Source organism: Elephas maximus, chromosome 10 (assembly GCF_024166365.1).
Source record: "Elephas maximus indicus isolate mEleMax1 chromosome 10, mEleMax1 primary haplotype, whole genome shotgun sequence".
Taxonomy (NCBI): Eukaryota; Metazoa; Chordata; class Mammalia; order Proboscidea; family Elephantidae; genus Elephas; species Elephas maximus.
In genome coordinates this window covers 119,443,710-119,552,234 of record NC_064828.1, presented here as the reverse complement: position 1 = coordinate 119,552,234, position 108,525 = coordinate 119,443,710, and the positions used below count along the sequence as shown (strand labels likewise).

General features: G+C 51.8%; 2 protein-coding genes across 4 annotated transcripts; one reads left to right on the top strand and one right to left on the bottom strand.

Moving 5' to 3' along the window:
- The first annotated feature begins 6,846 nt into the window (after positions 1–6,846).
- Positions 6,847–87,790, top strand: BRF1 (BRF1 RNA polymerase III transcription initiation factor subunit). 3 transcript variants are annotated; one of them, XM_049897664.1, is made up of 18 exons: positions 6,847–7,080; positions 16,521–16,601; positions 27,739–27,912; positions 51,051–51,082; positions 54,603–54,675; positions 67,842–67,991; positions 69,321–69,414; positions 70,663–70,789; positions 72,307–72,346; positions 72,428–72,520; positions 77,262–77,531; positions 78,513–78,574; positions 79,360–79,441; positions 79,514–79,569; positions 79,973–80,229; positions 84,694–84,745; positions 85,440–85,580; positions 85,884–87,790. In XM_049897664.1, the coding sequence occupies exons 1-18, from the start codon at positions 6,897–6,899 to the stop codon at positions 86,073–86,075; spliced, it is 2,160 nt and encodes a 719-aa protein (XP_049753621.1). In that variant the 5' UTR covers positions 6,847–6,896; the 3' UTR covers positions 86,076–87,790. The 3 variants fall into 3 exon arrangements, with proteins under 3 accessions (XP_049753621.1, XP_049753623.1, XP_049753622.1); XM_049897666.1 differs by having other exon boundaries at positions 85,440–85,602; positions 85,884–86,023; XM_049897665.1 differs by having other exon boundaries at positions 85,440–85,611; positions 85,884–86,023.
- On the bottom strand, positions 55,401–58,301 carry BTBD6 (BTB domain containing 6). Its single transcript, XM_049897667.1, has 4 exons — positions 57,843–58,301; positions 57,670–57,760; positions 57,396–57,514; positions 55,401–57,224 (listed from the first exon to the last, which is right to left on the bottom strand). The coding sequence occupies exons 1-4, from the start codon at positions 58,253–58,255 to the stop codon at positions 56,192–56,194; spliced, it is 1,656 nt and encodes a 551-aa protein (XP_049753624.1). The 5' UTR covers positions 58,256–58,301; the 3' UTR covers positions 55,401–56,191.
- Positions 87,791–108,525: the final 20,735 nt, after the last annotated feature.

The window sequence follows — 108,525 nt, the reverse complement described above, 5'->3', positions numbered from 1 at the left end:
ATGAACTTTTAAATAAAAGAGAAAAGATAATTTTGTCAGAGAATTGGAACTTATCAAAAAAATCATAAAAATTGTAGAACTGAAATATAAAATGACTGAAATTAAGAATTTAAGAGATGGGTTTAAAGCAGATTATACAGAGTAGAAGATAGGATTACTACAACTGAGAAAAAAGAAAAAAAAAAACATAGAGTTTATGAAATATACGGGACATAGTAAAAATATACCATTGGTGTAATTGGAGTCCCAGCAAGGGAGGAAAAATAGAGGAGGATGCAGAAGCAATATTTGAAAACATATTAGCTAAGAATTTTTTAAAATTGATTAAAGACAAAAGCCATAAATTCAAGAAGATTTATGAAGTTTAAGTAGGATACATATGATGAAAAACATTCCTAGGAACAGCATAGTAAAACTGCTGAAAACAAAAAGAATCCGGGAAAAATGATACATTTTCTTCAAATGTGCAACAAAAAGACAGATGACAGACTTTTCAACAGAAACAATGGAAGGAAGAAGGTAATGGAATGATGTCTTGAAAGGGCTAAAAGAAAATGATAATCAACTATTATTCTATATTGTATGCTGGTAGTTCAGGCCACCCCTATTGTGCCCTTTTTCCTCTCCAGCCTCCTTAGCTGCTCCCATTCTACCCCCACCTCCAAAGACAGCAGATAGGCTATAATCTTTCTGGTACACCCTGTACTCCAAGACACTCACCAAGCTCCCCACAACCTCTCTCATCACCTTGGGGCTACACCTGTTGGGGCAGCCCAGCAAGCCCTAACAAGGGGGTGAAGGGCAGGCTCCCTCCTCCAGGCATCCCCCAAATGCAGGGTGATTGCCTGTAGTTCCCTTTACAGGACCTTCTCCTCTATGGGAAGGGGAAGCGCGAAGCCCAAGGCCTCCTTGTTCCCAGGAACCCCCTGTGATGGACCCAACACACCCCCAGACTCTTTCACAGCCTGCACTGGAGCAGGAGACCTGGTGCAGTTTGATGCTATATTGGTAAGTCAGGGAGAGGCCTGCATTTGGGTACCTGTCTCTAATGTAGGGAATTGAGTGCCCACTGTCCTCAGCTCTGGGGCTTCAGCAAGATGGGCAGTGGCACCCCTTCCCTGTCCCAGCGGTCACCTCTTTTCTGTCTAGGAGGACAGGTTGCAGAGACACAGGCAGAGCACACTCCCAGCTCTCTGCTCTCTCACCTCTTCAGCTCCTGCGTCTCAAGGGCTCTGTCCTGGTCTCTTCTGTTTGCTCCGAGTCTTTTCTTGGCTGTTTTCCTCAGCTGGGGTGGGTGAGTGGCATACTCTCCAGACTCTCACACATCCTCAGACATCCCTCTTTCACTCTGCTGGGAACAGGGCTCCTGGATGCTGCTCTTTCTCTCTCAGAAGTCTGCAGCCACTCCTCTGTTGTCAAGAGCTTCTGGTGCTGTTGGTGAGAAGTCCAGCAACCGTGGGCCTTGGTCAGCATAGGACAAGGTGTGGGGCGTGTGGGGGTTTTAAAACACATTCATGAAAACTCCTCCTCCTGGAGGCAGAGCTTAGCTTCCTCCCCTCTTGAGTATGGGAAGTATATAGTGACTTGCTTCTAACAGAGCAGTGGAAGTGACGGAATGTGACTTCCAAGTGTAGGTCATAAAAGGTGTTGCGGCTTCGTGCTCTCTCATGGATCACTTGCTCTGGGGGAAGACAGCCGCCATGTTGTGAGGACACTCAAGCAGCCCCACGGAGAGGCCCACCCTGTGAGGAACTGAGGCCTCCTGCCAACAGCCACGTGAGTGAGCTTAGAAGTGGACACTCTGGTCCCATTAAGTCTTTAGATGATGCAGCCCTGGCAGATACCTTGACTGTAACCCCGTGAGAGGCCCTGAGCCAGAATCACCCAGCTAATTTCTCTTAAATTCCTTACCCTCACAAACTGCATGAGATAATAAACGTCTATTGTTTTAAACTGCCAAGTTTTGGGGTAAATTGTTATGCAGCAGTAGATAACTAATATACCAAGAGTTGGCAAGTATAAAGGGCAATATTGGACTACTGGACTGTAATTTCATACAATAATTTTGGAGATTAATTTGGCAATGTGTAGAGAAATGCTGGCATATGTGCACGGGGGACATAGAGAGGAATGCTTGTGGCAGTGCCCTCAGTTTCCTCAGCAGGAGACACATAAACAAATGATGCTCCGTGTTTTCAACAAAAGACTGTAGCATTGAAAATTAGTGTCTCAATCTGAATAAATCTCAAAATCACTGATCAGGAAAAAAGTAACTTGTAGAAGATCAGGTATGAGATCATTTATACACAATTTAAAAACATGTAAAACAGTAGTATACATTATTTATTGAGGAAAAGCATAAAAATCTGCACAGCACTGTCGGCCAGTACGGGGTAAGGGTTAACTCTGGGCAGCGAGGGAAGACACAGACTCCGTGTTATTAGCAGCCGTAGCAACTCTAGGTACATACCTGTATTCATACATCTACAGCTATATCGCATCTGTATCTATATCTATGTATAACCAAATTACAAATACGGGAAAATGCTAAATTTTGATATAGCCGAGCATCACAGATTGAACTGTGTCCCCCAAAATAATGTGTGTCGACTTGGCTAGTCCATGATTCCCAGTATTGTGTGATTGTCCACCATTTTGTCATCTGATGTGATTTTCCTGTGTTGTAAATCCTCTCTCTATGAAGTTAATGAGGTGGGATTAGCAGCAGTTATGTTAATAAGGCACGACTCAATCTACAAGATTAGACAGTGTCTTAAGTCAATCTCTTTTGTGATATAAAAGAGAGAATTGAGCAGAGAGACAGGAGTATCTCATACCACCAAGAAAGCAGCACTGGGAGCATAGGGCATCCTTTGGACCTTGGGTCCCTGAGCTGAGAAGCTCCTCAACTGGGGGAGACTGACCACAAGGACCTTCCCCTAGAGCCAACGGAGAGAGAAAACCTTCCCCTGGAGCTGACACACTGAATTTGGACTTCTAGCCTCCTAGACTGTGAGAGAATAAATTTCTCTTTGTTAAAGCCATCCACTTATGGTATTTCTGTTATAGCAGCACTAGGTGACTGAGACACTGTCCACTTGTGGTATTTATGTTATAGCAGCACTAGGTGACTAAGATACCGTCCACTTGTGGTATTTCTGTTATAGCAGCACTAGGTGACTGAGACACTGTCCACTTGTGGTATTTATGTTATAGCAGCACTAGATAACTAAGATACTAATGATGGTACTTTTGGTGTATAAATGGCATGGGGGCAGCGTCTGACCTCCTCTAACTTCATAAGGGGAAAGGAGAGTCAAGATCAACAGCCCAAGGCTGATTCCTATGAGGTGGAGGTCAGACATGCCTCTTCTCTCTGCCATCTTTACCGATTCTGACACCAACCGTATCCCCCATGGCACACTCTGCTTCTCTGCCGGGTTCAATAATCCATTGCAACACCCACACGGAACTCACAGTAAGTTAGCAGGTTTACTAAGGAAGCGACAGGTTACGGGAACTCACAGACTGTACTCACAGTTAGCGGGTTTACTAGGGAAGCAACAGGTTACGATTCAGGTCCAAGAATCCTCAGCATACAGTTCTTCCTTCAGGACAGACCCTTCTCAGCCGTGCCCGCAGGCAGGCATCCCTCTGGCCCCTTGGCCTCTGCCCTGCTCAAACAAGTGTTACAAAGCTCTTTTAGCTCTGCTGATAAGTATCCCAAGGAATCCCACTCCGCCGGGAACCCTCGTCCTGACGGTGCTCATCTCTGGTTCCTGGGTCAGCAAACCTAGCCCCACCAAGTGCCACGTTACAGGTCTCTCTCTCTCTCTCTCGGTCTGGTTCCAGTAGCTTCTCCTTGCAGTGATCCTAGGTCCAAAGGACTTGCTCCGCTCCTGGCTCTTCTTCCTAGGTGGTGGTGAGATCCTTATTCTGCTCCGGAGTTGGTCCTCTTTTTTTTTTTTTTTTTAATAACTTTTATTAAGCTTCAAGTGAACGTTTACAAATCCAATCAGTCTGTCACATATAAGTTTACATACACCTCACTCCCTACTCCCACTTGCTCTCCCCCTCTTGAGTCATCGGTCCTCTTTTAAGCCTAGCAGGATGGCAAAACTGCCTAATTCCTTTGGTGGGTCACAATTACCCTATTTGCACAGTCCCACCCAGTCACTGGCCACTTGCTATAGAGTTGTTGGAGCCCTGGTGGCACACTGGTTATAAGCTACCTCCTCTGCTTCTTCCTCAAGTGGACCTGGTTGTGAAGCAGAGATGAGGGTCTGTGTTTGGACTCTTCACAGAGATCACAGAGACATGGAAGGTAGCAGCACAGGCCACTTTTGCTGCCTACAACTTCCTCAATGCCTCAGGGGTGAATAGTAACATTTCTTTTCTCTGAGGTCAGAGATTTATTCTGCTCCAGGGTCAGAATCTCCCTTTGAAACTGTTGTTGTTTCTAGCTGCCAGCTCATAGCAACCCCATAACCCCATGTACAGCAGAACAAAACACTGATCCTGTGGCACCCTCATAATTGTTGATAGTGGGTGGGGGTTACAAGACCACAGCGAGAAAGGCCATACAAAAGGGATCTGTCAAACCACATTTGTTATTTTCCTATTTTCCCTCTACTTTAAGGTATGCTGTAAATATTTTACTAAAGAATAAAAAAGAAGAAAAAGCCATTAGTTTAGGCTTATTCAAAGCAGAGAATCTCTCCTGGTTTCAGCCTCCTGGGTGGCATTGCTTGGTTTTATGGCCCACCGGCACACATTTTCTGGCCTCACTTCCTTGCCCACCCAAACCCTGCATGAGGGTGGCTGGGACCTGGCATTAGCAGGGGGCAGAGGCTGCACTCTCAGGAAGGGGCTCAGATGCAGCACCCCCTCGTGACAAATATCCGTTGGGGATTTAAAATATTCTCTTACATTTCATTGTCAAACCTGTCATTTTGTTTTTTGCTTTTAGCTCCTAATGTCACTGGCATTTTTTATTTTTGGACTGCGTGAGGTAAGGATTCAATTTACCCTTCCCCTCCAAATGGAAAGTCAGTGTCCCAACACTATTCAAGAGTATGTCTTTTCCTCCCCGATTTGAGGCCTCCCAATTTCCAGGTGGCGTCCCTGTGTGGTGCAAACAGTGAACATGCTCAGCTGTTAACCGAAAGGTTGAAGGTCCAAGTCTACCCAGAGGCATCTTGGAAGAAAGGCCTGGCAACTTACTTCTGAAAATCAGTCATTGACAACCCTGTGGAGCACAGTTTGACTCTGACACACATGGGGTCGCGATGACTCCACCAAACCCACTGCCATCCGGTCAATTCTGACTCATAGCGACCCCATAGGGCTTCCAAGGAGTAGCTGGTGGATTCAAACTGCTGACCTTCTGGTTAGCGGCCATAGCTTTTAACCACCGCGCCACCAGGGCTCCAATGACTCCATAAAAAAATACCTGGGTTTGTTGCTGGATTCTTTGTTTTACTCTACTTGCCCTGTACAAATACCACGTGCTTTTGATTGCTACCAGGTGACGTATATTTTTTGATATACAGAAGGGCAATTCTCCCCTTCTTGAGTTTTCTCTTTGAGAATATTTTTGACTGTTCTTGGAGATGACCTCTTTCAGATGAATTTATCATCAGTTCATCGAGGTCTTTGAAAAATCCTGTTGACATTATGACGGCTTACATCGATTTTATAAACTGACTTGGGAAGAACTTCCGATGTTATAGCTTTGTTTGGAGCTGGGAAGGGGCGTTTTTCCGATTTTGTCTCATCTTCTGTATGTTCTCTAATGAAGCTTTAGAGACTTAAAAAAATGTAGCTTTGCACACTTCTGTTTGGGTTCATTCCCAGGAACTCCCTGGGTTTTGTGGCTCCTGTGGAAGGAACGCGCAGGTATTTGCGGGCGTGCGTCGAGCAGGGTCCACTCTGGGCAGGTGACCAGGAGCCCGCGAGTCCCAGGTGCAATGCCGGCTCGCTGACCGGGCGGCCGCGCAGGCACCGCCAGGAGGCGCAGGAGCTGCAGCTGCGGGGTGGCGCCCTCGGACCGGGGTCTCCGAGGTCTCCCCGGGGAGGAGCAACTCCCCGGCCCCGCCCACCAGCCCGTCCCGCCCACCTATCCAGGTCCTGCCCACCACGCTCCCGTCCCCGTCAGGCCACGCCCACCACTCCCCTTCCTGGCCCGGTCCCGCCTGTCACTCCAGGGCCCCGCCCGCCACGCTCCGTCCGCCGGCCCCTCCATCACGCCACGCCCCCGTCCAGGCTGCGTCCACAGCGCGCCGCTGGTTTCGGACGGGCCGGGTCCTCACAAGTCCGGCCTGCCACCTCAAGGCCCCGCCCACCACTGGCTCTCCTGTCGTTCAGCTTGCTCGTCACTCAAAGGCCACGCCCACTTCTCCCGACACCCCGTCCCACCCCAAGGCCCCGCCCACCACTATCTGCCCAGTCAAAACCAGGCGCCGCTCCCCAGACTCCGCCCATCCCGCTAAGGTCCCCGCCCACCGCTGTCCACCCGGTCCCAATGAAGTCCCGCCCCCGGAGGCCCCGCCCCGCAGCCCGCCTCCCTCCTTCCCCCAACGCTAGCGCGTCGGCCGCTGGCTCGACTGGCCTGTGGGTCTGAGGCCCGGCGGCCGCGCTCGGGCTCGAAGGTCACGGGTTCGAGTCTTTGTGTCCCCGTCTCGGCCCCCGGCTCCGAGCGCGTCCCCGCCTCCCGGGTGTGGCCGTCTCGGCCCCGGGGCGCGCGGCGAATCTGCCGCTGCGAATCGGCGGGCGCGGCGGCGGCGGCGGCGGCGGCGCGGGAGCCTCGCGAGACTGCCGGGCGTCGGGGGCGCGCGGCGGGCCTGGCGGGCGGCCTGCGGGCGGCGGCGGCGAGCCGGGCTCCGGGGGCTGCCGGCATGACGGGCCGCGTGTGCCGCGGGTGCGGCGGCACCGACATCGAGTTTGACGCGGCGCGCGGGGACGCCGTGTGCACCGGCTGCGGCTCGGTGCTCGAGGACAACATCATCGTGTCCGAGGTGCAGTTCGTGGAGAACAGCGGCGGAGGCTCCTCGGCCGTGGGCCAGTTCGTGTCCCTGGACGGTGCGTCCCGGGCGGGCGGCGGGGCGGCTGGGCAGGGCGGCTGGGCGGCCCCCGAGGCTCCGCGGGACCCCGGACCCGGCCCGCGCGATGGCAGGCCCGACACCCCCGGGCGTCTGCGGGGCACCTGGCGCCGCGAGGGCGCAGCGGCGGCCGGAGGGGCTGCGGGGCGGGGACCCGGGGCGAGGGCCGCGGCCGGAGCGCAGGCGGAGGGGACCGGACGGAGCCGGTCCCAGCGCAGAAGTTGCGCGGACAAGGGGAGCGCGCGCCGCCGGGGGCCGTGACAGTCACGGGGACGGGAGGTGGGGACGACCCGACGGGCAGGCGCACGAGCGGTGCCATGGGCTGGTGGCTGGGAGAAGCTGAGGTACGTGCCCCCAGCGCCGGGAGTGGGACGTGGGTGCGAGGGCACCGCTGCTTTAGGTGAGGAGCCTCCTGGAGCCCGACGCCCCTTGGGCCCTTTAAACCCTATGCTTGTGTAACTCTGGCTTTACAGGAAGAGGAGAAAACTGTGGCCTGGGACACAGTGGATATGAGCCTGTGAGTTTTTTTTTTTAATTGATATACAGTAAAATCGAGTTTATTTTGGTATAGAGTTCCGTGAGTTTTAACACATTTATTTCTAGGTTCTGGTAACCACCGCAATGAGGATAAGGAAAAGTCCCGTCACCCCCACCCCAGCTCCTGCTGTCCCCTTATCGTCTCTCCCTTCTCCAAGCCCTACCCTGATCGGTTCTCCATCCTACAGTTTTGTCTTTTAAATGGAATCAGGCAGCATGCAGTCTTTTGGGATTGGTCTCTTTTACTGAGCCCGGTGCCTTTGAGAGTCACCCAGGTTGTGTGCATCAGCAGTTGGTCCTTTTTGTTTCTGAATAGTAACTTTCGCTGGTGTGAGAATCCTGGGGTGGTCTAAATGGTTAGTGCACGAGGCTGCAAACTGAAAGGCTGGAGGTTCTAGTCCAGAGGTGCCTGGGAAGAAAGGCCTGGCAATCTGTGTATACCTGTATGTAGGTATTTAACTTTACGAGAAACTGTCAAACGTTTCCAAAGTGGTTGTGGCATTTTGCATTCTCACCGGTAGCACTGTTTTTTCCACAGGGTATTGTCAATATTTTTTTGTTTTAGCCATTGTAATGTGTATAGAGGAGCCCTGGTGGTGCAGTGGTTAATAGCTATGGCTGCTAACCAAAAGGTCACCAGTTCAAATCTACCAGCCACTCCTTGGAAACCCTATGAGGCAGTTTTACTCTGTCCTGTAGGGTCACCGTGAGTCAGGATCGACTCGATGGCAACGAGTTCATGTGTATAGGAGCCTGGGTGGTGCAAGTGGTTTGCCATCAAATGCCAACCAAAAGGTTGGTGATTTCAACCCACCCAGCAGCTTCATGGAAGAAAAGGCCTGGTAATATGGTTCGGTGAAGACCAAAACCCTGTGGTGCAGTTCTCCTCTCAACACATGGGGTGGCCATGAGTCGGCCCAACTCGATGGCAGCTAACAGGAGTAGGTGTGTCAGGGGATCCCGTCATGGCTCTGGTGTACATTTCCCTAGCGGCTAGCGATGTCGGCCGTCTTTGCACGTGCTGGTTTATCGTCCCTTCGTGGTTTTGATGAGCATTGGTGGTTCAGTGGTAGAATTCTTGCCTTCCATGTGGGAGACCCGGCCAGGACACCTTATGCACAGCCAGCACCTGTCTGTCAGTGGGGATTTCGTGTTGCTAGGATGCTGAGCAGGTTTCCAGAATGGAGCGCCCAGGCTGATGTGGGCGAGGAAAAAAAGCCTGGCCGTCTGCTTCCAGAAATCAGCTAATGAAAATCCTGTGGATGACAACAGCTCGGTTCACAGCCGATGGTGGGGATGGTGTAGGACTGGGCAGCTCTTTGTTCCGTCGATGGCAGCTAACAGCCACCACCACCGCTATCCTTTTTGGTGAGATGTCTGTTCAAGTCTTTCGCCCATTTTTTAATTGTTTTTTGTTTTCTTAAGGTTGAGTTTTGAGAGTTCTTCATATATTCTAGTTACGAGTTTTTTGTTGGATATGCGGTTTGCAAATCTTAACTGTCTTTTGCAGAGCAGAAGTTTTTAATTTTCATGCAGTCCCATTTTTTTTTTCTTTTATGAATAGCGCTTTTGGTGTCACATCTAAGTAGTCTTTGCTTAAGCCCAAAGTCACAGAGATTTTCTTCTAAAAGTTTTACAGCTTTAAGTTTTACTTTTTTAGATCTATGATCCATTTTGAGTTAATATTTGTATAAGATGTGGGGTGTAGGCTGAGGTTCATTTTTGTCGTATGTTGTTGTTAGTTGGTGTCAAGTTGATTCCATCTCACAGCGACCCCATGTGTGTCGGAGTAGAGCTGCTCCATATGGATGTCCAGTTGTTCCATCATCATCTGTTGAGAAGACTAATTCTTTCTCCATTGGATTACTTTTGTTCCTTTGGTAAAAATCAACGGGCCATATTTGTGGGGGTTTACTTCGGGGCTCTCTACGCTGTTCCATTGCTCAGTGCCAATTCTTTCGTCAGTATTACGCGTCTTGTTTTCTGTACTTTATTTTAGATTTATACCCAACATTTATTTGGAGCTATTGTAAGTGATACTTTTTAAAAATTTCAATTTTCAATTATCTGCTGCTTTTTTTTAGTAGTATATAGAAATAGGTTGATTTTTGTGTGTTGATCTTATTACCCGTGACTTTGCTAAACTTATTAGTTCTTGGAGGTTTTTTTTATTTTAAAATTTTTGATCCCTTGGGAGTTTTCTGTGTAGATAGTCATGTTGTCTGTGAATAGGGACTATCTTATTTCTTCCTTTGCTTCCTTTTCTTGCCTTAGACACTCTTGCCTTGTTCCTGATCTTAGGGGGAAAGTATGCAGTCTCCTACCATTTAGTAAGAATTTTTATCATGAATGGATGTTGTGTTTTGTTAAGTGCTTTTTCTATATCAGTTGATATAATCATATGTTTTTTCTCTGGTTTCTTACTCTGGCTGATGTTCGAATGTTGAACCTGCCTTGCATTACTACTCTGGCTGATGTTCGAATGTTGAACCTGCCTTGCATTACTGAGATAAACCCACTTGGTCATGTTGCACTGTATATGTTGCTGGATTAGATTTGCTAATATTTTGTTGAGGATTTTTCTATCTATGTTCTGTGGGTTACTGGTCTGTGGTTTCCTTTTCTTGTCTTTGTCTGGTTTTGGTATCAAGTAATGCCGGCCTCATGGATTGAGTTGGGAAATGTTCCTTCCTCTTCTGTTTTCTGGAATAATGCTTAGAATTGGTGTTATTTCTTCCTTAAATGTTTGGTAGAATTCACCGGTGTAGCCATCTGGGCTAGAGATTTCTTTTTCATAAAGTTTTAAACTATGGACTCAATATCTTTAATAGTTACAGGTTATAGTCAGTGTTTTAGATTGTTTCATCCCGGGTGTGTTTTAGTAGTTTGTAGGTTTTGAGGAATTGGTCCATTTGATCTCGGCTGTTCATTTCCGTGTGTAGAGCGTCCCTGGTGTTACCCTAATGTCCCCCGCCTCCTTTTAATGCCTGCAGGGTCTGTAGTGATACCTTCTGCTCCCTTTCAGGTATCATTAACTTCTGTCTTTTTTCTTTGTCTCTCTTGCTAGAGGTGTATCGATTTTATCCATCTTTTCAAAGACCCAGCTTTGGGTATCGTTGATCCCCTCCTGCCTCGTTGTCTCTTATTCATCTTTGTCCCTTATGTGTGGTGTGCATCTGTGTCCTTCGCGGTGGCTGCCCAAGGATAAACCCCCAGTGTGGCTGTGGGAAGCCCCTTCAAGGTCTCCCCTGACTTTGCTTGATGCATGTTCGGATATTGCTAACAACAATAGACAGGTAATGGTCATGGCTGTAACTGGGCCTGTCTGTGGGATGGCTGTGTGTGAGGCACACCCGTGACATCATGTCAACCTGTGGTCCTCACTTTCCAGATTGGAGAACCGAGGTGTGGACGGATGGACACCCTCAGAGGCCTGGGTGGGAGGGCAGGCGGCCTGGGCATAGAGGTGGGGGTTGTGCTTCCTCCCAGGTGGAGTGGGGACATCGGGGAGACAAAGAGGATCCTCTGGGGAGTCACAGCGTGCTGTGAGCACACACTTGGTGCCAGGCTGCTGGTGGCATGATTTCAAGGTCCTGTCCTTGCAGGCTTATCCTGGGGGGAGACGGGGGAGGCAGCCCTAGCAGCCAGTGGGCCTGCAGGGAAGCACTGCCAGGTTGTTGGTTTGGAGCCCAGGGGGCAGCACAGGTGGCATCTGGGCACAGTGGTGTGGAGGGCAGACGTCACTGCTCCTTAGGGCAGCCCCTCTGTCTCCTAGCTGCTCCCAGATGCTCCCCTGCATCCTCCCTTCCCCCATCACAGCACTGATCACACCCCTCGTAAGTTTTGGTTACTTCTCTGTTTCCCTGGCACAAGAGTCTCCAGTTGCTGTCGGGCCGTCTCCTTCTTGTGGCGACCTGACGTGTGCAGAGTAGAACTGCCCCATAGAGTTCTCAAGGCTGTGATCTTTAGGAAGCAGACCACCAGGCCTGTCTTCCGAGGCGCCTCTGGGTGGGTTCGAACGGCCAACTTTTTGGTTAGTAGTCAGTGCTTAACCGTTAGTGCCACTAGGGGCTCCTGGCCCAAGAGCAAGTGCTCAGAAGCCCTTGGCTCATTCCCAGCCCTCCAGACCTGGCCACCTGTGGTCCAGCTCGTCCTTGAGCAGAACTCTGTCCTGAAAACTGAGCTTCTCCTTTGAGTTGCAGTTTTCTAGGCCTCACGGCAGCTGTCTTTTCTCAACTCCCCTTGAGAACAAAGCCTCCACAGGTAGTGCAGCCTTTTACTGTGGAATACATGAGTAAGTGTCTGAGGACTCTGGACCCCAGAGGGCCTGCAGCCTCGACTGTGCGCCAGTCCAGCGCAAGAAGGCCCTGTCCTCGTGGGTCCCTGGGAAGATGTCCACAGCCTGCTGAGTGCAGCAGGCAGGGTGTGTGAGTGCCAGCGTCTGGGGCTGATGCGCAGACAGGACACCTCACTGACGGGTAGGGGTGACGTGTGAGTGTGGGGCGCCAGGACCAAGTCCTTCCTCTGGGGAGTGTAGGGTGGAAATGGGTGAGGGGAAGGTGTTCCGGGCCCAGAGATTGGCTAGGGCAAAGGGGTGGCATGGCTGGCCAGCAAGGCTGGTAGGAAGAACGTGGAAGGGCGAACCCTGGGTTGGGCTCTGAGAGGCTCCTGGGGCCCCTGAGGGTGCGGGCATGTCCTGAGGGGCTTAGAGACTGCAGGGAAGCAGGGTCCCCAGCAGGGCATCAGGGTCAGCTCTGCATGACAGTGTCCTGGGCATGGGTCCGCACAGAAGGTCTCGGTGACAGCAGCCCTCCCTTGGGTCTCCCTCTGTGGGCAACGCATTGTGCTTCTGCCCATCCTCCCAGGTGCTGCCGTGGTCACTGGGACACAAGGGCCAGGGTGCCCGAGAGCATCCAAGCACTGCAGCTCCTCTCTCAGGCCTCCCCTACTGTGCTGGGAGCACTACACCCTGCCCGGGAGGCACCACAGTTTCCCTAATCAAAACATTTAATCACCACAGAACTCCAGCTGGTAAGTCCAGGTGGCCATGAGCGTTGATGTTTCCGTGACCATGTGGTGTGGTGCCTCTGATGTCCTTTGTGATGGGCGAGCCCCATCCCCACAATGGAGGTCCAGCCCCATCCCCATGAGGGAGGTCCAGCCCCATCCCCACGAGGGAGGTCCAGCCCCATCCCCACGAGGGAGATTCCCTTGAGAGAAGCTTTTGCTCCCAGCACAGGAGGGAGATGCACTGTGGTGGAGGGAGGCCCCACCCACCTGGCTGTGGCCTGGAGTGGGAGGTTCCCGGCCAGTAAGCCCTCAGAGCCAATGGGCCCTGGGGGAAAGTGCTGCCCTCTGGGAGTGTTGGCTGGGCTCTGGGAGGAGGCGCTGGCGTGAGCGGCCACCACCGTGGCATGTCCCCGTGCCTTTCTCCCGTGGCGTGCCATGCCACTGGGTGTCATGACTGAGCCCAGTCCCCAAAACCCATGCTCCCCGTGGCTCGGCTCCTGGATGGGGGTGCAGGCAGCTTCCAGGCTTTTTGCAGTTTATTCAGGATGTCCTACAACGGATCTTGCTGCTTGCATGTGGCACACTGGTTTTTGGTGACCCCTCTAGCAGGCACAGGGCCTGGCACTCCTGGAGCCCTGGGTGTGTGCGGCAATTGGACATGCCGTGGTCCTGGGAGAAGAGCTGGGTCGTGACTCTCCCTCCTGACCCCTGTGGCCCTTCCTGGTGCACACGTCTCCTATAAAGGGAATTGCGTGAATTGCAACAAGAACCCTACTTAAATAAGAGCAGAATCAACTTAAAACCAAAACCCATTGCCGTGAAGTCAACTCTGACTCGTAGTGACCCTGTAGGGCAGAGTAGAACTGCCTCATAGGACTTCCAAGGCCGTAATCTTTACAGGGACAGACTGCCACATCTTTTTCCCATGAAGCAGCTGGCTGGTGTGTTCAAACTGCTGACCTTTGGGTTAGCAGCCAAGCACTTAACTGCTGCACCACCAGGGCTCCTTAGAATCAATCCAGGGTGGTTGAAATTGTATCTCCTTGATAGGACGATCCGTGAGCAGTGGACGGTGCTGTGTGGCGGGTCTCTCCTGGAGCTATGTGCTAATCCCCCTGCTTGGACCCCCCTTTCTGGTCTTTGGGGTGTTGGGTGTTGATGGTTGTGTCTGCACTGTGCAGGCACAGGGCTGTGACACCTGTCCTTCGCATTGCTGGGTCAGTCCTTCGGTTCCTTTTGTACAGATACTCTGTCCCGGCCACCCACAGGGAGTGGCCTTGGCCTGGCTGCTGGAGCAAGTGGCCAGTTTGGACCCAAAGTCATGGACCAAATGTCTGCAGCTGCACGGTCCATGTGTTAGCTCCAACTTGCTTTCTTCTTTTAACTCTTCTTCATAACAAATAGCAAGTGTTTAGATGCAGAAGGGCGAGAGTTTCATAAGTCTGCAGCTTTTGGCCAGAGGTAATACTTTTTTTTACCATAAGCTCTTTTCTTTTATACTCCCAGTTCCCTTGTCTTCGCGTACTGAGAGTTGTAGTGCCTTTTATCCTGTCTGTGCCTGCTTTCTAGGTTTTCCTTATTGGGATCACATCCCTGTCCATGTTGGTGAGTCAAATCATTAGTGTCCATTTGGTAAACATGTTTTGAGCCCTTCCTCAGGGTGAGGTGGGCCCAGCGAGGAGCAGGAGTGTCTTCTTTGCCATGAAGTCACCAGGGAGGACAGACGAGAAGTCGAGAAGTCCGTGCTTATCACCGGGGGGACAAATGATGAGCTGAGGCCACATGCAGGGAGCTGGGGGACGAGGGGCAAGAGTCCTGAGCTGGTTCCCAGAGCAGGTGGCTGGACAGCCCCGGGAGGGGTTGGAGGAGGAGGAGAGGAGGGCAGAGGTGTGAGGGTGGGATGCCAGACAGGTCATTAGATTTGTGGAGTTCTGAGTGGAAGCCAGGTGGAGTGAGTGGAGGAGTGAGGACAGTGCATTCAGGCTTTCTGCTCTCCTATGCGGCATTCAGGCTTGCTGCTCTTCTGTGTGGCATTCAGGTTTGCGGCTCTCCTGTGCAGGCCGACACCTCCAGGTGAGCCTGATGCCTGTGAGGCCTGCGAGGCCTGCCCCACCCAGTGCCTGTGTAGGAGGCTGGCTGCCTGGAGCCCTGGCCTGTTTTACCTGCTGACCATTGGCCTTTTTCTAGTGCAGTATTACTTGAGCTATTTATCGAAAGCCCATGCCCAGTCTTGCTAAAACCACAGGTGATTTTCTTCTTTTCTAAAATTAAATGGTGGGGGAGGGGTGCTACAGACAGCGGTGACTGATGTTAGCCCCAGGTATGTGATGTGTTGTCTCCTTCAGTGCGTTTGCTAAATGTAGGAAGTGTTCAAGTGTAAACATTCTAAAGCTAAAAACCCCACCAACAACAAAAGAACGCTGACAGGCAGATGGGAAAGCACTGTGATCTAGCCCAGGGAGGCCCCGGTCGCATGTCTGTAGAATTTAAGGTAACACCTGTGTTGTTTTACGCCTGCTCACGCCCCACCCCAGCAGGGGGGCTGGCCCCTCACTCTGAGTCTTGTGCATTTATGTTTGTTCAGGACTCGGTTGCACCAACAGGTGAGTGGAGACCCTGCTTGTTCTGTGCCTGTCTCTGCTGATGGCCGCCTGGGGTGACCCAGAGGGTCCTGCTGCCCCTAGGTTCCCAGATCCCATTGCTTCTGAGCATGCATTCTGTCCACACACGTGTCCACTCCCTTTCCTTTGAGGCATTGGTGAGTCGGTCCATACTTAACTTCTTTGCTGGTTATGTGGAGACCCCTTCTCTGCAGGGGGTAGGGGTGGTGTTCAGAGCCTTGTTGTTCATTCTTCTGGAGATTATGGTTTGAGGGTGGGCTTCATACTTATGGTGAACTATCTGTGTAACCTGACTGCTTTAAAAGGGCAGTAGAGCAAAAGTAAAAGGAGCCCTGGTGGTGCAGTAGTTAAGCACTCGGCTGCTAACAGTAAGGTCAGCAGTTCGAACCCACAAGCCACTCCGTGGAAGAAAGATGTGGCGATCTGTTTCCTTAAAGACTTACATCCTTGGAAACCCTATAGGGTAGTTTCTGCTCTGTCCTGTAGGGTTGCTATAAGTCAATCAAGTTGACAGCAATGAGTTTTTGGGTTTGGTTGAGAGCAGAAGTCCCAGCCCCTGAACCCTGCAGAGCAGAGTGTTGTGGGACTTCCTTCGGTTGGTGTTGATAGGACGGGAGCTCCAAAGTAGGTGCTCAGCAGGTCCAGTTGGGGTGCGCTGTGGCACCTTGGGGCCTCCCCAGGCTGTCTTTCTCTGCAGCAGTGCATCTGTGGATAGAGTGGCCGAGTCCCTCCCATGGGCGGGCTAGCTGCAGAGGCTACAGCAAGGCCACACAGAACAGACTGCTGGAGTCGGCAGTCAGCGAGCAGGGAGTTGGACGAACAAGCAGAAGTTCACAGTACAGGTGTAACTCCTGTGCAGGGCTGGCGGAGCCTGGCCAGGGACGTGGACAGGGACTTGGGATGGCCACACCCCAGCTGCAGCTGGGAGCAGAATGTGCTCTGACCCTGAGCTGTGTGACGGCAGTGCTCTGGGTTTAGAGGGCTCCGGGAATGGCACTAGGAGATGCCAACAGGCATGGTCCACTGCCGCTGGCTCCAGGTCAAAGCCACGACCCTGAGGGCTGGGCAGAGGGAGAGGAACTTTCCCCCGTGGATGTTCCCTAGGTCATTGTGAGAACAGGACAGGGGACTGGACCTCCTCGTACTAGTGCTGATGCCTGTTCTACTCTGATGCCAGAAACACTGGCTACAGCAGAGGGGCTGGGGCTGCTGAGCTCTATAGGCTTTGTCTAATGAGCCTTTGTGTTTCCAGGTGCTGGCAAAACCCCGACCCTGGGCAGCAGCTTCCATGTGAATCTGGGGAAGGAGTCGAGAGCACAGACCCTGCAGAACGGTACTGCCCCCGGGGATGCTGCAGACCGTGGGTGGCTTCCTGGAGCTGGGGTTGGTGATGGGGGATGGGGATGAAGGATGAAGGCCACCCTGTTCTGAGCTTAGCCCACCCCTGCACATCTGCCCTTTTTGGTGGACTGCCCCACCCCTCACCCACAGCCTCATTGCCTGGTCAAATCCTTGTCACCCTCTGGTTTATGTGGCCCTTTCTGTCTCTTGGGCTTGTAATCACCTTGTGTCCTTGGTGTTCTTCATTCTCCTTTGATCCAGGTGGGTTGAGACCAGCTGATGCATCTTAGATGGCTGCTTGCTAGCATTTAAGACCCCAGACGCCACTCTTCAAAGTGGGATGGAGAATGTTTTCTTAATAGATTTTATTATGCCAGTTGACTTAGATGTCCCCTGAAACCATGGTCCCCAGCGCCCTGCCCCTGCTACGCTCCTTTGCCCTTTTTTAATTCGAGTTATTTGGCCTCTTCTTCTGAAGTTGTGAAAGTTTTTTTTATCTATTTTAGATACAAGTCCCTTATGAGATACACGATTTGCAGAATTTCTCTCCTTTGCTGCAGGTCGTCTTTTCACTTTCTGGATGGTATCTTTTGAAGCCCCCAAATTTTTAATTTTAATGATGTCTAGTTTATTTTTTCTTTTGTTGCTCATGCTTTCACTGTCATATCTAAGAAACTGTTGCTGAATCCAAGGTCATAAAGATTTACATTTATGTTTTTTTCTGAGCATTTTATAATTTTAGCTCTTACATTTAGGTCTTTGATCCACTTTATTTTTGGATATGGTGTGAGGTAGGGGCCCAGTTTCATTCTTTTGCATGTGGCTGTCCATTTGTCCTAGGACCATTTGTTGAAAAGACTCTTCTTTCCCCCATTTAATTGTCTTGTCATCTTTTTAAAAAATAATTGACCATAAATGTGAAGGTTTATTTCTAGATTCTCAGTTCTAGTCCATTGATCTATATGTCTATCCTTATGCCAGTACTCTTCTATTTTGATTATCGAAGTTCTGTAACAGGTTTTTAAACCAAGAAGTATCAGTCCTCTAACATTGTTCTTCTTTTTCAAGCTAATTTTAACTATTCTGAGTACCTTGAGTTTCCACATGTGTTTTTGGATCAGCTGGTCAGTTTTTGCAAAGAAGTCAGCTGGGGTTTTGATAGGAATTGCATCAAATCAGTAGATCAATTTGGGAAGAATTATCATTTTAACAATATTAAGTCTTCAGATCCATGAACATGGAATGTCTTTCCATTTATTTGGGTCTTTAATTTCTTTGAGCAATGTTTTGTAGTGTTTAGAGTGTAACTTTTATGTAATTATTTTCTTTTGATGCTATTGTGAATGGAATTGTTTTGTTAATTTCTTTTTCTGATCCTTCACTGCTAGTGTATAAAAATGCAATTGACCTTTTTTATATTGATTTTGAATTCTTCAACTTTACTGAACTCATTTATTAGTCTTAACAGTTTTTTAGTGGATTCCTTGGGATTTTCTATAGACAAGATCATATCATCTGCAAACAGAAATAGTTTTACTTTCATGTCTACCCTGGATTCCTTTTGTATCCAGAACCCCAAGACCACCCCTGAGATTAATGATCCACTAGGAGAACTCAGAGGACTCAGCATATAGTCATTTCACAGCTAACGATTTACTACAGTGAAAGAATACAGAGCAAAATTAGCAAAGGGAAAAGGTGCATGGAGCGAAGTCCAGAGGAACCAGGCATGAACTTCTAACGGTCCTCTCCCAGTGGAGTAACACAGGACATGCTTATTTCCCCTAGCAACAAGTTGTGACAACACATGTGAAAGGTTGGCAACCAGGGAAGCTCATTAGAGACTCAGTGCCTAGGACTTTTATTGGGGGCTGGTCATGTAGACAGCCTCTACCTGTTGTTGTTGTTGTTGTTGTTAGGTGCCATTGAGTCAGTTCCGACTCATAGCGACCCTATGCACAACAGAACGAAACACTGCCCGGTTCTGAGCCGTCCTTACAATCGTTGTTATGCTTGAGCTCATTGTTGCAACCACTGTGTCAATCCACCTTGTTGACGGCCTTCCTCTTTTCCGCTGACCCTGTATTCTGCCAAGCATGATGTCCTTCTCCAGGGATTCATCCCTCCTGACAACATGTCCAAAGTATGTAAGACGCAGTCTCGCCATCCTTGCCTCTAAGGAGCATTCTGGCCGCACTTCCCCCAAGACAGAGTTGTTCATTCTTTTGGCAGTCCATGGTATATTGAATATTCTTTGCCAACACCACAATTCAAAGGCATCAACTCTTCCTCGGTCTTCCATATTCATTATCCAGCTTTCACATGCATATGATGTGATTGAAAATACCATGGCACGGGTCAGGCACACCTTAGTATTCGAGGTGACATCTTTGCTCTTCAACACTTTGAAGAGGTCCTTTGCAGCAGATTTGCCCAATGCAACGCGTCTTTTGATTTCTTAACTGCTGCTTCCATGGCCGTTGATTGTGGATCCAAGTAAAATGAAATCCTTGACAAATTCAGTCTTTTCTCTGTTTATCATGATGTTGCTCATTGGTCCAGTTCTGAGCATTTTTGTTTTCTTTATGTTGAGGTGCAATCCATACTGAAGGCTGTGGTCTTTAATCTTCATTAGTAAGTGCTTCAAGCTCTCTTCACTTTCAGCAAGCTTGCTTGTGTCATCTGCATAACACAGGTTGTTAATGAGTCTTCCTCCAATCCTGATGCCCCGTTCTTCTTCATGTAGTCCAGCTTCTCAGATTATTTGTTCAGCATACAGATAGAATAGGTATGGTGAAAGAATACAATCCTGACGCACACCTTTCCTGACTTTAAACCAATCAGTATCCCCTTGTTCTGTCCGAACAACTGGCTCTTGATTTATGTAAAGGTTCCTCGTGAACACAATTGTGTTCTGGAATTCCCATTCTTCTCAGTGTTATCCATAGTTAGTTATGATCCACAAAGTCGAATGCCTTTGCATAATCAGTAAAACACAGGTATGCATCCTTCTGGTATTCTCTGCTTTCAGCCAGGATCTATCTGACATCAGCAATGATATCCCTGGTTCCATGTCCTCTTCTGAAACTGGCCTGAATTTCTGGCAGTTCCCTGTCAATATACTGCTGCAGCTGTTTTTGAATGATCTTCAGCAGAATTTTGCTTGCATCTGATATTAATCATATTGTTCTATAATTTCCACATTTGGTTGGATCACCTTTCTTGGGAATAGGCTTAAATATGGATCTCTCCCAGTCAGTTGGCCAGGAAGCTGTCTTCCATATTTCTTGGCATAGACGAGTGAGCACCTCCAGAGCTGCATCTGTTTGTTGAAACATCTCAATTGATATTCCATCGATTCCTGGAGCCTTGTTTTTTGCCAGTGCCTTCAGAGCAGCTTGGACTTCTTCCTTCAGTACCATCGGTTCCTGATCATATGCCACCTCTTGAAATGGTTGAGTATCCACTAATTCTATTTGGTATAATGACTCTGTGTATTCCTTCCATCTTCTTTTGATGCTTCCTGCGTCGTTTAATATTTTCCCCATGGAATCCTTCACTATTGCAACTCGAGGCTTGAATTTTTCCTTCAGTTCTTTCAGCTTGAGAAACGCCGAGCATGTTCTTCCCTTTTGGTTTTCCATCTCCAGCTCTTTGCACATGTCATTATAATACTTTACTTTGTCTTCTCGAGAGGCCCTTTGAAATCTTCAGTTCTTTTACTTCATCAATTCTTCCTTTTGCTTTAGCTGCTCAACGCTCAAGAGCAAGTTTCAGAGTCTCCTCTGACATCCACCTTGGTCTTTTCTTTCTTTCCTGTCTTTTCAGTGACCTCTTGGCTTTCTTCGTGTATGATGTCCTTGATGTCATTCCACAACTCATATGGTCTTCGGTCACTAGTGTTCAATGCGTCAAGTCCCTTCTTCAGATGGTCTCTAAATTCAGGTGGGATGTACTGAAGTTCATATTTTGGCTCTTGTGGACTTGCTCTGATTTTCTTCAGTTTCAGCTTGAACTTGCATATGAGCAATTGATGGTCTGTTCCACAGTCGGCCTCTGGTCTTGTTCTGACTGATGATATTGAGCTTTTCCAGTGTCTCGTTCCACAGATATAGTCAATTTGATTTCTGTGTGTTCCATGTATATCGCCGTTTATGTTGTGAAAGAAAGTATTTTCGATGAAGTCATTGGTCTTGCAAAATTCTGTCATTTGATCTCCGGCATTGTTTCTGTCACCAAGGCCATAGTTTCCAACTACTGATCCTTCTTTGTTTCCAGCTTTCACATTCCAATCGCCAGTAATTATCAATACATCTTGACTGCATGTTCGATCAATTTCAGACTGCAGCAGCTGATAAAAATCTTCTATTTTTTCATCTTTGGCCCTAGTCATTGGTGCGTGAATTTGAATAATACTCGTATTAACTGGTCTTCCTTGTAGGCGTATGGATATTATCCTATCACTGACAGCGTTGTACTTCGGGGTAGATCTTGAAATGTTCTTTTTGATGATGAATGCAACACCATTCCCCGTTGAGTTGTCATTCCCAGCGTAGTAGACTATATGATCGTCCGAATCAAAACGGCCAGTAACAGTCCATTTCAGCTCACTAATGCCTAAGATATTGATGTTTACGTGTTCCATTTCATTTTTGACGATTTCCAATTTTCCTAGATTCATACTTTGTACATTCCAGTTTCCGATTATTAATGGATGTTTGCAGCTGTTTCTTCTCATTTTGAGTCATGCCTCATCAGCGAATGAAGGTCCTGAAAGCTTTACTCCATCCACATCATTAAGGTTGACTCTACTTTGAGGAGGCAGTTCTTCCCCAGTCATGTTTTGAGTGCCTTCCAACCTGGGGGGCTCATCTTCCAGCACTATATCAGACAATGTTCTGCTGCTATTCATAAGGTTTTCACTGGCTAATGCTTTTCAGAAGTAGACTGCCGGGTCCTTCTTCCTAGTCTGTCTTAGTCTGGAATCTCAGCTGAAACCTGTCCTCCATGGGTGATCCTGCTGGTATCTGAATACTGGTGGCATAGCTTCCAGCATCACAGGAACACACAAGTCCCCACAGTATGAAAAACTGACAGACACGTAGCTAGCACGTACCAAATTCCTGACTCCCAGAGAGCAGGTGCTCCATGTAAACCATGCTATTTATATAAACATTTAGGCAGAGTGTGCCACTCCTGCCAGCTCTGGCAATGGTGGAGAGCCTCCCAAAACCTAAGTTCCCAGGTGCCCGCCAAAGGTCAGCCTAGTAATCAAGTCTTTCTAAGGGTAGCAGTCAGGACTGGTAGGTTAACTCATTTCTATATACCTTTTATTTTATTTTCTCGTGTAATGGCCCTGACTTAGACCTCTCCAGTACAGCGAGGAATAGGAATGGGGAGAGTGGTCATCCTTGTCTTGTTCCTGATCTTAGGGAAAAAATTCAGTCTTTCATCATGAACTATGATGTCAGCTGTGGGTTTTTTATAGCTGCCCTTTGTCCTGTCGAGGATGTTTGCTTCTGTTCCTAGTTGGTTGAGTGTTTTTATCATGTTCAGTTTTGTCGAATGCCTTTCGTGCGTCTACAGAGATGACCGTGTGGTTTTTGTTACTAGTTCTGTTGATGTGATGTGTTGCATTAATTGAAGGAAACCAGACTTGGTTATGAAGTATAACCCTTTTTATATACTGCTAGGTTCACCTTGCCAGAATATTGCTGAGCATTTTTTTATGTCCATATTCTTAAGAGATATTGGTTTGTAGTATTTTTTTCTTGTAAAGTTTATGTCTGGTTTTAGTATCAGGATAATACTGGACTCATACAATGAGTTGGGAATTATAGGGTCACTATGAGATGATGGAAAAGCTCAACATCATCAGTCAGAACAAGACCAGGGGTCGACCGCAGAACAGACCATCAATGGCTCATATGCAAGTTCAAGTTGAAGCTGAAGAAAATTAGAGCAGGTTCACAAGAGCCAAAGTATGACCTTGAGTATATCCCACCTGAATTTAGAGACCATCTCAAGAATAGATTGAATGTGTTGAACACTAATGAATGAAGACCAGATGAGTTGTGGAATGACATCAAGGACATCATATATAAAGAAAGCAAGAGGTCATTAAAGAAACTAGAAAAAAAGAAAAGACCAAAATGGATGTCAGAAGAGACTCTAAAACTTGCTCTTGAACATGGAGTAGCTAAAGCAAACAGAAGAAATGATGAAGTAAGAGAGCTGAACAGATTTCAAAGGCAGCTTGAGAAGACAAAGTAAAGTTTTATAATGAGATGTGCAAAGACCTGGAGATAGAAAACCAAAAGGAAAGAACATGCTTGGCATTTCTCAAGCTGAAAAAACTGAAAAAAAAAAAAAATTGAAGCTTCGAGTTGCAACATTGAAGGATTCTATGGGCAAAATGGAGCCCTGTTGGCGCAGTGGTTAAATATACAGCTGCTAACCAAAGTGTCGGCAGTTCGAATCTACCAGCCGCTCCTTGGAAACCCTGTGGGGCAGTTCTACTCTGTCTTGTAGGGTCGCCGTGAGTCGGAACGGACTCGATGGCAATGGGTTTGGTTTGGTTTTGGTATGGGTAAAGTATTAAATGATGTAGGAAGCATCAAAAGAAGGTAGAGGGGATATATAGAGTCACCGTACCAGAAGGAATTGGTCAACGTTCAACCATTTCAGGAGTTTGCATATAGTCAAGAACCAATGGTACTGAAGGAAGAGGTCCAAGCTGCACTGAAGGCATCGGCAAAAAACAAAGTTCCCGGAATTGATGGAATGGAATACCAATTAAGATGTTTCAACAAATGGATGCAGCACTGGAAGCACTCACTTGTCAATGTCAAGAAATTTGGAAGACAGCTACGTGGCCAACCGACTGGAAGAAGTCCATGTTTATACTCATTCCAAAGAGAGGTGATCCAATGCGGAAATTATTGAACAGTATCATTAATATCGTACACAAGTAAAATTTTGCTGAAGATCATTCAAAAGCAGCTGCAGCAGTGTATCGTCAGGGAACTGCCAGGAATGCAGGCCAGATTCAGCAGAGGACGTGGAACAAAACAAGTGGTATCGTTACTGATGTCAGGTGAATCATAGCTAAAAGCAGCAAATAACCAGAAAGATATCTGCCTCTGTTTTATTGACTTTGCAAAGGAATCTGACTGTGTGGATCATAACAAATTACAGCTAACTGCTGTGCGATTGATGACTTTTTGTGTGGCTGTCTAGCCATGGTCTTGTAACTGCCACTCGGGTGACTGGGTGATTGGGTAATTGCGGCCCACCAAGGGGATTGGTCAGTTTTACCTTAAAAGAGAGCCAATTCCAAAGCAGAGAGAAGCATCTTACCACCACCAAGGAAAAACAGCCAGGAGTGGAGAGCCTGTCATTTGAAGCCGGGATCCCTCTGCTGAGAAGCTCCTGGAAGCTGTAACCCTGAAGATGATGAGAAGTGGTGACAGGAGAGACCCAGCAGCAGGAGACAGCTCTGCAGGCTTCCCAGCCCACAGAGAGAGAAAGCTGAGTGCCTTTGGGCAGAGGCCGAGGGCCAGGGAGAGGTGTGCCTTGTGAGCACAGCTGGAGAGGCTGTCCTGATGGAAGAAGTAAATCTTGAGTGTTCCTGAGCCGGAGTTGTAATTGTTACTTCTCTGGTAAACCCCATAATTGTGAATACGGTTAGTGAGTTTTGTGTGGCTATTGCAATGAATTATCGAACCCAGTAGAGAGTGCTGCAGGAGGAATGGTTGGTGTCAGAATTGATAGAGATGGCGCAGAGAGGAGGCGCGTCTAACCCCTGCATCATAGCAATCAGCCTCGGCTGTTGATCTTGATTTTCCTCCCTTCTTGTGAAGTTAGAGGAGGTCAGACATTACTCCCAAGCCGTTTCTACACTAACACTGCAAAGAATGGGAATTCTGGAACGCTAAATTGTGCTCACAAGGAACCTGTACTTAGACCAAGAGACAGTCTTTGGAAGAGACCTAGGGGATACTACATGGTTTAAAGTCCAGAACGGTGTGTATCAGGGTGATATCCTTTCACCATATTTATTCAGTCTGAATGCTGAGCAAATAATCTGAGAAGCTGGGCTATATGAAGAACAAGGAATCAGGATTGGAGAGACTCATTAACAGCCTGCATTATGCAGATGACACAGCCTTGCTTGCTGAAAGTGAAGAGGACTTGAAGCAGTTACTAATGAAGATCAAAGACCACAGCCTTCAGTATGGATTACACTTCAACATAAAACAAAAATCCTCACAACTGGACCAAGAAGCAGCATCACGACTAAACTGAGAAAAGATTGAAGTTGTAAAGAATTTCTTTTTACTTGAATCCACAATCAACACCCATGGAAGCAGCAGTGAAGAAATTAAGTGATGCATTGCATTGGGCAAATCTGCTGCAAAAAATCTCTTTAAAATGTTAAAAAGCAAAGATGTCACTTTAAGGACTAAGGTATGCCTGACCCAAGCCATAGTGTTTTCAATCGCATCATATGCATATGAAAGCTGGACGGTGAATAAGGAAGACGGAAGAATTGACACCATTGAATTATGGTGTTGGCAAAGAGTATTGAATGTACCATGGACTGCCAGAAGAAGAAAAAAATCTTTTAGAAGAAGTACAGCCAGAACGCTCCTTAGAGGCAAGGATGGCGAGACTGTGCCTTACATACTTGGGACATGTTGTCAGGAGGGATCAGCCCCTGGAGAAGGACATCACACTTGGCAGAGTACAGGGTCAGCGGAAAAGAGGAAGACCCTCAACGAGGTGGATTGACACAGTGGCTGCAACAATGAGCTCAAGCATAACAATGACTGTAAAGATGGCGCAGGACCGGGCAGTGTTTCGCTCTGTTGTGCACGGGGTCGCTATGAGTTGGAACCAACTCGAGGGCACCTAGTAACATGAGTTGGAATTGACTTGATGGCAACAGGTTTGGTTTGATTTTCTCAGTTCTTCTCTTTTTTGGGAGGAGTTTGTGAAGAACTGGCATTAATTCTTCTTTAAACATTTACTAGAATACACCAGTGTGGTCATCTAGACCTAGACTTTTCTTTATAGGTAGTGTTTTCATTACTGATTCAATCTGTTTATTTTTTATAGGTCTACTCAAATTTTCTATTTCTTTTTGAGTTAGTTTTGGACTTTTTCCTTTTAAGGAATTGGTCCATTTCATCTAGGTTGTCTAATTTGTTATCTACAATTGTTCATAGCATTTTCTTATAAATATTTTTTATTTCTGTAAGGTCGGTAGTCATGTTCTCTCTTTCATTCCGCACTTTACTAGTTTGAGTCCTCTGTCTTTTTTTCTTGGTCAGTATAGCTAAAGTTTTGTCAATTTTGTTGATTTTTCAAAGAAGTTTTTTTCACTTTCTGTGATTTCTTGTATTGTTTTACTATTCTCTATTTTGTTTATGTCTGTTCTAATCTTTATTGTTTTCCTTCTTCTGCTAGCTTTGGGTTTAGTTTGGTCTTCTTTTTCTAGTTCCTTGAAGTGTACAAATGGGTTGTTGATTTGAGATCTTTTTTAATGTAGGCATTAACAATTATAAATTTCCCTCTGAGTAGTGCTTTCACTGTATCCCGTAAGTTTTTGTGTATTGTGTTTTAATTTTTTTTAGTCTCAAAGTACTTTCTAATTTCTCTAGTGATTTTTTTCCTTGACCCACTAATTGTTTGAATGTGTTGTTTAATTTCCATGTATTTGAGTTTTCCAGTTTTCCTTTTGTTATTGAATTCTAGCTTGTGGTTTGAGAACATACTTTGTATAATTTCAGTCTTTTTAGGTTTATTAAGAATTGTTTTATGCCCTAGCGTATGGTTTATTTTGGAGATTGTTCCATGTGCTCTTGATATAGAATTCTTGGTTGACAATTTTGTTGTTTCAGCATTTTAAATATATCATTCCACTGTATTCTGGCCTCTGGTTTCTGATGAGAAATCAGTTGTTAATCTTGTCGAGGAGCTCTTATATGACGAGTTGCTTCTCTGTTGCTTCTTTCAAGATTCTCTCTTTGTCTTTGGTTTTTGACAGTTTGATTATAATGCTTTGGTAGGGGTCTCTAGGAGTTTATCCTGTTTGGTATTCCTTGTGATTCTTGGGTTGTGGATTCATGTATTTTGTCAAATTTGTCAGGTTCTCAGTTATTACTCTTCAAATATCATTTTGCCTCTTTGTCTCTCTTCTTCTGGGACTCCCATAATGGTTATGCTGGCCCACTTGATGGCATCCCGTAGGCCTTTAGCCTTCATTCATCTTTTCTCATCCCTTTTTCTTTCTGCTCCTCAGTCTGAGTTATTTCAGTTGCCCTGTCTTCAAGTTTGCTGATTCTTCTTTCTTCTGCATGTTCCAATATGCTGTTGAACATCTCCGGTGATTTTTTTTTTTAAATTTCAGCTGTTGTACCTTGCTGCTCTAGAATTTCTGCTTGGCTTCTTTCTTTCTTTTTTAAATAATTTATTTTAATTTTGTTATTGTCGTTGAGAATGTACACAGCAAAAATACAGCGGTTCAGCAATTTCTTCATGTGGAATTCACTGACGCTGGTTACAGTCTTTGAGTTGTGTGACCCTTCTTACCTTCCTTTTGTGAGTTGTTCCTCCCCCATTAACATAAATTCACCTGCCCCTAAGTTTCCTATCTAATCCTTCAAGTTGCTGTTGTCAATTTGATCCCATACAGATAGATCTTAAAAGCTCAGTGCTCAAGGCAGACATTCTTTACTAGTTAAGCTAAACTATTAACTTCAAGGAATATTTCTGGTGTAAGGTTTAAAGATTATCTCAGGGCAGAAGTTTCAGAGGTTCATCCAGCCTCTACGTCTCCACAAAGTCTGGAGTCCATGAGAATTTGAAATGCTGCTCTGCATTGTTCCCCTTTTGATAGGGATTCTTGTGTAGAATCTTTGATTAGAATGTTCAGTAATGGTAGCCAGGCACCACCTAGTTCTTCTGGCTTCGTGGCAAGGGGGGCTGTTTGGTTTCTTTTTATAATTTCTGTGTCTTCATTGATACTTCCCACTTGTTCAGGCATCATTATCCTGATTTCCTTTAGTTCTCTGTCCCTGGTTTCCTTCACCTCTTTGAGCGTGCTGTTGTGTTTCCATGTCCAGGGAAGAGGCAGATCCACCACCTGGGGAATCAGCTGCAACTGAACCAGCATTGCCTGGACACGGCCTTCAACTTCTTCAAGATGGCTGTGAGCAAGCACCTGACACGGGGGCGGAAGATGGCCCACGTGATTGCCGCCTGCCTCTACTTGGTCTGCCGGACAGAGGGCACACCACGTATCCTTTCCTTGGGTGGCGCCAGCGCCCGTTTGGGTATCAGTTGGCCTCCCTCAGTTGTTGTGACTCAGCAGTTAGTATTTCTTGGTGTTTACATTGATTGTAAAGGGATAACTCAAGCTCAGGGCTTTCTGAACCTGAGGGGCCCTGGGTGGCACTGAGAAATTGGGGAGCTCTCAAACACCGATCTCTTTACACAGCCCTTGGGGAGGATGGACAAGTGCTCCATCTGCCCTCAGAGCTCCTGCCCCCCATTTTCTTCCCACTCTGGAGCTCGCCTGGACATGGGTGCCTATCTTAAACATCTTCCTGTTGTTTGGTTCTGTCCTCTCGTTTGGAGATGGCATCATGCTCTCAGGTGGCTGTAACTACCTGGGCCCTCAGCACCTCTGAGGGTTCTGATGTCATGGCTACTGTGTGGGTGATGAGGGAAGGGGGTCAGTTTTTTTTTTTTTAATTGTACTTTAGGTGAAGGCTTACAGAACAAATTAGTTTCTCATCAAAGAGTTAGTACACACATTGTCGTATGACATTGGTTAACAACCCCACAACATGTCAACACTCTCCCTTCTCAACGCTGGGTTCCCTCTTACCAGCTTTCCTGTTCCCTCCTGCCTTCCAGTCCCTGCCCCAGAGCTGGTGTGCCCCTTTAGTCTTGTTTTGTTCCATGGGCCTGTTCAGTCTTTGGCTGAAGGGTGAACCCCAGGAGTGACCTCGTGGATGTCCAGGGGCCATACACTCGGGCTTCTCCGGTCTCTGTCAGGCTGGTAAGTTGGGTCTTTCTTTTTGAGTAAGAATTTTGTTCTGTATTTTTCTCCAGCTCTGTCTGGGACCCTCTATTGTGATCGCCGCCAGAGCAGTCAGTGGTGGTAGCCAGGGTACCATCTCGTTGTTCTGGATGCAGTCTGGTGGAGGCTGTGGTAGTTGTGGTCCATTAGTCGTTTGGACTAATCTTTCCCTTGTATCTTTAGTTTTCTTCATTCTTCCTTTCTCCTGAAGGGGTGAAACCAGTGGAGTATCCTAGATTGCTGCTCACAGGCTTTTAAGACCCCAGACACTACTCACCAAAGTAGAATGTAGAATATTTTCTTTGTAAACTGTGTTACGCCAGTCGAGCTAGATGTTGTCTGAGGCCATGGTCCCACAGCCCTCAGCCCAGCAATTCGGTCCCTCAGGGAGTTTGGATGTGTCTATGGAGCTGTCATGACCATGCCTTGGACAAGCTGTGCTGGCTTCCCCAGTGTTGTGCACTGTCCTAGGATGGTGCAGATTTGAGGTATGGGTACTTGTGCTTCAGTTACGTCCCTCCATGCCCCTGCCCTGCCTGCATCGAAAGAAAGGAAATTGAGAAAGGAAAGGAGAGGGAGAGGTTGGAAATAAAGCCACCTGATCTCTGAGAAGTAATTAAAAAAAAGACAAAACCAAACTCGTTGCCATCAAGTTGATTAGAAGTCATTGTGACCCTATAGGACACAGTAGAACTGCCTCATAGGGCTTCTAGAGCTGTAATCTTTACGGGAACAGACTCACATCTTTTTCCCGTGGAGTGGCCCTAGCTGAAAATCAGAACGCCTTGACATGTGGGTAGGGAAGGCAGTGTTGTCCTGGGAGAGGGGTGCACTGCATGAATGGCACTAAGGCCTGACTGGTGTGCTGGGATCAGGGATGCTCAGGCATGTTGTGAGCCACCATCGGGGTGCCCACAGATGATGGCTATTTCCGGGATCTCTCAAGATTACATGGGGTGGGGTGACACAGAGGCTGAGTAGGTGGCCTCAGTTCAGTCCCTTATTACTGCGTGGGCACCCGACCTCCTTGTCCTCAGTTTATCTACTATTTAGTGGCTTAGATTCTGTCATCTCTGAGGCCCTTGCAGACTTACTGTCATTCTAAACCAGCCATCTTGGGTGGAACAGTGGAGGGTGGGCCACATGTACCATCTTGTTCTGGACTCAGTCTGGTAGAGGCTGTGGTAAATGTGGTCCATTAGTCCTTTGGACTAATCTTTCCCTTCTATCTTTAGTTAGACTGAGAAGTTAAAACCTGACCAGCATCTCAGAAGCCCCTCACCCAACATGTGGCTCCCAAGCCACAGCCCCTCCCTGTGTCAGAAGCAGCCACCACCCTGAACGATATCTTAGTTGTTCCCTTGCTCTTCTGTGTCTTGAAACAACATCCTGGTTGACTTTGCAATGTTGAGAGGTCACTCCAACCTGACTCCGTGAGGTGAGCAGCATCACCACTGTTAGATGGGGCCTGGGAAGAGGAGGAGAGCAGAGCCAACCAAACCTGTTGCCGCTGAGTTGATCCCGACTCCTAGCGACCCTATGGGACAGAGCAGAACTGCCCCCATAGAGTTTCCAGGGAGCACCTGGTGGATTCGAACTGCCGACCTTTTGGTTAGCAGCCATAGCTCTTAACCGCTACCCACCAGGGTATCCAGAGCAGAGTCAAGGGTATGAGATTTCTTTCTGAGAGGATGAAACATTCTAAAATTGCTTGTGGTGATGATTTCACAACTCTGACTGCTTCACAGTGCGGCTGCACCGTTCTACATCCTGCCAGTAGTGTATGATAGCTCTCACTTCTCCACGTTCTCACCAACACTCTTATTAGTCTTAAAGAACCAAACTTTTGCTTTGATTATCTGTCTGGTACGTGTGTGATGGTTCAGGTTATGTGTCGACTTGGCTAGGCCACGATTCTCAGTGATTTGCCAGTTCTGTAATGACTTAGTTGTTCTCTGTTTTCTGATATAAACACCTCTGTGATGTGATCAGCCAGGCAGTTGTAAGGGAGGTATAAAGATGGCGTGGCGGAGGGGTCTGACCTCCTCTAACTTCACAAGGGGGAAGGAGAATCAAGATCAACAGCCCAAGGTTGATTTCTATGAGGTGGAGGTCAGACATACTTCCTTTTGACAGCCTTTTTTTTTTTTTTTTTTTACCAATTTTGACATCATCTGTCCCTTCCACAGCACATTCTACTTCTGTGCTGAGTCTGATAATTCATTGCAGTGGCCACACAGAACACACAGACAATACTCACAATTACGGGGAAGTAGCAGGTTACAGCTCAGGTTCAGAAATGTTCAGGATACAGGACAACCTGTTCTCAGCCATGTCCGGAGGCAGGCTTCTCTCTGGCCCTCGGCCCCTCAGCCTCTGAGCCCGGCCTCTGCCCTGCTTGGGCAAGTGTTACAAAGTTCTTTGAGCTCTGCTGATAAGTACCCAGAGGCACCGTACTCTGCCAGTAAGCCTTGTCTCAAAGGCACTCAGCTCCAGCCCTTGGGCCGGCAAACCTAGCTCTGCCAAGTGCCCGTAGGCTCCCTGCTCTGCCAACAAGCTTCCTGTCCAAAGGTACTCAGCTTTTTTGCTCTGTGGGCTGCGAGGCTCATATCAGTCTCCTGCGGTTTTCTGGTTCTGCTGCAGCCTTTTCTCTGCTGCTGCTTCTTGCTGTCTCTGGTGTTACTGCTCTCCCTCTCTGTCTTCCGTGTTACAGCTCCTACTCATTCTCTCAGTGTCTTCCTTTAAACCTAGCAGGATGGCAGAACTGACCCATCCCTTCATTAGAGATCTGTGTACCTCATTTGCATAGGCCACACAGCCGTTTGGTGGGAGTTACAAAGACTGTGGCTAGTAGGGGCCTAGTAAGTAATTCATGGCACTGCAGGGAGTTTCCTTGGGGGGGTGGCCTGCATCCAAGGCTCTCTGTCTTTGCTTGCCCTGGATCCTGCATCTGGCTCGTCATCATCTGACCTCCAGTTCTTGGGGCTTGAGCCAGCGGCCTGTCATCTTCCCTGCTGATCTTGGGGTTCATCAGCGTCTGCAGCCTGTGAACCAGCAGCCTGCTGTCTGACCTGCTAATCTTGGGTTCATCAGCCCATGCAGCTCTTGAATCAGGAGAGGCCTCCAGCCTGACACTTCACCCGTGAGCTGGGACATGCCAGCCTCTCCAGCCACGTGAGTCAGTCACTTGAGATAAATCCCTCCCTCTCCCTCTCTCTCTCTGTGTATACATGTCACTGGTTTTGCTTCTCTAGAGAACCCAGCCTAAGACAGTGTATTTTATATTTCATTGGTTCTTCTTTTTATTATTTCTTTTTTTCTGTTCTCTTTACTATTTTCTGGCTTCTTAAGATAGATGCTTAAGTTCTTGATTTTAGTCTTTTTCCAATATATACACTTGAGACTGCACGTTTTTACCTGGTTAGGTTGTAGCTGCATTTCACAAGTTTTGATGTGTCGTATCTTTACTATCATTCAGTTCAAAATATTTTCTAATTCCCATTGTTATTTATTCTCAGATACAGGAGTCATTTAGAAGTGTCTTGCTTATTTTAAAAACAGTTGGGTGTTTTCTGATGATCTTTTCGTCGCTGATTTCTGCCGTAATTCCATGGTGGTCAGAGAACGTGTGCCAAGTGATTTCCGCAGTTTCCGATTTGTTGAGGTTTGACACACAGCTCAGCACACGGCCTGTTTCGGTGACTGTTCTCGTTGCGCTTCAGGAGAGTGCGTATCCGCATTTGTGGGCTGAGTGCTCTGTGAATGCCAGTTAGGTCAAGTTGGTTAAAGGCGACAGTCCGGTCATCACCGACATTCCTGTCTGCTTGTTCTGAAAGAAAAATATAAAAATCTCCCACCATGAATGAGGATTTATCTGCTTTTCCTTTTATTTTGTTGGTTTTTGCATTATTTTTTGAAATTGTGTTATTAGGAGGATACAGGTCAGGATTGTGTCTTCCTAGTAGAACCGAATCATTCAACATTATAAAATGTCTCTATCACTAACGCTTTTTCCCTTAGAATCAACTTTGGTATCAGTAAAACTGTACCAGCGTTCTCTTGGTTAGTGTTTGCGTGGTCTATCTTTTCCCATCTTTTTAAATTCAGTCCTTCTTGATTAAAGTTTGTCTGTTGTAAATAGCGTATAATTTGTGTGTGTTTAGTTTTTTATCTAGTATTAGATACTTATTTTTTATTGGGGAATTTCACCCATTTAAATTGAGTGCAGTTACTGATACATTTGGGTTTAATTCTACCATTTTATTAGAGTACTTGCTCCATTTGTTTTTTGTTCCTTCCCTTCTTTCTTCCAAACTCTTATCAAGTATGTTACAGTTCTATTTATCCTTTAAGTAGTTCATTAGTTGTATATCTATTTATTATTATGTTACTGGCTACTCTAGAGATAATATCTTGTATTCTTGACTTCATAGAGCTTACCTTAAACTAACACGTTAACACTTCCCATTCGTGCAAACTACAAGGTATTATTATCACTACCTAAAACCGTTTGTATTCGTTCCGATCCGTCCCGTTTCTGCCCTTTCCTCTGTTCATTACTTCCTGTATTTCTCTGTGTTCACCTGGGATTATGTTCTTTCTGTCTGAAGAAATCTCTTTTATATTTAAGTGTCTGCTGGTAAAAATTTCTCTCAACTTCCGTTTGTGTTAAAACACCTTTTAATTTTTCTTCCTTTTTGTAGAATATTCTTACTGAGTGAGTATAGAGCTCTGGGTCCTCAGTAGTTTGTTTTTTTTTTAAGTATTTTGAAGCTGCACCCTTTTCTTCTACCTTTCATTGTTCCTGTTAGGAAGCTGCCTGCAACTCTTCTTGTTGCCTCTTTGAAGATACTGTTTCATATCTACCTGATTTTAAGAAATATCTTTGTCTTTGGTTTCAGGGGGTTGACTCATATACCTAGGTGTGGTTTTCTCTGTATTTACCCTGCTTGTTTTTTTGTAGAGCTTCTAGGATTTGTGACTTGATGTTTTTTGTCTGTTTTGGAGAAATCTTGAGCAGTGTCTTCTCAAATACAGTTTCTACCCCATTCTCTTTTCCCTCTCTGGGACTGCAGTTACATGTATCTTAGGCCTTTTCGCTGCAGCGCTTGTTGTTTTTTGTATTATCCGCTCTGCTTTAGCAGTTCTCTTTTTTCCTCTCTCTGTCTTCTAGCAACCTACCTTTGAATTCATATATCCTTTCTCTTGCTGCGTCTGGTCAGTTGTTAAACACATCCATGAAGGTTTTCATTTCTTTTTAGTTTTAGAATTTTCATTTGATTTCTTAATTGATTGTAATTCTTTGGTGAAATTATTCATCTTCATCTAATTTCTTGAACATGTTAATCACAGCTATATGAAAGCCTGGAGCCCTGGTGGTGCACTGGTTAAGAGCTTGGCTGCTAACCAGAAGGTCAGCAGTTCAAATCCACCAGCTGCTCCTTGGAAACCCAGAGTAGAAATGGGGCCGTTCTGCTCTGTCCTCTAGGGTCGCTATGAGTCAGAATTGGCTTGACGGCAACGGGTGTATGAAAGTCTTTGATAACTCCAGTAGTTGGATCGTTTGTGGTTCTGTTTTTATTGCTTGAGCTTTCTAAATAGGAAATTTTCCATCATTTGATTCTGCCTGTTGGCATGCTTGCTAATTTTTAATTGACTTGCCGGACGTTACGTTTGAAGAAGTATAGAGTCGGACTGATATTTCTCCTGAGAGAATTTAATATTCCTTTGGCAGGTAGAGTGTAGGGTTGATGGCCCTGGTACAGTAGAGGCTGGTCCAGTTTGAGTTTGCATATTCATAAGTACAGAGGTGCTGACTGAGCCTAGGGTGTGTGCTAGGCTTGGAGCCTTGGCAAGACCATTGTTTTCTTCCTGACACTTTGCAACTGCAGAAATCCCTGCTCAGCTCTTTAGCTTTTCAACAGCTGACATCTCTTTGGTTATGTGGTATTTAGCCTTTGTGGCTGCTTGGGCAGCATAGAAGTTGGCAAGTGCCATGAAGCACTTTGTGGAGGATGTTGGGCTCGCCGCTTGTAGTTGTCGCCTCTTTTCGTGACAGTTTGTCCCTGGGATCTGGCTCTCTTGGAAATCCCTAAACTCTTAAGTTTATCTGCCCAGCCAAGTAAGACTTCCTTGAGGCCTAGGCTGCTGCTTTTTGTTGGCCTCTGTGCTTCACCCTAGGAAGCAGCCAGTGCCTGCGGTGGGGGGTGGCAGCGGATGTTGCACCTGGGCTCACTTGGAATGCATGCCCTTATTTCTAGGATCTTGCTCTGCACGTGTGGCTCCTGGTTGCTCTCCAGTGCTTTCAAACAGCTCTCTGTGTGTATGTGTGTTTTAATCTGTGATAAAATATATACCAAAAAAACCAAACCCATTGCCATAGAGTCAATTCTGACTCATAGCACCCCTGTAGGGAAGAACAGAACGGCCCCACAGGGCTTCCAAGGGTGTAAATCTTACAGAAGCAGACCGCCACAGCAGCTGAGCACTCAACCACGGTGCCACCAGGGCTACTTGATAAAATATAAAATATATGTAACATAAAAATGCCATTTTAAAGTGTACAATTCAGTGACATTAATTACATTCACAGTGTTGTGTAACTATGACCATTATCTATTTCCAGAATTTTTCATCACCTTCGAACAGAAACTCAGCACCCATTAAGCATTATCTTCCCACTCCCCCCTTCCGGCAGCTCTTGGTAACCTGTTTCTGTAACAATTTTTTCATTCTGGTTACCGCATGTAAGTGGAATCATGTGCTATTTGTCTTTTTGTGTCTGGCTTCTTTCACTTAACAGTGTTTTCAAGGTTCAGTCATGTCGTGGCATGTATCAGAACTTCATTCCTTTTTAAGGCTAAGTCTCATTCCATTGTGTGGATGTTCCACATTTTGTTTATACAGAATTTGTCAGTGACACTCGGGTGGTTTTGTGAATAGTCCTGCTATGAATATGGGCGTGCAAGTATTTGATTTGGGTATATATAGCTAAGAGTGGAATTGGTGGGTCATGTGGTTATTCTAAAGGAGTCCTGACGGGGCAGTGGTTAAAGCACTCGGCAGCTAACCGAAACGTCGGCAGTTCGAACCCACTAGCTGCTCTGTGGGAGAAAGATATGGCAGTCTGCTTCTGTAAAGATTGCAGCCTTGGAAACCCTATGGGCAGTTCTACTCTGTTCTCTAGGGTCACTGTGAGTCGGAATTGACTTGACAGTAATGGGTTTTTTTATGCTAATTCTGTTTAACTTTTTTTTTTAATAGTAATTTAGGTAAAAGTTTACAGAGCAAATTAGTTTCTTGTTAAACAGCAAATACACAATTGTTTTGTGACATTGGTTGCTAACCCTGCAATGTGTCAACACTCTCCCCTTCTCCACCCCAGGTTCCCTGTTTCTGTTCATCCAGTTTTCCTGCCTTCTTGTCTTTGCTTTTGGGCTGGTGTGCCCATTGGTCTTGTAAACATGGTTGAACTATGAAGCACATCCCTCGTGTGTTATTGTTGGCCCTGCAAAAACCAGACCAAACCCATTGCTGTCGAGTCGATTCCGACTCACAGCCGCCCTATAGGACAGCGTAGAACTGCCCCATAGGGTTTCCAAGGCTGCAGTCTTTACAGAAGTAGACTGCCGACCTTTTGGTTAGCAGCTGTAGCTCTTAACTACTATGCCACCAGGGTTTCCGTTGGCCCTATAGACGTTTCTAATCCTTGGTTGAAAGGTGAACATCAGGAATTACTTCGGTACTGAGCTAAAAGGATGCCTGGGAGCCATTTGGGGTTTCTCTTGTCTCTGTCAGACCGGCAAGCCTGGTCTTTTTTTGTGTGTGTGAATTTGAATTTTGTTCTACGTTTTTCCACCTCTCCATCTGGTACCCTCTATTGGAATCCCTGCCAGAGCAGTCAGTGGTGATAACTGGGCACCATTTAGTTGTTCTGGGCTCGATATGGTGGAGGTTGTGGTAGTTGTGGACCATTAGTCCTTTGGACTAATCTTTCCCTTGTGTCTTTGGTCTTCTTCATTCTACATTGCTCCAGCCGGGATGGGACCAGTAGATGCATCTCAGATGGCCACTCACAGGCTTTTAAGACCCCAGATACTACTCACCACAGTCAGATGTAGAACATTTTCTTTATAGGCTATGTAATGCTAGTTGAGCTGGATGTTCCCTGAGACCATGGTCCCCAACCCTCAGCCCAGTAGCTTGGTCTCTTGGGACGTTTGAATGTGTCTGTGAAACTTCTGTGACTTTGTCCTAGTCAAGTTGTGCTGACGTCCCCAGTTTTGTGTACTGTCCTACCCTTCACCAAAGTTATCACTTATCTACTGTCTAGTGTCTTTCCCTCCCCGTCTGTCTTAGTCACCTAGTGCTGCTATAACAGAAATACCACAACTGGATGGCTTTAATTAAGAGAAATTTATTTTCTTACAGTCTAGTAGGGTAGAAGTCCAAATGCAGGACATCAGCTCCAGAGGAAGGTTCTCTCTCTCTCTGTGGTCTCTGGAGGAAGGTCCTTCTCATCAATCTTCCCGTGGACTAGGAGCTTTTCTGCACAGGAAACCTGGGTCCAAGGGACATATTCTGCTCCCAGTGCTGCTTTCTTGGTGGCATGAAGTCCCCCTGTCTCTCTGCTCACCTCTCTCTTTTATATCTCAAGAGAGATTGGCTCAAGACACAATCCAATCTTGTAGATTGAGTCCTGCTTCATTAACATAACTGCCACCTATCCCACCTCATTAACATAGAGGTAGATTTACAACACATAGGAAAATCACATCAGATGACAAAATGGTGGACAATCACACAATACTGGGAATCATGGCCTAGCCAAATTCATACCCATATTTTTGGGGGGACACAACTCAATCCATGATACCACCCTTCCCCTCGCTCGTAACCATCAAAGATTGTTTCTTTCTGTGTGGAAACATTTTCGTGTGTTTTTATGATAGTGGTCTCATCCACTATTTGTCCTTTTGTGATTGACTTATTTCACTCAGCACAGTGTCCTCTAGATTCGTCCATGTTGTAAGATGTTTTGAAGATTGATCATCGTTCTTTGTTGTTGCATTGTATTCCGTTGTGTGTATGTACCGTGGTTTGTTTATCCATTCTTCTGTTGATGGGCACTTAGATTGTTTCCATCTTTTTGCTATTGTAAATAATGCAGGCATGAACATGGGTGTGCATATGTCTATTCATGTGACCGCTCTTATTTCTCTAGGATATATTCTTAGGAGTGGGATTGCGGGATCATATGGTATTTCTATTTCTAGCTTTTTAAGGAAACACCATATTTTTTTGCAATATAGTTGTCCCATTTTGCATTCCCACCAGCAAGTGCATAAGAGTTCAGATTTCCCTGCAGCCTCTCCAGCTTTTGTTATTTTTTGTCTTTTGATTCCTGCCAATAATGTCTGGGTGAGATGGTATCTCATTGTAGTTTCAATTGGCATTTCTCTAATGGTTAGTGATCGTGATCGTTTCCTCATGTGTCTGTTAGCCACCCGAATGTCTTCTTTGGTGAAGTGTCTGTTCATATCCTTTGCCCATTTTTTAATTGGATTATTTGCCTTTTTATTGTAGAGGTGTTGGATTTGTCCATAGATTTTAGAGATTAGACCTTTGTCGGGTATGTCATAGCCAAAAAATTTTTCCCAGTCTGTAGGTTCTTTTTTTTACTCTTTGGGTAAAGTCTTTTGACGAGCCTAAGTGTTTAATTTTTAGCAGACCCCATTCATCTAGCTCAGCTCCTGGTGTGAATCACGGCCGTGTTTGACTTTGCGAGGAACTGTTTGTTTTCTACGGTGGCTGCACCATTCTGCATTCTCATCAGCAATGCATGAGGGTCCTGTTTCTTTACATCCTCATCAATGTGTCCGGAATATAAGAAGAACTCCTACAACTCAAAAATAAAAAACAACAACCCTGGATCTGAAGAGAGATTTCTCCAGAGAAAGTATACAGATAGCCAAGAAAAGCATGAAAAGATGCTCAGTGTCATTCACCACCCCCTGAAAATGCAAATCAAAACCACAGTGATACACTTCACCCCGCTAGGGTGGCTGTGGACAGAAAATAGAAAGTAACACAAGTTGGTGAGGATACGGAGAAATTGGAACCCCCATGCGTGACTGGTTTCATTTTATCTAGCTTTTATTGTTGTTCTTGAAAAGAGGGTCACTCTGCTCCCTGGAAGCAGAAGTTACCAAAATATGTTACTCTTGTACCTCCTCCTTGCCCCCTGTTACAGATTGGATTGTGTATCCTGAAATACGTGTCAACTGGCTAGACCATGATTCCCAGTATTGTGTGGTAATCCTCTAGTCTGTGATCTGATGTAATTATCCTCCTTTTTGTAATGTTGTAAATCTTAGCCTTTATGCCTGTTTTTACGGTCCCATTGAGGAGTGAGTTGTCCATTATGTTAATGAGGCAGGATTAGGGTGGGACGTATCTTGTGTCACTGCCTTACTAAAAAGCCATAACTAAAGTTGTTGCCATTGAGTTGATTCTGACTTAGTGGCCCTATAGGACAGAGTAGAACTGCCCCATAGGGTTTCCAAGGAGCAGCTGGTGGATTCAAACTGCTGACCTTTTGGTTAACAGCTGAGCTTTTAACCACTACACCACCAGGGCTACTAGAGGGTGTGATTTAAGTCACCATCTGTACCCTAGTCACCACCCTTACCACCCTTATTCAGGTCATGCCCTTACTTGAGTCATACCATTTATCTTACAAGAGATAAAAGAAGAGAGGAGGGGGAGGCAGCTCTGACATGGCACTGTAGATAGAAGCACCATGCCGTCCCTTTACAGCAAAGACCTGAAAAACTTAGTAAAACAGATACAGTCGTCAATCCTGGAACACTAAATGTCAAATAACAACAGAGAACCAGAGAGGTTAGTCTGTAAATGACAACAACATCAGACAATAAAAAGGGAACAAATGATGTAGGTGTAGAACTTTCAAATGGAGAGGAAGTCAAGGTGATAATCAAAGAATAAAAGACTGGTTCAAACTTACTCATCAAAATAACGAGGAAAAACATAATGCTGTCTACACGAGACACACCTTAAAAACAAAGACATAATATATTAAAATATCAAAGGACGAAAAAAAAACATCGAGCAAACAGCAACCAAAAAAGAGCAAAAGTGGTAATACTAATCTTATTTACAATAGACTTTAAAACAAAATCCACTGTAAAAGACAAAGAAGGACATTATGTAATGATTAAAGGGATAATCCACCAAGAAGACATAACCATAATAAGTATCTACGTACTCTAGAATACATAAAACAAACTAATGGCATTGAAAAGAGAAATTGTCAGTTCCACAATAATAGTAGGAGACTTCAACACAGTACTGTCAGTAAAGGACAGAACATCTAGAAAGAAGTTCAACAAAGATACAGAAGATCTAAAGGCTGAAATCAACCAACTTGGCCTCATAGACCCAACAGCAGCAAAGTATACATTCTTTTCCAACGCACATGGAATGTTTTCCAGGATGGACCCCTTCTTAGGTCACAAAGGAACCCTCAACAAAATCCAGAATATTGAGATAATACAAAGTATCTTCTCCGATCACAATGCCATCAAAGTAGAAATTAATAATAGAAGAGCAAGGAAAAAAAAATACATGGAAACTGAATAACACCCTGCTTAAAAACCACTGAGTAATAGAAGAAATCAAAGATAGAATAAAAAAAATTCCTAGAATCAAACAAGAAAGAAAACATATCATACCAAAACTTTTGGGGGACAGCAAAGGCAGTGCTCAGAGGTCAACTTACAGCAATAGATACACACATCAAAAAAAAAAAGAAGGGGACAAAATCTAAACATTAGCTACAGTGATGGTTAAGATTGTGTGTCAGCTTGGCTGGGCCGTGATTCTTGTGTATATGTGTGATCTTTCCCATGATTTAATCTACTGTGAGTAGCCAATCAGTTGATAGGGATTTTTGGGGGCTGTGTGGCCTGGAATCGACTTGACGGCACTGGGTTGGCCTGCATCCAAATATAAGCAGATGTTCTGGCTTTTTTGCTCACCCTGGATCATGTGGCTGCCTCCTGTTTGTCTGACCTCTGGCTTTTGGGACTTGAGCCATCAGCTTATCTGCAGATCTTGGGATTCATCAATCTTCACAGCCTGAAAGGGGGAGCCCTGCCGTCTGACCTGCCGATCTTGGGTTTGCCAGCCCCTATGGCTATGTGAGTCAAGAGAAGCCTCTATCCTGATCCATGGACTTGGGAGATTCCAGCCTGTACAATTGCATGAGCCATTTCCTTGATATAAATCTATCTTTATATATATATTTATACACTTCAGTGGTTCTACTTCTTTAGAGAACCCAGCCTAAGACAGCTACACGACTCAAACAAATAGAAAGAGAACAGCAAAAGAAGCCCACAGCCACCAGAAGAAAGGAGATAATAAAGATCAGAGCAAAAATAAATGAAATAGAGAATAGAAAAGCAATAGAAAGAATCAATAAACCCAAAAGTTGGTTCTTTCAAAGGATCAACAAAATCGACAAACCATTGGCCAAACTGACAAAAGAAAAACAGGAGAGGACGCAAATAACTGAAATATGAAATGAAATGGGAGACATTACAACAGACCTAACCAAAATAAAAAGAATCATAACAGAGTACCATGAAAAACTATACTCCAACAAATTTGAAAACCTAGAGGAAATGGAAAATATCTAGAAACACACTACTTACCCAAACTGAAACAAACTGAAGTTGAAAATCTGAACAGACCCATAACAAGAGACTGAAAAGGTAATAATAATAATAATAACTCCCAACAAATAAAATCCCTGGTGTAGATGGCTTCACTGGAGAATTCTACCAAACATTGAGAAAAGAGCTTACACCAATACTACTCAAAATATTTCAGAACACAGAAAAGGAGGGGATACATCTAAATTCATTCTACGAAGTCAGCATAACCCTGATACCAAAATCAGGCAAAGACACCACAAAAAAAGAAAATTACAGACCAGTATCTGTCATGAATATAGATGCAAAAATTCTCAACAAAATTCCAGCCAGCAGAATTCAGCATCTTGTCAGAGAAACAATACACTACAACTAGGTGAGATTCATAGCAGGTATGCAAGGATGCCTCATCATTAGAAAATCAAAGTAACCCACCACATAAATAAAAGAGCCTCACGATCATCTCAGTTGACCCAGAAATGGCATTCAACAAAGTCCAACACCCATTCCTGATAAAAACTCTCAGTAAGATAGGTGTATAAGGGAAATTCCGCAACACAATGAAGGGCATCTATACAAAGCCAACAGCCAACATCATCCTTAATGGAGAGAGGCTGAGAACAGGAACAAGGCAAAGATGCCCTTTATCACCACACCTATTTAACATTGTGCTAGAAGTCCTAGCTAGATCAGTAAAGCAAGAAGAAGAAATAAAGGGCATCCAAATTCATAAGGAAGAAGTAAACTGTCCCTTTTGCAGATGATATGATACTATACATAGAAAACTTAAAAAACTCCACAAGAAAACTACTGGAAGTAATCAAAAGTTTCAGCAGAGCAGCAGGATATAGGATAAGCATACAAAAGTCGGCTGGATTCCCATACAGCAATAAAGAGAAATATGAAAAGAAAATCAGGAAAACAATACCAATAGCCCCTAAAAAGATGAAATACTTAGGAATATAAATCTAACCAAGGATGTAAAAGACCTCTATACAAAGAAAACTACAAAACACTATTGGAAGAAACCAAAAGAGACCTACATAAATGGAAAAACATATCACCCTCAGGATGGGTAGACTTAACGTTGTGAAAATATCAATCCTACCCAAAGTGATCTACAAATATAATGCAATCCTGATCCAAATAGCAACAGAATTCTTTAAAGAGATGTGAAAACTAATCAGCAACTTTATACGGAAAGTAAAACGCTCTTGAAGAATAAAGTAGGAGGACTTGCACTACCTGACCTCAGAGCCTGCTATGCAGCTACAGTAGTCAAAGCAGCCTGGTCCTGGTACAACACAGACACATGGACCAATGGAACAGAATCGAGAGCCCAGATGTAAATCCATCCACTTAGGGATCTTCGACAGTGGCCCGGGGTGCATCAGACGGGTAGAAGAACCCATCACCCAGTGCCAGAGACGGGTAGAAGACAGTCTTTTTAACAGATGGTGCTGCCAAAACTGGACGTCTGTCTGCAAAAAAAATGAAGCAGGACCTGTACCTCACAGCATACACAAAAACTGACTGAAAACTGGACGTCTGTCTGCAAAAAAAAGGAAGCGGGACCCGTACCTCACAGCATACACAAAAACTGACTGAAAACGGATCAGAGACCTAAATACAAAACCCAAAACTGTAAAGATCATTGAATAAAAACTAGGGTCAACACCGGAGGCTCTAATACACGACATTAACAAGGTACAAACCATAACTAACAACACACAAACACCAGAAGGTAAGCTAGATAGCTGGGATCTTTTAAAAATTAAACATTTAGCCAAAAGAGTAAAAAGCGAACCTATAGACTAGGAAAATAATTTTGGCTATGACAAATCTGACAGAGGTCTAATCTTCTAAAATCTATAGGAAAATCCAAGACCTCTACAACAAAAAGACAAATAATCCAATTAAAGAATGGGCAAAGGATATGAACAGACACTTCCCCAAAGAAGGCATTCAGGTGGCTAACAGACACATGAGGAAATCCTTGCGGTCTCATTAGAGAAATGCAAATCAAAACTACGATGAGATACGGTCTCACGGTCTCACAGTCTCACTTCGACATTACCGGCACCAACTAAAAAAAAAAAAAAAAAAACCAAAATAAAAAATGTTGGAGAGGCTGCGGGGAGATTGGAATTCTTATGCACTGCTGGTGGTGGAAATGCAAAATGGTACAACCATTTTGGAAAATGATATGGCGCTTCCTTAAAAAGCTGGAAATAGAAATGCCATATGATCCAGCAATCCCACTCTTAAGAATAAATCCTAAAGAAATAAGATCTGCCACACAGACAGATATATACACACCCATGTTCATTGTAGTACTATTCACAGTAGCAAAAAGATGGAAACAATCTAAGTGCCCCTCAACAGATGAATGGATAAACACGCTAAGCTACATGCACACAATGGAATACTACGCAATGACAAGGAACAATGATGAACCTGTGAAACATCTCACAACGTGGATGAATCTGCAGGGTATTATGCTGAGTGAAATAAGTCAATCACAGAAGGACAAATAGTGTTTGAGACCACTATTATAAAAACTCATGCAAAGGTTTACATACAAAAAGAAACAATCTTTGATGGTTATGAGGGACGGGAGGGGTGAGAATGGAAAAACACTAAATAGACGATAGGTAAGTGATAACTTTGGTGAAGGGTAAGACTGTACACAGTACTGAGGATGCCAGCACAACTTGTCCAAGGCAGGGTCACGGAAGCTCCATAGACGCATGCAGACTCGCTGAGGGACCGAATTAGTGGGCTGAGGGCTGGGGTCCATGGTCTCAGGCAACATCAAGCTCAACTGGCATAACATAGTTTATAAAGAAAATGTTCTACACCCTACTTTGGTGAGTAGTGTCTCTGGTCTTAAAAGCTTGCAAGCTGCCATCTGAGATACTACACTGGTCTCACCCCATCTGGAGCAAGAGAGAATGAAGAAAACCAAAGACAAGGGAAAAATTAGTCTAAAGGTCTAATGGACTACAAGTACCACAGCCTCCACCAGACTGTGTCCAACACAACTAGGTGGTGACTGGCTACCACCACTGACAGCTCTGACAGGGATCACAATAGAGGGCCCTGTACAGAGCAGGAGAAAAATGTAGAACAAAATTCTGACTCACACCCACAAAAAAGGCCAGAGAGTATGGCCCCTGCACTCCCTATTAAGTCAGTACTGAAGTCACTCCAGAGGTTTACCTACCCTTCAGCTAAAGATTAGACAGACCCATAAAACCAAAATGAGACTAAATGGGCACACGAGGCCAGGGCAAGGGCAAGAAGGCAAGAGAGGACAGGAAACCTGGTGATGGGGAACCCAAGGTCGAGAAGGGGAGAGTGTTGACACGTTGTGGGGGTGGCAACCAGTGTCAGAAAACAATATCTGTATTAACTTGCTCCATAAACCTTTATCTAAAATACGATAAAAATAAAGAAGAACAACAACAAAAAAGCAGAGATAGGGACCTCAATACCACCAAGAAGAAGAGATGGGAGCAGATTGTGTCCTTTGGACCTGGGGTCCCTGGGCTGACAACCTCCTAGAACCAGTAGACACAGAGGGAGAGCTATGACACCAGAGATGGCGCAAGACAGCAAGAAGCAGCAGCAGAGAAATGGCAGCAGAACCAGGAGACGGGCATGAGATGGCACGGGATCCAACCCATGGGACGAGAAAGAGCTGAGTGTCTTTGGGCAGGAGGCTTTCTGGTGCAGCGGGTTGCCTCTAGGCACTTCTCTGGGAATCCAAGGAGCTTCGTAACACTTGCCCCAGCAGGGCAGAGGCTGGGCCGAGGGGCCAAGGGCCAGAGAGGGGCCTGTCTGTGGTTGAGAAGAGGCCGTCCTGATCGACACGGACCTTCCTCCAGAGCTGACAGAGAGAAAGCCTTCCCTGTGAGCTGGTGCTCTGAGTTCAGACTTTGAGGGCTCTTAACTGTGAGAAAATAAATTTCTGGTTGTTAAGGCCAAAACAGTGCGAAAATTACTGAAGAATATCGTCACTATCACATGCAATTAAATTTTGCTCACTTTTCTCTTTTATATCTCAAGAGAGATTGACTCAAGGTACAACCTAATGTTGTAGATTGAGTCCTGTTTCATTGACATAACTGCCTTTAATCCTGCCTCGTTCACATTTTAGAGGTTAGGATTTACAACACAAAGGATAATCACATCAGATCAAAAAATGGTGTACAGCCAAACAATACTGAGAATCATGGCCTAGCCAAGTTGACACACGTTTTGTGGGGACATAATTCAATCCATAACTTTTCACCCTGTGGCCCCCCAAAATTCATGTCCTTGCCACATGTAAAACATGTTCACCCCATCATATCATAGCAAAAGTCTTAAAAAACTCCAAGTCCAGAATCTCCTGGGGCAAAATTCCTCTTAATCTGTGAAATCTAGAATACAAGTTACCTGCTTTCAAAGTACAAGTTAAACCTCTCCATTACAAATGACAGAAATTGGAGGGTCAGAAGGGATAACAGGCACCAAGTAAGTCAGCAAAACACCCTACACTAGCTCTCAAGGCTTGAAAATAATCCCGTGTTCCCTGAGACAGTTCAGGCAATGTCCAGTGGATTGCATGTTGCTGTGGTACTGAACTCCCAGTGGAGCTTCCAGACTAAGACGGATTAGGAAAAAAGATCGGTGATCTGCTTCTGAAATCAGCCAGTGAAAACCCCAGAGATCAGTCATAATGGTCTGATCCGCAGCCCATGGCAGGGATGGTGTAGGACTGGGCAGCTTTGTGTTCCGTTGTGCGTGGGGTTGGCACGAGCTGGGGGCTGGCTTGACAGCAGTTAACAGCAACAACACACCAACGTATGGTCTGTTGTAGACTTCGACCTTAATTAAAAAAATCTAATTCCAGTTTCTTTTTTAAAATATACATAGTTTTCCCCGAGTATTTTATCCTGAAAATTCTCAAACACTACATAAGGTGAAAGAATTGTACAGTGGACACCATACACCCCCCCTCCCCAAGTGTGCCGTCAGCACATGGTGGTCTTTGCTGTGCCCTAGATCTTCCCTCTCCCCACCTGCCTTGCCCCGCTCAGCCACCTTAGTTTTTGGTGCATTTCAAATACGCATACATGCATGCACTCCCGCCACCACCAGGTTTCAATATCTGCTTACAGTTCTTTTCTCCTTTCGAGGTAAAAATGACGTATAGTAAAATGCACAAATGATAAGTGTGCCTCGGATGGGCTCTAACAAAAGCACAGCCTGTGCAACCCATTCCCTCCCAAGACAGAACGTCACCGTCCCTCCGTAAAGCTCCTCGTGCCGCCCCTACCCACAGAGACAACCGCTGGAGATAGCTCCTGCCTGTCCTGGAACTACATAAATGGAGTACAGTGTGTGCGCTTAGCATGCTTTGGAGATCATCCATGTTATTGTGTGTGCTGAGCAGTAGTACTCCGTTGTGTGAATACGTGACAGTTAAACTACAGATTTTCTACTGATGGCCACTTGGATGTTTTCAGGTTGGGGCTCTTGGGAATACAGCTGCTGAGAACAACCTCATACAGGTCTTTGGTGGACAGGTGCTTTCATTTCTCTTGGTGACTACTTAGAAGTGGAATTGCTGAGTGATGGAGTGGGCGTACGTTTAGCTTTATGAGAAGTTGCCAGGCCTTTTCCCAAAGTGGTTGTAGCACCAGCAGGTTATAAGGGTTCTGGTCGTTCTGTATCCTTGCCAGCGTTTGGTGATGTTGTGGGTATGTGGTGCTGTGACAGTGTAATTTGCATTTCTGTGATAACTGTTGATGTTGAGTGCTTTGTCACGTGCTAATGGGCTGTTTACCTTCCTTTGTGAAGCATCCGTTTGAAACTTTCGCCCATTTTTAAAATTGGGTAGTTTATCTTTTTATCATTGAGTTTTAAGAGTTCTGCATATATCATGGATGCTAGTTCTCTGTCAGATGTTTTGCAGATATTTTCTCCCAGTTTGTGGCTTGCCTAATCATATTATTATTATTGTCTTAATTAGATTTAGTTTTGATGACATCTAATTTACCAACCTTTTATTTTATGGCTGTTGCCGTCTGGTGTCCTGTCTAATAAAGTTTCACCCATGCCCAAGAGACCAAGATATTCTCCTATGTTTTCTTCTCTAAGAGCTTTACAATTGAACTTTTACCTTTGGGTCTATGATCCAGCTCAAATTAATTTTGATAGATTTTAACTTTTTTCCCCATATGGATATCCAGTTGCTCCAGCACCATCGAAAAGACCTTCCTCCACATTGGCTTGGCTTGGCACCTTTGTAAAAATCAAGTGACAAATGACTGTATGTGCAGGACGCACTGGGCTCTCTCTTCTGCTCCCTGCCGTGCTCTTGTGGTTCCTTGTGCCACCGCTGCCTTGCGTTGATGACTGTAGCTGGGTAGTAAGCCTTGAAAGCAGCTGTGTGAGTCCTCCAGCTTTGCCGCCTTTTCAAGATTGCTCTGCATATTTTAGGTCCTTTGCATTTCTGTATAAATTTTAGCTTTGGGTTGCATTGATTCTGTAGATTTGGGGGCATTGTCATCAACATGGAGTCTTCCAGTTAATAAAATGGCACGTGTATCTATTTATTTAGCTCTTTTAAAAATTCTGTCAGTAATGTTCTGTAGCTTTTAATATACAGGTATTATACCAATTTTATTAAACATATGTCTGTTTTATATTTTTTGATGATATTGTAAATGGAATTGTGTTATGTCTTTTGCTGCTAATATATAAAAATGTAAAATACAATTGATTTTTGTATATTAGCTTTGTGTCCTGTGACCTTGCTAAATGCACTTGCTGGTTCTAGTAGTTGTTTTGGGGATTCCTTAGCATCTCCTATGAGAACAATAATGTTGTCTGTAAATAGAGACAGTTATACTACTTCCTTTCTAATCTTTATCCTTTTTGTTTTCTTTTTCTTGCCTTATTGCATTTGTTAGGATATCTAGTACAAGCGGTGAGACTGGGTGTATCTTTGCCTTGTCCCCAATCTTGGGGGAAAGCATTTGCCATCGCACCACTCAGTAGGATGTGAGCTGTGGGTTGTTTGTAGTTGTCCTTTATCAGATTGAGCAAGCTTCTGTCTGTGCCCAGTTTGTTGAGTGTTTTTATCATAAATGGGTGTTAGATGTTTGTCAGGTGCTTTTTCTGCATCTTACAGTAATTACCATACTGGTTTTTTCCCCTTTGTTCTGTTCATAATAGTGAGTTATATGGATTAAATTTCGCTTGTTAAACCAAACCTGCACTCGTGGGATCAGCCTGTTTCCTCACAACTTGACCCTTTTTCTGTATCAATGCATCGCGTCAGCTAGTGCGTTTAGAAGATTTCGCGTCTGTGTTCCTAAGGGACATTGGTCCAGGGTTCATCTTTACGTAATGTCTTTGGTGGGGTTTGTATCAGGATAATGTGTGCCTCATAAAATGAGTTGATGTTGTTTTCTGAAAGTGAAAACCATAGTCATTTCTTCCTTAAATGTTGGTAGAATTCACCAGGGATACCACATAAGCTGGAGTTTTTCTGTAGGAAAGTATTTGGTTAAATTTAATTCTCTTGATAGATACAGACTACTCAGATTCTTTTATGTTAGTTTTGACAAATTGTATTTTTCAAGGAATATGTCTGCTTTGTAGAAGTTGTCAGGTTTGTTTGCATGAAGTTTTTCATGCTCTTGGCTCATTATCCGTGTGATGTTACAGGGTCTACAGCCATTACTGCTCATTTCTGTTCCCCTGTTGCCTCAATCAGTCTAGCAAGGGTTGGTCAATTTTGCAGATCTTTACAAAGAACAAACTTGTAGCTTTGTTAATGTTTTCTGTGGTTTGTCTTTTTTCTGGATCATTATTTATGCTCATACCTTTAGTGCTGCCTTTGCTCCTGTTTCCCTGCAGCACCCTCCTTGGCCTGCCCCCCGCCCCCGCTCCTGGCCTCCCCTCCGCATCTGCCTGCAGCTCCCCCCCTTGGCCTCCCTCCCCATCTCCCTGCAGCCCCCCTCCTGGCCTGCCCTCCCCATCTCCCTGCAGCACCCCCCTCCTGGCCTGCCCTCCACATCTCCCTGCACGCCCCCGCCCCGGCCGGCCCTCCCCGTCTCCTTGCAGCCCCTACCTCCTGGCCTGCCGTCCCCATCTCCCTGCAGCCCCCTCCCCGGCCTGCCCTCCCCATCTCCCTGCAGCCCCCTCCCCCGGCCTGCCCTCTCCATCTCCCTGCAGGCCCCCCCTCCTGGCCTGCCCTCCCCATCTCCCTGCAGGCCCCCCTCCTGGCCTGCCCTCCCCATCTCCCTGCACGCCACCCCTCCTGGCCTGCCCTCCCCATTTCCCTGCAGCACCCCCCCGGCCTGCCCTCCCCGTCTCCCTGCAGCCCCCCCTCCTGGCCTGCCCTCCCATCTCCCTACAGTCCCTCCTTGGTCTGCCCTCTCCATCTCCCTGCACGCCCCCCCTCCTGGCCTGCCCTCCCCATCTCCCTGCAGGCCCCCCCTCCTGGCCTGCCTTCCCCTTCTCCCTGCAGCTCCCCCCTACTCCTGGTCTGCTCCTGCTCCTAGATCCCTGCCATAGCCCCTCACTGTTTGGTCCCACTGCTCTCCCCGCTGCAGCCCTGCCTGGTGTGTTGGTCTCTGTTGTGGTGTGGCCTGTCTCACATCATTGCCCTTCAGCGTGGGTGAAGCTCCTTAAAGGCTGAGGGAAAATGTGCCTGCGTTCACCCCTCAATGCCCACGTTGGAGACGTCTGGGGTTTGTGTAAGACCGTAGTACTCTGGAGCTTTCTTCCTCTGTGATGTGTCTGAATCCCTGGGGTTTTCCCCTGGGCACGTGGTCTGGGACTTGTAATCAGCACCACCGAGCTGTCTCTACTAGTGACCAGCTGAGGCCACAGCAGAGCCTTGGATGGCACTGATCTTAAGGTCACCTGACAAGTTGCTTCCGTCACTGCCTGTGCTTTATCTTTTTGCTCACGTACACCGTTTTTTTTTTTTTACACCATCAGAGCCTTGAGTCGGGTAGGACATCTTCTCAGTACTGTTTATGCATCTGCTCAAAAGAGGCCTGGTCCCATGCCAGCATCCCAATGGCTGTTCCCTGGAGTGACAGCACTGTGCGTGGTATCTGCCAGGGTGCCCCAGTGTCTGTGTGTCCCTCCGTCTGCCCAGGAGACCGTGGGCCCTGTGTGGGGGAGGGCCCATGCTCACGTATATCTTCTGTCCCAGGAGACTCATAGACTGAGACTGAGTGCGTCCACCTATTTCCCTGTGGGGTCAGCCCACACAAGACTCCTCGTGGTGGTGGCCCTGATTGCAGAGATGCCGCTCGTGTAGGCAGGGCTTCCTCTCCAGGCCTGGGCTGAAAAACCCCGCGTTCCTTTTCCCTCTTGTCCTGGTCAGGGGTTCACAGAGGTCTCCCTCCCCTGGCACGGGGGCACGGGGGGTTCTGGTCAGCCTGGCGCTGCTGCCTTACTCTCAGTCATGACCAGTTGCTGGACTTGGACTTAGCAAACCCGAAGGCCCTGCTCGCTGGTTGTGCCGTTGCTGCTTCTTTAGAGTGTCCGGGTGACTTGTGCTTCCACCTGCTGCGGTGCTCCTTGACTCCTGCTCCAGACATGCTCCTGGACCTCAGTGATCTGCTCCAGGTACACCTGATTTCTCAGCTTGAGGACAAACACGCCCTCATACTGCAGGGCCCAGATATGTCCACACATTGCAGGAGGGTGGGGACAGACATGTCCTTACATCACGGGGCCCTGAGGGCGCAGGGGACAGACATGTTCATACATCATGGGGGCCTGAGGGCACAGGGGACAGACATCTGTACTTTGTAGGAGGGTGGGGACAGACAGATCCACATGCCACGGAAGCCTGAGGGCACAGGGGAGAGACACACCCTTACACTGTGGGGGCCTGAGGACACAGGGGACAGACGTCTGTACACTGCAGGAGGGTGGAGACAGATACATTGTTATACCACGGGGGCCCTGAGGGTGCATGGGACAGACATGTCCACACACTGCAGGAGGGTGGAGACATGCTACCCCCACACCATGAGGGCCTGAGGGCACGGGGGACAGCCACATCTGTGCATGATGGGTGCCAGCCTGCTTGTCCCAGGGCAGAGCCTCAGTCAAGTTAGAGGGGCTTGCTAGCGTAGCAGAACTGCCCAGGCAGAGGCCTGTTTTAAAACTGGCACATGGGGTGGGGGGCGGTTTGCTGCCAATGGAAATACAGGGCTGAGGTGTTCCTGGTGGGCCAGAATTTCCCAGCTGTGGACAAGCTGAGAGGCCCAAATGCACAGTTGTTCTAGTCAAGGGAGAGGCTTTAAAAGAAAATATTGGATTCAGATGTATGCATTTTAAAGTACTATAAAATACTTCATTTGTAGTCTGTTTAGAGAAACTTATTTCTGGTACCAGGAGAAAGTACCTTTCTGTGGAGTCTCCCGCCCCCAACGACTGAACACGGTGGTGCCCACCACAGGGGGACGCCTGCCGGGCAGACGCGGGTGAGCTGCATCAGGGAGTACCACGATGAGCCAAGTGTGCCCCCGGTGGCTACGGTGGCTGTGCGGTGGGCAAGTTGGGGTCTGGGCCTGCAGTCTTGGGGAGGCCCAGCCTGCAGTAACAGCTTGGCCATTGAAAACTAACATGACACAGCGTGAAGGTGCACACAGGTCTCTCATGGATTTCAGACCCAGAGAGACTTGGTCCAGAACCCTGCTTGTGGGTGGGGCGTGTGCGCCATGCTGCCTCTGGTAGCCACCAGCAGTTACACTTCTGTCGCAAGCAGACTGTGCCTTGTATTTTTGTTCTCCCAGCTGTCTTTTTAAATGGCATCTCTCAGAAGCGCTTGCTGAAATACTCTGTAGCCAAGCTAAAAATAACCTATTGGAATTGTGAGAATCCAGTGACCACATTTTGGAATGCTCCAGGGCTTGGGTCAGGGCAGGGCCAGGAGACCTCGTTTCCAGCCTGGGTGGCTTCACAGTGAAGACAGGAGAAGGCTGGGGACAAGCCAGTGGCTCCACAAGTTGCTGGGCCCTGCTCAGGAGGGCGAGGAGCTTGCTCTGGTATTTCCTCCCGTCCCAGGAGGGGAACAGGCAGGGCTGCAGACGCCTAGCCTTCGCCAGCCACCCTCACTGAGGCTGCACGACACAGATCGTGAGTCTCTGCGCCAGGCGTGTCAGTGTTACTGTCTCTAACCAGTAAATTAGTGATACTAAGACGCATTAGCATTTCTGGAAATAGCTGCGTGCACGTTAAACGCACAGCCTTTTTATTTCTCAGTTTTGATTAGAGAACCCTTTCATGCAGCCCCCAGGTGCACGCTCACAAAGCTGTTCTGTGTCCGACTCGTTAGTGTGAAGTTTGATGTGCCGGGCAGGCCAGGGGCGCCCTGTCTTGTGAGGGTGGGGGGCAGCAGAAGCGACCTCCTCGCAGCAGCTGAGTGGTTTTGCTCTAGTCTGAATGGAGGGATCAGGCTAGAATGGCCAAGACACGGAGCCCAGTGAGAAGCTGGCACAAGTGCTGTGTCACTGCACGCTCTTACATGTGCACAGACACACGGATGCGCATACGCACTCATACGCACACATTTACACACCCACGCGTGTACAGGTACATGCACACAAACACGCACGCATGTGCACACTGATGTACATGTGCACACATGCACTTTGGCAGGCAGGCCTAGGGGACTTGGTCCTCCTGAGGCCCCAGGGCTCCTAGACTCCAGGAACTGTGCTGTGAGAGGCCAGAATTCCTTCAGAAGGCACGACCCATAAGCCAGGGCCGTAATGATGGAGGGCTCCTTGTGGAGCTTTCAGGAAGTATCTCGGAGGAGATATAGAGGCCTAGCCAGATGGGGTGGACAGCGGATAAGCTGGGCAGGCAGTCCGACCTAACGTGGTGCCACCCAAGGACCCCCTCCCACCTATCACACCGAACTTGTACCACTGCATAGTGCCCCAGCCTCCTGGAGTCAGCAGGTTCCTCTGTGCACTGTCTGGGAGGGGTGTCACGTCCTGGGACACCGCAGTGTGGATGGCATGAGCACCAGCTCTGATGGCTGCCCCTGCACGTCTTCTCTGTGGCCTGTGTGGGTGCCAGGCCAGGGCCCTCGTCCAGGAGGCCATGGACTGGACTTGGTCAGGTGAGGCAAGGGAGGCTGGGAGGCAGGGCCACCATGTCTGTGAGTCTCAGGGAAAAGCAGTGTAGCCCCTTGGGCTTAGGTGAGCCTGGGGTGAGGACAAGGTGACAGCCAGCAGGTAAACAAGAGGTGGGGCCGTCCCAGGCTGAGGCAGGGACACACAGGCCCTCGGCACAGGGTTGGGTGGGAACCTATGCCTCCCACGTCACTGCCTCTAGCCACCCTGTCCAATGGCCCCTTCCATTCCCCTGTCCACTTGGAGGCCCCTTCCCACCACTTCCACACCTTCTGTTCGCCAGAGTCCGCTGATGGGCCTCGCCAGCTGCCCTGGTCGGTGGTGAAAAGCCCCTCACCAGCTGCCGTGGTGCTCCTGACTGGGGTCTGCACCAACACCTGTACACCTAAGCTGCCATTGTCTCCCTGAGGATCTGCTAGCCCTTGAGGCTGCCCCTCCCAGTCCTGACCTTGTCTGTGCTGCCTACAGCCCAGCAGGCTAGGGCCAGGGAGGGAGCAGACGGAGGCTACTGAGTCAGGGATAGCAGGCTCCTCAGTGCTCTGGGGACTGCCCCAGGCAGTGGGGAGGCAGAGAAGGGTCATGGAGGCTTACGTGAAGAGGGCCAAGAGGAAATCTGTGCCAGGTGCAGCAGGGGCTGAAGCCTGGGTTCGAGTATTGCAGGTGGCCCGTCAGGACTGAAAGTGGCAGCTGGGGTGGATGAAAGGGCAGAGGAGGTGTGGCAGGAGCGTGACTGGGTGTGAGAACTGTTAATTCTGATGGAAGCCCACCATGTGTCCTACAGGACACTTGGGGCCTGTCTTCTACAGGACGCTGGGCAGAGAACTTGGGGAGGCTGAGGCCAGCACAGCCCTGAAACTCAGCTGTGCACGCTCACTGAGGTCTGGGGCTTTGGATTTGTTAAAGAGTAAACAATCAGATACGTATTTTAAGAAAGAAAAATAAGAACATTTCCTTAAACATAAATACCATTGTCGGTTGTCATGTCTTCCTCTCAGGTGAACGTTTACGTGCTGGGGAAGACATTCCTGCTCCTGGCGAGAGAGCTCTGCATCAACGCACCAGCAATAGGTATGTGGGTGGCCAGACTGCCAGGTGTTCTTTCAGGGGTGGGAGGAGAGCAGGTGAGCGTGCAGGACTTCTCAGGTAAGAAAAGCCTCCTGAAAGGTCAGTAGGACAGCGGCTGTTTCGGGTGCAGCATGTACCCTGCGGGTGGACGTCCTGCGGGTGGGCGTGTATCAAGCAGCTGTGGAGTGTGGAAGTGGGGGCAGGGTGGCTCCTGCACATGGCGCTCCCCAGGCCACACCTGAGGCTGAGCTGAGCTTTACAAAGGAGGGGATGAGTGTTCACACCTGCTTAGAGAGGCTCCTGCCTGCTCTGCCCGTGAGTCTAGAAGTATATTTCCTTGAGTTAGGGCAGCATGTGGGGCCTAGGTGGGTGGCTCAGGTCACCAGCGGAACTGCTCCCAGGTGCAGGGACGGTGGGTCATTTGGTCATCATGAAGGAGGGGAGGGGGCTGCAAGGTGGCACAGCATCACAGGGAGGGCAGTCACAGCAGAGGGATACCGGGCTGGGCCCTACACAACAGCCCTGCCCAATTCCTGAGGCCACATCCCTGTGCAAAGCAGCACTGTCCCCTCCTCAAGGGTCAAGCAGAGGCTTTCCAGGAACAAAGCCACTGTGCACAGCGCGGGGGTTAGGGGGCAGGGTATGAGCCATCAGAGTCAGCTCTACTCTGGAGCAGCAGCCCAGTGGCACTCCTGCAGTGGGGCTTTAAGCCACTGTGATGCTCTACAGAGTAGAGCGTTCTAGCCAGCAGACCCAGAACAGAGGTGAGCCCAGCCTGCCTGCTGGTGGAGAGCAGACGCTGGGCAGACAGGACGACGGGCGGGAACAGATGGCTCCCCGGGATGTATTCTGTCTACCACTTAGCATTGCCTAGTGGTTTAGAGTTTCTTCTAGTGATGGTAGAGAGCAATCTTCATCTTCTCAGTTATATGAGAAATAGAATACCCAACTTAACACTTCTGTACTCATTTATCTACACGTGGCTATTGTTTTATTAGAACTTTATTATGAAAACCCACTTAAATAGACGGACAGCTTTAACCGACTCCCCCACCGTTTTGGACAACAGTCTGAAGATACTATTTAAAATCCAGCAGGGTGGGAGGATGGCAAATCCCTTGGAGCAGGTTATGTGGGTGCTACTGGGAGGGGAACAGGGCCTGCCTTGTACCCCAAAGGCTGCCCTCTGCCTGAGACGCACACCCCACTGTACAACAGACACCTGTGAGGCCCACAGAGACTCAGCCACAGACTCAGCAACACAAGGCTCTGGCCGTATGGAAAAGCTTTCTATTTCACAGTTCACGGCTACAGCTGTCTAGGTACAAAAGAGATAGGAAGTGAGTGAAGCCATTAGGGTCCACGAGCCTGCCAGCTCAGGAGTAAGTGTGCACCAGGCGCCAAGCACCCACACTTATGCCACACTTACTTGGGCAACGTGCTGGAGAAAAGGGGCAAGCAGCACCACCTTCTGCATGCCCATTCGCAGTGCACCATGCCCACTGGCAGCCCTGGTGTCTCAGGCGTAGAAGATGAGCTCCGGGATCTGCCCGCCCTGGACCCCGGTCCCATTGGTGCTGTCAGAGGAGCACTGGAACTGGAAGGTCACCTTCCCACACTGCACCTCCGTCATCCCTTCCTGCCCAAAGTAGCTGAGCTCACTGCCGTCCAGGACTGCGCTCACGGTGTAGAAAGTGTCCTGCTCGACCTGGACCGGGTGCTCAAACCAGACAGGGAAGGTGTTACTAGAGCCGTCGGAGACAAACTTAGTCAGATTCTGTGCCAGGACGACCCCTAGCCGCTTCAGTTCGATTTTCACGCTGTACTCAGCTTTCCCAGAGCTCGACCCGTATAGCCCCAACCCAGCAACAAACACCCTCCTGTCTACCGCAAACTGGATACTGTCGCACCGCCCCCGGTACCGCCACTGGTTGCTGCGGTAGGCGGAGGACTGGAATCGGTGGCACCTCTGTGGGGCGAGGCCCTTCCTCTTGGTCAGGGGGAACTCCAGGGGGGGCTTCTTGGCAGCTGTGTACCAGAGAAAGATGTTGTGGGTCTCCTCTAGTGTTAGGATGTCTGACTGGGCTGCGCCGTTGGCAAATTCTTCCAGGGTCATGGTGGGAATTCGGACTAGGTAGAGGGCTCGTCCCAAAACGTGCCTCTTGTTCCGTGGGGTGACTGGCAGGCCTTGCCTCTTGCACTCCGCCTCGGCCCAGTTCAGGACGGCCTCGAAGACCACCGCCTCCTTGGTGTTGAGGGCCTCCCGTGTCACAATGATTTCCAGTGTCTGCCGGTCAATCTCACAGAAACCTTCAGACCGCAGCGCCATCTCAGCCTGTGCATCGATGACCTCCCAACAGCGCTGGGTCAGCTCGGGCTCCTCAAACAGCCGGCTCTGGGAGAGCAGGACACAGGCATTTTTTGCTTCCAGACTTGTCTCCAGAAAGTTGACACAGGCTTTGGCAAGGGCAGGAACGATGTACTTCTTGGCAGCATAAAGAGTGGCCAGCACCGTATCGGCTTCCAGATCGATTTCATCACTGTACATGTACCTAGGCAAATAAGGGCTGGGGTCAGAGGCCCTGAACAGAGGTCTGGATGGCTCCTGGGACTAGGGGGAAGAGCCACTAGCTCCTTTTGTCCCTTCGGACAGAGGCTGCTAGATGCTGCGTGGTGGCACCAGGGCAGGAAGGAACCCCCTTCCCAAATACAGACAGACTTACTTTAACAAGATGAGAAAAGCTGCCGGCTCCACGTCTGGTATGTGAATCTCCGACTTGACTTCTGCAAGGTCCCCATAAAACATGGCATAGAAGACGGAACTGCCCACGGCCAGCACGTACTGTGGACAGAAAAGAGGGTGCTAGGGGCCCGGCGCCCTCGCCCATGCGGCCGGCCGCAGGGCGGGCACGGAGCGGGGCTGTGTCGGAGGAGGGCGGACACCGGGGAGGTGGCAGGTGGCCGGGGGAGCGCGGAGGACCGAGCCTCGCTACCAACCTTGTGGGCGGGCACCCTCCTGGCCGCCCCCAGCGGCCCCACGACGAAGTGGACGTCGGCCATGAGCTCGTTGTTGAACATGAGCGCGTTCCTGCAAAGGGCGGACACAGGGCTCGGGTCTGCGCGCGGCGGGCGGCGGCCGGGCGCCGGGGACGGGGCGGGCCCGGGCTCACCTCTCGCGCAGGGTCGGGTGGAAGGACTGCCAGTTGGGGCTCTCCAAGTTGTTGTTGAGGGCGGGCGGCGCGGGCGCGGGCGGCGGCGGCGGGGCCGGGGCGCAGGGCGGGCAGCGCGGGCCTCCCTTCCTGCCCGCGGCGGCGGCGGCGGCGGCGGCGGCGGGGCCGGCGGCGTTGCTGTTGGCGATGTCGGTGGCGGTCGGGGCGGCGGCGCGGGGGTAGAGCTCCGCGGCCATCTTCGCGGGCGGCGCGGCGGGGGCGGCCTCAGCGCATGTCGGCGCCCCTGCCCCGCGCGCCTCTGCCCCGCGCGCCCCTGCCCCGCGCCGGGGCTTCGGGAGCGGCTCTGGAAGCAGAAGGAGGGAGGTGAGGCACTGCGCGACGCGGCCGTGCAGGCAGGCCAGGGGCAGCAGCATGGGCGCGGCGGGCGGGCTGCTCACCTCCGCGCCGCCCCGCCCGCCTGCCCGGCCCGCCGCCGGCGCCCGGAGCTCGGCCGCAGGGGGCGCCGTCCGCCCGCACGCCCGCGCGCCCGCCGGCGGCTTCCACTCGCCGCGGCGGCCGCGCGTCACTGCGCGTCGGGCCTCGTCACGGCGCACGCCCCGGCCGGCTCCGCCCCGGCTCCGCCCCCGGCCGCAGCTCCGCCCCCGCCCGCCCGCACGCCCACCGGCGCCTTCTGCTCACCAAGGCGGCCGCGCGTCATTGCGCGTCGGGGCACGTCACGGCGCACGCCCGGCCGGCTCCGCCCCCGGCCCCGCCCCCGCCCGCGGCCCCGCCCCCGCCCGCCTGCCCGCCCACAGGCGCCTTCTGCTCACCAAGGCGGCCGCGCGTCAGTGCGCGTCGGGACACGTCACGACGCACGCCCCGCCCCGGTTCCGCCCCCGCCCGCGGCTCCGCCCTCGCCCCTGCCCACCCCGCACGCCCGCACGCCCACCAGCGGCTTCTGCTCACCAAGGCGGCCGCGCGTCACTGCGCGTCGGGGCACGTCACGGCGCACGCCCCGCCCCGCCCCCGGCTCCGCCCCCGCCTGGCCTGGGCCCTGCCCGCGGCCCCGTCCCGCTTGGCCCCGCCCCCTGGCCGTGACCCCGCCCCCGCCGCGGCTCCGCCCCGCGCCGATGACGCAATGCCCGGCCCGCAGAAGCCCGGAGTGGGTGGTCGGTTCCCGCGGACGCGCGGTCCGGCCCTGGGTGCTGGGGCCGGCGGGGGGCGTGTGGGACAGCTGCGGGCTCTGGGGGTCTGTCCCGGCTGGGGGCCCCGGCAGGCGCGCTCGTAGCCCGTAAAGGCTGTTTTCCTCTCCTGCGCGCTCAGTGCTTTGCTCCTCTTGTTTCACATCTGTTTTCAGAAAAATGACAGGTTCCCCAGAAGCGCGAGCGTTTAGGGAGCGTAGTGCAGGGGGGCGACTCCGTTCCTTTTTAAAGAAGATTGCTGTTAGCAGCTTGGTGGCGATTCGTGGGATTGTTGCCGTCGTCCCGCCTGGATCGCCTTGATGTGGAGGAGGGTCGTGGGGCACAGTGGGGTCCCGCCGTGTTACCCTTCAGGCCGCCTCTCTTGCCGAGCCACCGGGTGGTTTTTAAAGCCGCGGAGTCTCCCACAGGCGGTGGGCGCTCTTCCCCTGGAAACGAGTGGGGTTTTGTGGGACAACTTAACCCAAACCAAACCCAGTGCCGTCGAGTCGATTCCGACTCACAGCGATCTTATAGGACAGAGTAGAACTGCCCCATGGAGTTTCCAAGGAGCGCCTGGCGAATTTGAACCGCCGACCCTTTGGTTAGCAGCCGTAGCACTTAACCACTAAGCACCAGGGTTTCCTGGGACAACTTAGGGGCCGTGAAATGCTGGGTTTGAGGAGCGCCGTTTTTGCTGTAGGGGTCACACCACACAGTGCGGTTCTACCCTGGGAAGCTCCTGAGGGCTCATGTTTCCCTCATCAGCACCCCAGGTTGGCTTTGTTAGTCGGCGTTAGTATATGAAAAACCGTGCCTCGTTGTTGTAGTTTGCGTTTCTTGAACTCTGAACATAGTAGAGCACGTCTCCTGTGTGTATTGATCATTTGTGATTTTTCCTGACAGGCATTTATACCCTTTACTGTTTTTTATTGGATTGCTGATGGTCCTTTTCTAATTGATTTTTTGGAGTGCACTTCATAGTTCAGATTATTGCAGTTACCAGAAGCTAGCAGTCGTCAATAGCACTTACCACCCTGTGCTGAGGGCTTTACGTATATCCACCCGGATGAGGTAGGAGTTCTTACTCTCTCACTTTTTTCCATGAGGAAACAGGCACAGAGAGGTTAGTACTTGTTTAAGATCACACAGCTGGCAGATGGAAAAGTCAGAATTTGGTTCCGGGCACCCAGCCCTAGACTCTGAGCTCCCAGTGGGCACTGCTCCACGTCTGTCTCTGATGTTGGTCATGGTTTTTTCTGGTCAGGTGCTGTGTCTCATCTTGTGTCTGGGGGTGGTCGCAGCTACCGCTGAACGGACAATTCCAGGCCATGCACCGTTCTCAGCACAGGCTGTCGTCATCCTCACACTAATCCTGGGAGGCAGGTGGCACCGGACTCACTCTTGATTTTATTTTTCCCCAGAGAGAAACTGATTTTTTTCTACTGTTGCGATGTGTGTTAAAGTACGCATACCAAAACGAGACAAAAACATTATAAGGAAAGTGACCTATAGACAAGTATCTTTCATGCATAGAGGTGTAAACATTTTTAATTAGCAGATCAGATTCAACAGTTTATAAAAAGGTTAATTCATCATTATTGTGTGGGATTTATCCCAGAAATGCAATCCTGGCTCAACATTCAAAAATTAATCTGTGTCATTGGCTCCTGATTTTACAGACGAGGAAACAGCCCCAGAGGTTGCATCCTCTGCCGAGGCCACACAGTTATCGTGCCGCCTAGGCTGGACTCACCCTTCCAGCCCTAGAGCCTTTGCTTTGAGAAGGGGCTTCTCATTCAAGGCATGTAAATGGTCCCCAGTGTTTCTCCTGTGCTTCCCTTCTTCAGAACTTTCCTAGAGAAACATGTGCAAAATGTAGCCCAACAGCTCAGCGATTTCATCACTGGGTCTCCCCACCTTGGTCTAGAAATCAAAACACAAGCTTTTAGTTCTTTCCATGATTATTGGTCTGTTTAGTAGGCCTGCTCCATTTAGTAAATGTTTCCCTAGAGAAAATCCCTTTCAGAAGATATTTGCTTTCTTTTCAGCAAAGAATTTATATCTCAAATTGATATAAAGAATTGCAAATGAGAAAGGAAAAGGCTCGACAAGCCAGTTTTTGATAAATGGGTGAAAGATGTGAACAGACACCATTCACATGGGCAGTAAGCATCTGAAGAGTTTTCGCATCATTGATCATCCAGGAGATGGGGCATCACCGAGCCCCTGAAAGTAGCTAAACTTAAGGCCGATGCTGGCTGCCTTGACCAGGGTGTGGCGCATCTAGAACTTCCACAGTTTGCATGGGCTCACAACTTGGCACAGACACTTTGCAAAGCTCTCTGACAGTGTCTGCTGAAGCCGAGCACAAACAGGTACCCAGAAACTCCGCTCTTGGGTATGTTATTATTCAGTGATGTCGAGTTGGTTCGCTCCTAGAGACCTTACAGATACTGGAACAAAGCGTTGGCTGATTCTGCATCAAAAAAAAAAAAAAACCAAACCCACTGCCATCCAGTCAACTCTGACTCATAGTGACCCTACAGGACAGAGTAGAACGGCCTCACAGGGTTTCCAAGGAGTGCCTGGTGGATTTGAACTGCTGACTTTTTGGTTATCAGCCGTGGCACTTAACCCCTACGCCACCAGGGTTTCCGATTCTGCACCATCCTCGCAACAGTAGGTATGTTTAGCCCATTTCTGCAGCCACCACGTCAGTCCATCTCGTTCAGGGTCTTCCTCTTTTTTAACTAACCCTCTGCCAAGCATGATGTCCTTCTCCAGGGATTGGTCCTTCCTGGTAACACGTCCAAAGTAAGTAAGACAAAGTCTCACTATCCACCCTTCTGAGGAATGTTCTGGTTGTATGTCTTCCAACACAGATTTGTTTGTTTTTCTAGCAGTGTATGATAATATTCAGTATTCCTATCCAACACCGTAATTGAAATGCATCAATTCTTCTTCAGTCTTCCTTTTTCATCGTCCACCTTTTGCATGCACATAAGGCAATTGAAGATACCATGGCATGGGTTGGGTGCACGTTAGTCCTCAGGGTGACACCTTTGCTTTTTAAGATTTTAAAGAGGCCGTTTGCAGCACATTTGTCCAGTGCAATAGTCATTTGATTTCTTGGATCCAAGTAAAATGAAATTCTTGACAATTTCAGTATTTTTTCCATTTATCACGATGTTGCGTATTGATGCAGTTGTGAGGATTTTTTTCTTTATGTTAAAGTATAATCCATACTGAAGGCTGTAATCTTTCATCAGCAAGCAAGGTTGTGTTATTTGCATATTGCAGGTTGTTAATTAGTCTTGCTCCAGTTCCGATGCTTTGTTCTTCATAGAATCGAGCTTCTTGGATTTTTTGCTCAGCATATGGATTGAATAAATATGGTAAAAGGATACAGCCCTGGTGCACACTTTTTCTGATTTTAAACCACGCTGTATCTACTTGTTCTCTTTGAACAACTGCCTCTTGGTCTATGTACGGGTTCCATAATTTGTTAAGACCCTTTCGATAGTCAGTAAAACACAGGTAAACATCGTTCTGGTAGTCTCTGCTTTCAGAAAGATCCATCTGACTTCAGCAGTGATATCCCTGGTTCTACATCCTCTTCTGAACCTGGCTTGGATTTCTAGCAGTTCCCTGTTGATGAATGACTACAGAAGTCTCGGAAATATCATCAGCTGAGTTTTACTAGCATGTGATATTAATGACATGGTTTTATAATTTTTGCATTCTGTTGGATAACTTTCCTTTGGTGGAGTGGGCACAAATATGGATCTCTTTTAGTAGATTGGGCAAATAGCTGTCTTAAATTTCCTGGCATAGACAAGTGAGCACCTCCAGTGTTACATAAAGGTGACTATACATGCGGACCTCACGAGATGGATTACATAGGAATCAAATCGACTATATTGGCGAGAGTCTGAAAGGATCCCCCCTGAGAACAGGAACCAGACAAGGATGCCCTTTATCACCACTTTTATTCAACATTGTGCTGGAGGCCCTAGTCAGCACAGCTAGGCTAGAAAAAGAAATAAAGGGCGTCCACATCAGTAATGAAGAAGTAAAAGTATCCCTATTTGCAGATGATAAGATCTTATGCACAGAAAACCCCAAAGAATCCGCAAGAAAACCACTGGATCTAATAGAAGATTTCAGCAAAGTATCAGAATACGTGATAAATATACAAAAATCAGTTCACTTCCTCTACACCAACAAAGAGAAGTTTGAAAAGGAAATCACCAAGTCAATACCATTTACAGTAGCCCCCAAGAAGATAAAATACTTAGGAATGAATCTGATCAGAGATGTAAAAGACCTATACGATAAAAACTGTAAGACAGGACTGTGAGAGACCAAAAGAGACCTACGTAAGTGGAAAAACATACCATGGTCATGGACAGGAACACTCAACATGGTGAAAATGTTATTCCTACCCGAAGCAACCTATAGATACAAGTCCCATCCAAATTCCAACAATATTTTTTAATGAGACAGAGAAACAAATCACCAACTTCATATGGAAGAGGTCCCAGATAAGTAAAGCACTATTGAAAAAGAAGAACAAGTTGGGAGCTCTCACACTACCTGATTTTAGAACCTATTATACTGCCACCGTAGTCAGAACAGCCTGGTACTGGTACAACAACAGATATACAGACCAGTGGAACAGAGTTGAGAACCCAGATGTAAAGACATCCACCGGTGAGAAGCTGATATTTGACAAAGGCCCAAAATCCATTAAATGGGGAAAAGACAGCCCCCCTAACCAATGGTGTAACTAGATATCCGTCTGCAAAAAAATGAAACAAGACCCATATCTCTCACACCACGTGTAAAAACTAACTCAAAATGGATCAAAGACCTAAATATAAAATCTAAAACAATAAAGATCATGGAAGAAAAAAGAGGGACAACGCTGGGAGCCCTAATACATGGCATAAACAGAATACAAACCACAACCAACAGTGCATAAATACCAGAAGAGAAACTAGATAACTGGGAGCTTCTAAAGGTCAAACACTTATGCTCGTCAAAGGACATCACCGGAAGAGTAAAAAAAAGACATACAGACTGGGAAAAAATTTTTGGCTATGGCATATCCAACAAGGGTCTAATCTCTAAAATCTGCAAGACACTGCAACACCTCAACAACAAAAAGACAACCCAATTAAAAAACGAGCAGAGAATATGAACAGGTATTTCACCAAAGATGACATTCAGATACATAAGGAAATGCTCATGATTGTTAGCCATTAGAGAAATCCATATCAAAACTACAGTGAGATACCATCTCACCCCAACAAGTCTGGCACTAATCCAAAAACCACAAAATAATAAATGTTGGAGAGCCTGTAGAGAGACTGGAACACTTACGCACTGCTGGTAGAAATGTAAAATGGCACAACCACTTTGGAAATGGATTTGGCGCTTCCTTAAAATGCTAGAAACAGAAGTACTATGCGGCACAGCAATCCCACTCCTTGGAATATATTCTAGAGAAGTAAGAACCATCGCATGAATAGACATATATGCACACCCATGGTCGCAGTAGCAAAAAGATGGCAACAACTTAGGTGTCCATCAACAGATAAATGGATAAATTATGGTATATACCTACAATGGAATACCGCACAGTGATAAAGAACAATGAAGAATCTGCGGAACACCACAGCATGGATGAATGTGGAGGGCATTATGCAGAGTGAAATTAGCGAGTCGCAAAAGGACAGATATTGTAGGAGACCACTATTACAAGAATTCAAGAAAAGGTTTAAACACAGAAAACATTCTTTGGTGTAGTTATGGGGGTGGGGAAGTGAGGGAGAGGGAAATTCAGTAACTAGACAGTAGCCAGGAATCATCTTGGGTGAAGGGAAGGACAACACAGTACAGAGGAGGTCAACTGGACTAAACCAAGAGCTAAGAAGTTTCCTGGATACAAGCAGATACTTCAAGGGACAGAGTAGCAAGGCCGGAGGCCTGAGGACCATGGTTTCAGGGGAACATCTGGGTCAGTTGGCATAACAAAGTTTATTAAGAAAACGTCCTGCATCCCACTTTGGTGAGTGGCGTCTGGGGTCTTAAAAGGTTGTGAGTGGCTATCTAAGATACATCAATTGATCCCAGCCCACCTGGAGGAAACGAGAATGAAGAACACCAAAGACACAAGGAAAATATGAGCCCAAGAGACAAAAGGGCCACATAAACCGAGACTCCATCAGCCTGAGACCAGAAGAACTAGATGGTGCCTGGCTACCACCAGTGACCACCCTGACAGGGAACACAACAGAAAGTCCCTGATGGAGTGGGAAGAAAATGTGGAACAGAATTCAAATTCAGTAAAAAGACCATGGTCTTTTTGGTCTTAATGGTCTGACTGAGACTGGAGGAACCCCCCAAAAACATGGCCCTGGACACTATGTTAACCTAGAACTAAAAACATTTCTGAAGACCACTCTTCAGACAAAGTTTGACTGGACTATATAAAACATAAGACTCCTGAAGGGTGCGCTCCTTAGTTCAAGAAGGTGCAGAAGACCAGATGAGCGGCTCCTTTCCGGAGGCAGGATGAGAAGGGACAGGAACTGGTTGGATGGAGACGGGAAACCCAGAGTGGAAAAGGAGAGTGTGTTGTCATGGGGACTGCTGCTGGTGTTACGTGACAGTATGTGTGTAAAGTTTTGTATGAGAGATTAACTTGAGCTGTAAACTTGCACCTAAAGTACAACGAAAAATAAAAAAACAACTCTGAATTGGTGTCCTGTCGATTTCTGGAGCCTTGTTTCTCACCAAGGCCTTCAGTGCACCTTCAGCTCCATCCTTCAGCACCATCAGTTCTTGATCACATGCCGCCTCCTGAAATGGTTGAACATGGACCAGTTTTTTTTGGTACAGTGACCCCGTGTATTCCTCCCTTTTTTTTCTATTTTTGCTGAGAGTTTTTATCATGAGGAGTAGGCTATTGTCCAGACCAGCCGGACTCGAGCCTGGCCCCACCGTGTCCTAGTCGCGTGGCCTGGAGGTTGAGTGATAGCTGCCCACTTGGCCAGTGTGGGCAGGCGGCTGATGCAGTCCTGGGGCGTTGCTCCTCACAGTGCAGCCGCCGGGCTCAGTGCAGGACAGTGTTGCTTGGCCCGCGCAGCCCCTCGGCACCTCGCCTGCCTTCAGGGGCCTCAGAACCCTTCTCTGTGTCCTTCAGGTGGGCTGAGGTGGACAGGAATGCCGGTAGGACCTCGTGGAGTCCCAGGCCAGACCCCAGTCATTTAGGATGATGCAAGGGGGCTGAGAGCCAAAAGGGGAGGGTGTCGGGTGCTGGCGGACATCTGCAGCATCTTCCTCACCTCTGAGCAGGTTGTTGGGGAGGGGGTTACAGGAGCTGAGAAGTCCCTCCCTTCCTGTGGCCCTACTACTCGCTGGTGTCCCTCCATCACCATTCCTTGCTGCCCCCACCCCAGCCTGTCTCCTCCAGGGTGGACCTCTGTCACCCCACCAGGCTGTCAGCTCCATAAAGCAGCCCCAGCACCTAGCATGGCGCCAGGCATAGAGAAGACACTCGATAAGGGTCAGAGAGTGTGTGTGTGTGCGCGCGCGCATGTGCGTACCGACCCTTTATTTTAAATATTTTAGTTGAAATGAGTAGAGTTGTGACGTTAACACTCAGATTCATTTTTCCTTAGTAAGAAATACAGATTTATTTACCAAAACACACACATGGCAGTAGACAAAAAGAAAAAAGATAAGCTGACATACCATAAACCAAAACCAAACCCACTGCCATCGAGTCGATTCCAACTCCTAGTGACCCTATAGGACACAGTAGAACTGCCCCATGGAGTTTCCAAGGAGCGCCTGGTGGATCTGAACTGCTGACATGTCATAGGAGGGGAAATAATAGGAAGTAAACATGTGAATAAGTTTAACCTCACTGGTAAACTGTGAAATGCAGAATTAGTCAACAAGATGTGTGCGTGTGTGAGTGTGTGTGTATGTGAGTGCTGTGCACGTGTGTGGAAGTGCATTCATGTGAGCATGTGTGGGAGCGAGTGCGTGTGTGAATGCAGGTATGTTTGTGAGTGTGAGAGAGACTGCACGCATGTCAGTGTGTGTATGTGAGTGCTGTGCGTGAAAGTGCACGCATGTGAGCGTGTGTGTGAGTGCAGATATGCATGCATGTGAGTGTGTGTGTGTGCGTGCATGCATGCACACGTGTGCTCTGGTCCGTGGTTGCCCCCACAGTAGCAACATGCAGCACTGGGTGCAGGTGCTGAGCGGGCCGTCTTCCCCACGTGTGTGGGAGTGAGCTGATGTGAACTGCCCAGCTGCAGGTGCTGAGCGGGCCGTCTTCCCCACGTGTGTGGGAGTGAGCTGATGTGAACTGCCCAGCTGGTGTGAGAGGGCTTGTTTATGTTCTTGCGTCTGGAACCTACCCCATCCATGCTCTTTCTTGGTAATTCCACTTCTAGGACGCATACCCTAAGGAAACAACCTGAAATGTGATGGGCGCCATGGGCAGCATGTCCCTGACAGCCACGCACAGGCCTGGCAGTGTAAAGCCCTCTCCGTGCTCCCAGAGGGCGGCGGGAGGCCTGCGTGAGGGACGGAGGCCACCATGGCGCTGCACCACCTGCCTACCCAATGGTGGGAGCACTGGGCACACTGTCTGCAACCACTCTGGCCAAGGGGCAGGGGTCCAGGCCACGGGAGGAAAGAGGACACGGGCCGTGCACGGGGGACAGGCAGGAGGGTCCCCAGATGGGGTTGGGAGTTGCGCCGGCCTGCCGTGGGGGCGCTGCTGGGCCAGCTGCACTGAGCTCAGCGTGTGCCACAGACCCCTGCCTGTACATCCCACGCTTCGCCCACCTGCTGGAGTTTGGGGAGAAGAACCATGAGGTGTCCATGACGGCCCTGCGGCTGCTGCAGCGCATGAAGAGGGATTGGATGCACACGGGCCGGCGCCCCTCGGGGCTCTGCGGTGCAGGTATGGCTCAGGGACGGTGCCCCTTCGGGCTCTGCGGCGCAGGTATGGCGCAGGACGGGGAGGGGCACCGCGATGTTGCAGGCAGGGCAGATTGGCCCATGGGGCTGGAGGGTGGACAGCCAGGAAAATCCCCAGACACACAGCGGAGATTTGCACAGTAACACCGCACTCCCCCAGAGCTTGGTGCCATCCTTACTCTCTGTAGACTTAACAACCCCTCACTCCCTCGGCCGTTGTTGGGTAGTTTGGCCTCATTTCATAGCAGGTTGCAGACTCAGCCTTGCTGGTCAGCAGGCAGAACCTGCAGGCCCTGGCCTCCTGTGGCCCCTGGTCTCTCTGCCCTCTGGACTCTCTCCCCTCTGGGCCTCCTTGGCCTGAGGACAGGGACAGAGGCTGAGTGGCTCGAGTGGCATGGTGGGCATCCCTGCCTGGCCCTGGGGTGCTGCTCCCAGTGGCTAGCGACTCCCCACTTCACAAGGTTTTCTGTTTGCCCCTGGGACCCATCCTGGCTTCTGGGGCACTCCGCCCAGCCCAATGAGAGGGAGAGTACTGCTCTGTGGCTCTCAGCCCCTGCTGCCCTTACCCATGCACACAGCCCTCCTGCCTCCTTGTGCTGCTGGTCGGGCATACCTGTCAGCTGGGCCATTTCTCCTGAACCCTGGGTCCCCTCCCCACACTTTCCACTCCTGTCTGCAGTGCCTGGGCTCCAACCTGCAGCTGATGTCAGGGTTGACGCTGCCCTGGACTCTCTCTGCCTGAGACCTGGTTTGCAGCAGGCGGGGCAGGGTTGAGCGGCTCGCTAAGGTAGCTGTTCTTTGGGAAACAGAAGCACCCTCTGGCCACCCTGGGATGGCACCACCTTCTTTCCTTCCTGACTCGGCCCTGTCCTTTTTGAGCCCTTAGCTCCCATCTTGAACGCGTCACTCACCACGGTCACCAGAACGCCACCTCCTTGTGCTTTCAGGGGTCACACAGAATTCCCAAAAGTCTGTTTCAGTTCTCGTGCTCTCAGGTGGGGCGTGTGGGGCTGCACTCGTTACGGCTTTTTAGTCAGGGTGTATTACGTGCAAGGCAGCACGCAGATGCAGTCTTCCGATTGTATGCCGTGACACCTCTGTGGCCCCCAGGTATCCTTGCCTAAAAGAAGTGTGGGCACTGCATGGTCAGGCCACCAGCTCTGGGGTCCAGCACCAGGTGGCATGTGGGCAGCAGACCGAGGCCAGGTTTAGCTTCAGGGTCATGACCTCTATGTATAGGGCGGGCCATGACCACCGTGCGGCTACAGCGGCTATGGCCAAGTGTCACTGAGCCCATCTTGGTTCGTTCCAGCCCTTCTGGTTGCTGCCAGGATGCATGACTTCCGGAGAACTGTCAAAGAGGTCATCAGTGTGGTCAAAGTGTGTGAGTCTACGCTGCGCAAGAGGTAGGTACCCTCCATCCGAGGGGACAACCGAGCACGCGCGTCGTCTGTGGGTAGTCAGGCATGCTGGCGGGTACTTCAGTATGTGGCTGCTGCCCACGGTCTGGCCTGGGGCACTGCTCTGTGCAGGGCTTTCGGACCTCCCCTGCACGTCATCCTGAAGCTGTGCTCCTTCCCATCCTGGTGCTTCTCTCTGTTGTCCAGGCTAAGGTGTGGATGCGTCCCTTGCAGGAACAGGAAGCAGGCAGAAGGGGCAATGGGAATAGCAGTCCAAGTAGCTGGCCTCAGGCTCAGGTGGCTGCCCTGGACCTCGAGGACCCATAGTGGCTGACTCTCAGTGGGAAGCTGGGGCTAAAGGGGAGGGCCTCCTGTCCACAGAAGGCAGGGGACATTTAACATTTAACAGACTGTGCACAGCAGCCCTGTACCTGCTCAGTGAGTCCAGGGTCTCCTCCCATCGCATCCTGAGTGGCAGCAGCATGTAAGGACTTTGACAGGATAAACGCAGCCACGGAGGTGGTGGCAGACTTATAATTGCCGCCGTATTTACCGTGAACCGGAAGCACGACAGTTGCTTTTCATCTGAGAGCGTGCCCTGTAGCAGCTTTCAGAGGCAGATGGAGAGCTATTTTGCTTTAAATATTTCACTTCTGATTCTCTTTAGGGGCCCCCAGGTGGTGCAAACAGCTCATGTGTTCAGCTGCTAACTGAAGGGTTGGAGGTTCAAGCCAACCAAAAGCACCTCAGGAGGACGGTCTGGTGGTCTGCTTCTGAAAAATCAGCCCCTGCAAACCCTACGGAGCACAGTTCCACCTTGACGTACATGGGCTTGCCATGAGCTGGAATTGACTTGGTGGCACTTTTATGTTTTTTTTTTTTTAATTCTCTTTAAAAACCTTTATTAAGCATTTTGAAAAGTTTCTGAAATGTAGAAAGTTGACCAGGTTGATCGAATCAGCCTTCAGTTGCTCACCCTGGCAGAGTCCCACCTGCCAGTGCGGGCTTGTGGCTGCTGGGGACCTCTACAAAGGGGGTCTGCTGACCAGGGACTTGGCGTCACACATTGGCAGCAGCGAGGGGCCTGCAGGGTTTCGCCCCCCCAGGAGCCGAGCTGTCAGCAGGATAGAGTGGGGACCGAAAGCTGCCAGAAAGCAGCCTGCTCCTGAGCTGAGTGCGGCATCCACATGCCGGGGGCCATCTGGTAAACAGCTGATTTCAGGGTGTCAGGCGTGACCCCCTTGTCTGTTTCAGACTCACCGAATTTGAAGACACCCCGACCAGTCAGCTGACCATCGATGAGTTCATGAGGATTGACTTGGAGGAGGAGTGTGACCCCCCCTCGTACACGGCGGGCCAGAGGAAGCTGCGGATGAAGCAGGTAGGCACCGGGCACCACGGGCGTCATCACGGCACCATCCCCACAGCGCTCACGGCTTCAGGGTTCCCACCTGCTGCCACCCTCGCGTGGTGACTCATGACCACGCAAACCCAGCCGGGACCCCTGTGGGGTCAGATTTCTGCCAAGGACAGAGGTCACAGGCAGTGGTGGGCAGCCCCTGAGTATGGGGTTTGCAGCCTGGGGTGTGGTGGCGGTCTCTGCCACTGAGGAGACTGTGGGGCCGTACACTTGCTGTTGTGAGGATGTCTAGATGGCTCCTCCTTTCTGGAACATTTGCCAGTTTGCGCGAGCAGAAAAGCCGCACAGCCGCCTGGGGAGTACAGAGGTCTTCTAAAACAGCCATTGTGACTGAGGCTGCTACCAAGAAAGGGGCCGGCTTAGGGGTTGGATTTGAGAACTCAGGGGCCGGCTTAGGGGTTGGGTTTGAGAACTCAGGGTGGAGGCTCTGGAAGAACAGCTTTGGGATTTCCAGCCCCAGCCGGCCTGGGTGCCCTTTAGGAAGTGGCCGTTCCTGGGTCACTGTAGTGCAGAGCCGAGTCCCCACTGAGTGCTGGAGCAGGTGTAGGACTGGTCTTTGGGGGTGGGCTTTACTCAGCGTGGTGGTCAGCAGAGGGGGCTGGGTGGCGGTGGGCTGCTGGGGAGGCTCAGGTGCCTACAGGGAGTTGTTCTCTCAGGCAGGTGGCTCCTGGGCTGTCGTTTTCTGTGGCCAGCCCAGGGGTCCCCACTGTCTAGGTTTCTGGTTGGGCCACTCCCATTGACTGAGTGACAGTGATGAGCAGTGAGCCCCGGCGCCCAGTCCCCAGCCAGGCTCCGCGCCCTGAGCCCTCTCTGGGACGGCTGGGAAAGCCCTTCATTCCCATTCCACGGAAAGCAGGGGTGGCAGTCTGCGAGGTGCTTGGGGGTAGTGGGAGAGCTTCAGACCTGCCTGCCAAGCCCCCGTCCCAGCACAACCGACGTCCTCACACGGGGTTGCCTGTTCTCAAGGCCGTGTCGTACTGGGGGCCTCCTGTGGGCAGAAGGGCCCTTGGGTCTCCCTGTCTCCTGAGGTCCTGAGCCTCTGCTGGGTGCTCACCAGCTCCTCCCTCCCTTCACACTGTGGTGCCTCCTGCCCCCACGTGACCTGGCCCGTTGTACTTGCCTTGATGTGTGTCCACTGCATGGCGGGGCCAGTGCTGGGGAGTGGCAGGCATGTGCTGAGCCCCCTGGATACGGGAGATGCCCATGCACGACCTCACCTCCTATCCTGACGGCCCACCCTCCCCTCTCCGGTACAGGAGACGCCCGTGCACGACTTCACCTCCTGTCCTTACCGCCCCCCACCCCCGGGTATAGGAGATGCCCATGCACGACCTTACCTCCTGTCCTCACAGCACCCCGCAGGTATAGGAGATGCCCATACACGACCTTACCTCCTGTCCTCACAGCACCCCGCGGGTATAGGAGATGCCCGTGCACAAGCTCACCTCCTGTCCTGACAGCCGCCTCCTCTCTTTCAGCTGGAACAAGTCCTGTCAAAGCAGCTGGAGGAAGTTGAAGGTAGCTAACGGGCCCTACCATCAGAGACTTCAGTTTCTCTTGAAATGTGGGTTTTTTGCTTATTTTTAATTCATTACTTAGGTGAGATCTGCAGCTACCAGGACGCAATCGAGATTGAGCTAGAAAGCAGCCGGCCGAAGGCGAAGGGGGCCCTCGCCACCCTGGCCAAAGACGGTGAGCTCAGCCTGCCCCACAGGCCGTGTGAGGGTCAGCACCCAGGGCTGCCTCAGCGCCCCATCCCCCCCTCCCCGTGCAACCACGTGGTCTTTGTCATGGAGTCCTGTCCAGGCCTGTGGCCCTCTGGTCCTGACACGCTGTACTTCCTGGACACCCTGCACCACCCGTTGTCTCAGTTCTGGCCCCTGCTCCGTCCCCACCCTGACTGATGCCCAGCCTCTGTCCAGCCACAGCCACCAGCCCCGTGCCCAGACCATCACATGTTCACATTCCCCTTGAGCTGCCCTCGAGGGCCAGGCTGCCTCACCCAGGCCGAGGCGCCCTACGACACTCCCAATCTGGTTGTTTCTGTGTTCTTTTCCTTGTTATCGTTTCTTAGTGTGTATACTTTTGTTTTCTATGCTTTTTCAGCCGGGGTTATCAGTTTTCCCCTTAAACTCGCTTTCGTATTGACTTACTGTTTCTGCTGCCTCCTCGAGTCTGCCTTCTCCCTCAGCCAAGCTCGTGTTGTTTCCTGACGTTTTAGGGTTAACATGCGGCTCACTCGCCGTGACATGTTTGTGGCTGTGCATACTTAGGGCGAGGCCTTTTCCCCCCGAGAGTCATCTCAGCATGGTCCCTACCTTCCGCTAGGAGGTGGGTGCTCTCTCAGGTCTCTGCTCTCGGGGGGTTTTCTCTTTGGGCCTGAGAGTTGTTATGGGAGAGTTTTACAGTTGAAGGTGGGGAGGGCTTTTGTTTTCTGATTTTATTGTTAGTTTCTGCTTTTATGGTGTGGTAACCAGACAATATTTTTGTGGCTTTATGGAGCTGTTGGTTTTTGTGACCCGCCTGTGGCCAGTTTGAACGCGATCTGTGAGCAGTTGAGAGGAAGGCTGCCCTCGTTTCCAGGGGAATAGCTTGTCTGCCAAGTGCGTGGCTCTAATCCAGGCTTCTTGCTGGGTGATTAGTGAATTCTGAACTCTCATGTCTTGTCCTGTCTGTCGCTTGAGGACCGTGTGAGCTGACCAACGTCCACTGCTCCTTCTGGGGCTCCCACCGTCTTTCTGACCTGCTGGTGTGGGTTTGGTATGCAGCGTGGAGTGGTCAGGGCCATTGGCAGTCTGCTCCGTGTCTGCTGGCCGGGCCCCCACCCCCAAGTCCACACTCACCCCTTCACACAGCAGAGAACTGGGTCAGCGTTTTGGCCCAATCCGAGAACCCTCCTTTTAGTGTTTGTGCTAGGCTGTTTGACACCTACCTGAAGACCTCGTTTGCATGCAGGCCTCTGAACCCAGGATGTCTGTGCTGGCTTTCGTGGTCGTCTTTGTGTGCTTCCTCTGGTCCTGGCTCCCAGGCAGTTTCTGCAGCACCTGCCCTGACAGTGGCGCACCGCTCCTTCCCCACATCCCTGACCAGCTGCCCTGACGGTGCTGCCCCCTATGGTGTCCAGGGTGCCTCATCCACGCTTTCAGGGTGCCCTGTCTACAGGCATTCAGGGTGCCCCATACATGGCTTCTCCAGCGAGGCCCACAGGGACAGACCCCCAACTTTCATGCTGCCCAGCTTTGGTGATTTCTGTCATTGCCACATGTCGTCCCACCCTGACACCCACATCTGCCTGGGCAGTCAGCAAGGCCCTTCCTCAGACGATTTCCTAGCCCATGGTATGGCTGAGTGTTGGCTGGCATGGGGCTGTCGTCCACACTTGTGGGTCTCAGGCCTGATCACTGCAGGTCCTCAACTGCACACTTTCCCTCTTAGGAGTGTCACTCAATGGTGACTTACCAGGGGACATTGTGAGGAGAGCAAGGCCAGCCTGATGGAGGAAGTGGGGCTGGGGGCTGATGAAGTTGAGGGGTAGAGGAAGAAATAACCAGAGTGGGCAATAACACCTACCTTCAGAAGTAGACAGCGTGTGTCTAGCCTGCTGGCTCCGTCCTGGCCTCTGGGGCCTCGTGGTGGACAGAGCAGAGACCCCTGCCCAGCCTCACACTGCTGCTGTGCAGAGGGGAAGCTGAGGGTCAGCACAGGGACAAAGGGGGCTCTTTGCGGAGTGGCTGGTGGGTTTGAACCACTGACCTTTTGGTTAGCAGCCGAATGCTTTAACCAGTGTGCAACCAGGGCTCCAGTTTCTCACAGTTAGGAGGCTAGAAGTCCAAATTCAGGCAGTGGCTCCATGGGAAGGCTCTATGTCCGCTCTAGGGGAAGGTCCTAGTCTCTGCTTCCCTAGAGTTCCTAGTGTTCCTTGGAAACCTCCACTGGTTTCCATCTTTCCCACTTTTCTATTTGTTTGTCTCTGTGCCTGACCTGCTCTTTTTTATCTCAAAAGTGATCAGTTTAAGACATACCCTACACTGGTTACAGCTTCATTAACATAACAAAGAAACCCCTTTTCCAAATAGGATCACATCCACAGGTATACACAAACTATGATTCCAAACTCATAGTCAGTCCCTATAGGACAGAGTAGAACTGCCCCATAGGGTTTCCAAGGCTGTACATCTTTAGAGGAGCAAACTGCCACATCCTCCTCCTTCAGAGCAGCTGGTGGGCTCGAACTGCTGACATTTTGGTTAGCAGCTGAGGGCGTAGCCACTATGCCACCAGTGGTTAGGATTTACAGTGCATGTTTTTGAGTGACACGATTCAGTCTACAACAGTGAACGTATCCATCACCTCCGGTTCTCACGTTGTCGTTGTTATGGACTGTTGAGTCAGTTCCGACTCACAGCGACCCTGTGCACAACAGAATGAAACGCTGCCTGATCCTGCGCCATCCTCACAATCCTTGTTAATGCTTGAGCCCACTGTTGCAGCTGCTGTGTCAATCCATCTCCTTGAGGCTCTTCCTTTTTTTAGCTGACCCTCTACTTTACCAACCATGATGTCCTTTTCCAGGGACTGATCCCTCCTGATAACATGTCCGAAGTATTTGAGACAAAGTGTCACCATCCTCAATCCTAAGGAGCATTCTAGCTGTACTTCTTCCAAGATAAATTTGTTAGTTCTTTTGGCAGTCCATGGTATAGTCAATATTCTTCTTCAGTACCATAATTCAAAAGCTTCAATTCTTCTTCGGTCTTCCATATTCGTTTTCCAGCTTTGGTGTGCATATGAGGCGACTGAAAATACCAAGGCTTGGGTCAGGTGCACCTTAGTCTTCAAGGTGACATTTTTGCTTTTCGACAATTGGAAGAGGTCTTGTGCAGCAGATTTGCCCAATGCAAATACATTGTCTGATTTCTTGACTACTGCTTCCATGGGTGTTGTGTTGTGGATCCAAGTAAAATGAAATCCTTGACAACTTCAATCTTTTCTTTGTTTATCGTGATGTTGCTTATTGGTCCGGTTGTGAGGATTTTTGTTTTCTTTATGTTGAGGTGTAATCCACACTGAAGGCTGTGGTCATTGATCTTCATTAGTAAGTATTTCAAGTCCTCTTCACTTTCAGCAAGTAAGGTTGTGTCATTTGCATAACACAGGTTGTTAATGAGTCTTCCTCCAATCCTGATGCCCTGTTCTTCATATCGTCCAGCTTCTCGGGTTATTTGCTCAGTGTATAGATTGAGTAGGTAAGGGGAAAGGATACAACCCTGACCCACAGCTTTCCTGACTCTAAATCACTCAGTATGCCCATGTTCTGGTAGGTAGAGGTCTTCCGCAGTGGCCGCACCGTTTTTTGCATTCCCACCGGGAGTCTGTGAGAGCTCCAGTCCTTCGACACCTTCGGCAACACTGGGTGTGGTCAGGCCCTTGAACGTTAGCCTTTCTAGTAGGTGTGCAGTTCCCTGAAGACTAGTGGTAATGAATATCTCTTCACTAGTTATTTGCCCCTGCCGTGTATCTTCTTTAGCAAAGTGTCTGTTCAAGTCTTCTGCCCATTTTTTATTGGACTGTGTGTTCGTATATGTTTGGATATAAATCTTCCGTCAGATATGTTGTTTGCAAATAATTTCTCCCAGTCGGTGGCTTGTCTTTTCATTCTCTTACCCCAGCGTCTTTCAAAGAGCAGAGGTTAATTTTGACAAGATCCAATTGACCAGTGTTTTCTTTTATAGATTGTGCTTTTAGTATTGTATCTGAGAAATTTTTACCTAATCAAAGGTCACAAAGATTTTTTTCTCTGTTTTCTTCTAAAGCTTTGTAGTTTGAGCTCTCACATTTGGGTCAGTGACAGGGAGTTCATGTTTGCATGGGGTGTGTGGGGTGCAGGTCTGACGGAGTGTGTTTGTGTGCAGTGTGTGGGGTGCAGGTCTGACAGGGAGTGTGTTTGTGTGTGGTATGTGGGGTGCAGGTCTGACAGGGAGTGTGGTGTGTGGGGTGCAGGCCTGATAGGGAGTATGTTTGTGTGTGGTATGTGGGGTGCAGGTCTGACAGGGAGTGTGTTTGTGTGCGGTGTGTGGGGTGCAGGTCTGATGGGAGTGTGTTTGTGTGTGATATGTGGGGTGCAGGTCTGACAGAGTGTATGTGTGGCATGTGGGGTGCAGGTCTGACAGGGAGTTCGTGTTTGTGTGAGGTGTGTGCAGTGCAGGTCAAGGGTCATTCTTTCGCATGTGGGTGTCAGGTGTCCAGAACCCTTTGTCAGAAGGACCTCGCTACCCACTGAGTGAGGGCAGCCTGTGGTCTTACGCTCCCACTCGAGGTTGTTTAGACCTGCAGAGAAATTGCCTCGTAAAGGTTAGAGGAGGGGCTATACCGAAGGGTCGTCCTTGGCTGTGGCCCTCCACCTGGTTAACAGATGTGTGAAATGTGTCCCCAGGCTCCATTGAGGACACCGTATCCAGCTTATTTGGCGAGGAGGATGCGGAGGACGAGGAGCTGGAGGCTGCTGCCAGCCACCTCAACAAGGACTTTTACCGGGAGCTCCTTGGTGATGGCCTGCCCAGCAATTCAGAATCAGCCGGGGGCACGGAGGAGGGGAGCCGGCCCCCTGCCCTGGAGTCCCTGCTCGGGCCCCTGCCCACAGCGGCCAGCCTGGGCATCTCAGAGTCCATCCGAGAGTGTATCTCCTCCCCGAGCCGGGACCCCAGTGAGTGCTGGGGAGGGGGGCCGGAGAAAGGAGGGCTGCTTCAAGTGGAGGGCGGGGAGGGGGCTCTTCAAGTGGAGGGCAGGAGCGGGGCTCTTTGGGTGGGGAGCATCGTAGGTGGAAAGGGTTGCAGCTGGCAGGAGGTCTCAGGGCCTTTCTGAGCCAAGAGGGTGCGTGGTGGGCGGCGGAGGATGTGGAGACACCCCCCTCTTGGCCCTCCCTCCACAGCCAGCTGTTTTTGAGGCATGGTGTTTTAGGACACTGCTGGCCCCCCGCCCCGGGGCACGTGGGGATTAAAGGCTCATGGTGCCAAGCATGGTGCCGAGGGTGGGTGGGGCTGCCCAGCTGGAGCAGTGTGAAGGACTACTTCACAGACCCCAATAACAGAACTGACAGGGTGTGTCACGTGGAGTCTGGGGTGATAGGACTTGATGGAGGTGAGGGGCTGTGGAGAAGAGGGTACCCGGATATCGCACAAGTGGGAGGGCGCAGCCCCTGTGAGAATGGCAGCTCTGCACCTGGGACTGCCCTCGTTGTGCCCTGGCCTGTGGGCGCTGCAATGGGAACCCTTGGCCTCGCCAGCTGCTGTGTCCTCTTACCCCCCGTTTTGTCGGGGCCCAGGATTCCTGGGTCCCCAGTTGAGCTGGGGCCTCCACAGTCCCTTGGTGGCTCTGGTCAGTGCCCTGGCTCCCTCATTCGGGCCATGACATGAGAAGCTCCCCTATGGTAGTTCTCAGGGATGTGGCTTGTCTTGGTGCGTAGCGTTCAGAGGGATTCTGTGGGTGCAAAGAGAGCGGGGCTGGGTGGTAGGAGCCCGTTGGCCGGGAGTATCTGTGAAGTTGGACCAGCCTTCACCCGTTCAGAGGGATTCTGTGGGTGCAAAGAGAGCGGGGCCGTGGCTGCTAGGAGCTCGTTGGCCAGGGGTTATCTGTGAAGTTTGACCAGCCTTCACCCCCATGAGCTGACGGTTGTGCTCCCCTCTAGAAGACACCCTGGAGGATGGTGAACTGGACCTTAGTGGCATCGATGACCTCGAAATTGACAGAGTAAGCTGTTGTCACCCCATGTGCAGTCCGGGGTCAGCTGGGCACGGGGGCGGGGCTGGCCTGTTTGCCCTCCTGAGCCCAGGGCTGCTGCTCCCTGGTGCCTCTCGGGGGCTTGCTGTTTCCCCTGGACACTGGCCACCCCCTGCATGGAGCGCTCTTGTCATTTCCCACCTTGTGGCTTTGCTAGGCCCCTGAGCTCCCTCATCCCAATTTTAGGTCCGGGCAGCCTTAGGCAGTGTGAGCCCCTGGAACCCCTGGGGCCCACACCCCTTCCAGGGCCTTCGCTCTGCAGGGCGGCCTTTACCATTGTACGGGCACATGACTGCCTGGTCCTTCTGCTCAGGACAGTGTCCAGCCACAGCAGGGCACTGCCTCCAAGGCCCAGGCACTCGGGTGACTCGGGCCAGCACTGTGCCTCCAGTTCTTGTCCGCTGTGAGGGAGAAGTCTCTCCAACTCTGTTTAAAGAAGCGTGACCACACATGACCACGGCTGCCTGCTTGTTCCTGAGTGCATTATGGTCTCGTCACTCGCTCGTGTCCCTCACTACCTGGTGGGGCCTTGCGCCCCGATGTGCATTGGGCCCCACCCCAGAGTGCAGCATGGTCTTGGTGCTGAGTGGGCAGGAGGGTGGAGGCCGTACCTTTTCCCATGCTCTGGGGCCAGTGGCCTGCTGCCTCCACCCTGCGCCACGTGAAGGTGTGAGCAGGATCAAGGCTCAGTGTAGGAGGGACCCCAGAACGCCGGTATGTGCCGTGGGGCTGACGTCCTCCCTGTGCCTGCACAGTACATCCTGGACGAGGCGGAGGCCCGCGTGAAGGCCGAGCTATGGATGCGTGAGAACGCAGAGTACCTACGGGAACAGAGGGGTAAGCTCGTGGGCGGGCCCCCTACCATCGGCTGGGGAGGGCCCCCCTGACCTACAGCTCTTGGTCTTTCAGAGAAAGAAGCCAGGATTGCCAAGGAGAAGGAGCTCGGCATCTACAGGGAGCACAGGGTAGAGCCGCCTGCGCCGCTAGTACATCTGTGTCTGCGGGGTGGGAGACCTTCCCCTGGGCCCCTGGGGTGCAGCCCGGGCATCTCTGCTGGCCGAGGACTGCGTCTGGGTGTCTGCAGTCCTGGGAAGGCATAATGTCCCCCAGCCAGGGGACGGGCAAGAGTCTCCAACTGAGGGCTAGGCAGGCAAGGGCCCCAGCGTCCAGGCCACAGGGGTCAGCAGGACATGCTGGCGAGGCAGGACACCTGGGTGTGAGGGGAGTCCTGTGGGTCCTCTGCTGAGTTGTGAGTTCTGGAAGCTTCTCAAGCCCTGGTGTTCTGTCCAGTGGCACCGAGGGAGCCCAGCCCACCCCCAGCAGCAGGGCCTGCACCCCCTGCAGTCCTTCCTTTTGTGCCCGACACAGCCAAAGAAGTCCTGCAAGAAGCGGGAGCCAATCCAGGCCAGCACGGCGGGCGAGGCCATCGAGAAGATGCTGGAGCAGAAGAAGATCTCCAGCAAGATCAACTACCACGTGCTGCGGGACCTCAACAGCACAGGCGGGGGTGGCCCACCTGGGGAGGATGAGGGGCTGCCGGGGCCGGCCGGTGCTAGGAAGTTGTCACGGAGGAGGACGCCAGCCAGCCGGAGCGCAGCCAACTCTGCCGCCAGCGGGGGGAAGAGGTACTGTGTGGTGGGGATTTCGGGCCCTGGGGGCAGGGGGTCAGGCTTTGGAGTGCCCCCCATAGCCAGGCCCACAGCTGCATGTGCGTGAGAAGGTATCACCCACCTGCGCCTGGGAGGGTGTAGGTGTTGGCTGTGTGAGGCATGGCACCTGACCCCCAGGCCTGGCTAGCGTGTGAGTGTGGGTATCAGCTGAGGGGCTCCTAGGGCCCCGTGTCCTTCCAGGGCCTCCAAGGGGCCGTGTCAGGTGGGGGCTGCATCTACCAGAAGGCGATCAGGCACTCGGAGGGGGGCTCCCCGGGGCCTGCAGGACACCCTTTGTGTGCTGGGGAAGTGGGGAGCGCGGGGGCATGCCTGGGGAGAAGCTCGTCTCTAGGGGCTTCTCTCAGGGTAGCAGTGGACGCAATCAGAGGGGAGTATGTCTTTGGCGCTAGGATGCCTGTGCTTTGCAGCGGAAGGCCCGCATCAGAGCTTGCTCTCTCTGTGCCCCTGGGCCTGATGGCCCTGCCACACCTGGGTCATCCTTGGCTATCCTTATGCCGGCCCAGTGTGCTGCTGGAGGTGCACAAGCTGCTGGCCACACGTGCCAGCCTGGTCTCACCATCCCAGCTGTGGGGCCTTGTTGGCCTGCGAGGTCCTGGAACAGCCCTGGAGGCAGGGGGTGGCACTGCACAGGGCGATTCTGCAATGGCTGCCAGTTTCTTTTGGTGGGGCTGCACCCACCTCCTGTCCTCAGACCGTCACCACGTTCCTGGCACGGCTCATCAGAGAAGGGAAAACTGTTTTAAGTTGCTTGAACATCTTTTCATATGTTTAAAACCCTTTTGTAGCACTTTTTATGTGACTTGGCTACCCAAGTCCTTGCGTATTTTTGCTAGGCTATTGGCCTTGTCATTTTCCCTGTATTTATTGGGGCAGCGGCACAAGCAGGGAGGTGGCTGGTGGGGAGGCCTTGACTCCGCTCCGAACACCCCGTGTTCTGGGGACAGCCGCCAGCTCTAGACCTCCTCCACCTGCCCTGGCCCTGGACTCACAGGGTGGCTTTGGCAGTGAGGGGCCTTACCCAGCACCATTCCTGAGACCCTTTGGGTTCTGGTTTGGCCTAACGTCACCATCTGTATAGGAAGGGTTTCCCGACTTCTGTCGCGTGGGGCTAGGCCAGGCTGAGTCTGCACGAGGGCCCGCTTGAGACCCAGACGCAGCTGTCTTGGCCAGGCAGGGGATGCCTCCTGTTCAGGGCTACCCGAGCACCCTTGCCTCAGAGCGTGGGAGGTGTGTGTGCATGTGTGTGTGCATGTGTGCGTGTGTGTGTGCGTGCGTGTGAGCGTGCATGGGTACTGCTTCCTGCCTCAGAAACCCATTGATCTTTCTGAGTAGCCGGGATCTGAGTTTGAGTATTTCATGTCCTGGAAGAGGCCTTAGGGCCTGGCGGGAAGTTTCCTTAAAACTAAAGGGGGGCGGCCCCCCATCCAAGTCTCCATGGGTCCTGTCTCCCTCTCTTGCGACTCCTCCCAGATCATCATGGAGCCTCAGAGTCTTCTCAGGCTTGCTTCTGTCCCTCCCGTGCCCTCCACAAGGGGTCTCCTCTGCCTGGCACCTGATACGAGTTGTTATAAGATTCCCAGCCTACAGGCCAGGGGCCACCCACACCCCCCAGAAGGCAAACAGAGGCTTCCCTGGCTCTCCAGGTTGGGGGCCAGTACCCGCACCTCAGTGGGGTCCTGCTGTGGTCAGATGTTTCCAGTTGGAATCTGCACTGGGCACCCGAATGCTGGCCAGGCCAGTGTGCCTGGTCAGACGGGGCATGTTGTCTAGACCGCTGGGTCTTTGGGGACGGGGACAGACTGGGGAGACTTGACAGACCCAACCCCAGATGGCAGCGCCCCACAACCTCAGTGTGGGGCTACGGCAGGACTCTGGCTGCTGTGCTAGGGAGGAGCAGTCTTGGGGCCGGGGTCCCCATGGACTCCAGCATGACTGCTTCCAAATGGGGCCTGCTTCCCAGGGTGTGCCAGGGCCAGTCCTCTCAAGCCAGTAGGAGGAGAAGTATCCTCCCTGGGGGCGGACTGGGGGCTCTTGACCAGCCCCGAGGGAGCAGAGCAGCCCCATGTTAGGTGGGATCCCACGTGAGCACCCTTGTGGACCAGGGCTCCTCGGTAGTATGTGGTGCACTGGGTGGATGGCACCGGGGTCTGAGCAGTGGTGGCCGGTGCTGTCCTCTCTGGTCTGCCAGCAGGGAGACGGAGGGCATAGGATGGGGCTGTGGCCCCCCTTGCCCCCAACCCTCTGTCCTGTCCACCAGTGACAAACCCTGGAGGGAGCGATGCAGGTTAGCTCTGAGGGCCCTGCAGACAAGGGAGCCGACTATGGGCTGGGTCCCCAGAGTGGCTCCTGAAAGTGAGGGGGCTGCTGGAGCTCTGAGGTGGGCCCCCCGCCCCAGTTCCAGGTTCTGGGTGGCCCTGTCTCTTGTGAACAGTCTGTATGCCTGCAGGGTCTGGACCCCGAGGCAGGGTGCTGCAGGCTGCGGGGGCAGACTCCGAGGAAGGGGGGTGTTGGTAGAAGTAGGGGTGGCAGGTGCCGTGGGGGGACGTTCAGGCCTCTCTGGCCAAGGGGAGCAAATAAATGTCTTAAAAAGCTCCTCTCCCTTCAGACATGGATTGGACTGGACAACGGGTTGGAGAGGGATGCTGGTGAGGAGTGAGCTTCTTGGATCAGGTGGACACTTGAAACTATGTTGGCATCTCCTGCCTGGAGGGGAGATGAGAGGGTGGAGGGGGTTAGAAGCTGGTGAAATGGACACGAAAAGAGAGAGTGGAGGGAGAGAGCGGCTGTCTCATTAGGGGGAGAGTAATTGGGAGTTTTTTAACCAAGGTGTATACGGGTTTTTGTGTGAGAGACTGACTTGTAAACTTTCACTTAAAGCACAATAAAAATTATTTAAAAAAAAAAAAACCCAGAACAAAAACAAACCAAAAAAAAGGCTCCTCTCCTCCTGTGGCATTACCAGTGGGAGGTGCGAGGGGGTGGACTGAACGGGACCCAAGAAGGGGTTCCACACAGGGCCGCTGCCATGCCCTCCACGTACTTCCTAGAAGTGGGGTGGCAGGGAGCCCACTGCTGGGGCCTTGGCCCACAGGGTCAGGGGCTTGAGATGTCACAGTTCAGCATACCACGGCCAGAGGTAGCCAGGCGGGGTGTCTTGGCTCTAATTCTTTATTGTTCTTCAGGTATTTATGAGCGTGCATTGACCCTGCCCCAGGTGTCATTCGTTTGGCTGGCGTGGTGGTTTAAGTGAGATTTGAATTAGCTGCCAGTACAGAAAATCAGAAGCTTTCATAGAAAACTCAGGATTTCCCGTTTCATTGGGTAAACTGGAACATCTCGTAACATTGGCAGCTACTCTGAGGTCTGCACCCCCCATGCTCCCCGCCCACCATCCCCAGTGTCCCTGCCTTCCCCGGTGCCCTCTGCGCCCCCACCCTATGGCAGCCCAAGTGTCTCACTGTGTGAGGGTGACCCCGCCCCCTGGCCCTGTGCCCCCCTTGGAGGCACTCCTCCTGGGCATAGGGAGCCCGGTTATGGAACACCCATCGCCACATTGTTGGGAAAGGTGAAAGATAGGAGGTGACTAACCACCCACCCACAAGGGCATGAGGAGCTGTCGGCTGCAGTGCTGAGCGGGTTGGACAGAACACGCATGAACGTGTGTAGGACCCTGTCAGACAAGATCCCTGGCAAGAACGTAGGGTAGGGCTGAGGGGCTGCAGGCAGGAGCCTCAGGACACCGGGGCTGGATAAGCTGGGGTCATAGGCCACAAGGACGTGCTAGGGGCCCGTGGTTGGAGGGTGTGTGATGGTCCAGGGACTTAAGGGCAGGAGGGTAAGTGGGACCAGGGTAGGGTGGGCAGGCCATCCCTCAGAGCAGGCATGCAGGGGTACTAAAGGGTTTAAGCCAGGGGTAGCCTGACTGGATCCGTGCCACGCAATGACACTAGGGGCTGAGAGCAGCCAGGAGGGCTCGGCCACCTCCAGGGAGCGAGGACAGACTGTCGTGGATGGACTAGAGATATTGGGGATCAAGGGGCCTTGTGACTGAGGGCAACACGGCAGTGGGGGGAGGGGTGAAAGTGGAGCCATCACTTGAGAGGCGGTGGGGAAGGCACTGGGCCCGGGCAGGGTCACATGGAGTGGCGGCTGATGGCACCAGCATGGTTCTGGAGTGACATCTTTGGAGATAGTGGCACTCACATGGTGCTCCATGCCACCAGGACAGTGCTGGGTGGGAACACGGGGTGGGCACCAGGTCCTCCCCACCAGCCCCAAGAGTGCCCTCCTGCACCCAAGTGCGTGTGCTGTGGGAGTATCTGCTGCCTGGGGCCTCCCGCACGGCCGTGCAATGGGGCATGTGTTTAGCGTCCTGTCATTGTGCCCTGGCATTGAGGCCTTGCCTGTGCTTCCTTTCAGGTTGAGGCCTCTGGTGTCTGCCCAGCCAGCCAAGAAGGCGGCCCTCAGAGAGGTGTGTTGTCGGGGGTGGGCGGGGCCGTGGTCTGGGCAGCTCCCCGACCCTGGGGCTATCCACATCTGGTGGGCTGAGGAGAGTAGGCCCTGGCAAAGAGGGCTGCAACCCCTCCTGGCTCCACAGGAGCAGGGGGGCAGGAATGTGGCCAGGAATGACAAGGGACCCGAGCCCATGCCCTCCCTGTTGGGCCTTGGTGGCAGCCACCACGTGTGCCCAGCACTGGAGGACAGCAGCAGGCAGCTGGAGCCCAGGGCTGGAGCGGGCAGGGTGGGCTCCCTGAGGTGGTCAGGGTGGGCAGCCGTGCTCCACACAGTGCCTTCAAAAGTGGGGTAGACAGGGTTTGGACTGGAATAGGGGATGGAAAATGATAACGGCGAAGAACGAGCTTCTGGAATCAAGTGGACACATGAGACTCTGTTGGCATCTCCTGTCTGGAGGAGAAATGAGAGGGCAGAGGGGGTCAGAAGCTGCCCGAATGGACACGAGGAGAAAGAGTGAAGAACTGTGCTATCTCATTAGAGGGAGAGCAATTAGGAGTGTATGTCAAGGTGTATGTAAATTTTTGTGTGAGAGACTGACCTGATTTGTAAACTTTCACTTAAAGCACGATAAAAATTAATAAAAAAAAAAGAGTGGGGTAGGGGGCGGCCGGGCCTGACAGCTGTCCCACAGTGCACTTCCCCTGTTCCAGGCCATGGTCTCCAGCCCCCCGGCCCCTGGTGCTGAGCCTGTGAGGCCGGCAGCCGTTGTGGTGGAGAGCGGGCCAGTGTCTTATCACCCCGACGAGGATGTGGACGAGGATGACGCCGAGGAGGAGGAGGGCGAACCCTGCGTGAGCGCCCTGCAGATGATGGGTAGCAATGGTGGGTGGGTGGGTCGGGTGGGCTGGGGGCCGAGGGAGGAGGGCAGCCACCACCTGCCCTGGAAGGAAACTCTGAATTGGTGTGGGGTGGGCCCCCAAGGAGGGGGAGGGAGGAATCCTTGGGGTGGGGAGGGTGGGATTGGGGGGGACGTGGGGAAGGAGGGGAAGTGGGCAGGGAGACGGGAGGGGAGCCCAGGGGCAGGGGGCTGGGAGGGGTGAGGGGAGCGCTGGGCTGCTCTTTCCCCTGACGTGACTGTCCCCTGTGCTCTGCAGATTATGGTTGTGACGGTGACGACGATGACGGCTATTGACATGGGTCCCACACTTGGGCCGGCTGCACTTGGCAGTGGACATGGCTTCGGTCTGCAGAACATCCATGGCTCCCAGGCAGGGTGGGCAAGAGACTCGGTGACAAGAGGCGGCATCTGCCCTGGCCCACCCATAGCCATGTGGCCTTTGTGGTAGTTTCCTGTTGGGATCATGTTTTGAGCAATGTAAGGAGCATTTCCACCCAGCAGGGAAGCTGGACCAATGTCTTCCTGTGTCTGGTCACTCTTGCCTGCACACCGGCCTCAGGTCTGCCCTCGGATCACTGACCATCACTCTTGGGCCCGAGCATAGGAGGTCACCATTGTCCTAGAGTGGAGTGGGGTTGGCCTGTCCCTTAGCCCTGCACCCTGCCCTCGGCCCTGCCACCCCCCAGCCCCGCGCCCTGATCTCAGTCCCACACAGCAACTGGTGGAGGGTGCTCTGTGCACCTCCACCTCCTGGCCAGGTCCCAAGAAACTGGCACTCAGGGTGCCTATCAGGCAAGGCAGTGGGTACTTGGTGGACAGCCAGCTATCTGTGGTGAGCTCGGTGGGGCCAAGTGGTCCCCCAGATCTGGGAGCCTCGCTGGTCCAGAGCCGTGTGGCCCCAAGGGGAAGCTGCAGGGCCTAGGAGGGTGGATCGCAGGCACCCTTTGCCCCTCACGCTGCAGCCCCTCTCCAGGCCCCTAGCCTTCAAGTGGGGCAACACCCCTGCCACCTCAAGGCCCACTCGCAGCTGTGAGGGCCACAGTGTACAGTCCAGATATACGTCTGCCCCAGGAGCCCCAAGGCTGCCCAGCCTCCTGCCACACCTGGGCAGAGTGTGGACTGAGTCCGGTCCAGCACCACTTGCTCTGCGGACTCGGGCTCCGAGGCCATCAGGAGGTACGCACTGTGGCCCCACTGCCCTGGAGCACAGCCCCCGGGGGGACGCCACACGCAGCTCGTACAACATCTCAGGTGGCCCCAGAGCCAGAGAGGCAAAGAGCACTGGGCACATTCTCTGATCTGGGATCAGGCCCAGCTTCCGTGAAGGGAGGCCAGGCAGGCACCCCGAGCCTGGTGCGTTGCTCCTGATGGTTCTCACCCCAAGCTGCCCCTGGGGGCTCAAGGAGTGGGGCAGCACCCACTTGGGGCAGTGTTGGCCTTGGTGGGGGGCTGGCCATCTTACCCACCACCCTGGCCCTCAGAGGACCGCCCCTCCCAGGGCACTGGACACAAGTGGGGGAGCTGTATGCAGGCCATGCTCTTTGCCACCTGGCCGCCGAGTCTGCACCTGTAGCCAGCAGGCCTGGGACTCCTGGGAGGCTCTGGGAAGGACAGTTTTAGTGAGTCGTGGTCAGCTGAGGCTCTGTGGTTCCTGTGAGCCAGGCTGCCCCCATGGTGTTGGTGGGGGCAGGCTGCCTGTCTTCATAGTGCCCTGTGAGACATGTGGTCAGTGCACCTGGGTCTGGTCAGGGTGTATGGTGAGGGCTCAGATGCACTCTGCAGACCCTTCCCTAGCCCTGTTGGCAGCCTTTCCCATAGGGAGGTCCCTGCCTGCTGTCTGGCCAGTCCCTGCTCCAGCACAGCCTAGGGACCTGACTCCATGTCTCAGGTGCAGCCCTGGGCCGCCATCTGGTGGGGCATCTTGGTGTTCGCTGTGTAAATGAGGCCCTGGGAGCCCCAAGGCAGCCTAAATGGGTGAGCACCTGTTGCTGTGTCCTCCTGGGCGGGGCGCAGGGAGACAGACATAGGCTGCCATGGCAGTTGGGGGAGCCCCGGGAGGAGGTGACGGCTGGATGACAAGGGGGTGTGAAGGGGTGTAGAGTGGTGTGTAGGCATGTGAGCGGGCAGCGGTCAGGCTCCAGTGCGGAGGCCTCAACGTGGGCAGAGGAGCTCGGGTGTGAAGAGATGGGCCAGCGGTGACAGGGCTGGCAGGGCTGGCGGCTCAGGGCAAAGGTGGGGGTGGGTGTGTAGGGGCATTTGGGGAAAAGTTGGCAGAACTGGCCATTGGATTGGTGTGGGGAGTGCAGGAAAGACCAGACTCAAGGACACTCCTAGGGTTTTGTCTTGAGCAGCTGGGGGAGACTGCCATTTCCTGAGCTGGGGTATGTGGTGGTGGGGGGGGTGCTGATGTGTCTGTGCCAGGCCTGCTGGCCGTGTGGGCAGAGGTGAAAAGGCCAAGTTGTGCAGGGTGAAGGGAGCTACAGATGCCTGGGGGCTGTACGTGGATGTCTGGACTAGGGCTGGTGGCTTCACAGTTCCGTGGGGTGGCTCCATCCAGGGCGTCATAGGGGTGAGTGCAGGGAGTGGGGGGGGGAGGGGCAGTGGGTGCACTGTTGCAGAGCCTGGGGTAGATGCCGGTGGCCAGGACAGGACGCGGAATGACTGCCTCGACACACGGGGTCTGGATGGACAGGTGGGGAGGAGAAGGGGCCCAGAGCAGACGTCAAAACCCCAAGGCATCACCACCGTCCCCAGGCGTGCAGGGATGTGTGGGCCCCAGGGGCTGCACAGGTCTTCATCCATCCCACAGGTGGCTTTGGGGCCCATGTGCATGCCCCCACATGGAGGATGACCACAGCCAGCTGTGATCTCTGCATTGGCCTAAGTCCCACTGGAACTTGTTCAGAGCGGGCAAGTACAGGGCACCTACCCCCTTGGCCCTGCAGCCTGCTCTGAATTGGCGGCTCCTGGGCAGCCAGTCCTGGAACAGAGGGAGAGCCCCCCAGCTCCTGTAGCCACATCCCTTTGTTGCAGCTCTGTCATCTAGTTGTCCCTGTATAATGCTGAGTTCCAGGCTGGGCCACCTGCCTTGCATAGCTAGCAGACGGGAGCCCCCTCCCAGCCTCTGCCCACATGAAGTGGAGGCTGATGGGCTGGGATCAGGCCTGGGCGGAGAGTGGTGGGGGGATGCCAGCTGCCTGGGAGAAGGTGGACGTGGGGGCCTACCCTGGGTCTCCAAGGATGCCACCAGGCACCAGCTGACCACCTAAGGAGGCTTCGTCACTGCCAGAGATGTGCTCAGCAGTCCTGGGGGCGTCCAGGGTTTTGCCAGGACATGTGCCCACCTTCAGAGGGGACTCTGGGCACAGATGGGTCATCCCACCTAGGGGAGGGACTTGTTCTGGGGAGTGTCCTTGCTGGGCGTCAGGGGAGGGCAAAGGGTCTGCTCAAGGCGCGGCTGCTGGCCTGGGCGTCAGGTGCATTGGCACTGCTCCTTGGGGCAGCTGGGCCAGGCCAGCATGTTGGACCAGGAGGGCCCTTGTGAGCAGGCAGGTCCCCCCTTGAAACCTGAAATCTGACCTTTTATCCCAGGGTGAGCAAGCCCTATCCCTAGGGTTGCCTGCCTGGCCCACCAGCCCTGACCTCACTGCCTGCCCCAGCCAGCAGGTGGGCCACCACAGCAGCCCCTCCATATGCACACTTATAGGTACTGACCACAGCCCACAGAGGACTGGGGCCCTGACCCCTCCTACCCTCTACCTGTGGCCTAGGCCGAGTGTAGGGGCGCCGGCTGGCAGGTGGGGTTTGCCCACAGGTACAGCCCATGGCCCAGCTGCTCTGCCTCCCCACTGGCCTGAGCTGCTGCCCCCTCCCCCTAGGTCAGGAGATGGGAAGGGGGGCTTCCACAGTGAAGTTCCTCGGCAGGAGCTAATGCCTGTGTATGCACCCCTACATGTGCAGTGTGGGGTGTCCCTGTGTGTCTCTGTCCTGGCATGCGATGTGCTGTGGGGTGAGCTTGGATTTAGATCTGTATCCTGTGCGGAACGAGGTGGGGGACCCCAGTTGCTCCCCAATGGGCCCTGGGCTAGAACTGCAGAGCCTGGCAGATGTGGCCCCAGCCTAGGTGCCCACGCTGTCGTGAGTGTCCCCCCCCCCATCAGAGCTTCCCTCTGAGAATCCCTGAGGGTGGCCCCGAGGCCCATGCAGGCCATGGTGGAGTCTCGGTCACTGTTCCCCAGACACCCTGACCTCCATCCCGTGCCCTCAGGCAGTGGGAGGCCGGCACTTGTCCTGCAGTTCTGTGCAGTCCCAGTCGTCACTATTCGGGAACATGGAGTCATCCCACGTAGGGGAGGGGCTTGTTCTGGGGGAGTGCCCTTGTTCAGTGGGTGCTCACGGTGGGTGAGCTGGCTGTTTGGGCCCAGGGCCAGGTGCAGGCCTGGCCACGCGTGGAGCCTTCTCATCCCGTCCTTCCTGGAGCCCTGCGTTGGTGGCAGCCCACGGGGCAGAGTCCACAGAGAGGCTTGAATGAGGGAGGTCCTCTCTGTATCTGACTCAGGCAGCCACTCCAGAGAGCCATCCCCACTGGCTGTCCCTGACAGTCACTCCCGTCCGCACTCTGCTGCCACCCAGTCACCAGTGGCCTCAAGGTCCTTTCAACTTTGTCCACCTTGAGCTGGCTGTCTGCCGCCCTGCCCATTCAGCAGCTCTGTGGGCACCAGCCCCACCATGCTCTGAGCCTGGCCTGTGCTCCTGCCTCTTCCAGTGCTGACTACCTCCTGGGTCTGCTCCCCACCTGTCCCACTCATGCCACCTAAATGGGGTTGCAGATAGGACCCCTGGAAGGTAGGGTGCCCCTCCCTGGAGGAGAAGTAGATGCTGGAAAGCCCTGAAGACAAAGGTCTACTAAAGTCTTGTCTGGACTTAGTCAAGCCTGCCCCCACAGGCACCTCCAGGTCTGAGTCCAAACCTAAGCCATGCCAAGTCCCCCTGGGGCCTCATAGCGGGCAGCACCACCCTCCACTGGCAAGGTCAGAAGTGCGTGGCGCCTGCCTTAGCCCTATGCAGTTAGCAGTCCCTTGGCCTCCTCTTCCTACCATGCCCTGGTCTGTGGGGCAGCAGCGCCTCTCCTGTCCACTTACCCCAGCTGCACCTGTGGGGTGGGGATGGGGCTGCCCTGCAGAGTTGTGCAGTCGTGCTAGACGCTGAGCTCTGGGTCCACTCGGGCACGGCCGGCCACATCAGAGACTCAGCCTCACTGGAGGTGCGTTGGCATTTGCCACTTGAGCTGCCCCAGCAGAGGCCACGCTCAGGCGGCACTACCGGGAAAGGGGCAGATGAACGCACACCGCCGCCACCGCCACCCTCTAGGAGGGCACATGCCCCGAGACAGGTCCCGGTTCTCTGCTCCCTAACACTTCGTGGAACCCAATGTTCCGGAATAGTGAAGATTTGGACTGCACGGAACCGCAGGATGAGTGCCAGCCTCCATCTGCGTCCCCGACAGGCCCACTCGCTTTTTATGACAAGTTCTTCCCAGATTGTCCTGGGGCACGCGCTGGGGCTGCCCCGCCTGGGGGAACCCTGGACTTCTGCGGCACCCACCTGGCTGAGAAGGGCGGGGCCGGGGAGCGAATCGGCTCCCGCCCCCACAGGCATCAAGGCTGCCCCCGTTTCTTAGAGGGCTGAGGACCCCCTCGCCCCACAGGACCGTAGAGACGGGCACGAGGGGCGCCCATCGCCGCGGGATGGACAAAGAGGACAGAATCCTGGGGCCGCCGTTGGCCGGGGATCCAAGCATCCTGCCCCGCCTGCGCTGCCCGGATCCCCCGCGCCTCGAGGGGCTTAAGAAGCCCTGCTCTCCGCCTGGCACCCCTGGACCCGCATCGGCCGGGCTGGACCCCAACCCCCACCCTCCACGACTCTTGTCCTGCCCTGATTTCCCCTCCGCGCCCAGCATCGGCCCTCCCGCCGCGACCCTTTCGTGCTGCCCCCCTTCCTGCCGCAAGGCCCCCAGCCCACGGCCCCCTCCCCAAGCCCGCAGTGACCGTTCCTTCGTGCGCGCCGCCAGCTCGTGGGGCCCAGGCGCGCCCGGCGCATCCCTAGAGCCCTTGGGGCCCAGAGCGACGCCGGGCCCCCACCGCTGCCGGCGACCCGGAGACCAGGGGCCTTGACCCCGACGCGGCCCGGCCCCACTCGCCGCTCACCGGGGCTGCAGGCCCAGGCCGGGGCAGCAGGGGGCGCCCCAGGACTAACTGGCCCTGGTAGGGGCGGCTGAGGGCAGAACCGGGGCGGGGCCGCAGCTCCTGGAGCATCCCCTCCGGGGCACTACGGGACCCCCATCCCGGTCCAGGTGCGCCTGCCCTGGGCCAACATCCTCCGGGTTTCTGAGCTGTCTGCACCCACGGGGACTGCTGCTTCAGAGGGACACGGCCCCTTGGTGAACACCTAGAGGAGTCAGTGGGGTCCTGTGGTGGGCGCCTCCCGGCGACCGTGGGCTTCTAGGAGCAGCTCCTGACTGTGGAGAAGGAGCGTTCCCGTTAACCCGGTGCAAGCGACTCTGTCTCCCCCACCCCCGCGGGCCTCGCCCATTCCGGCGCCGTGCGCGGGGCCCAACTGACCAGCCTCTCTGTCGCGCCGTCCGCGCCTACGTGCCTGCAGGGCTGGCCGGTCCCTGGAGGGGCCTGGGCCCCGGCCAGGCTGGCAAGGGGTGGGGGCCTCAAGGCAGGGTCCAAGGCTGCAGTCAGCACCCGAGGCTGCCCAGGCCCTTCAAAGGCAAAGTGGAGGCTCTTTATGGTTTTCCTGTCGGGAGAGGAAGTCATTGTCCCCACACAATGGGGCCAGTGAGGGCAGGGGCTCCCGCTGGTGGGACCCTGACCCTGCTCTCAACCCTGACCTCAACCTACATTTCAACCCTGATGCCAACAATCCCCTCCCCGACCTTGATCTTGACTGACCCTGAACCCTAACCTCAACCCTGATCCTCACGTCGACCTTGACCCTGACCATGACCTTGACCCTGACCATGACCTTGACCCGGATTAATCACTGACATTCACTTTGCAGCCTCCTCTGTCACCGACACCCCACCTGCTTGTGTGGGGGCTGGGGTACCAGGGAGCAGCCATGACCGAGAGAGAGGACCCCTGGGCAGCACCAAGGGGCCTTCCTGGAGGAGGTGCCCTGCAGCCCAGGCCAGTCTGCAGGCAACTGAGTAGTGGGGCTGGGAGCATGAATTATCCATTACAGATGCAAGCTGCTCTGGCCACAGGCAGAAAAGCTGGGCCCAGAGTCAGGCCAAGGGGAGACACCTCGATCCAGGCAGAAGGCAACACACACCTGGCCACACACCAGGCAGAGGCAGCGCCCGCTCTAACAGACAATGTGGGGACCATCCTTTTCTTGGCCGCTGAGGAGCCCTTGCTCCACTCATGCAGGGATTAGGGTGAGTCATGACGTTGTTTGCCTGATGTGTGCCTTGGTGGGGGCCTGGGAAAAGGAGCCCTGGCATATCTCAGAGGGGTGGCCACTATGGCCCATGTCCCGGCCTCAGCAGTACAGTGAATGGGGCAGCTGAGAGATGCCCCCAGGCAGGACGGCATGGATCAGCAGAGCCGTCAGGCTTCAGTGGGGTCAGCAGTGTCCAGGCAGGGCCTGACTTCAGGGGGGCACAGGTGGCAGAGGTGGGCACGATGGACCAGAAGTGCCCCCACCCAACCTCACATAGGACCCGCCGGACACGTGCACACATACACACAAGGCACACGACCTGGCAGCAGGAAGCAGGGGTGAGGGAAGCGAGGAGGTGAGGCTGCCCCAAGCGAGGGCCTGAGCAGACAGGTAGTGTGGCGGTCACTTAGGGGTGGGAAAGCCATTGAAAGGGCAGGTGGCGGTGGACCAGGAGTCGGACTTGTCCTGCTAGTTGGGAGGCAACAGGATGGAAGAGTCGGAGGGGAAGGCGCGTGGGGGGTGGAAATCCGGGACGCACCAGTCTGTGGGTGGCATTCAATGAGCCCTCGGAGCTCTGGGCAGGGGTGCTGTTCAGAGACAAATTCATTACCCTCGGTCCCTGCCGGCCTGGCCAACACGGGGGTTGGAGGGTGGTGGTCACATGATCCATGCACACGCGGGCGCGCACGGCGCACAGGCCACGGACTACCGCCCCCATCCACCCTGCGGGTTCTGGGAGCCGACCAAGGGGCGGCTAGGTGACAGCCGCAGGCAGCCCCGCAAGGACGGCCTTGTGGGCGGGGCGGGGGGCTGAGCAGTCCGCCGGCCTGCGTGTGCGCGCGCCTGCGTGTGCGCGCGGAGCCCCCAGCTCTGTGCGCGCCGGCCTGCGTGTGCACGTGGAGCCCGCACTTAAGTGTGTGCGTGGAGGTCCCACCCCCCGCGGCTGCGTGTTCGTGAATGTGGGGTTGGTTGGTACCTTGCGGGGGGCCGGCTCAAACCTGCCTGAGCTCCAGAGACGCGGATGCATTTCCGCTGTAGGAAGGATCCTACTGGGGACAGCCGGTTCCTTTGCCCCTTACCTCCTCTGCCATATGCGCGGGGTGGTCACAGGGCGGGGGCACCCGAGGGGGAGCACTGAGGCCCTCTGCGTCCTCCCCAACTTCTGCTCCCAGGCGCGTAGAGCAGGGTGCACTGGGGAGAGGGTGGGCTCCGGCTCCGCGGATGGGAAGTAGGCTCTGGGTTCTTGCTGAGGGTCCCGTATAGCTTGGAGACAAGCTCTTAAGAGTGGGACATCTGTGATAGGGCGCGGGAGAACCCTGGGGAGGCCTCAGGGTGGGGGCTGTGTGGAAGTTAGGCCAGGAGGGCTTCCCAGAGGAGGGGTCCACGCTGGGACCTGCAGGAGAAGGAGGAGCAGGCCCGGCCGCCATAAGGCATAGAAGGTTCTAGGCTTACGGAAGAGGCAGGGGTCCAGGTGAAAGAGGGCATGAGGGCAGGGCAGTTAGAGCTGGTGGTGGCGGCGGAGAGGAGAGGTGGGCCGGGCCCATCCTGACGACCTCAGAGGGTGGAGGGTCCTCCTTACAGACAGGAGACGCCAGCCCCAGGTGAGGAGCAAGGCCTCTACTGCAGAGGCGGGCAGAGCTGAAGGTGTGCTCGACCCTGCCGGACCGCAGCCCTGCAGGACAGGCACAAGAAGTGGGGGTGCCTGAGCCCTGCTGGCTGGCCGGGGGAGGAGGGAGGGCGAAGACTGCTGAGCTGGACCCTAAAAGATGGGAAAGATGTCGCTGGGTAGAGGATGGGCCAGGCAGGGAGGGACATCAGCTGGCGCCAGGGCCTCGCTGCCCGAAGGAGGCGGTGGGCTTGGCTGAGCGCCAGGTCCGGCTCCTAAGATTGAGGGTCGGAGCAGCCATGCTTCGGGAAGGGGGATGAGGGTCCCCAGGCGGGCTCCATGAGTCACCAGGACGGTGTCCGGCGCCGCGGGTACCAGGCGCGCTAGCCGCAGGAAGCGGCGAGGGCTGATAAAGGGCGGGGGTCGGAAGGCGGCCCAGCCTAGGCTTCCTGCGGCCACTGGCCGGCGCGGCGGGCGACATTTGCCCAGCGGGCTCCAGGGTCTGCGGCCGCAGGGCCGCTCCCAGAACAACGCAGCCGCGCGTTCCCGTGACCGTCTGGCCGCGCCTGTGGGGGCGTGGTGCGGGACGTCAGCGCCGGGTGGGGTGCGGGCGCTCCCGCAGCAAGGACACTTGCGGCCCGAGGCCGAGAAGGGCAGAGGAGGGTAGTCCGAGCAAGGACACGGCCAGCACCAGGACGGGGAGTGGGGGTGGGAGAGGGTGTGCAGGCCGAGTGGGGCCAATTCGTTGTTGAGTATCTGGGACTCCTTGTGCTACAGACGGGGTCCACGGTTACCTAGGAAATGGGGGTCTCTTGGGTGGAGCAGGAAGATAGTGGGGGGGCCGCCAGGCTCCTCCGAGGGCGTGGCCCCGGTATGCTGCCAGCAGGCGCCCAGGAGGCTCAGGTGGCTTCACCACCCTGCTCTCCAGCTCCAGTTCTGCAAGTACCCCCATAACGCAACATCTCTGTGCCCCAGGACTTCTGCCATCCATGGGCACAGCCTCCCAATCACCATCAGGGCCGCCGACCTTCGCATCACAACCCACTGCCTCCAGCTGTCCTGCCATCACCAGGGACATCCTTGGTTACCTCACCCCACCCAACATCTGGGGACTTGGACTCCTCCACAGCCACACCCCATCGCCATCAGGACAGGGTCTCCCCTGAACTCGACTGTTCCCCCAGTTGCCCCTGCACCTGCTGCTCCTCGGCTTCCTGTGGCTTTCCTCTGCCTCCTCCTCCCCCGGCAATGCCAATACAAGGGCCATCTCCTCCAAGGAGCCTTCCTTCCTACCCCTGCCCCCATAGCTGGGTCAAGGTCCTCTTTCCTGTTGCCTGCAAGTGTCCCTCTGCCCTGACTCAGCCACCCTGTGTCATCCCTGCCCTGGGGGGGGTGCCCATCAGGTAAGGGGGAGGGAGAGGCTGCAGCTGGCCCAGAGGTTGCATCAGGAAGTGCTAGCTGAGCTGAAGGTGGGTCCGACCCAGCAGGAGGCTGTGTCAGCCTGAGCTCCAGGCTCCTTCCAGGCCCCAGCCCTGCCCTAGGTCTCCTGATGTCCAGCTCAAAGCTGGCTGCAAGAAGACAGAGCCTGCCTCAGTTCATCCCACACCTCTAGGTCTTGCAAACCTGCTGCAAAAGACCTCTTTAAACCTCTAAAAACGCAAAGATGTCACTTGGATGACTAAGGTGTGCCTGACCTAAGCCATGGCCTTTTCAGTCACCTCACATGTATGTGAAAGCTGAACAATGAGAAAAGAAGACAGAAAATTGGCACATTTGAACCCTGACGTTGGCAAAGAATACTGATGATACTACGGAATCCAGAAGAACAAACAAATGAGTCTTAGAAGAAATACAACCGGAATGCCCCTTGGAATCGAGGATGGTGAGACTCTGGCTCACTTACTTTGAACCCATCATCAGGAAAAGACCAGTTGCTAGAACAGGACATCATGGTTGGTAGAGGGTCAGGGAAACTGAGGGCAACCCTCAATGAAATGGATTGACACAACTGCAACAGTGGCCTCAAACATGTGGGGTATTTCATTGCTGTACATAAGGTCACTATGAGGCGGAGTGCACTCCATGACAACTCACAACAAATAAGTCTTGCCCCCCCACCCAGCCCCCAGCCCTTTCCAGACTTCTCCAGCCTGTTCCCCCCACCCCCGTGGATTTCTAATCCTGGGGCAGCCAGGCCCTGAGCTTCTCCTGGAAGACACTGGGACACCGCCCCCAACACATAGATCCTGGTGGCTAGTCCTAATTACTGCTCTGCAGAAGAGGCCCCCAGGGTTAGGGGCGGGGTGGGGTGCACCTGGGCCCTCCCAGGCAGCACAGTGCTGACTCCAGACCTCGGCTTATCACTCAGGCCTGGTGTGGGGGCCCACTCCCCACTTGGAGCTCACTCTTGTGCCCAGCTGTGTTGAGGGCCTCAGGAGGAAGGGGCTCCCAGTGGGGAGAGCACTTGGGAACCTGGAAATGTGAGCCCTATGTTGCCCCCCGGCGCCCCCTGGGAGCTTTCAGAGATTCCGGGGGAGCAGGAGCGTCACCCTTTCCCTCCTGCCGGCCCTGCTCGGGGCCCAGGGATCCAGGGTCAGGAGTGGGGCTACTCTGTCCCAGCAGATTTCCCCAGCGGGCGCGCAGCCCCTTGCTGTCCCTGGGGCGCCCTGGGCCAGTGCGCTCAAGGCTCGGGCAGAGCTTCGGGTCAGACCCCAGCATCGCCCGCCCCCGCCGTCATTCAAACAAGGCGAAGGAAGCGCAACAAAGCGCTGATCTCTCCCACGGTGACGTCTGGTGCTTTTTTGGGGAGCGCTTTCCAAAGCGTGGCTGCTCTCGCCGGCGCGGGGGCCCGGCCGGCGGTCAGGGGTCCGACAGCCGAGGCTGAGCGGGGTGGGGGCGTCCCGGGGGCGGGGCCAGCTCGAGGGGCGGGGCGGGCGCCGGCTCCCCATTGGCCCGGGAAGGCCGGGCGGGGCCGCAGCGCCCCCCGATCCCAGCCGCGGGGCTCGGAGCCTGGAGCCGGGAGCGCAGCGCGGCCGGGCCACCCGCACCGGCTCTTATCAGCGCGGGCAGCTGGCGGCCGGCCCCTCCGCGGAGCGCCCGGCCCAATTCAATGGCCATTGTCCGCCGGCCCCTTTGTTCGGGAGGCGGCCACTTCCTGCAGGAACCGAGCTGGGGCGGCGGGCAGGAAACGCCCCGAGCTGCGGCCAGACGCGGAGGCCGGAGCCCCAGCGCGGGGCCAGAGGGAAGGGGGCTGCCTTGGGGCTCCCCGGGCCGGGTGTGAGTCAAAGGTCAGCGAGCTGAGACGTCGGGAGGACGTCCTGGAGGAGGGAGCGGAGCTGGGCTCCGTTGGCCACTCTGCAGGGTGGGCGGGAAGAGCCAGAAGGGGCCCTCCTGTAGGGTCACTATGAGTCGGAATCGACTGGACAGCGATGGTTTGGTTTTTGAGGGAGCGATGGTGGGGGTAGGGCTCACGAGATCAGAGCCCGTAGGGCTGGAGGGGCGGCGGAGGGGGAGGAAGACCCTCAGCCGGGAATGTGCCCCCCAGGTCTGTGTCCTCTCCCTCCATCCTCGCGGGGTGGGGTGGGGTGGGGCGGTGATAGGGTCACAGAGAACAGCATTAGGCAGGGCTCAAGTTCCAGGCATGGAAACCCGGCTCCCAGCGCCTAAGTACGGAGGAGCTGAGGGCTGGGCCAGGGTAGGGGACCGCCGTGCCCAAGGGCGAGTTTGGAGACAGGGCGCTGACCGCCAGATCCCACCCTGCCCCTCTGTCCCCTCTGCTTTATCACTCCCCCTCCCCCTGGGGAGTGATTGGTCGGTCTGGGTCACGCGTTCATCCACAGCTGGGAATGTAACAGAGGTGGGGGGCCGGCCCCAAGACCACAGCTCACCAGTCCTCAAGAAGGTGCAGAGGCCTCAAAGCCAGCGGGAGCTCAGTGGCCTCTCCCCGCTGACTCCCTGCTGCCCTGGAACCTCTTGCCAACCCCCATAAAAAAAAAAAAAAAAAACCCATGCACCCTGCAAAATCCGACTCTGACTCAGTTCCTGGGCTGGAAAACAAACCGCCAGGGGTATTTCAAATAGAAGAATTTAATTCAAGGAGTTGTCATTCGTTTCCTACTGCTGGTGAGACAAAACACCACACACCGGGCGGCTTAAAACAACAAAGCTTTTTCTCACAGTTCTGGGGGCCAGAAGTCCAAAATCAGGTGTCAGCAGGGCTGCGCTCCCTCTGAAGCCTCTAGGGAAGGAGCCTTCCTCGCAGCTTCCAGCTTCTGGTGGCTGCTGGCAGTTCCTGGTGTTCCTGGGCTTATGGACACATCACTCCAGTCTGCCTCTATTGTCACATGGCCATCCTGTGTGTCCCCTCTGTATGAGGCCCCCACTCAGATGGGATCAGGACCCACCCTCCTCCAGTGTGACCTCACGTGAACTGACAACTTCTTCAAAGACCCTCTTTCCAGGCAAGGTCATGTTCCCAGGTGGAGGGGTTACAACCTCAATACATCTCTTTGGGGGACACAATGCAACCCATAACAAGGGTAGGAGGAGCCCAAAGAGGACAGCCAGGTGACCCAGAAATTGGATGCCACAGGAAGCTGCCACCACCCTGGGCTGGAGGAGCACAGGGGAGGTTACCCAGAGCCCACGATGGCTGGGTCCTTACGAGGCCGGCCTCTGGACGGAGCTCCCATGCTGGAGCCTAGCAGCCCGTTCCCACAGATGTCACCACAGCCTGCTCCACTGACGTTGCCTCCATCTCCAGGGGCGCTGCCCAAAAGGGAAAACCTGGCTTCCTTGCCCCCTCCACCGCCTGTCCACAACTTCCAGAGGTAGAGCCTATGAGGGCGCCAGCCAGCAAGGGGTCTGGGAAGCAGGGTGGGCAGGGTCCCCAGCAGCCAAGAGGAGGGTCTCAGGGGGTGAGTGCAGTGAGACCTATGACCCCTCTGCCACACCGGGCTGATCCGAAACTGGGAACCTCACTTGGCACCCCACCACAGGTACCCCTACCCCATTCCTCACCATAGTTCTGCCCCAGCTCCCACCACGCAGCAGTGGGCCCCAGGAATCTCCTGCCCCCCCGAGCCTCCCAGTCATAAAGTGGGGGTTTATGCAGGTGACACAGGTGATGAGACAGAGCACACAGCTCAGTATCCAGTACTCAGGGGCATTTAAAATGCACAGGGCAGCAAGTGCTCCCAAAGGGGCCTGGTGTCCACAGGGAAACAGTGGAAGCTGGACCTGCACCAGGGCATCCAGAACACCCCCTCCCCAGGAAGGGAGCCCCTGGCATGAGGAGCTGGGCTCCCAGGAGGACAGGTGGAAGGTAGTGAGGACCCAAACTGGACCCCCTGTGTGAATCCAGGTCCTCTGAGAGGCAGGTAAGGAAGAGAGTTGGGGAAACACCTGTGAAGGGTAAGGGGGCCAGAGGATACAGGGTGATCCTGGGAACAGGCTGTGTGTGTCCACAAAGCAGGGCAGTCCCCCTCCATGCTTGGGCCCCGAGGGGTGGGACATGCACTTCCTGGTGATGGAAGAAAGGGGTGAGTGTGGTGAGAACGCAGAAGTCAGAGGGCTGAGGGTGTCTGGTGAGCCGCAGCCAGGGTCTGGCCCAGGGGGCACCAAGAGGTGAGAGGTCACGAGGGGCCTGGCTACAGAGGCTAGGGTGTGGGCAGCCTGGGAGTACTGAGGCTGGAATACAGAGCTCATGACCAGAAGGCGGACCACCAGGTGGAGGGATTCTCCCAGCATGCACTGGGAAGGGACCAAGAGACAGCAGCCTGTGACAGTTTAGAGAGAAGGTTGCAGAGAAGCCTCAGAGCCCTTATTTCCCAGGAGGAAACCCATGTGGGTGTGGCCCAGGCCCCTCCCCATCACCCTCTTTCCACAAGCGGGTGCCCATGTAAAATGTCCTCTCCCTGTGGCCCAGCCCTCACCCCTCTTCTCCAGAAGATAAGAATCCAAGGGGTGCCCTCAAGGTCCCCCACCCCATTCCATCCACACACCCCCACACTCCTGCACTGTGAGGAACTGTCTTCTCCACCCTCAACCTGCCCAGACTTCCCCTGGGCTCTAGGTCTGACCGCCTGGGCTATTCAGGACTTCCGACATGCAGGGCCCACCTCAAAATCACCCAGCCCAGCCTCTCCATGTACAGGGATGCCCCTCACCCCCAGACCTCTGCTCACCCTCCAGCCAGACTGTGGTCTCCATGCTCCCTCTGCCCTGTGCCCACAGCCACCCTCACCAGGCCCTCCTTGGTGCCCAAACCAACATCCTGTCCTCGATGGCTTGGAGCAGTGATCCACTGAGCACTCAGCCCCCAGCCCAGGCCCCCTCCTCCAGGAAGCCCCCCTGCTGTCTCCCAGCCCTGTGGATGCTGTTATGGCCCCTCTGCCCAGGGTCAGGCTGCGGGTATAGGAGCCGCAGCTGGGAGGCGGGAACCTTGGGGCCCGCAGTGGGGGTGAGGGGCCCTCGGCGCCCAGCCAGGCAGCCCCTGGCTCTGTGGGAGGGCCGGCATGAATCACTCCGCAGCACAGCCACAAACGCAGGAAACGCCATTCTCTTAAACGCTATTTTCTCTCGCAGGAGGGAAAGTTTGTCCCACGAAGGGCATTGTTCCCCAGGCGAGCACCTTCCGGGGGGGCGGCTGTGAGCTAGGCCCGGGTTTGTGCGTTCCTGGGGCCCTGGGCTGAGCCGCTTCCCTTCGAGACCCAGGGGCGCCTGGAGGGTGGGAATGGGGGGGCTTGGTAACGCCCGCACACCCACAGGTGGGTGCCCGGCAGGAGCCCAGGTACGCGTGGCTTTGGAGCCCACGGGCTAGGTAGGCCAGAATGGGGATGACTCTCCTTTTGCCTGGAGCAGGAGTCCTTGTTTGTGCTGCCCCCACCCATTCCCCATGCCAGGAGAGCCACTCAGAGCCCAGCCCCAACCACACCTGCTCCCTCCTCTTCTGCCCCCTACTGCCCCCCACACCCAGCCCTCTGGACCCCTCAGTTCCACCTGTAGGCCCGGGATTCTCGAGGACTAGAAGGTCCCTCCCCAACAAGGCTCACGACCCCCACTCAGTACGGCTCTGAACCTGCCCGGCATCTCTGTGCTGGGGAGACTCGGCCAGGTTGGGGACGGTGGTGGCCCCCACTGACCACACCCTCACCTCAGCCTGCTTCCTCCAGGCCCCTGCCTGCTACCGGAGGCTTGGTGTCAGGCAGCCAGGGAGGGCAGGCTGGCCGGATGAAAGCCCTGAGCCCTGAACCCCAGGGGCCCACACAGTGAGAGCCTGGAGGCTGCCCCAGCAGGGGTGCCTGGGGGAGGGCAAGTTAGTGGATTAAGTGAGCCAGTCCCACTCTCTGTGACTGGGGGAGAGAGGCTTCTAAACCCATACACAGACACACATGCACCATACAGAGACAACACTGAGGGGTACACTTATAGTCATGCACTCATACAGAGGTACGCACAGACCTACACTCACACACACACACTCAGACGCACTCGCAGGGGCAGATACACAGACCAAGGCTTACACACACTCATACAGAGGCACGCACACAGACACACAGACCTACACTTAACACTCATACACAGGTGCACACGCACAGACCTACACACTCAGAGGCACGCTCCCCACTGCAACAGAAATCCCAGAAGGCTTTGGCTGCTCTGTCGCTGCACTCGCCCCCACTCCCCCTTGTGCCAAGAACCGTGCCGGCACATAGCAGATGCTTGCCAAATATTTGTTGAATGGGTGAACTGATTCACAACAAAACCCTTGATGCTGCCAACATGGTGAGGGGTGGAGAGAGTCTGTTGAAAGAACAGAGGAAGATGGATCATGCTTTGAGACATGTCTTGTTCAGGTATTGACCTGTTTTATCAGAAGAGGAAATAAGGCAAAATGAGTCTTAGTAAGCTATGTGTAACTACCAAAAGAATTTAAAAAATTGTAATTTTCAAAAGGGCAAATGAAAATTTTACTTATCTGTCATGGATTCAATTATGTCCCCCAAAAAATGTGTGTATCAACTTGGTTAGGCCTTGATTCCCAGTATTGTGTGGTTGTCCTCCATTTTGGGATTGTAATTTTATGTTGAGAGGATTAGGGTGGGATTGTAACACCAACCTTACCGAGGTCACCTCGCTGGTCCAAGGTAAAGGGAGTTTCCCTGGGGTGTGGCCTGCACCAACTTTTATCTCTCAAGAGATGAAAGGGAGGTAAGCAGAGAGTTGGGGACCTCACACCCCCAAGAAAGCTGCACGGGGAACAGTGTGTCCTTTGGACACGGGGTTCCTGCGCCTGAGAAGCTCCTCAACCATGGGAAGATTGAGGACAAGGATGTTCCTCCAGAGCCGACAGAGAGAGAAAGCCTTCCCCTGGAGCTGACGCCCTGAATTTGGACTTGTAACCTACTAGACTGTGAGAAAATGAATTTCTCTTTGTTAAAGCCATCCACGTGTGGTGTTTCTGTTACAGCTGCACTGGGTGACTAAGACATTATCTAACAGAATGTCAGAATGGAGAAAACAAGAAACAAAAAAAGTTCAGTAAACAGAAAATAATATCGCTAAGATAAGTCAGAATACAACAATAATTATAATAAATACAAGCAAGTTAAACTCAATGATCAAAAATCAGAGGCTCAGAGTGGACAAGGAAAAAAATCCCCAAGAACCAGCAATATATTTTCAAAATACACACTTATAACAACAAGACACATCCAACTTGAAAATAACAGATGGAGAACTATAATCCAAAGAAAGCTGGGGTATTTTAATAAACAAAACCATTGATTTTAAGGCAACGTCATCATAAAAGACAGAGAGAGTTACCACATAGTCAATGGGATGAACAGTAGATCAAGAAAACAGGACACACATACAACTAGAAACAGCCTCAGAGATGTAAAGTAACAGATGACAGACAACACCTGACCCAACAACTGCAGCTGCAGGTGGAAACACTCCAGCTCCTCTCCTGACAGCTCAACATCCACAAGCAAAGATGTGGACAATCTGGAGAACTCATCAAGCAGAGAATACACACTCCTTCCCAGCACAAATGGAACATTCTGCAAACGGACATAGATTAAGTCCCAAAGGAGGCCTCAGAATGGCTTGAAACTTGGAAGCAGCCACACTGGAGGCAAAACAGACAATGAAGCAACATCTGCAAAGCTCTGAAGCAAAGTGATTTCCTACCTAGAATTCTATACGCAGCCAAGCTATCATTCAAATATGAGGGTGTAGTGAAGACGCCTCAGATGTGCAAGGTGCACCTTTTCTCAAGAAGCTACTGGAGGATGTGCTCCATCAAAATGAGAGTGTAAACCAGGAAAGAAGTCCAGCATTTGAATCCCTAACACAGGAGCAAGGGAAAGTGAGTCCCCAGGGGGCTGTGAAGGGAGATGTTCAGAGGGCAGGTGCCCTAAGGAGAGGCTGCCGTCCAGGTAAGGCAGTGTGACACAAGAGATGGCACCTCTGGGTCCCCCAGGAGTATCTGCTTTGATGCCTGATTGCTAGAGAGGCCCTGGTGGGCTTAGAAGCAGAAATGCAGAGCAGCCCGTCCCCCGACCACATCTCTGAGACAGGCCCTGACTGTGGGAATGTGCCTACCCACAGACACCTCAAACTACCTCTTGTAAACACTCAGGAGGGCTCTGCTCAGCTTCTCCTGGAGCTTTGGCTGACACAGGGAGGCTGAACTGACTGGCAACTTGTCAAAACAGAGTATACAGTTCAGGGTCATACACACAGGTGCTAAAGGGGTTCAGAAAAGCCAGGGAAGGGCCTACAAAAAGCCTGAGAGGAAGTGATTTGATGGGGGGAGGGGAGGGAGAGTGATCCAGGGGGGAGACCCCAGGCAGCTTCTCAGGCACTGGAAATGTGGTATTTCTCAAGCTGGCTGCTGAGTGTCTATTTTAAGATTATTCTTTTAAAAACTGTGCATCATACAAATACATATGAGTTGGAATTGACAAGTTTTTTTTTTTAATGTAAGTATGACACATTTCAGAACTTGAACACTTGGTCAATAGTGCCCGTTCAACTGTGTGTTTGAACTGTGTGTGACTGAATCATGGGTTCCCAGAATATGCGCTGGAATCCTAACCCCTATACCTGTGGGTATAATCTCGTCTGGAAATAAGGTTTTCTGAGTTACGTTAGTGAGGTTCCATCGGTGGGGAGTGTGCACTAAACAGAATCCTTCTGAGCTGTAAGAAGCAGTATAGACAGAGACAAGGAAGCACAGAGGGAAGAGTCTCCACATGAAGACCGCCAAGGAAAGAAGGAATGCCGGGGCTACACAGACGGAGACAAGGACCTCCCTCAGAGCCCACCGAGAGAGCCTTCCCCTAGAGCCAGTGCTCTAGCCAGCGAATTTGGACTTTTAGCCTCTTGAACTGTTAGAAAATAAGTTCCTGTTTGTTAAAACCACCCACTTGTGGCATTTCTGTTACAGCAGCACAAGGTGACTAAGCACCCTTCACATAAGCAGAAATTTGACAGAAATCTGGCAGAAATCTGACAGAAGACAGGGTGGCACCCACTGTGCACCCAAACAACGACAGGCACGGGATTAGCCTGCAGGGAACACACAAAGCCCTCTGGAGAACAACAGACACAGGCAGCATGGGGAACACAAGGAGACATGCTGTGTCTGGGTGCTGGACCCAACACATCCGTAAACCCAACACAATTCCAATTGATATTCCAGCTGTGATTTTAAAGAACCTTCAATTTTGTTCTAAAATTTGAAAGGAAAAATGAAGGTCAAGAATAAATAAGTTAATTTTACGGGGGGAAAACAGCAAAGGGGGTACTTGCCCGCCCAGGTATGAAACCGTAGCAGTAAAACTGGGTGATGCGTCACAGGGATTGAGAAAGCAACCCCTGAGGTAGAACAGAAAGCTTAAAAACAGACGCTTGGCTATCTGAGGGCCCCGTCTTCTCGGGGGAACTTCAGGGCTTGGGGAGACCCTGACTGGGGTGGCCAGATGCCCTGGGCTGAGCTCAGTGGACAAATGATTTATGTAGCTCAGGCAAGAGGACAGAGGGCTCCTCCCTGGAGATATCAAAAGGGTGCAGGGAAAAGCCCCCCTGCCCCACAGAGGAACTTGGGGGAACCACAACAAAGAGGCTGGTTTGACCTCAAGGTGCAGTCTACCCACGACAACCCAGCCTACACACAGCCGAAGCTTCTGGTCCAAGACCAAAACAAGAAGGGCCTCCATTTTTTTTTTCTCTCTTCTGGAATCAAAGGAAACGGAGACAATGAGCTTGGACCAGGAAAAAAAACAACGATAACATCCTCTAAGAGCTAAGAGATCGCATCCGTGAAACAATGACACGATGCTATAGACAAACGTGGGACATGAGTGAACACTAGAAGATTGAAGATATGATGGCAGAAATAGAAAAAATAGATGCACTGGAAGAAAAAGTTGAGAAACTCTCCACAGAGTCAAACTTAAGGACAAAGAGATAAAAATAAGAGAGAAGTTAAAAAAAAAATTAGAAGCTCAATCCACAAAACCCAACATCCAACTAGGAGCAGCTCTAGAGAGAAGAAAGAAAACGGAGAACGTTATAGAACAGCAACACGAGAAAGTTTCCTACATGGAGGGGCACATGTTTCCAGATAGAAAAGGTCACCACATACCTGGCCTCATGAATGAGAAAGACCCAATTTCAGGACCTGAAGTCAGGGTCCAAATACTTCCAGAGGGAAAAGATGGTCCCCACAAAGGGTATTGGATGGGAAAAACTGGCCAGGATAGAGGTCGTCATCGGTCAAGGCCTTCAGTGCACTGAGGGAAAATGGTTTTCAAACTCAAATAACCATCCAGCTGATCAAGCAAGCATAAGGTAGCAGTGGCTTTTCCACACACACAAGGTCTCAACCAATGGGCCTTCACGAAACCTCTCTCCCTTCACGAAACCTCTCTCCCTTCACGAAACCTCTCTCCCTTCACGAAACCTCTCTCCCTTCACGAAACCTCTCTCCCTTCACGAAACCTCTCTCGGATGAAGAGGATGTGAGCCATTGAAGTGAGAGGGTGCGCCCAGGAAGAGGAAGCTGTGGGACCAGACATCGGGGATGGAACCTGGGAGAGACATAGGGAATTTCCTGGAGGTGGAGGAGGAGCGCCCAGTCATGAGGCAGGAGGGCAGAGGGCCCCAGAGGGCTGCTGGCACGAAAGAACAAGTTCTAGAACAATCCCACGCCTCTGACCCAGCAGGAAGGGGCACCAAGGGGGAGTTTATGGAACTGCAGAAGACCATGATAGAAGGTATCAACAGGTACATAGAAAATAAGGGAAAAAAAGGCAACTATTAAATCAGGAAAATTACCCGTGAAAGGAAATGTAGGCCCAGTGCATTTTTTTCTTATAATGAAAAAAAAAAAATTTTTTTTTCAGTTTCATTGTAGTAAAATATATGTAAGATAATATTTGCCACTTTAAGAGTACAATTCAGTGACGTTCATTACATTGACCGTGTTGGGCAACCACCACTGTGTATCTCCAGAATGTTTCACCCCCTGAACAGAAACTCAGCACCCCTTCAGAAATAAATCCCGCTCTCCCCTCCTCCCAGCCCCTGGTAACCACTAATAAACTTCTGTTTCTATGAATTTGCCTATTCTAGGTATTTCATGTAAGTGGGATCATACAATACTTATCCTTTTGTGTCTGGCTTATTTCACTGAGCATGTTCTCAAGGTCCAAGCACGCTGTAGTGCGTGTCAGAACCTCACTCCTCTTTATAAAAAAATGAGTTATATTCCACCGTATCGATAAACCACGCTTTGTTTATCCACTCATCTGTTTGGACACTTGAGTTTTTCCATCACTTGGTTATTGTGAATAATGCTGCAATAAACACTGATGTGCGAACACCTGTTTGAATCCCTGCTTTCAAGCCTTCTGGGTTTATACCTGGGGTCACATGGCAATTCTGGGTTTATGGGTTTTCCGCAGCAACTGCACCGCTGCATGTTTTAAACCAACCAAACAAAAAAAACCCACTGCTGTTGAGTTGATTCTGACTCATAGTGACCGTATAGGACAGAGTGCCTCGTGGATTCGAACTGCAGACCTTTTGGTTAGCAGCTGTAGCTCTTAACCACTATGCCACCAGCGTTTCCACATCTTTTAAAGGCATGAAAATTCTGCAAACTACATTGCAAGTGACCTTAGCTGGTATCCGTGTGAAAATGTTATTTTTCCCCCAAATGTGAATTCAAAGGATCTCTGTGGAGCTGCTGGTTCACCTGATGCTCTGAGCTGAAGTTCCCACTCGGGCAGGCCCAACAGGTGGGGCAAAGGGCCCAAAGCAGGTGGCTGGAGAAGGTGGCCCCCGTAAACACGGTGTGGCAGTGTGGCAGCAGCATCTGACCTCCTCTAACACCACGAGGGGGAGAATCACCATCAGTCAGATGCTGGTTCCTACAGGCTGAGGTCAGACATGCCTCCTCTCTCCGCCATCTTTACCAATTCTGACACCAGCCACCCCTCCCACGGCACTCTCTACTTCTCTGCTGGATTCCATAATTTATTGCAAAAGCCACACAGAACTCACAGACAATACTCATGATTATGGGGCTTATTAGGGAAGCAACAGTTTCCAATTCAGGTTCAGAAAAATTCAGGATACAGTTCTTCCATCAGGACAGCCTCTTCTCAGCTGTGCCCTTAGGCACACCTCTCTGACCCCTCGGTCTCTGCCCTGCTCAGGCAAGTGTTACAAAGCTCTTTTAGCTCTGCTGATAGGTGTCTGGAAGCACTCCACTCTGCAGGTAAGCCTCGGCCCGGAGGGCTCGGCTCTCTCACTCTGGTTTGGTGAG

Excerpts from the sequence above, each read along its gene's own strand:
- BTBD6 (XM_049897667.1), bottom strand. The coding sequence starts at position 58,255 with ATGCTGCTGCCCCTGGCCTGCCTGCACGGCCGCGTCGCGCAGTGCCTC. Across the intron at positions 57,515-57,669 it reads GGAGGGTGCCCGCCCACAAG|TACGTGCTGGCCGTGGGCAG; the intron begins GTTGGTAGCGAG and ends TTCTGTCCACAG. Across the intron at positions 57,225-57,395 it reads GCTTTTCTCATCTTGTTAAA|GTACATGTACAGTGATGAAA; the intron begins GTAAGTCTGTCT and ends TTATTTGCCTAG.
- BRF1 (XM_049897664.1), top strand. The coding sequence starts at position 6,897 with ATGACGGGCCGCGTGTGCCGCGGGTGCGGCGGCACCGACATCGAGTTT. Across the intron at positions 16,602-27,738 it reads AGCACAGACCCTGCAGAACG|GGAAGAGGCAGATCCACCAC; the intron begins GTACTGCCCCCG and ends TTCCATGTCCAG. Across the intron at positions 79,570-79,972 it reads GCATCTACAGGGAGCACAGG|CCAAAGAAGTCCTGCAAGAA; the intron begins GTAGAGCCGCCT and ends TGCCCGACACAG.